A 142,500-nucleotide genomic window follows, 5' to 3' on the forward strand; every position below is an offset into this window, starting at 1 on the left:
TAGGTCTCAGTATGGGAAAATGGAGCTTGCGGGCTTATAAAATATAAAGAAAGTTCATCCCTAGTGACGAGAATATAATTTTAAAAAATAGTTAGGATTAATTATGCGATAATTAAAGGGCACCAACTGGCTGAAAAGAGGTTAGAATATGGCAGAATGTAAGGAGTCAGGAGCGTGTAGGCCTCAGGACAGGAGAATGAGCTTGTGAGTCTCAGCACAGCAGGAGAATGATCAGGAGCTTGAGGAATAGGAGCTAGTGGACCTCAAGATGGCAGGAGTAGGACTTTTTGGCATGAACATGGCAGGAGTGTGAATTTTTGGGCCTCAGGAAGGGAGAAGGAGAAGCTTGTGGCCTCCGGATGGCAGGAGTAGAACCTTCTGGAATAAGTATGAGTTTGTGGGCCTCAGGATGAGAGAAGGATGACCTTATGTGTCTCAAAATGGCTGGAGGAGGAGATTATGGGCCTGATTATTGCAGAGGTTGGAGCTTGTAGGACTCAGTATGTCAGGAGTATAATATTGTGGGCATCAGCATGGCAGCAGGAGGGGTTTGTGAGCCTGAAGATGGGAGAAGATGGCAGGAGTAGGCACTTGTGGTCTAAGAATGGATGGAATAGAATCTTGTGGGCTTTAAGATGGTAGAAGTAGAAGCTTGTGGCCCATAGGATGGCAGATGGAGGTGCTTATGACAGGAGGAGGAGCTAGTCATCTTAGGATAGCAGAAGTAGGAGCTTCTGGGCTTCAGAGAGGCAGAAGGAGGGGTTTGTGGCCATCAGGATGATTGGAATAAGTGTAGCAGTTTGTGGGCCTCAGTATATCAGAAGTAGGAGCTTTTAGACTGAGGATGGCAAGTCTGAAGGAGGAGATACTCATGGCCAGAACATAGTAGAAATAAGAGCTTGAGTGTTTCAAAATGGTACAAGAAAGAGTCTGTGAGCCTGATGATGATGTAGCCATCAGGATAACTGGAGGTTAGGCGTAGACGCTTGTAGAAGATAGGTGTAGAAGCTTGTGGGCCTCAAAATGGCAGAAGTAAGAGCTTGTATGCCATAAAATGTCAGGTGTAGGAGCTTATGTGCCTCACAATGACAGGAGTCCTGCAGAGGGCAGAAGTAGAAACTCCTGACTGATGACTAGAACGAGCCTGAAGGTGGCAAGAGTAGGAGTTTATGGCCTGAGAATGGAAGGATTAGAATCTCATGTCCTCAGGATGGCAGCAGATGAAGCTTGTGTATATCAGATATTATGCATAGACGCTTGTGCACCTCCAGTGCTGAGAATCAGAAAGTTGTGGCCTGGAAGAATGGAAGGATTCATAGCTTGTGGGCCTCAAGATGGGAGAAGGATGACCTTGTGGGCCTCAAGATGGGAGAAGGATGACCTTGTGGGTCTCAAGATGGCAGCGGTAGAAGCTTGTGGCCATCATGATGACTGGTAAAGGCGTAGTAAATTGTGGGCCTCATAATGGCAGGAGGAAAATGTTGTGGCCTGAGGATGGAAGGAGAGGAAGCATTCCATCGCACTGGTTTGACAATATCTTCTAACAGTTTCCTCCAGCCAAGAAAATAAATCACTCTCAGTACCACAGCTGGAGAAACAATAACTGCAGAGCGTCCTCGAGTCCATCCGTTCATCTCCGCAGTCCCTCATGCTGTATTTGTTGGCTGTCGTCGTTTGTCAGTCTGAGCTCTGGTGTCCTGAAGTCGGTCCGATTGACAGACGGATGGATTGAGCGTGCTCCGTGGGGTGAGAAGAGGGCGGGGCAGGAGGGGCGGAGCATACGCTCTGAGACTTCTGAACTTCCTCGTTGTTATTAGATCTTCTGATAAATATTTGGTGAGTCTGTGCTCGCTGTCTCAGCGCCAAAGGCACTCAAGGTTACAGGGTGACGCATCACTTCCCTCGGGGGTGGGGACAGGAGTAAAAGGCGGAGCTTTGGTGTTCCTTAGGCGACCGATGAACGAAGTACAGATCTTCAGGCTGTCTTTATAACTCATGCTGTAAATGGTGGAAGCTTGGATTTACTAATTGGTTGATGAAGAGGAACACCCACACACACCCACCCACACACACACACACACACACACACACACATATACGCTCAACCTCCCATTCTGAGTGTGTGTCTCTGCGTGTGTGTGTGTAGCGGCTATTATGTTGTGTAGGTGTACAAATGACCCGATTCGTTCAGGAGATCCAGCCGACACATTTCAAATCGACATGAGCGAGCGCTCTTCATCTTTATGTGTGTGTAAAGAGAGAGATGGATGAGTGAGGGGGAGGAAGAGGAAGAGTGAAAATGAAGGGAAATCGCTGGTGTGCTGGAGATCGAGAGAATAAAGGAGACAGATGGAGAGCAGAGACAGAAAGAGAGAGAGAGAGAGAGAGAGAGAGAGAGAGAGAGAGAGAGAGTTCTTAACTGAAACATGAGCTGAGGACGGAGATGAGAGAGACTGACAGAGTGAGAGAAAGGAATGAGAGTGTGTGTGTGTATGTGTGTATGAGAGCGAGAGAGAGAGAGAGACAGAGAGAGAGAGACAGAGAGAGAGAGAGAGAGAGAGAGAGAGAGAGAGAGAGAGAGAGAGAGAGAGAGAGGGCGCCTGCAGGCAGTCATAGCTGTCCAGAGAGGACAGTCTGTGCTCTCACCGAGTTCCACGTCCCGAGTCCTCCAAATGCAATTAGAAATGTGTTGTGTATCGTTTACATCATCTTCCCTGACTTTAAAGAGTGAAACGACGGACTAATAATAGACTGTTGTGAAATTTATGGAGTCAGACTTTTAGGAGTAATGTAATATGAAACATTCCTGGCAATCAAGAGTCAGAAATTTGATCGGAAACAAGCTGAAAGTCCAATCCAGGACCTACAAAATACTCTCCGTACCCCAGATCCATCAGCAAAAGCCCCTCTTCAGGCAGGATTAGTTTTCCGTGTGGAGGTATGTGATGTAGTTATTCCTCGAGTATCTCCGGGATTTCGGTTTCATCTGAATCGGTCGTGTCATTTCTGCAGACGTGTGTGGAAAGATTACCCTGTGATTTAATCTTCGAGAAAAAAATAACCCCAGGTAATATAGACACGCTCACCGGTCGCGTTAATAGCAACACCTGTTCACCTGCTCGTTTATGCTTTATCGTGTGGCAGCAGCTCAAATGCGTACACATTTCATACAGATACAGGTCAAGAGCTTCAGGTAATGCTCACATCAAGCATCCGGATGAAGAAAAATGTGCAGTTGGACTAGTGTTCCTAATAAAGTGGACGGTGCGCGGATATCCCGTGCGAGTTGACCTGCTGGCAGAGATTGCGTTATATCCTGTAGGGAAGGGCAAAGGCACAGCTCAGAACAATAAAATATAGATGATGGTTAAAAGGACGTGTCAGAAAAGCGATACGATACAGATATGTCATGGTCATGTGACCTACTAATGAAGACCACGCCCCCTACAGCAAGCACTTATAATAAAGGTCAAAAGAATGCGTTTGTTTGAAAACGAGGTGTGTGGACTATACATAGGCATGGAGTTTTGCTGTTTGAGACACGCCCGTGTCTGATTTATGCGGAGATCACGTATCCTGTAGGACTGGATCAGAATTAGCGCAGGAGTCCGACTCGGAACTCCGACAGCATCCCGACAGACGCACATCTGGAAAACATGTTCGAGTACCACGCACGGCAGGTGTATTATCCGATGATTGCGAACAATAAAGGAAGCAGTTTAGCATGGAGCATTAAATGTGTAAACCCTCCCACGGAGATGTCTACTCAGCCAGCTTTGCGGAGGTGTTCAGTATCTCGAACAGACTTGTTGATGGTTGACGCTGTACGACACACTCATCTGTAAACACTGACAAAACGATGTCACGGAGCTAATACCTTTGTATAATCAGAACATAATCGGATAACGCGGCAGGCGGTCGTTCGTTTTCTGCGTACGTGTGTAACACGGATCTCATTTCTGCGACTCGTCACTTCCTCGTGTGAACGTAGGATCAGGTAGGGGGCGTGGCCTAGAGTCTGGAAGGGGAGATTGCCTAACAACGTTCCTAGAACTAGCATTTTAAATAAGGGCCTTGTTTATGATCATATTCTTCATGTTTAACTGCCAGCACTATTGTAATGTGTGTGTGTGTGTGTGTGTGTGTGTGTGTGTGTGTGTGTGTGTTTGGAGACAGCCTTATCCGGTCTCCTGGCAGTGTGAATGAGGGATTTGAGAAGCCTCTCCTTCTCCAGCGTTTGTCTGGCGCTGCTCTCCCAGAATAACAGCTCAGTCTGACACGTTTGCATCTCTGGATTACACTGGAGCTTAAAGAAAGGCCTGGCTGCAGCCTTCACCCATCTGTTCCCTCTCTCACCGCTCCAGCCCAGAGCGCTCCTTTCCACATTCCCATTTAACACACGGCTCGATCCGGCACGGCCTGGCAGCTCTGAGCCAGTCGCAGGTGCATGTGTGTGTGTGTGTGTGTGTGAGAGAGAGAGAGAGAGAGAGACTCATGGATCCCTTCCCATAGGGACCTCTTTGTGCATGATTTATGAAATGATAATGCCCCATCCTCCACACACACACACACACACTCATCAATCCTGCGCTGCTGGCCCATGGACAGGCAGCATCACCTGGGGAGAATGCAGCAGACAGAGCGAGAAGATCCAGCAGTGTTCCCAGAGCGCCCTCGGCCACAGACGGGTCACGAGGCTCGATGAAGTCAGCGGGAGCAGTGATTACACACGCGGACTCACACTCCAGCAAACACACGACTGCTATAAACGAATTTAAAGACACAGGCACCTGTCAGAATCAATTTCAGCAAAGGGGGTGTGGCCTGTGAACTCGTTAAGTTCAGTAAAGGGGGCATAGCCTATGATCCTGTCAGTCATAGTGAAGGAGGTGTGGCCTTTGTGATTGCTGCTTTTGTCACAGTGAAAGAGGCGTGGTCTCTTTCCCCATCAGTCACAGTAAGTAGTCTCCGTAACCGAATAACAGTAAAGGAGGTGTGGCCTCTGTATCTGTCAATCATTGTAAAGAGGCATGACCTCTATCTATCAATCACAGTGAAGGAGGTGTGGCCTCTGTATCTATCAGTCACAGTGAAGGAGGTGTGGCCTCTGAATCTGTCAGTCACAGTGGAGGGGTGTGGCCTATGTATCTATCAGTCACAGTGAAGGAGGTGTGGCCTCTGTATCTATCAGTCACAGTGAAGGAGGTGTGGCCTCTGTATCTATCAGTCACAGTGAAGGAGGTGTGGCCTCTGTATCTGTCAGTCACAGTGAAGGGGGTGTGGCCTCTGTATCTATCAGTCACAGTGAAGGAGGTGTAGCCTCTGTGTCTGTCAGACAAAATGAAGGAGGTGTGGCCTCTGTATCTATCAGTCACAGTGAAGGGGGTGTGGCCTCTGTATCTATCAGTCACAGTGAAGGAGGTGTAGCCTCTGTGTCTGTCAGACAAAATGAAGGAGGTGTGGCTTCTGTTCCTGTCAGTGCTGCCCACTGAAGGAGGTGTGGCCTTTGTTCTGGTCACTTTCTCACTGCAAACTCTTTTTGATCTGCACAAAACAGTATCGCTCGAGCTTATACTGTCTTAGAAGGAGAACGTCACACCATGTTTCTACGCCGTCTCCACGGACCGGTTTTACTGGGATTTCCCACGTGTTCACATCTCACTGATTTTATTTTGCTTTTCAAAACCCTTAAGGCTTACAGGAGGAAAACAGAACTCAGCAAAAAACGTCCTATAACAAAAAAAAAAAAAAAAAAAAATCCCACTGATAAAGCTCTTAAACATCACTACAGTGCTGTGTCTCGTGAAAGTACAGCTCTGGGTTCTGTTCAAATGTGTAAATGGTTTAAATGCTTCCAGTCTCTTCCTCTCGACTCATGATCCATTACGATTTGCACCATGACTGGTCAGAATTTTCTTATCAGATGCAGTAAGGAAAAAACCAGCAGAGTACGTCCTTTGTATTCTTTTCTCCTGTGTGCCTTAAGACTTCTTTAAAAGGAATAAACTATTTGAAAGAACCTCTGCACACTAAGAAAGATGTGAGCGGGGGGGGGGCTGACAGTTTGGTATTTTGGTGGAGTCCAGCTGATACTATCGCTGAGAGATAAAGGTGAACTGCGTCATAATATGAAATACGAGAGAACACAAACATGGAAGACCAAAAATAAAAATAAAAAATAAATAAAGTGAGACCCAAAGTAAATCAGACTCTTCACTGTGGTTCTGTAGAGTGAGAGAGGAGAGCAGCATCAGGGCTGTGTCACTTAGCACCATCACGTGGTCATCAGTGAAATTACACCTTATTAATAACAAACGAACAGACACTCTGGGATGAGACGCAAACACAGTGCACCAGTGAGTGAGTCTTGGTTTCTGGGTTTGGCCGAGACATGCGTGTTAGAGTAATACTGCGGCGTTAAATATTTTTTAATCGAATCTCCATTTACTTCATCTGTAGTGTGGGTTTGGTCATGAAGGGGAAAATCCACTCGTTGAAGAAAACTTCCAAACTCACTTCCAATGACTTTTGGGGTGATCTTTAATCCAGTTTTATCCTGGGAGCTGATTGTCGTGCAAGTCATGTGATGCATGTCCATGGGATCTGAACCCACAACCTTTTCATCAGTAACACAGAACCGTTCAGGGCCCCGCCCCATGTAACAGAAGTATACTTTAACTACGGAATAAAGCACTCACTCACTCACTCACTCACGTTGATCTGTTATAGTGAAATACTGAGGAGTTTCCAGCTTCAGCAAATAATCTGCTGTCTGTTTTTTTTCCAGAATTCCTTGCTCCCTTTTAGACAGGGGTGCCATTATTATTAGAATGAGGTCTGTTTGAGTTTTTTGTGCTTGAAATTAGTACGAGATACGACCTTTTTTTTTGGATGATCCTTTTATATTACTTAATATGCTGCATATTAAAGCAGCAGTGTTGATTTATTTATTTTTTTTACTGCCCTCTGCTGTCTGAGAGGTGAATTGCAAGGGCAAACATGATACAGCAGCTGAGGAAACGCGTAAAGCGTAAATGCGAATATATGGATGAGCGGATATGTAGATCTACCCTCATTGATTCCTGAATTTTCGGACACCATGTAGAATTAAAAAAGGGGGTGACCTGAGCAGTTGTTATAGCTGGGGGGGCGGGGCTAGTTTCAATGACGTAAAATGTAAATAATGTCATTCTGAAATGAAATATGAAGACATTAGAGAGATACTGACTGAATGGAAACATTACAATTCATCTTTTTCTTTTCAGTGGTATGCTAGAAAATTATGATCGCTAAAAGGTTTGAAAGCGCCTTTAATATTCTCCTTTAATATCATTTGTGTGTGTGTGTGTGTGTGTGTGTGTGTGTGTGAGTGAGTGAGTGTGTGTGTGAGTGTGTGAGAGTGAGTGAGTTTATTTGAACCCTTTTCTAGAGACAGTGTCATTATAAAGCTGCCCTGAAGGTGAGAGCGGCTGTCTTGGTGTGTACTGGTGTGTAATCTTCCACTTGGTAAGGAGTCCTATACTTAAACTGCTCTCAAGCTGTGTGTGTGTGTGTGTGTGTGTGTGTGTGTGTGTGTGTGTGTGTGTGTGTGTGTGTGTGTGTGTGTGTGTATTTTAGTCTCTATGTGTCTTGACTTTATCTTCAGCACTACACCAGAATAAACCTACTCAGTAAATGACAGATTAACACCAACACACACACACACACACACACACACACACACACTCCAGACACTTTCACCAATCACTCCTCTCCTCTACAGTGCGTTACTGTCATCATCATCACCAGCTCCGTCTGAGGACTTTCTGAATGGAGCACTTCTGGCCCGACACCCACACAGACCTTCATTACCATGTCTGAGTGCAGGCCAAGTGGCTCTACAGCCGCCAGACAAACATTATTCAAACGCCGAGCCAGCTTCACGCCAGCGTTAACGACACGACACGACATGTTCTCTACACACGCCGCCGCTCGCCCCATCTGTAGCTCAGACGCGGCTAAAAACGACACGCGCGCGTTTGATCGTTCACAAATCCCTTCAACACACGTCTTCTCCTTTTAATGTATAGTGTTAAACTGTAGCTTCAATCCTGTTTCACCATTACCCGATCATTAACACACACCCGGCGGTCATAAGTATGTGGACACCCGATCATCTGAACAGACTGGTACCATAAAGCAGGAAAATCAGGGAGAAAATGGAGGGGGACGTAAAGAACTTTAATGACATGATGAGTCTAATCTCAGAGTGAGGCCACGCCTCTTTCCTTTTAGACTGAAAGATGTTGAGGTCACGCCTCTTTTTATCTCTGGCTGATAAAGACGTCAGGAGTCAGTGCTCACAGCGTCGAGCCATGCTGCGCTGTCCAATCTCTGCACTAATCAGACCTTGTTAGTGTTGGATTAATTGTGTGCCGAGGGAATTAAAGTGGACAGTACAGAAAGCCAGGATGTGTTTAATTGGTGTTGGATTAGCTGCAAGACCTGAGGGTCTGGTGTGTGTGTGTGTGTGTGTGTGTGTGTGTGTGTGTGTGTGTAATCACATCTGGTGTACAGCAGCCATATGGTGTGCTGTTTGTGTTTCTGCTTCATGTTTGTGTATGTACAGGAACAGCGCTGCTGAGTTCTGGACTGTGATTGGTCAGAAGGTGGTGATTAGTTCTCTATAACAGCGGCTCAGATAGTAGTGCGGGTTTATATTAATACGCTCGTTATAATACGTTATCCTTTCTATAGAAACAGCTAGAAAACAACACAAATAAAAGCTCCCTCTCTCTCTCTCTCTCTCTCTCTCTCTCTCTCTCTCTCTGGCAGCATGACAAACACGTCACTCGTCAGGAAGGTCGCTTTTTAAAAAAATAAATCGAAATGTTTTAAAAGCCTGTGCAGAGAGAGTACAGAGTGAGTGTAACATCTCGATTGGGTGATAAAATGTGAGGAAACGAACCATGTGAATGATATAAAAACGTCGTCAGAATATACATGCACCGAAAAAAAGCCCAAACTATCAACTATAAACTCTAGCAGCTATAAACCGCAAAGCACCGACACTGGAGACTCCTTCCGTGAATGTTACATAAATATTTATTCTCTTTACAGAAAACGTCACCATGTCGACGATTTTTAAAAATCTGTCTATGTGGAGCGTCCGCTGTACACGTCCCTGTGAACGAGCCGTTACTATAGAAACGATAACGTATTAGACCACGCACGTTAATATAAAACCCGCGCTACTGTCAGCGCTGCTGTTATAGACGACTAATCGACACCTTCCGACCAATCACGATCCAGAGTTTAACAGCACAGCTACAGTTTCCTCCTTCCTCCACCTTGACCTCCTAACTACATGTATGCTTTCATCATAAATACAAAGCCTTAAGTACTGCAGGGAAAGCTGGCGAATTTAAAATAAAACACAGTTTACTGGAGCGCACGTCTGATCTAGGCCGAGCCCTCGACCTGGTAAATTATTATGCCAGTTTTTGGCTCTCAGCGATTGTCTGACAAGGCCACGTCAAAGCGAGGCGACAGCGTTCAGACCATCATCACCATCACTTCAGAACCACGCTCAGATGTCACAGTGTTTTCAGCTCGTATCCATCCGATTAGATCGGACACCCTCGATCACATGACCTCCTGTCCTAGATTAAGCCTGCACCTGTGAGCTTGTAATGGTATAACGCTATATCTAATGCCTTGTGTTCAGGTTTCATGAGGATATTCAGTAGAAATATAGACTACTCATGTATGCCATTGATGTTCTAGTCACATTTTAGGCTTCGGTCGTCTACCAGAAGTCTGGTGTGGTGAAGATTACAGAAGGACACGTATTGAAGAATGAACATTCTATTACTAGGGATAAATTCATACATTTATAATCTATATCCTGAATTTTGGGACAATGACAATTGTTAAAAGCGCTACACAAATTAAACTGAACTGGAATTGAATATTACATGAAGCATTCAGACCACCGGCTGACGAATTATTGTTGTACTGCCATCTAGTGGCCAGATAGTAGATTGTCATTTCTTCCACCAGCCCGGTGGTAGAACTTTGTCCCCATGTTCAATTAAATATCACATTATATTATTATATTATAATATTATGCTTGTACTAACACTGCCTTTCCAAATGAATTCTCTGTTCAGCTGTCTTCAGTAAACGCTATCTATCTACAGCCCTTTCATAATAAAGCTGAAAACAAGCAGCAACTCTTTCCGAATGATGCAACACACAAGTCACGTGACTCAGTCCGCCGATGAACGTTCTCGTTTTCCTTTCCAGCAAACAGTGCAGTTTAAATCTACACAAAAAGACATCAACATATCATTTAGATAACTCATTATCAACAGTACTAACAGTATGAAATCATTCATTGCGCTTTGCTGGGAGAGTTTTAGCACTTACAGTGTTACCAGAAGGTCCAGGTGTAAAATATTTACCTAAGCCTGACACTTTTGTCCTCTCTCTCTCTCTCTTTCTCTCTCTCTCTCTCTCTCTCTCTCTGAGCTTTTGAGCTGTATTTTTTTTAAAAATATATCATTTCTAACCGGGGCACACAGTGGCTTAGTGATTAGCATGTTTGCCTCACACCTCCAGCGTCGGGAGTTCGAATCCCACTGTGGATGTGTGTGTGTGTGTGTGTGTGTGTGTGTGTGTGTGTATGGAGTTTGCATCTCCCCATGCTACAGGGGTTTTCCTTCCCCAGTCCAAAGACATGCATGGTAGGCTGATTGGTGTGTCTAAAGTGTCCGTAGTGTGTGTGTGTGTGATTGTGTGCCCCGTGATGGATTGGTACCCTGTCCAGGGTGTACAGCGCCTTGTGCCCGATGCTCCCTGGGATAGACTCCAGGTTCCCCGTGACCCTGAAAAGGATAAAGCGGTATAGGAGATGGATGGATGGATCATTTCTAATCGAAGTTCATTAGGAGTATTTTTTGCCTGTTGGACTGTTAAAATCGAAGAACGTTATTAAAGCGAACTGATTGAATTAACCCAATGATTGGCTGCTTCTACATCACGTGATCAACTTAGACCCATCCTATTGGATATGATTTAAACACCATCAACAAAACCATTCAAACGGCACAGCATTAGCCCAAGATGCAGTCTTTCATGGGGAAAATGTCAAGTTGAAATGCAGGACTAATAGAAAATTAAATTACAGTGACTGAGTAAGTTTATGTAGGCTCCATGGTCTACTTCTCAAAGGCAGAAGTGTTGATATGCACACCTACACACTGGGGAGGAAGTCATGAACCGCAAAGTGACGTCACCTGAGCATGCAATACCACTGTCCTGAAATGTACCTGATCTGCATCTGTGCCTTTGACAGAATGTACAGAGGACTGTTGTAATTTCTACAATCCCTTTGTGTTTGTTTGTTTAGAAGAGTGGCTCTCATGAATACGACGATTTAATCATTCTTGTGGGGGTCAGTGGAGTGACCTTTGACCTCTGGAAGGTTATAGAACATAAACAGTCAGTCATTTCATCATTAAAGGAAGGATTGAACAAAAAGTCAAATATACATAATTTACTCTTCTCGATCATGTTTAACTTGATGTTTGCGTTTTTTCTTCTTCTTCTCGGCTCAATGTCGGTCAAGTACACACGTTTCTGTGACGTCACAAGAAAACAAGAAAACCCAGGTGTTTGACATTCTCTGAAAATTTGGTCCCAGTGTAGGAAAACATTTCGGTTTATCTGCTATGTCAGTTAACGCTGCAGTTACAGCGAATCGTCTGTTTCCGGCCTCTCTCGCTGATGACACCTTTAACCCACAGCACTGCGAGGGTGTCTCGGATATTACCACACTGTACAAGGGTGGCATTTTAATATTTTCATCCGGGCAAGCTAATCGTAAACCCGATCGGCCGCCGCGACACTTTTTTCCTTTCGTGGAGTGAGTTTCCGTTTCCTTTTCTACATTTGCATCAGTTTAATTTTAGACTCTAAACCTGAGACAAGCGGCGTCATCTCACAGATATGTTCAGCGTTATGTAAAAGTCAGTTGGGAGCAGGATATGGGTACAGAACTAAACAGAGACCCGGTGTGCAAAAACACTATTTGTCTACACAGTTAACCACGGATTTATTAAATATATAACGTTGTACGTTGCCTTCATAGAGTATGAGTACGACCAAGTTGTGCAGAATGTTCCCGTAAATGAGCTCTATGTGCGATTGATGCAAACACACTCCAGACACGCTCATAGTTTCTGGTCTTGGCGAGTCTTCACGTCGTTCTCGAATCTTCAGGTATGTCAGGAGTAATACTTATAAGCTTGTCTTTTAATTGGACTTTTTGGTGTACCATCAGAAGATCTCACTCTAGTAAAGCAGGGATAAATATTATAGCCTTCTCGTTTCTCCTGTTAAGACGTGTAATTCCTATGAACAGGGAAAGAGACCGGGAGCATGTTTGGGAGTCCGTCCTGTGTGCGTGTTCTCCCTGTGCTTTGGGGGGGGGGGTTCCTTTAGGTACTCCGGTTTCCTCCTCCAGTCCAAAAACATGTGTGCAAATTGTCCGTAGTGTGTGCGGACACACATCTATGTGTGTGTGTGCCTTACGATGGCTTTGCACCCCGTCCAGGGTGTCTCCCGCCTTGTGCCCGGAGTTCCCTGAGATCCAGGCTCCAGGCTCCCCCACGACCCTCTGTAGGATAAGTGGTATGGAAAATATATAGATGGAAATGAGACCATTCCTTCACTCGCCACACACACACCCACACACACACACACACACACTCACACCTTCAGCCCCTGGATCTGTCAAGTTCAGCATTTTCTTCAGGATAGAAATGATTTAAAAAGTGTAGCCATGAAATGACAGTTGTTCTAATAGACGTAATTAATTCATTGTTTGTCTTGTGTTAGTTGCCTTGAGCAAAAAAGGAAAAAAAAAAAAAAAAAACCCAAACAATGCTTCATATAATGTCTTTACTGTAAACCTATCCCTCAAACCACCACATCTAGTTTTTCAGTAAGGCCATTCGGATGTGGTTTAGGACCAGCTGGAACTTCCTGTTATCTACAAACACGAACAAAACCTTTTCGATTTATCAGTCACTAATCTCAGACAGCCTTAATTCCTTATTCTCCCTCATCACGGCTTGTCATTGCTACGCCTGTAACTCTTATTTGTACGAATTCATTTTTAAAAACAAGGTCGCACGGCTCGACCGTGCCGCTTATTGTGAGTGTTCAAAGATTTGGACATGAATATATAACCTTAGCTTGATTTATTTGAAGGATTTTGGAGCCTAGACATACAGCTTAGAGAAGTAAAGAAGCAAGTTCCCCCAAATTTGAATACATTTGTAGGAACACAGCAGGAAATATATCTTCAAATACGTTCCGAACGTTCCGAACGTAGGAAAATAGCGATACATACTGTGTAGTGTGTATTCTATGATGTATATTCGCTCTCGTACTGGTAAGAACTAGAATAAAGTGCCGTATAAAACCTAAAAAAAAATTCCGTCATGTCATACGCGATAATCACGAACGGGGAACTTCTCAGAAGTCATTAACGATCGTCTAAGGGCTGCTGCTTGTTTTTAACGTTGACTTTATTTTGGTGTAGGTGAAACTGTGAGATTTGCTTCTACTAAGAAACAGGTGGGGTTTTTATCATAAATTTTGCACTAACACCTTCACACTCACTCACTCATTCACACTCACACACACACACACACACACACACGCACACACGCACACACACACACACACACACACACACACACGCACACACGCACACACGCATGCACTCAACGCAGCTTCCTGCAGGAAGTCACACCCATAGCAGAATAGATCTGTAAAGAGGAAGTGAGGTTCAATTCCTTCTTCTGTTACTCTGCAAGTTAGTATTGAAATATCACCAATGCAGAGAAGCTGAAAGTCCAACGCTTATGTAAAAACCTGTTTATTCTTTTCCAAAAAAAAAAAAAAACCCCTAACATATAGTTAAATAGTGGTCTGAGGTTTTAATATTGTTCATAGGAAGGAACTGAGAGGATGCAAAAGCTGGCTAGAGGATGTGAAAGATGTTTAAAGCAGCTATAAAGTTAAAGGGTGGATATCGAGTATATTTAGATCGGATATATCTATATATAGGAAAAGGAAGGGTTGCAATTTTTGTTTAACTGCGAAAAAAAAAAAAAAAAAAAAAAATGCTGCATACTCATTACTACACAACTTCCTGCACTCTGACACAGAAACCCCAGTGCACTGATGGTTATTTGGAACACAGCCCGATTTTCACTCTTCAAAATGTACGAAAGACAAAACCTGCAGTAAGAAAAAAGGTGGAGACAGTCAGAGACAGTCTGAGAGAGCTGGAGGCCGTCACAGGGAGGTGTATATAGACAGAGGCAGTCAGAGACAGAGACAGTTGGGGACCGTTAAAGAAAGCTAGAGACAGTCAGACAGTTGGAGACAGTCGGAGAGGTTTGGAGACATTCAGAGACAAGTCATAGATAGTCAGAGACAGCTGGAAACAGTCGGAGATGGTTGAAGACAGTCAGAGACAGTCAGAGGAAGCCAGAGGCAGACAAAGCGCGTCAGAGACAGTCGGAGATAGTCAGAGACAGTCAGAGACACTCAGAGACAGTTGGAGACAGTCAGAGACAGCTGGAGATAGTTGGAGACAGTCAGAGGCGGTTAGAGGCAGACACAGAGCGTCACAGACAGTCAGGGACAACTGGAGATAGTTGGAGACAGTCAGAGGCGGTTAGAGGCAGACACAGAGCGTCACAGACAGTCAGGGACAACTGGAGATAGTTGGAGACAGTCAGAGGCGGTCAGAGGCAGACACAGACTGTCAGAGACAGTTGGAAACAGTTGGAGATAGTTGGAGATAGTCGGAGACAGTCGGAGACAGTCGGAGACAGTCAGAGGCGGTCAGAGGCAGACACAGACTGTCAGAGACAGTCGGAGACAGTTGGAGATAGTCAGAGACAGTCAGAGACACTCAGAGACAGTTGGAGACAGTCAGAGACAACTGGAGATAGTCGGAGACAGTCAGAGGCGGTCAGAGGCAGACACAGACTGTCAGAGACAGTCGGAGACAGTTGGAGATAGTCAGAGACAGTCAGAGACACTCAGAGACAGTTTTAGACAGTCAGAGACAACTGGAGATAGTTGGAGACAGTCAGAGGCGGTTAGAGGCAGACACAGAGCGTCACAGACAGTCAGGGACAACTGGAGATAGTTGGAGACAGTCAGAGACAGTTGGAGATAGTTGGAGACAGTCAGAGGCGGTCAGAGGCAGACACAGACTGTCAGAGACAGTCGGAGACAGTCGGAGACAGTCAGAGGCGGTCAGAGGCAGACACAGACTGTCAGAGACAGTCGGAGACAGTTGGAGATAGTTGGAAATAGTTGGAGACAGTCAGAGACAGTCGGAGACAGTCAGAGATAGTTGGAGATAGTCGGAGACAGTCGGAGACAGTCGGAGGCGGTTAGAGGCAGACACAGAGCGTCAGAGTAAAACTTTCTGTAGCTCTGAATATCACTGTGTGCTATTGCTCCAAAACCTCGCCTTTCGACCGCCTGCAGTTTTGCTACTCATTACTATGTTATGTTGACATTTACACCATAATTATTATTATTATTATTATTATTATTATTATTATTATTATTATTATTATTATAATAGTGTAATATCTCACTGCACTTTATTCCACACTGGAACTGTGTGCTGGTCAGAGCTGCACTGTCCTTCCCTGAGCCTACTGTCCTGTGCAGTAATCACTCTACTGTCTCCTGCTGTTTTACACCCGGAGGGGGCTGTGTTGTTTTTGTGTAGCACCACGGTGGAACGCGGTTTCATTTCACTGCGCGCTGTTTCTGTACCAGCCGTTTACGCTCGACATGAAAATAAAGCCGCTTGAACTTCACACTTGAACTTGAAACCTTTCTGACTCTAGCACATTTGTCCCTCTGACATGACAGCAAGGTTGCGTGTGCTTAACCACAAAGCAGGGCGGCTCACATCTTCAGCTCAACACAGGAAGTGCTGTCCACACACACACACACACACACACACACACACACACACACACACGTACATACGTACCAGAAGGAGGCAGGTTATTCAGAACTCTCTAGGAAAGAAAATAAACATCCACATCCTGGCAAACGGACATCATGCTCAAACGCAAACTGAGTGAGTATTTTTATGACTACCGGTGTGTGTGTGTGTGTGTGTGTGTGTGTGTGTGTGTTCACTCTGTGGTGAGGTGTGTGAGCTGATACACTAATGAACCCTCATGAACTTCATTCTGATTTCCTGTTGTTTTCGTGCTATTGAGAGTAAAATCTGTTCGCCGGAGTTTAAAGAAAAGAACGTGTGAGTCAAACGATCGCAGTTTGTTTACAGTAACACCACGACCCTGTCATTTCAAAGCGCGTTACACTGGATCTACCTCACATCTCTGTGTCTCGGGTCACGGTAACGCCGGAGGTCATTCACCCGTGGAATCGTGTGATGCACAAAACCGTTATCAATCGCCACCGATGATGAAGTCATGCTTCATGTGTAAGATACGTGATAAAGGAGCGGGAAAACACACGATCATAAGCTTCCATATGATACACGTCGGGTGTTTTGACCACAGCGGACACGTGGAACCGCCGCAGGAGCTCATAAATATGACTTTAGCGACGTTACGAAACGGGATTTTACTCATGAATGGGTTTTGTGGCGGAGAAATGATGAAATAGTATTTTTTTCTGTGGCTTCACACACATCCAGCCACATCATTATGCCCTTTTGAAGCTGCAGCAGAGTGTTTTCCTGTCTGAAAGGACCCGAGAGCTCGGGCCGTCGTTTATTCCCTGACCCCGTGAAGAACCCGTCTTATACCAGATCTTCACCCAGTTGATACGCACTCTCTTTCCGTTTACCTGCCTTCAGAAATTACCTGCGTGACATCTTATCAAGTGAAAATATCCAGTGCGTATCCAGTGTTTCCTATCATAAGATCACAATAAACCGAACAGATGATTATCATTAAACCTGTTTCACTCATCTCAAGCTGGAAATAGTCTCGAGTTATTGAGCTAACGTGAAGCAAAGCGTAAAAAAAAAAAATCGAATGAGGAAAATTCGTCAAAAAATGTCGAGATATAGGTTTCATACCAAATATATTTAGTGCGTGTAATGTTATAGTAGAAAATACTAGAAAGAAAACAGGATTGTTATGGTATAAAAAGTGCTTGGTGTGGGTCGGTAAATCTACTTCTTATAGGTGTTATTTATTCACAACAGTTCTACGGCACTTCGGCTTTAAAAGACCTGTTCAGAAAAACCCCCTGATGATTTTGTACGGCGTATAGTTTTTGTGCGTATACATCGCAATATATTCGCCGACGATACGTCATGTTCATGTAGTTCATGTTCTCCGGTACGTCACTGTTAGCACTGAGAATTCACAACACCGGTCGTTCGCAGCTTTATCGACAGACGAACCGGCGTCTACTTTGTCGTCTCGTCTCGGAAAACTCGAAGTCATAGCTTTACCTTTGACTGTCACGGAGCACTGACACTGGAGACTCCTTCCGTACGTGTAAAATAGACGTCTCCTCACAGATGACCCGATCGGCGGACTCTGAGAACGTGTCGTTACTATAGAAACGATAACGTATTGAGGTGTTAATATGAACCTGCGATTTGCAGCGGCAGAACTGCGAGGATTTCTCAGCAGCTTTTAAAGGGGGTTCTCCGAGCTCAGCGGTGGTTTAGGAAACGATTTTACGGCCTCACGGGTACACACCGAAGCAAACTCAGCTTGGATTACAGAAAACCCCCAAATGAATTCAAACTCGTGAATCAAAATTATTATTGCTTTATTTATTAAAGATGCTGGGCAATCATTCTGCCACAGGAATTATTGAAAGCCATGATATTACCGTGATATTTAAAGAGTGATAGCTAATTATTTCTCCGCTTGTCACCAGGTTTTAAGTGGTTTGGGAGTCTGGGTAACCTTTCATTTCGTCGCAAGTCGGACGCAGCGAAGCAAAGCTCCGAGAAGGATGACGAGACGACTATCGATGAGGAGGACATGCGCCCTCGCTGCCCGAGCTACGCCCGCTCCAGCGAAATGTACACCCACATGGGCACCATGCCTCGCCCGCAGAAAAAGAAAGATAAGAGCGTCAAGAATAAAAGTCAGGATCATAAAAGTCTTAAAATTAAGAACAAGCCCAAAAGCTCCCCACTGAGCCGCAGCCAGAGCATGAGAAATTCCGACTACGTGAACGAGTCCCCTCTCCTCAGCGCTCTCAACGGCCAAGCGCTCTCAAGCCTGCACAAGAACGACGCAGACGACAAGCTCACACCAGAGTGCCAGAAAGCCGAGACCAGGGAAGAACCTGAAGTTAAGAGCTCTGAGCAGATCCGTAAAGAACCGGATAACGCACGTTCCAAACCCGCAGAAGACCCAGATCCACCTCCACCTCCACATGCTCTCCAGGAGAAACCAGTACTGCCTAGGAAGAGTAGCCTCCCTGTAAAGATCTCTGTGGACCTGCAGGAGCACAAAATTTCCACCACCAGTGAGCGCCATCAAGAGAAAGAAGAAGAGGAAAGAAAAACAGGTCCCGATCCTGACCGGTAAGAATGCTTTAAGAGGTCTAAGAGGAATAAAACACTTCAGGGTGTGCTGTTATAGGAAAAGAATTCACTTTGAGGTGGTAGCAATAACTCTGCTTCATCACACCGCCCTGGTGTTGATCATTTTAGTATAACAGTGCTTCCCATTATGTTTTATTCCTTATGTAGGTGCAGTGTTTGGAAGAAAAAAAACAACTGTGTGGTTTGCATCATTTACCGTTTTTTAAGATCATTTAATATCCAAATAATAAAGAGAGATTTATATCCTGCGATTGAATCAGTCATCAATATCAATGTCCAATAGAGGGCGCCAGATAGTAATATAATAAACTAGGGTTAGGGTTAATAATAATAATAATAATAATAATAATAATAATAATAATAATAATAATAATAATAATAATAGTATAGTAGTCTGTATTTTATCTGCATCCATTATATATCTAGTAGTAGTAGTAGTAGTAATAGTAGTAGTATTTAATATATAATCTATTATATATAATAGATCTATTAGTACTAGTAGTAGCAGTATTTAAGGTATAATCTATTATAATTTGGAGTTTGTTTCACACACCTACCCAGTTAACACACGCTTATAATAAATTATTCTTCAAGGGTTTTTTAAGGGCTCATTATATAATTAAGGGTTCAGTACTTCAGAAATAAACAGGTTCTACCCTGACCTCTGTTTCAGGTTTCTACATAAAACTAGTAAGGGTTCCATCAGAGGGAATTAAAGATCAGGAAACCAGTAAGCAGGAAGTGGAGTAGTCACATACATCTGAAGAACTACATATAGTTTATTACGTGGTGATTTCATGCAATATTTACCAATATTAAAATATGCATGAAATCATTTATAATATATTCTCAGTGTTTATGAGCAGAAATGTGTGATTTAGTGAGATGTGTGTCATTGTGTTCCAGTGTGTGTGTGTGTGTGTGTGTGTGTGTTTTCAAGCTGTGTTATTGGTGATATCGAATGGCGTCTTCTGTTTGTGAAAAAGCTCCAGAGTTTACATTCTGAAGATTATTTTTTTTCTCTCCTCAGTCAAAAGGGAACCAAAGACAGTCAAGGAGAGTATGTAGAGGTAAGACATATGTCTGTCTGTCTGTCTGTCTGTCTGTCTGTTGTATTCCTTCTTCAGTTTTATTTTTTCATGTCTGTTAATTCTTTATGCTGGATGCAAAATTAAGTAAATTAATAAGACATGTGGCAACAGTCACAGGTTTAATGTGTGCGGTTTCAGTACCGTATCAAAGTCTTCAAATGGTGCAGTTTAATTATATTAATAGCAAAAAAAATTACAATTATGTCAGTTCAAACAGTGTTTTCTGTTCGGAATATAATAGAAATATTTTGAATAACCTGTCTGTTGAAACACAGACTGCACACACTCTCTTCTTCTAATCCCGAGAGTGATCTTGCCTTAACGCTCTATTTTAAACATCTTTGTGTTTGTTTTATTTGTATGTACACTGTAAAACAGGAGTACACATTCCCCTTTTTCATGCAAGAATGAATCATTAGTGATTCAATTTTAGTGTTTGAGTTGAGACTTTGTGTGTGTGTGTGTGTGTGTGTGTGTGCGTGTGTGTGTGTGCGTGCGTGTGTGTGCGGGCATTGAGGTGTTGGTTTGTGTCCTTTACGTTTCATCTGACTCAGTGGTTCACCCCCCCCCCCCCCCCCCCCCCCCCGAAAGTCACTGCATGTTTTTAATTCAGTATTTTAATTAAGCAAATTATCATGATCATTATCTTAAAAGCAGCATTCAGGAATGTAATAAAATCCACGTGGGTCTTTTTAGCTGCTGATGAACTGCACTTTAATAGTTTTGCTGTCTTAAGACATTTACTGGGCTGTTTAGATAATTAATTCCTCTTGCGAGTTTAGTTGTAATGCAGCTTTTGGCCACTAGATGGTGGTGCAAATGTAGTTTATTATCCCGTTATGGCGCGTGTCAGGAACGATCATGACTTTTACATGAAGATTAACACACACTGAAAGCACAAAACTCACACCCTGTGTACTTAAATATATATATATATATTACACATTTTGGAACCAACAATAAATCATCTTTATAGGAGCATATCCTATATGAGAGCATTGCTAATGATGAATGAGATCAAGTGAATCAGCGCTAATTTATTAGCCATGTTAGCAATTTAGGGCAGCTTTGATGTGCTGTTATTTATAGTTCCTCCTTATCCAGTGTTTCTCCTCCTCCATCTCTGGTACAGTCTCTCTCTGTCTCTCTGTCTCTCTCTGCCCATCTTCTTTTTCCCCGTCTGTGTAAAACTTTAATGGCGCTAGATCGAGCTGAGGATGCGGCCTGAATGTTTTACAGCGAGATGAGTTTCTCTGAATGGCAGCAGCACAGCAGGAAGCTACAAACAGTGCTGAGGAACTAAATTAGCATTTTTCTTCCTTTCTCCACAAAGTACTTTTACTTTTTGGAAAAGCAGCTATTTTCCATTAGCCACCGGTCCCGTGCCAAAGGTTCCACTTGTATGGCTTTTGGTACTGTACAAAATTAGGCCGATTTTACAGTAGTTCTAGGAACCTTTTTAGTTCCACCTTCAGAGTTGTTGGGTTTTGGGGTTTTTTTCAGGTCAGGGATTATAGAGGTGGAGTTGGCCATAGTGGACCTTGTTAATTTGAATCTTTTAAACAAATAAAGATTTCCAAACCCTTTAGAAACAAACAATTCTGGAACCCTTTGAAGAATTAACGATTTCTAAATAAAAATAATAATAAAAAACCCCCCAAAAAAACAAAGAAGTTTTGAAGTACTTAAAGAATTTTGGAACCTTTCAAAAGAAGTAAAGAGTTTCAGAATATTCTGAAGAGATAAACAGTTCCCAAACCTTTTAAACGAGTAACCAGTTCCCGAAACCTTCTGAAGATCGAAAGAGTTCTGGAACTTTTTGAACTTCTGGAGCTTTCCTGGAAAACCTTTTCGCTAAAATGTTCCGAAATTCTGTCCGCGAACGAAAAGGTTCTGTAACCTTTCAAACCAATACTGAGTTCAGGAGCCTTCTGAACAACGAAACCATTCTGGAACGAATGAAAGAAATGTTTACCAGGTTCACATTTAACCACGCCCACAGAACTCCATAAAAACTCAGAGCCGTACCGAGAGCTGAAAACAAGGGGAAACAGCGCCTCCTACTCACGTCATGCGTTGAGTCTCCCAGTAACGCAGCTCAGCCACTGCACTGTACCAGCTACCACAGACACACCCTAACTCGTCCTCCCTTCATAGGGTGCCATTACTTTTGTCCCGCTCGAACGACTAATCTTACAGTCTTCGCTCAATCGATGTTCACGTTGGTGTTTCTCCTCGTACGCAATGTTTACGCAAACTCAGGAGAAAACGGGGTTTTTTTAGGAACTATTTTCCCCAAGTAACCCGATTTCCATGAACACCACGTCAGTCGTGGAAATGCTCGTGCGAATGAAGGAATTCGAATTCTGAATTTATGAATAAATTTGTTTATAGCCAGCGCGGTAAACGAGGCCTAAATGTGCGCTTTGTGATGATGTCATCAGCATCGGTCGCTAAGAGGAGGGAAAGGTGCGAGAGGGGAAAATGAGATGGAAATGTAAACAGCGGCGATATGATGGAGAGCATGACAGATGCAGGACTGGGGGAGAGAAAGAGTGATAAAGAGAGAGCGAGAGAGAGAGAGAGAGAGAGATTGATTCAAATAACAACAACATGAAGCGAAGGAATGATTGAATCAAGCAGCAGTGCAGCGAAACTGGATCTTCATACAGGATATTGTTGTGTAAATGTGTATGTATAGATAGATTTATGGTCAGATGGAGGGAAATGGATGGATCGTGGTGGGTAATGGGTCTGGCACTGTGGAGAGAGAGAGAGAGAGAGAGAGAGAGAGAGAGAGAGAGAGAGATGGGAGGAGGAGATGTGTGGGTAAATGGTATAAATGGGAAGGGTGGATTTATGTGAAGCTAATTAATGTGTCTCTGGCACATGGCCTACACATGGTACGGCACACTGTCCGAGACAACCCTTCCCACACACACACACACACGCACACACACACACGTGCACACGGTTTAGAAAACCGTTTACAGTTTGGTGCACATCATTAACTACTATTTAATCAAACATAAACGATCTCAAAACTCCACAACGTAACCGTACGTGTTAGAAACGCGCTCGGCTCTAACACACCGCCCTGTCGTTGATTATTTCACTAGATCAGCACCACACACTCCGTTTTAGTCCTTGCCATAGCCAGAGAAGCTGATTAGGTCTGTAAATGGACTTGCCATGGTGTTGGATTACTTCAACAGATCAAACTCGGAGATGCTCCTGAGGAAGTCAGACCTCAGCTTGGACAGGAGACAGCTGGTAAGGAAAGTATGGGAAGGTGAGGGAGCTGGACCCTGTAGGAGAATTCAGAGAGAGAGAGAGAGAGAGAGAGAGAGCGGGAGAGAGAGGGAGGGGAGATATTCATGACCACTCACAAGCTCTCTACTCGTCTTCTCGTTTCTACCGTCATCATGCGGCTGGTGTAATTAATGTTTAACCCAGAGAAGGAGAGAAAGGGAAAGAGGGAGAGGGATCGATTGAGGGGGTGAAGAGGGGTTTGGAATAGATAGTCGTGCTCAGCACAGAAATATGGAGAGAAAACAAGAGAGAGGGATAAAGGGGGGGGGGGGGAGAACAAACAGACGCTGAGAAGTAGGACAGGAGGGTACGAGGAGGTCAAAAGAGAGAGAGTGAGACAGAGAGAGAACGAGAGAGAGAGATTAAAGCATGCAGGTGAATATTAAGAAGAATGTACGCTATCTGATCATACTTTTGCATTATGTGTCTAATTCCTAAGACAAAACACACACACACACACACACACACACACACACACACACACACACACACACACACAGGCACGTCACACTCATGACAAAGGATCAGTGTGTTATCCCGCAGAACATAAAGCACACGCTTACGGATTAGCATCAAAGCTACAAAAGCACACTCGTGTCGTTCTACATGCTAACGCTCATCTTCCATCTGTCCAGAAAGATGTTTCCGTAGAACACAAGAGACAGAAGGAAACACCAGCGTCGTTAAATTCTTACACGGAAACGATAGCGGCGCTTTAAGGACCACACACGGAAACGAGGCCGCGCCTTTGAATGCATATATGGAAGTCTTAGGAAATAGGAAAAGTTTAGTTGTAGCTACCGTGAGGATCTCTGACAGAGTGTTGAGGCTTAGTAAGCAAAATAATAATCGTTGCCTCGTTGAATTTTAACAGATGCGTTATTAATATTTTTTTAAAAACCTCCAACACACCAAAAGTAGTCAAGCGTCATCACTTCCGTTATAGGAGCTGTAAACGGTCGTTCCCTGACCCGCCTCTCTTTATTCTCCCTCTCTCTCTCTCGAAGTTAATAAGACAAAAAACTCTCAGCTTGTCATGTTACCGAGAAACCGCAAAGACGATGCCGGAAAACTTTTACAGATTAAAGTTCCAGCTGTCAAAAACAGCTGGACTTTGTTAATCTGTTTATCATTAGGTGGAACTGTACACGTCCCTGTGAACGAGCCGTTACTATAGGAACGATAACGTATCAGAACGAGCGCGTTAATATAAACCTGCGCTACTGTCAGAGCCGCTGTTAAAGAGAATTAATCAACATGTTCAACAGGAAGGAATGTAATTTAAACAGTTTTAGGCTTTGCATTATTAAAAGTGTGCGCTTTTTCGGCCATAGACTCACTGCAGTACCTGGACTTTGACCACTAGGGGCGCTCTGATGGGAACCTGAGCAGGGTTGCAGTGCAGTGTTCTGGCTTGTGGAGATGGTTAATGGGGTTCTCTCGTGTTCCTGGAAGACAAACGTAGAACACTTTGCATTGCATGCTCAGCTCATGTTGTACACTGAGTACAAGCAAGTGTGTGTGTGTGTGTGTGTGTGTGTGTGTGTGTGTGTGTGTGTGTGTGTGAACTCAGAGGGAGAAGGGAGAGTGTATAAAGCCTGGCCTTGTCCTCCCCCACTTAAGCCCACCCTACTTTGCTTTCTTTTAGAAAGGAATAAAAGGAAAAATTCCTTTCAAAAGGTGCTGAATGCATGAGGGGCATTCTCTCTCTCTCTCTCTCTCTCTCTCTCTCTCTCCCTCTCTCTCTCTCTCTCTCTCTCTCTCTCTCTCAGTATTGTTTGAAACCCTGGAGGAGGGTGTTGAGGAGGGAGTGGGTGGGGTCTCGGTGGCTGCTAGCATCTCGCTGGCTTTCCTCCCTCCCTCCATCTCTCCCTCCCCCGTTCTATCCATCTCTCTCTCTCTCTCTCTCTCTCTCTCTCCCCCACCTCCTCCTTTCGTCCGAGAGCGATGAGGTAATCCCTGCCAGCTCTCTGAAGCATAGACAGTCAGAGTGAGAGGCAGAAAGAGAGAGCAGTAGCAGCCGTTTGCCGGCACTGTGCTCACACACTCTCGTACGTATCCTGTGTGTGTGTGCATGTATGTGTGCGTGTGTGTGCGTGTGTGTGTGTGAGCGACGAGGGGCATGACCCGGACCTTCTAGCGGACCCTAAGACGAAAAAGAGAGATAGAAGGAGTCAGGAGGAGGAAAAGCGGAAGCATGACAGAGAGATGCAGTCTGTGGAGCGCCCTGTCTGCGGCCGCCTGCTGCTTCTACAGGGGATCGTTCATGCAGGTGCAGGAGTGTGTGTGTGTGTGTGTGTGTGTGTGTTGGTGTGTGAGTGAGGGCAGGTATGGGATTGCATGACATCATCGTGCATGTTCATCGCATCTTTAATGATTTTCTGCATGTCACAGCGTTTGACTGATGCACACGACTGTAGTGGTGTGTGTATATGTGTGTGTGTGTGTGTGTGTGTTTGCACTGTTGTTGTTGTTGGGCATGTCCACACTCACGTGCATTTCTGATGCTGCTGCTGCTGCTGATGGTGGTGGTGATGATCTCAGTGCTGAGTGTGTGCAGGCTGGACTCAGTGGAGTGTGTTGTCGTCCTGTGGTCGTGTAGTGGGTTGTGACAGAGCTCGAGGCTCGGGAGAAACCGGAGAACGCATCAAAAACGCTGACCTGGAGGTCATGCTTCAGCTTTCAGAGAGAAGATACGGTTTCACAGATGCCAAGAGCCGAGCCCAAATCTGTCCGAGCCTGACACACGATCCTGCACACACTTTTCAGCGGCGTGATGGAGATTTTAGACCATTTCAATCCTGAAATATTTCCAGATCGTTCGTGTGAGCGAGAGAACATGTGCTGCAGAAGTTATATCCAAATAAGGTTTATTCTTGCTCGCTTGTCACAGTGCGGAGTCGTTCGGTTACGGCCCGTTGTTTCTTTTTAAAAAAAAAAAAAAAAAAAAAAAGTCGATATGGATCACTACCACACTCACTCAGTTCTGGATTCTGATTGGTCAGAAAGTGTTGATTAATTTTCTATAGCAGCAGCTCTACGCTATGGTTTCTATGGTAACAGCTCATTCACAGGGACCTTTACTTACTCAGACACTCCATGGAAACACTCCACTCAAAGGAATCACTGATACGGTGAAGTTTTCATACGATGAATAATGCTTTATGTAACGTTTACGGAAGGAGTCTCCAGTGTCAGCGCTTTGTAAAGCTGTAACTGTAAGTTCCCCCACATCTTCAGGACAGAGCAGTTTACACTTTTGTCTTTGTCTTTGATTGTTTCGGCCCAAAATTTGCACGCGCTTTCGCGGTGATGTTTGTTGGTAAACGAGACCTCTTATCTGTACTCATGTCCGATCGAAAAATCTCGAGATCCTGAAGGGACTGACGACGTCTAACAAGTGTCAAGTGTTTTATTGCTCTTACGCCACATCGATCAGCCAACAACGACTAGTTTTATTTGATTAATAAAGGGTTGTAAAAATGTTGTACTGTTTATCCATCTGCAGTCACACAGGAAGTGAAACAGGTTAGTTCCTGTTCTCACTTACACTACAGCAGCTATAAACAGGCAGTCGTTCCCTCACCAGCTCCTCGCTTCATTTAATACGATTTCTTTTTCTTTTCTTTTTTTTAAAAACGCAGCGTGTCGTGTTACCGAGAAACCGCACGAAAACAACGTAAACTCCTCCGTCCTTAAGAAAAGTTACAGCTTTACTGCTGACACTGGAGACTCCTTCCCTAAACGTTAACCGTGTTTATGCGGAGCGTCCGCCGTACAACGAGCTGCTACTATAGAAACGGTAACGCGTTAGAATTAGAACGAGCGCTTTAATATAAACCTGCGCTACTGTCAGTGCTGCTGTTCTAGAGAGAACTGAGCAACACCTTCTGACCGGTCACAATCCAGAGTACAGCAGTGTCGTGCTAGAACGTCCCGAGTCCAGTCATGCAGTGTGAACTCTAGAATAAACGCTAGACTTAAACGCCAGAACATTTTTCAGCTCCATTGAGTCGGTGGCTTTGTGACGCCTAAACAAACACAAAGCCTTTCTCTCTCTCTCTCTCCCGTGTGTCTACGTCTCGCCGTGAACACCGGCCAAAAACCCTATTACCAACCTCCAGCTGAGGCTCGTCGTGCTCAGGTGGCTTGAATTACATATGTATAAAATTACTACACACGACCCGTAGGGGCATGGTTACACACCGGTAACCCACAGCTGTCTGTTGTGCTACACTGCTATCTTTAATAGTCATGCCGTTCCTGGTCTACGCGATGTTTTCGGACGTGATCCGTTCTCCGATGTCAGTGTTTTGGTGCACACAGTAATAGTAATACGGTGTGGATGGCATCAGTGGGTTTTTAAGCAGATGGACGTAAACAGGGAGGAACTCGGTGCTACAGCGTTATAAAATAAAATACAGCCTCCTCCCTACAGCTGCATCCTAAATTCCTCTTAAAAGCACGCCGTGGACCGTTGAGTCATTTTGGCACATTTGTTTTTTTGGAGAGAGGAACGACAAGCCAGATCAATTTATTAGGTTTACCAAGCCAAGCGTGGAATCAGCACTTCCTGAACAAAACCCCCGAGAGAAAAAGTGAGAGATCGGAGAGCTTATATAAGAGTCCGTCTAAAAGGTTCAATCCAACCCTTTAATCGCGAACGTTCTCCTGATTAAACATTACACATTAACCCTGATGAGACTTCTTTTTTTTTCTTTTTTTTTTTACATTCGTAGTTGGTCACATGATCACGTCGTTTGCTTCAAGCTTGAATACGTGAGACACGTGTACTGACGCGCTATCATACAGTCGGAAGCAGGTTAAAACTTCTTACAGCACAGGTACAACTGTAATATTTGGTGCGTCATCTTTTAACGGTTCCTCCAGAGGGAGGATTATAGGATTGGCTTGATTGATGATGCTATACTCTGTGTGATGAAGCAGACTTACTGTTACCCCCAAAGTGTGTTTTATTCCTCTTACACCACAGCGACTTTCATTTATTAGAGAACGAGACATTGTACTTGTACTTTTTATCCGTATGTACTTGCATTTAATGTTGTGAAACATTATCGCATTATAGTTTCCAATCTTTTTTCCCCCCGTCAGTGTTTTGAGACTTAAACCCGCAACCTTCTTATCGCTCGTACGGAAGTTTCTCCTAGTGGCGGCTCATAGAATACATGCCGAGTTTGCGTGGAGTCTGTTCAGCGTCTGCGGAGTCTGTTTAGTGCTTGTTCGGAGTGGTTCTGTGCCTCATTAGAAGAGGAAACGTGTCCAGGATGTACTCGGTCCACTGCACGGTGTCCAAACTCCAAATCTTCCATCTGCCTTTCTGCGCTTGCACTTAATCCCTCTATTCAGTTCCTCCTCTGTCACCCCACCGCCGCGTTTTCCTGCTCAGGATCCATTGCCTTATTATCCTGTACTTAGATTAGCATTGCTCTGCTTTTTATTTTAGCGTTTGAGCCGTTGCTTTAGGGCTGTATGAAGCACTCTGGAGATTTGCAAGAATAACACAGGATGTACAGTGTGCAATTTAACAATATTTATGGCATCTTTTGCATCCCCCCCCCACCCTTTCCATCTCTTTCTCTCCCTAATGCATTCGTAGTAACACTATAATGTAATATAATATCCTATTACTGTAATAAAAGTAATACGGCTTTCTGTGCTTTCAGCACTTTTACCTCTCTCTCTCTCTCTCTCTCTCTCTCTCTCTCTCTCTCTCTCTCTCTCTCTCTCACGCTCTCTTTCTTACTACAATTCTTGAAAATCCTCCTTGGAGTCACTGTCATTTCCCACCGGGAGGCTGCGAGGACGACGACAACGAGGGCTGAGTGCCTGTTAACAGTAAAGTTCAGGAGTAAATCTATCTGAGAGCGAGAGAGAGAGAGGAAGAGAAAGAGGAAGAGAAAGGGGTTATCCTAATTACACAGTGCGCTTTTCACTCCTAATGAGCCGCCCTAAACTGTAAAACCTCCCTCCGTTCAGGCTTCATTCATTCACCAGAGAGTGACTGAGGAGGCCTGTTGGTTTTGATGAACGCAGCGTAAAGCTCAGGAAACCCCCCGAGCTGGGATTAGCATTCATTCGTTTTTGTGCCTAGCACTCGAGTTAATTATGTTTGCTCTCCTCAGCCTGATGTACAGAAGGAGGACTCGAGAGCGCTGATCTGAAGCTCAGATTCACGTCTGTGGTGTCATTTTCCAGGTGATACTGTGTGTGTTTTAAACAGCGGAGGAGCTATCTAGTTTGTTTGTTTGTTTGTTTGTTTGTTTGTTTGTTGACGTAGATTTTGTCCAACGCTTTCAACCGATTCCCTCGATCATTTCTTCTTGACTTATTTACAAGACGAAAAGTGACTGCCTCAAAAAAAAAAAAAAAAAAAACATTCCTGCACATTTTAACCCCCTACGAGGCAGATATTTACAGGATATATTTTGCGTGAGATCCCAGCAAACAATGAACATCGTCGGAGCGGTCCGTTTTTAAAGCTGCAGCGAGTTGGATTTTATTTAATGCTTAAAAAAGCTTTAAATACACCGTGAGTACTGTTCCGTGAGCGACTCAGGAACTTTTTAAACACTCACACTGTAACGCTCGCTCAGATATGTGCTACCTGAAAGTAATACGGCCAAAGATGGGCCCTCGTTGAGTCAAGCTCAAGATTATAAAAGAGAAGTCTTTTAACTTCAACAACACCTTTGTGCTTTAGCTCGCTTGGTACTTTCAGCTTTGTGATGTGTTCAGATGTCAAAGAACAAAGACACTGCTGTACCTTGGGATTGCGTCCGTGAACTACAAACACAAATACAAAGCACAAAACAGCCAATGTCGGCGAGCTAACCGGCGACCATTAGCATGCTAACAAAAAGACAGCCACTTGTTATATGTATACACACTAAGCAGTGAGTCAGTAGACTAAAGGTGTCGATCTGTACTATTTATACATCCTATTAAGTGCACGTGATGTGGTTTGGGACACAGCTGAATGTGTCTTATTTCATCCGTCCGATTAATATGTTATAAATATTATTCTGTGACTAGCTTGCAATAGCGTTTTTGTACCACAGAGGGCAGCAATCTCCGAAACTCTTACATCCCGAGGCTTTAATAAGAAAATAAAGGTTCCACAATGTTGTAAGAATATTCGCATAACGTTGTGCTGACTTTGACGTTGCAGCAACTTTGTAGTGGAGTTATATAAACACGTTCAAAGATAAAAGCTGAAAACCTGACAGTATTGAGTGTTCTCTGAACCAGAAGTTGTCTTAGCTGATCTTTTACATTTGAGTTAAATGGAAAGTTGTAATAATTTGATATTTTATGATACTTAATTTGGCTCGTTCTTTACGGTCTCGCACTGTAAAACTAGCATCAGCTGAACCTTGAGCTACATATGAGCATTAAGATGTGGGTGGAGTTTCCCAAATGATTATTGTTAAATGGTCGAGCGAGCATCATATTGAACACTCTCTCTCTCTCTCTCTCTCTCTCTCTCTCTCTCTCTCTCTCTCTCTCTCTCTCTCTCTCTCCTAGTTAAGGTGATTTGAACGATACATGAGCTATTGAGAGTCTCTGATCCAAATAGTTTTCTTGATGTGGATTAGTAAAGTGATGATGATGATGATGATGGCGATGATGATGATGATGATGATGGCGATGGTAGTGATGGTTTTGTCAGTGATTTTTTTTTTCAGGACAGAGATCAAAGGGAGAGATGTGGTGTCGGCGTGATCATCACTGGCCTTTTGTGCTCTAGGTGTCTTTAAAAGACTAGAGGAACAAAAGATGAGAGAGAAAGAGAGAGAGAGAGAGAGAGAGGGGGACAGACAGACAGACAGAGAGGTAGACAGAGAGAGACACACACAGAAAGACACAAACAGAGAGAGATAGAGACAGAAAGAGAGACACAGAACGAGAGAGGAAGATATATACAGAATATAGAGAGAGACAGAAAGAAAGGCAGAGAGAGAAACAGAGAAATAAAGCGAGAGACATGCAGAGAGAAAGAAATAGCGAGAAAGACAGAAAGAGAGACTGAGGGCCCAACAGAAAGACAGAGAAATAAAGAGAGACAGACACAGAGAGACCGACAGAGACAGATTGACACAGAAAGAGAGAGACAGGCTGAGACATACGGATAGACAGAAAGGAGAGAAACAGAGAGAGAGAGAGAGAGAGAGAGAGAGAGAGATGGGCACAGACACAGAAAGAGAGACAGAAACAGACAAACAGATAGACAAACACAGTGCGAAACTGAGACAGACAGACAGAGAGACAGACAGACTGAGGCCGATAGACAGAAATAGAGAGACAGACACAAAAGACACTAAAAGAGAGAGAGATGGGTACAGAGAGCGCGTGAGAGAGAGAGAGACAGTCACAGAAAGAAAGAAAGACAGACAGATAGCCTTAAAAAGATAGTCTTTCTAACCCATCTCTCAGCCCAGCTGTTATGTCTCTGCCTCCATTTTTCTCCTCCATCCCCCGATCTTCTCCTCCTCCAATCATCCATCCATCTTTAAAGGTCAGAATGATAATGTTATCACAGGACCACGTCTCTGTATCTCAGCCGATCATAAAATAATGATAATAATTTATAGCTAAAGCATCACGGAGCTTCACTTAGCGGCGTGTAAAGATATAAAAGCCTGAGTGTCAGAGTTACGAGATCTGCCTCTGACTTTAGACACAGAAGGGCGTCACTGTAGGTCCACTTGGCCTCCGTGTCCAGCTCTGACCTCTGAGATCACTCAGGAAATGAGTTCCTGCGCTCATCCCGTGGAGCAGACCCTCCCCGTCTCTGTGTCTCGGGGGGTGTACGGCTACAGAAGACAAACAAGCGGTTAGAGAACTTTATTAAACCTGTGTTTTGGTCACAGAAAAGGCAGAGTGACTTCAAGAAGCTCAGTGAAGCAGGGACGAGTCAGGAGGATCATTCAGACGTGAACGCGCACACATGCAAACGCTGCTTTGTAGTGACGGAGGCTTTTATCCTCCAACCCTTTAGATGTGGTGAGCTTAGATTTTGTGAGGACGTTCACCACGTTTATAGAGACAGACTTTTATTATTACTTTCATCCAAAGCGACCTTCAAGTGAGGCAGATTAAAATCAAGGCAGCTGAGGTTTACCGGTTAACTGAGAGAGACTGCTGTCACCTTTTTTCTCTCAGTAAAGTCTGTCTGTCTATCCATTCATTCATCCATCCATCCGTCCATCCATCCACATATTATACCATAGCATTGGAGAAGTCTATTTCATTCTGCTGTAACTGATATATGACTAGAATGTCAATAAAACTGTTAACTCCATCCATTTGTCCATTCACTCATCTGTCCATCCATCCATCCATCCACTTGTCCACCCACACACCCATCCATCTCTCCATTCATCCATACAAGCCTACATCCACTTAGCCATGCATTCCAGTTGTCCATCCATTCATCTATTTAGCCATCCATCCACTCATTCACCCCTTCATCCATTCATCCATCCAACCATCCATTCATCCAATCCCTCAGTCCACCCACCCATCCAGCCATCCATCCATCCCTTTATTCATCTCTCTCTTCATCCATTCATTTATCCATCCAACCATCTACTAATCCATGTGTCCACTTGTCCATCCATCCATTCATTTATCCATCCATCCATCCATCCATCCATCCATCCATCCATCCATCCACATATTATACCAAAGCATTGGAGAAGTCTATTTCATTCTGCTGTAACTGATATATAGAATTGTCAATAAAACTGTTAACTCCATCCATTTGTCCATTCACTCATCTGTTCATCCATCCATCTATCTATCTATCTATCTATCTATCTATCTATCTATCTATCTATCTATCTATCTATCTATCTATCTATCTATCCATCCAAGCCTATATCCACTGCATTCCAGTTGTCCATCCATTCATCTCTTTAGCCATTAATCCAATCCCTCAGTCTACTCACCTGTCCATCCATCCCTCCATCCATCCCTTTATTCTTCTGTCTTTATCCATTCATTTAACCATCCAACCATCTACTAATCCATGCATTCCACTTGTCCCTCCAACAATCCATCCATCTTCTTGTGTGTCCATCTATTTATCCATTCATCCATTCCCTCAATCCACTCACCCATCCATCTATCCATCCATCCATCCATCCTGTTAATTCATCCATCTCTTCATCCACTTGTCCAACCATCCACTCATCCATCCAACCATCGACCTACTCATCTACTCATTCATCCATCCATCAATCCATCCATCCATTCCACTTCTCCCTCCATTCATCCATTCATCCAACCATCCATCCCTCCATTTGTCCATCCATCTACTAAAAGTTTATTTTAGAATAAAAGCACCGACATTTGATGCTTGTGTAAGACCCCAAGCTTGAACCCCCTCACAAAGCCCCCCCCCCCCCCCCCCCCCAACCCCCATGCTTTATTACACCTCACTTTGCCCTGAACGTGCCAGAACACTGATTTACTGGTTGATGAATAATAAATAATCACATGTATAATTTATTGCCCCGAACACAATAGATCATCTGTGGAATAAAATAAAATGGAGCAGAATGGTGTTCATATTAAATGCACAGCAGAAATGGATGCGATTCGCAACAAAAGCTTAAGATTGCAGGGGAGAAAAACTATACGATGATGAGTGATACACTGGATAATTACTGTAAATGAATTCAGGTGTGCTGTGCCTCGTGGACGTGAGGAGATAACACGCGAGAAATCCTCTCCGAAAAGAAGGAGGAGAACGAGGAGATTGGATTCATAATCGTTGTTGGAGGCTGTTTGGAGCATGTAATCTCCAGGTTTTTATTGTGGAGTAAATTAAATTAACCCAGATTTGTGTGTGTTTGTGTGTGTTTGTGTGTGTGTGGTGTGTGTGTGTGTGTGTTTGTGTGTGTGTGTGTGTGTGTGTGTGTGTGTGTGTGAGGGAACGGCTTTGTCCCATATCTGCGTGCTGCAGTCAAGAGGGGGATCCAACATCAGCGGCTTTGGGAGGACGAGGAGGAGGAGGTGTGTGTGTGTGTGTGTGTGTGTGTGTGTGTGTGTGTGTGTGTGTGTGTGTGTGTGTGTGTGCTGAGATGCTCAAGGGAAACACATCCAGATGGAGCCATGGCAACAACAGAAAACAAAAATGACATCATGTACAGGGTGGAGAGAGAGAGAGAGAGAGAGAGAAAGTGTTTGTGACCTCACCCAATACACAGAGGTGTCATTAGATCACACACACACACACACACACACACACACACACACACACACACACCATGGGAGAGGGTGGAGGGTGAATATTTGTGGATATTTGTATGCATGTGTATAAGTGTGTGAGTGTGTTTGATCTAATGACACCTCAGTGTATTGGGTGAGGTCACACACACACACACACACACACACACACACACACACACACAGAATGGAAGAGAGTGGATGTTTGTAGACATTTGTGGGATGCCTGTGTGTGTGTGTGTGTGCCCCTCCTTACTCAGCGCTAACCCCCCCCCCCCCCCCCTCCCCTTGGGGAACACCCAATGTGCTCATCTGAATGTCACCATGGCGACAGCATCATACTTGAGATACTATATCCACTCCCCCTTCTTTATTCCAACCCCCATCAGCATGACACTGATTAACTCGTGTGTGTGCGTGTGTGTGTGTGTGTGTGTGTGTGTGTGTGTGTGTGTGTGTGTGTGTGTGTGTGTGTGTGTAGTAAAATTGCTATACTCCACATTCCCTTTCTACTCCTGATAAATAACAAAAACAGAAGTGCATTATGGGCAGAAATGCAGTATGGCTGCCAGACTATCCCAGTGCATCATGGGACACTCAGAATAGTGCAGTAGTACACAGGGTGTGGTTTCTCTCTTATTAACCCCCCCTTTTCCCCCATGATACATCAGTCACAGTAGTCTCAAATCCCTGTATTGTCTCAGTGCCCTGATGTCTCCATTGACCCGGTGTGTGTTGTTATGTGCTGTCTGTCAAGCTCTCGGCCCCGCCTCCGGCGGCACAAAGCCCGGCTCTGCATGAATGAAAGCGAGAGCTCAGTCAGCACTATGTCTCTCGTTCGGTCTCCAGCCAATAGCACGCGGCGCTGCAGGGAGCGCTGGAAGGGATGACATCATCTGCAGCCAATAGCGCACTCGCTCCGGGGCCAGGGCCTTCTGCTGCAGCCTGAACAGAGAGATGAGGAGAATGAGTGAGAGGGAGAGAGAGAGGATGTGATGCAAGACAGTGATGGAGACAGACAGGAGATGAGTAGGTGAGATGGGTGATGAGGAGAGACAGGTGATGACACTAAGTGAGTCGTGATACGCTGTCTGTCAGTGCGAACGCTAGACTGGGCAGCGACCTGAAACAACTCGGTAACATGAAAAGCATTCAGGGTATTATCAGAAGAGACAGGGAGCAGGTGTGTGTGTGTGTGTGTGTGTGTGTGTGTGTGAGAGAGAGAGAGAATGAGATAGGAATCACTACTCAGTGACTTGCCAGTCGAAGTGTCCTCATAATGCTTTTTCACTTTTTCACGTAGTATAGATTGACTTCCTTTTAGTAAAGCGAAAATCATTTTTTACACACATCCTTTCTACAGAATGACTTCAAACGCGCTGGTGATAAACTTCCGCGTCATGCGTTTCGCTAAATTCTGTTTTAAGGCCGCAGTTATAAAATGAAAGGTTAGCATCAACGATTAGCCGCGTCTACGAGCGGGAAATGAGCCGCGCTCAATCGGGAATATTCGACCGATAAAACGTTTATCTATAAACATACCGTACGGGCTCGTTATGTCATCGATTGTGCGTCGCGGTCCGAACAAACTGCACTGACGTAGCGGGAGGAGCTACTTTTAAATCAATCACAGTATGCTTTTATAGTCATTATATCGTAGTAGGTCCAGTTCGGTCCAGCCTGAGCTCTCCATCACAGAGTTTCAAACATGTGTGATTTAGTGTGTATAGCATGTAGGCATTAAAAACATTAATGAATCCAAACACACAGATCAGTGTGTGAAAAACAAACAAACAAACAAACAACTCACTAGGATAGAAAAGAATGGGCGATATTTCATGAGAAGAAAAGTCTACAAATTAGTTTTAGAGAACATGTCGTGCACATCATCACGAAGTTACAGTACACCTTGTGTGGTGAGCAGATATAGTGAATTACACTGACGTGTGTGTGTGTGTGTGTGTGTGTGTGTGTGACTGCAGTACAGCACACTGATGCTGGTCAGTTTGAAAGCGTCCAGCTTGCGTCTGTCAGGGATTTTCAATCCTCAGCTCTTATTAGCATTCAGCTCCATCAGTCTGACCCGAACACGAGCGTCACGCCTCCGTATGATCCCATCAGCTCGGGTTAAAAGAGGGAGGAAGAACACCCCTCTCTCTCTCTCTCTCTCTCTCTCTCTCTCTCTCACTATTGTAATCAGTCACACTTTCTCTTCCTCCGCTATTCCTCTATTCTGCATCTGATTGTTATTCCTACTTTCTGTTCGTCTTTCTAAGTCTGTCCATTTTTTGTGTCTGTCTTTCTCTCTTTCTGTCTGTTTCTTTGTAGCTCTTTTTTCCTGTCACTTACTGTTTGTGTGTGTTTGTCTGTCTGTCTCTTATTTCTGTCTGTCTCTCACTATCTCTGTGTCTATCTCTCATTCTCTGTCTGTCAGTCTGTCTGTGTTTGTCTTTGTGCCTCTTCCTTTCTGTTGCCCGTCTCTCTCTCTCTATCCGTCCATCTCACTCTGCATCTGTCTGTCTCTGTCTTTCTGTGTTTGTCTCTCTGTGTGTATTTCTCTGTCTCTCTCTGTTTCAGTCTCTCTCTCTCTCTCTCTCTTTCTCTCTCTCTCTCCTTGTCTACCTGTCTGTCTATCTGTCTGTCTGTAATGATGAGGAGAATTTAATCTGTCAGCTTGTCAATGAGGGCAATGCTTTGTTGTGTTTGTGTATCGGGTGTGTGTTTAGTGTCAGGCCACATCTATTTTCGCCTGGAGTCCTTCCAAACAGTGTGTGTGTGTGTGTGTGTGTGTGTGTGTGTGTGTGTGTGTGTGCAGTTTGGACAGTGTGGACAGTTTGACCAATCAGAAACATTCAATATGACAGGCTCCACCCAGATAGTTCCTGGTTCTTAAGAAACTCTGGACCAGGAACTAAAGAAAGGTTCCTGGAACTATAGATAGTGAAATTGAAAAAGCAGCTGTCTCGTTTAGCAATGCAGCAACAGTTCTTAAAAGAACTGTTAAAAGAACATGAGTTCTTAGAAAGGGTTAATAGAAAGGGTTCCTATTAAAGTTGCATGTTGTGGGAGAACTCAACTTTTTCAGTTTTAACATAACATTTTGAAGTGTATTGATATCTCAGAAGTTATTCCAGTTTTAAAGAAGCATCTTCCGACCGTGTCTGTGTAGATACGTTTGATTTGAGGGTTTGTTTGAATTTTTTATGAGCAGGAGTTATGACCTGCACTGACCGAGTGACTCAGCTTTTTAACCCACATGAGTGTTTTTTATCATCTCAGAGTCGCAGCCCCAACTCCGTTATTGGATTGTCTGTCTTCATAATTCCAGACAGTCTTCCAGGCTGCGCAATTAATCTCTCGCTGACACATATTGATTAATCCGAAGCGTATCTGAACTCCTCGGCTCGCTCTCGTCCTCCTCAGGCGCCGAGCGCAGCATGGCAGCACGGCATCGTGGGATGTGCGGTTTATCTGAGCGTGTAAAACCCTCTGGCCTTGCACTTTCACACTTGACACCTGCACACAAAGGCACACACACACAAGCTCACACTTATGTCATGGCATAAAGTAGCTAGATCCCTGTAGGCTATATCACACACACACACACACACACACACACACACACACACACACACACACACACACACACACAGGAATACATCACAATAAGAAAAGGCTGTAGCTAAATCCTCCATGCTCAGCTGCGTATTGCTGGTCACAGGGTTAAAAGGTAATATTAATGCGCCCCCATGACCCACAATCCATCACTGTTCCTAACCTTTGACCTTTCAGCGGCTGTAAATTGGCCCTTAATTGGGCGCTCTCTTTAAACAGGGGGGAGGATGAGGGTGAACGTGGTTATGGCTGCTTATTTCGTGAGCTGATGGATGCAAAGACACGTGCATCAGGACGAGCACTGAATCATCATCAGACATGAGCAGTGAAGGGGGCGTGGCTTCTGAGGAGATAGAAGACAGTTTATTGTGAATTAGCCATTAGCAAACTGACTACAAATGGGAATACATTTCCAGGAAATTACAGCAGCACTATACCTACTTAATTCTGAGTAATTATCCATATAGCACATAGAGGTGTAGAAGCTTATGTGCTATAACCTATTCAGTGCACATATGTAGGGATTAGACCCACCCTCTGATCTAATGATCGCCATGACCACACGCAGTAACCTGAAAAATCTGTTTTTAGTCCAAGTGGACAGACCTGCTCATGAGGACTTTTCCAGGCCACAGTAAAGGATGAGCTGGAGCTGTTCTACTGACCCCCCTGTAGGACACCATATGCTCCACATGCTCAGGAGTGCAGTTATGCTTCTACTTCTCTCTCTCATGCAATCCTGTTCTGTTATTACAACACACAGAGAGCTTCATGGATCTCCACAGATCCATACAGACCCCCACAAACCCCACATACAGGCCCAAAAAACCCCTACAGACCCATACAGACTCCCACATTCACTCACAAACCACCCACAGACCCATACAGACTCCCACAAACCCCACATACAGGCCCAAAAAACCCCTACAGACCCATACAGACTCCCACATACACCCAAAAACCACCCACAGACCCATACAGACTCCCACATACACCCAAAAACCACCCACAGACCCATACAGACTCCCACATACACCCAAAAACCACCCACAGACCCATACAGACTCCCACATACACCCAAAAACCACCCACAGACCCATACAGACTCCCACATACACCCAAAAACCACCCACAGACCCATACAGACCCCAAAACTTCCCACAGACCCCTACAGGCCCACCCATTCACCCACAGACCTCCACAAAGCACCCACAGACCCATACAGTCTCCCACATGTAACCACAGACCTCCACAGACCCGTACAGACCCTCATATACACCCACACACCTCCAGAACCCACAGACTTTGACAGACCTTCACAGACCCATGCAAACCTCTACAGACTTCCACAGACGCACATAGATCCACACAAACCCCTACAGAACTCCATGGACCTCCACAAAACCCCAACCCCCCCCCCCCCCCCCCCAAACGAACCACAATAAAGCTCAATAGAACCTCACAGAACCTCATAGACCTCCACAGACCCAACAGACCTCCACAAATCCAAAACATTTCCCTTTCATCTTGCCGTGTCTCCTCATTATTCTGGACAGAGGACAGGGATCAGGATGTTGCAACTCGTCACTGTAATAGGCCAGACTGTCGTTAAACCCAACACACACACACACACACACACACACACACACACACACACACACACACACACACACACACACACACAGATCCAGAGGTGAGAGAGAGAGGATGGTGAGCTGTTGGGTGAGAAACAGAAGCAGTGATAATGAGTGAATATGGCAGCCGACAGTCAGTGTACGGAACGCAGCCAGTTCCCATTAATATGAATTAATTATTCCTGCACCACCTATGCAATATTAACGCTGCACGTTTGCAGAAAAAGAAATGAGAACACACACACACACACACACACATGCACACAGAACGGTCAGGTCAATACCGCTGCATGCACACTCTGTAATTATGATACCCAGGCATCCCGGAATAGCAGTGAGATCCAGGAAAATTTCCATATTCTGTTTTATTCTCAGCACTGAGATGACTCACAAGGTGTGGACGGGACAGCTGTGCAACTCTGTGTCACGTTTTGTTGAATAAATACAGAAAATAAATATATATGTAATACAGAAAAAGATCAAATAAAAACACTGAAATCTAAAATCTAATGAAGTATGTGGAAGTAAATGACAATCCGGTGTGTACCCCGCCTTGTGCCCCATGCTCCCTGGGATAGGCTTCAGGTTCCCCGCGACCCTGTAGGATAAGCGGTAATAAAAAATGGATGGATGGATGTAAATGACTAAATACTGAAACTGCAGTACTGAAGAATAAATCTAAATAGATTACAGGATAATGAGATTTTCTGGTAGCTAATGCTAATGCTAATGCTAGGTACTCTCAACACCTAGGTAAGTCACAACGACGCTTTATATCATCCAAAAAAAAAAAAAAAAACCCATTAATCACTGATTCTCCTACGTGTTAGCGTTGCAGCTTAGCCTACATTAACGCTAGCAAGCAGCAAAATGACTAGGGATCCTTTCTTTCTTTCTTTCTTTCTTTCTTTTCTGAGTGTATGTAGCTAGTACAGTTAGCTGGTTTTGCTAATCTAATCTGAGAATGAAGCTGGCACAAAACTATTTCTCATCAGAACAGGCCACGCCCCCAAGATGACAGACCACGCCCATATCGACAATCTCTACAAATGGCACAAGTGACTTGTTAATCGTTTGCTAAGTGACTACTTAGCAAAAAGTATGATACATAATAAAGTACAGTAGCAACCACAGTGTGTGTGCGTGTGTGTGTGCGTGTGTACGTGTGTGTGCGTGTACGTGTGTGTGCGTGTGTGTACGTGTGCGTGCTTGTGTGTGTGTGTGTGCTGTCGACTACCAAATTCACTCATCATCACTTCTTCTTTCCTCCTTTACACCTTGTCATTCTCTTCTCTGTTTGTGTGTGTGTGTGTGTGTGTGTGTGTGTGTGTGTGTGTGTGTGTGTGCGTGCGTGTGTGTGTGTGCGTGAGACAGATCACCAGGGAACTGAAAGGTGTCCAAATTTCTGCTTCGGTTCCACCTCATTTCCTCTCTGACACTCCAGCCAACACACACACACACACACACACACACACACACACACACACACACACACACACATATATATATATATATATATATATATATATATATATATATATACAGGCGAATGCGAATAATAGACACTACGCTGTGATCTTCAGGGAGGGTGCAGAGTCATGTTTCCATTATGACACCATGCCCAGGTGTGCTCTCCTGAGGAGTCAGGGTCATAGTGGTGGAGCAAATAACTCAAACAAGCACACACACACACACACACACACACAAAATTGATCTTCTTATCCTATCCTTCTTATCCTTTGTGTGTGTGTGTGTGTGTGTGTGTACCCTATATAAATAAATCATAACTCTTTATTGCCATGTGTCTCTGTGGTTTCTATCTATTTTTGTTCATTTGTCAGCGTTCATATCCCATGCTCTTTTGTAATTGTCTGACAGTGTGTGTGTGTGTGTGTGTGTGTGTGTGTGTGTGTGTGTGTGTGTGTGTGTGTGAGAGAGAGAGAGAGAGGCTCCTCAGGCTGGGAAAGCAGTGGTGATGTGTGTGGGGAGTGGGAGTAAACCTCCAGACTTCAGTGTCAGGAAGAATTAGTGTAAAGAGCATCTCCACAGCGGGTGGAATAGGGAGAGAGAGAGAGAGAGAGAGAGAGAGAGAGAGAGAGAGGAAGGAAGAGAGAGAGAGAAAGTGTGTGTGTGTGTGTGTGTGTGTGTGTGTGTGTGTGAGAGAGAGAGAGAGAGAAAGAGAGCAAGAGACAGAGAGAGCGAGAGAGTGCAGCAGTGGAGGTGTGTTAGTGAAGAAGTGCGTGGAAGTCCTAATGTTCTGTAGCAGTATGTCAATCACATTTCTCCACTTCACCAGCCGTCCTGAGTCTCATAACCACACCCACTTGATAATCATAACCACGCCCACTCGAGAAGCACCACCACGCCTACTCAAGAATCATAACCACGCCCACTCACGAATCACAGCCATGTCTGCTTGAGAATCATAGATATGACCAATTGAGTCTCATTGCCCCACCCACTAAAATCTAAAGTCTTCTTTTATTCTTTCTGTCTGTCTGATTTTCTTTCTTTCTGTCTGTCTGAATGTCTTTCTTTCTGTCTGTCTGTTTTTCTTTCTGTCTGTCTGATTTTCTTTCTTTCTGTCTGTCTGAATGTCTTTCTTTCTTTCTGTCAATTTTTCTTTCTGTCTGTTTTTCTTTCTGTCTGTCTGAATGTCTTTCTTTCTTTCTGTCTGTTTTTCTTTCTGTCTGTCTGATTTTCTTTCTTTCTGTCTGTCTGAATGTCTTTCTTTCTTTCTGTCTGTTTTTCTTTCTTTCTGTCTGTTTTTCTTTCTTTCTGTCTAACAGCATGATAAAACTGAGTGTTTTATTCCTTACAAAAGACTCACATTTAATATCACACATTAAAATCAATTTTTTTGGGGAAAAAAAGAACAAAGACCGTCCCACTAAGCCGTAAAGGAATCGTTCTGGAGATGCGATTCCAATTACCTTCCCAGATGAGTGGAGCTTTGCTATAATTACTCGCGCCTGAACCTCTTTACACATATTGACGATACGATTAATCACACGTCTAATTCAGAGCAGCAGCTGTGTCTCACGTAGGCCCTCCTGCGTCACGTGCGTCAGGTTTCCTGCCTGGAGCTCGGAGGATTAGCTCTGAAAGTGTCCAGTGACCCGTGACTCCCTGCAGGACATCTCCTTACTGCTGGCCCCTCTAATGGAGCTCTGCATCCACGCCGTTCTGGGAGCTTCACCCCAGCGGGGCATCTGCACTCAGTCACCGTGAGCGCGCTCTGATTGGCTGGTGGAGATGGGTGCAGGGGGCGGGGTGTCGGGGTCTAAAGGGGATGTCTGATGGGAACCGGGTGATGAATCACACTTGAAGTGTATTCATGACAGCCAATGGGGGAGTCGACCCCATTACGCTCAGTGTGTGTGTGTGTGTGTGTGTGTGGAGAGATACATGGCCACACATCATATGGGCATGTTAAAGCCCTCAACACGTGCCATTTCTGCTTTCTTATATTGCTTTTTGTGGATTAGCGCAGGTCACTGTCCCAAGCCGAGATCAGAAATCACTTTAGAAAAAAAAATCACACGTGATGGTGTGTTTTTAACATGTGGTCATTTCAAGCATGACATTGCACACGTGAGCTCAAGTAAGCACGTGTGACATAATGTGAATGATATGCGATCACGTAAAAAGAAATAAATCATGTGCGACAAAGGCACGTGTGAAAAGAAAATAATGGGAAAAGAAATGAATCATTTGTGAAAAATAAATCAATAATTCAGATAGGAATGAATCATATGATTCATGTGATTCATATTTTAAACAAGAAAAGAATCATATGTAAACAAAAGTCACATGAAAAAAGTGAATCATCCGGATAAAAAAAAAAACAAACAAACGTGAATGAATTATATGATTCACATTTTAAATAAGATAAAAATCATATGTAAAAATAAGTTACATGTGAAAATAAACGAATCACGTTAAATAAAATCACGTGAATGAATCATATTATTCATTTGATTCAAATTTTACCTAACAGGTCAATGATATGTTGTAAAAAAAAAAAAAAAAAAAAAAAACCCAAAAAATCACATTAAAATAAATTAATCAACACGTAAAAAAGAAAACACGTGAACAAATCATATGATTCACATTTTTAACACGAATGATTCACAAGTCACATTTATATATTACATATGAATTATGTGTAAAGAAAAACATATTAAAATAAATGAATCCTGTGTAAACTGAGATTAATATTTATCATAGAATGTTTGTGTAAAAAGAAAAAGTCAAACATGAAAAAAGTGAATTATGTTGAAAAAACATAATAACGTAAAAAATGAGTGATGTATTTTTTCAAAAAAAGTCACATGCAATGAGAAATGAATCATGCGTACAGGTCCTTGTGTAAAATCTGTCTAAAAACCATGTGCGTAACCATGAAACCATGTGCTTTCACGTGTGAATCACGTGATTATTTCACACGTAAACTTTTGTGACTTTTCTATTCGCTAATTTGCTAATTCTGCTAACAGAGATGTAGCAAATGCTAGCATGCTAGTCTGTTTTCTGTCTCATTCTGATGATGCTAGTCGTCTGTGTAGGATCAATAATCTTCCTGAATTAGTCTGTGCATCAGACTGTGTGTGTGTGTGTGTGTGTGTGTGTGTGAGAGAGAGAGAGAGAGAGAGAGAGAGAGAGAGAGAGAGAGAGAGAGAGAGAGAGAGAGAGCAGATAATAGAAAGCTAAAGCACTAAAACTCTTAACAGTACATAACCCGCTGTTTGGACGACTCACAAAGACACACACACACACACACACACACACACACACACACACACACACACAGAGGAGGTTATGTTGAAATGGATGTTGATGTTTTTCATGAGTAATGACGGTGCAGTGTGTTATAATAATTTTTTTTTAAAAACACAGTTTTGGGGACAGTCGAGAGAGCAAAATTGTCCGTTCTCTCTGGGTGGGAGGGGCCTACTTTCTCTCCCCTGTCAATCACAATGACACTATCCTCTTGTGAGCTCAGGTATGGGGAAGAGGGCCGATAGCACTTTCCTCGGAGTGTGTTAGGAAGCATGTGTTAGCCTTCACCCTCTCGTAGCTGTGGTGTGATAGGCCAGAGCTGACCGGTGGGCGGGAATATGCAAATATATTCTTTATTTATTTCTTCACCTACTCATTTATTTACTTATTTAGCACCTTATACTCATCCTAACACTCAACCTTCATACGAACCCGACACTGAGGATGCTGTACAAAGTGTGTAACAAAGAGTAATGCATTTAAAAATATATATGTACAAAGAAAGCAGTTGTAGTTGGAGAACTAACAGGCTAACTGGTTTATACGTGTATATGTACTGTGGGTACTGTATATATCTGTCCAGGTGCAGGGAGCGCGTGGAAGCCTGTGTGCTCTTCTGCTGTTGTGTTCTGCTGTTGAGATGCTCTTCTGCTCAGCACGGTGTAAAGAGTGTCAGCTGGAGTCATTCTTCTCCTGGTCATTCTCCTCTGAACTCTCTCCTCAGCCAGGCCTTTCCATCCAGAGAACTGCTGCTCGCTGGATGTTCTTTGTTCTTCGCACCACTCGGTGCACAGATCTAGAGACTGGTGTGTGTGAAAATCGCAGGAGATTTCTGAAACACTCAAAATACTCAGAGTCACTGAGATCTCTGCGATTTCTTCTCTGGTCTGATGTCTGACGTGAACGTTTGCTGAAGCTCTGGACCTGTATCTGCGTGATGTTTTGCACTGAGCTGCTGAAACGTGATTGGCTGATTGGATAATTGCATAAATGAAGGGTGTATGTGTCAGTCTGTGTGTGTGTGTGTGTGTGTGTGTGTGTGTGTGTGTGTGTGTGTGTGTGTGTACAGGCAGAGCTGGCGTGTCCCTGCAGGAAACTAGGCCTGCTAGAGGACTCGCTCTATGTGGGACAGAGTAAAGACAAAAAGAAACGAGGTTGTTCCTCAACTGTGTGTGAAGAGTGAAAGGCAGACCCTTCTCTCTCTCTCTCTCTCTCTCTCTCTCTCTCTCTCTCTCTCTCTCTCTCTCTCTCTCTCGCTTGCTCTCTTTTCTGCTCTCTTCTCTTCTTGTCTTCTCCTTTTCTTATTTTTTTCTATTACTGGTTTTTTTCTTCTCTTCCCTTCTCTGTTCTTCGACTCTTCTATCTTTAATTCTCTTTCTATCGTCTTCTCTTTTTTCTTCTTTACTTCTCTCCTCTTCCTGATGGATTATTGTACAGAGCAGTAGCGCAGTCACAGACGCATAAACAAACACAATAAACCTGAATCCTCTCGACTCAGCCTCGCATTAATAATACAGTGTGCTGACCAGAAAACTCCCTCCTCCTCCTCTCTCTTCCTCTCCCCCCTCTCCCTCCTCCTCCTCTCTCTTCCTCTCCCCCCTCTCCCTCCTCCTCCTCTCTCTTCCTCTCCCCCCTCTCCCTCCTCCTCCTCTCTCTTCCTCTTCCTCCTTCTCTCTCATCTTTACTCCTCTTCCTCCCCCCTCTCCGCTTCCTCTCTCCTCTTCCTCTACCTCTTCTCTCCTCCCCCTTCTCCCTCCTCTTCCTCCTCTCTCCTCTTCCTCCCCCCCTCTAATCTACCTCTCTCCTCTTCCTCCCCCGCTCTCCTCTACCTCTCTCCTCTTCCTTCATGCTCCTCCTCCTCCTCTCTCCATTTCTTCCCCCTCTCTCCTCTACCTTCACTCTCCTCCTCCTCTCTCTTCCTCCTTCTCTCTCCTCTTTACTCCTCTTCCTCCTCTCTCCTCTTCCTCCACCCTCTTCCTCTTCTTCCCCCTCTCTCCTCTACTTCTCTCCACTACTTCCCCCTCTCTCCTCTACCTCCTCTCTCTTCCTCCTCCCTTCTCCTCCTCTCTCCTGAACATGAAGTGGCTCGTGTGCAGATCTGTTTTTTCCCCATGGTCGCAACACCAGATTATTGTTTCGGAGCTCGAGGCCCAAACACCCAGCGTGCTCCTCCTCTCAGCCGCCAAAGTCAATTACAGCGGTATGAGATCACGTAGGGACGGAGTGTGCGGACGGACGTGCGCTCCTTCCCCCGAGGCACCGGGGCAAAAGTAATAACTTCATCCACTTGACCCTGCAGCTCTGTTACACATGCTGCACACACACACACACACACACACGCACGCACACACACACACTCAGGAAGATAATCAAACCCGAGCTGAGACCACCACCACTCCACTTCAGCTCCTACATCCATGTCGCACTTTAGAGAGAGAGAAAAAGAAACAGATGCTAAATCAATTTATTTTGGAGGAAGCGAAGAACAGCGTGACCTAGAACACACACACACACACACACACACACACACACAGAGTCACATCTACCCACATGTTGGTGGATTTTGAAGCCCTCAGCTCCAGTGTACTTTTGATTGATTGATTTATTACATTTTTTTCTGTCAGGATTATGATTTTGTAAATAATTTTTATTTATTTATTTATCGTGAAATTAGAATTCTACTGCGGTTTTAAAAACCAATAACCAAAAAGCTTGAGGTATCATTCATGCTTACTTTAAATATTAATATATTCAATAATTCTGTCACTTTAACGCTGCTTTAACAAAACAGAAGGAGAAATGAGCGAATTTATAACGATTACTCCGTGTATATTCGATTTCTTGCATAATTATAAACACAACACACGTCACACGGTGTTTTCTTCTATATTTATATTATTATACTCCCCGTGTTATTTTAGTTCGTTTTAGGGCGTTTGTATGAAGTTTCTGTTTTAATTGTAGTTTTTGATTTTTGATGGATATTTATTTCAGACATATTTAAGGTAATTACGATGTAGGATTCTGTTATACCGCACAAACATGCAGCTTTAAAGCCTTTATCTTAAAGTTACTTACCCAATGCAACGTTTCCAGAAAAAAATATGTATGTATATATATTATACTTTTCATTTTAAAGACTTAAAATGACAACAATGAGACGTTTAGTGTTTTGAGTTTCACAGAAAAATATTTATTAAAATATTTCATTGAAATATGAAAATGAATCATTGCTAATGACTTCTTTATAACTTTATTTTTGCTTTATTTTGGGGCATAAACTTTTAGTACACAAAGTTTTTAGAGAAACAGGAAAATAGTCCTCCATATATAATAATAATAATAATAATAATAATAATAATAATAATAATAATAATAATAATAATAATAATAAATAATAATAATAAATAATAATAATAATAATAATAATAATAAATAATAATAATAATAATAATAATAATAAAAATAATAATAATAATAATAATAATAATAATAATAATAATAATAATTATAATAATAATAATCTCTGACCCCTCTGTTCCAGTCGCTGTCTCTTTTATTAACACAAATAAAGCAGTGTTTGTCTCTCTCTCTCTCTCTCTCTCTCTGTGTGTGTGTGTGTGTGTGTGTGTGTGTGTGTGTGTGTGTGTGTGTGTGTGTGTTTTGTTCAAGGTCATGGTCTTACACTCTGACACTGTGCCTGAACTTCATCTCAGCTGAAACACACAAAGCGTCTATTGTGAATCTCTCTCTCCTCTCTCTCTCCTCTCTCTCTCATCCCTCTCTCTCCTCTCTCTCTCTCATCCCTCTCTCTCCTCTCTCTCTCTCATCCCTCTCTCTCCTCTCTCTCCTCTCTCTCTCCTCCCTCACTCTCCTCTCTCACCTCCCTCTCTCTCCTCTCTCACCTCTCTCTCTCTCCTCCCTCTCTCTCCTCTCTCTCTCTCTCCTCTCTCACCTCTCTCTCTCCTCCCTCTCTCTCCTCTCTCTCCTCTCCCTCCTCCCTCTCTCTCCTCTCTCTCCTCTCTCTCCTCTCTCACCTCTCTCTCTCTCCTCCCTCTCTCTCCTCTCTCTCCTCTCTCTCTCCTCTCTCACCTCTCTCTCTCCTCCCTCTCTCACCTCTCTCTCCTCTCTCTCCTCTCTCTCTCCTCTCTCTCCTCTCCCTCTCCCTCCTCCCTCTCTCTCCTCTCTCTCCTCTCTCTCCTCTCTCACCTCTCTCTCTCTCCTCCCTCTCTCTCCTCTCTCTCCTCTCTCTCTCCTCTCTCACCTCTCTCTCTCCTCCCTCTCTCACCTCTCTCTCCTCTCTCTCCTCTCTCTCTCCTCTCTCTCCTCTCCCTCTCCCTCCTCCCTCTCTCTCCTCTCTCTCCTCTCTCTCCTCTCTCACCTCTCTCTCTCTCCTCCCTCTCTCTCCTCTCTCTCCTCTCTCTCTCCTCTCTCACCTCTCTCTCTCCTCCCTCTCTCACCTCTCTCTCCTCTCTCTCCTCTCTCTCTCCTCTCTCTCCTCTCCCTCTCTCTCCTCTCTCTCCTCTCCCTCTCTCTCCTCTCTCTCCTCTCTCTCTCCTCTCTCTCCTCTCCCTCTCTCTCCTCTCTCCCCTCTCACCTCTCTCTCCTCTCTCTCCTCTCTCTCTCCTCTCTCTCCTCTCCCTCTCTCTCCTCTCTCCCCTCTCACCTCTCTCTCCTCTCTCTCCTCTCTCTCTCCTCTCTCTCCTCTCCCTCTCTCTCCTCTCTCTCCTCTCCCTCTCTCTCCTCTCTCTCCTCTCTCTCTCCTCTCTCTCCTCTCCCTCTCTCTCCTCTCTCCCCTCTCACCTCTCTCTCCTCTCTCTCCTCTCTCTCTCCTCTCTCTCCTCTCCCTCTCTCTCCTCTCTCCCCTCTCACCTCTCTCTCCTCTCTCTCCTCTCTCTCTCCTCTCTCTCCTCTCCCTCTCTCTCCTCTCTCTCCTCTCCCTCTCTCTCCTCTCTCTCCTCTCTCTCTCCTCTCTCTCCTCTCCCTCTCTCTCCTCTCTCCCCTCTCACCTCTCTCTCCTCTCTCTCCTCTCTCTCTCCTCTCTCTCCTCTCCCTCTCTCTCCTCTCTCCCCTCTCACCTCTCTCTCCTCTCTCTCCTCTCTCTCTCCTCTCTCTCCTCTCCCTCTCTCTCCTCTCTCTCCTCTCCCTCTCTCTCCTCTCTCCCCTCTCTCCTCCCTCTCTCTCCTCTCTCTCTCTCGTCTCTTGTCTCTCTCTCTCTCTCATCTTCCTCATCAGTTATTCCTCCCACTGTATCTGTGTGACACGAGGAAGTCTTTAATACACCAGATCTGAGCTTCTACGTGTGTGTGTGTGTGTGTGTGTGTGTGTGTGTGTGTGTGATATAGGAGATATTTAAAGCCCGGCTCTGTGGGTATTAGGTGAGAACAGAAGTGATGATGAACTGCGTGAAGCTTTTATTTTCACGTTCCTGATTCACATGCACAGGAATTGAATAAGATCGAGACGATGGAGTTGTTCTAGAACCTTCGTGTTCTGCGTGCTTGGAATGAAAAGGTTTAAGATATTATTCATGAAAGACACTTTAAATACATTAAAACGGACAGATTTAACACTTCAATCAATAACGTTTTAGCTGGTGTTTATTTTATGCGTGTTAGATATAAATATATGCTACATTGTATCGCACATATACGATATTGTATTTTATTTATTTAAATTGTATTGTACTGTATGTGATGTTTACTCTTTTAAATAATTCCCAATTTGTCTTCTCTGTATGTTTTTAATTTTCATGAATATAAGAGTGAAAATAATTGCTGGAAGAAAGTCGATACAACTAAAATTGTGTGTGTGTGTGTGTGTGTGTGTGTGTGTGTGTGTAGTTCTCCAAGGAGAAGTACCTGTTGGAGTCTCCCCCGGAGAAGCTGAGGAAGGAGCTGGAGGAGGAACTCAAACTCAGCAGCAGTGACCTGAGGAGCCACGGCTGGTACCATGGCCGCATCCCACGCGAGGTGTGTGTGTGTGTGTGTGTGTGTGTGTGTGTGTGTGTGTGTGTGTGTGTGTGTATGTACAGTATACTGTATTATTGATTTATTTCCTCATGTTACATTTATCGAGTACCTTTCTAACACCCAAGCTTGCTTTATAAAGAAATCTATTCACAAAGTAGAACATTAATAAACAAACAACAATGAATCATTTTTTTTAAAATAAATACGTTTGTAAGAAAATAAAGTACAGGAAGTTAACTTTAGTTATGTAAGTCCAGTATCTGTCGCAAGTATCTTTTATTACAGTTTATGATATGAATATTATAAACACATCGTTTCACCCAGTATCACACGCTTACAGAAAAATACTTCATTAAAAAAGTTCCACAAAGCTGCTTGTGGCAAGGTTAGCGTTGGCGATGCTAAGCTGGAGGCTATTAGCTTCTTTTACTGCGAAATTAGAAAAGCACATTTCAGACACCAGTCCAGGATAGGATGAGTGCATTTGGGATTCATTTCTACATTTTATTTTTGGCTGGATTATTGTTTTAGGCAAAAATGAACCAGGTTCTTTTTTTATGTATTGAATATATATGTCGGATTAATTTATTTTAGCATGCGTTTAGCAAAATATACCCCAATTATACTATCCTAATTAATTATTTACACGTGTACATTTATGGGTTTCTATATTTTCAGTATGTGAAGGTTGGGAATAGAGACTAACAGGTAAACACTGATGTAGTGTCCTGTAGTATTAGCCTAATCGTGTGTGTGTGTGTGTGTGTGTGTGTGTCTGTGATAGTTAGCATAAAGCACTCTGTTAGCTGCCCACGCTGTCTGTGGTGTGACTACAGCCATCTGTGTGTTGGTGTTAGTCCAGCTGGAGGACAGGAATCTCCACATCCTCCTCTTAAGCCTGATCTGGTAATGGTCACGATTCTGCTGCAGTATAACAGAGCCGTGCTTACAGCGCCCTCTGGTGGACAGTTCTGGTTTAACCTTTATAGCGGGAGCACCAGGATAGTGAGGAAGGGGTGCCAATATTTATGACACATCTTCATTAATTCAAAGTGGTGCCTATGGGAGAAAGAATTGGGTCAAAGAGGTGTTGTCAATGTGCCTATCACTCCTAGTAAGAAGGCGTGGTCTATCAATCCAAACGTAGTAGGTGTGGCATCTGTGTTAATCAGTTCAAAGGAAAGAGGTGTGGCCTCTCTGTGTCTGTCTGTCTTAATAAAGGAGGCGTGGTCTCTGTACCTGTCAGTTCAAAGGAAATGGTCATGGCCTCTGTGTATACATGTTCAAAGAAAGGAGGTGTGGCCTATGTATGTATAGGGTCAAAGAAAGAAGGTGTGGCTTATGTATATAGGTTCTAAGAAAGGCGGTGTGGCCTATGTATATCTCATTTCAAAGTAAGGAGGTGTGGTCTCTGTGTATACAGGTTCAAAGAAAGGAGGTGTGGCCTGTGTGTATACAGGTTCAAATAAAGGAGGCGTGGCCTCTGTATATATAGGTTCAAATAAAGGGGCTGTGGCCTCTGTGTATATAATTTCAAAGAAAGGAGGCGTGGCCTCTGTATCTGGCAGTTGGAAGGTATGAGACAGGGTTTGTGTGTATATATGGTCAACGGAAGGAGGTGTGGTTTCTGTGCCTGTCAGTCATACTAAAGAAGGCGTGGCCTCTGTGCCAGATAATTGATAACTATAATTATATAGTGTTATTATTAGATTATAGATAGTTATTTTATATTACTAATGTATAGATTATATGATAGATATAATTCAGTAATATAATCTTAATGATTGTATAATACATTTCAGAACACACATTATGGAAGTACTTTAATTAATAAATGAAGATTATAGCACAACCATTTAAATCTGCCACCTGAAGAAGGAATGATTCAGTAGTTTGATTAAAATCATTGTTTTTACAGCTGTACAGATCTCCCCGTTTCTGCACATGTGTAACGTATAACATTTAAAACTTCTCTGCAGGTGTCGGAGACGCTGGTTCTGCGCAGCGGGGATTTCCTGGTGCGAGACTCGCTGGCCAACGCGGGTGATTACGTGATCTCGTGCCGCTGGCAGCAGGATGTGGTGCACTGCCGCATCAGTAAGGTTCTGGTGAAGAGCGGACAGACGAAGGTGCAGTTCCTCCTGGAGGACGAGACCTTCGACTCGCTGCCCACTCTGATCCGGCACCACGCTGGCACCGGCCGGCCCGTGTGCCCGCGCTCCGGCGCTCAGCTGCTGTGCCCCGTCAACCGCACAGTGCCCCTCAGGTACCTGGAGGCCACGTTTGCCCTGGCGAGCGGGAGATCGGGGTCACATTCACCGTCCGCTCAGCGGGGGGCGCACATCAAGAGACGCAGTGTCACCATGACGGATGGCCTGACCACCGAGAAGATCATCCCCCACAGGTGAGTGAGGAAGATGATGATGATGATGATGATGAACAGGTTTATAGAGACTGGTCAGAGAAAGGCTGTTTATAACTGCTATAGCATAAGTGAGAACAGGAACGGATTTGTTTCACAATCTTTCAATGTAACTATAAACGGATAAAAAGTATGACTCTTCAAATTAATTGCAGTGGTGTAAGAGGAATAAAACACTCAGGATGTGCCGTTATAGGAAAACAATCAACACAGTGTATTATTACTTATTATTAAATGAATGCCCCACAATTATATATATATTTTCCCATAAATTGTTTATACAAATAGTAATTTTATGATCAAAGGAACTCTAAAAACATCGCTTCTGTCATGTGATCGGAGTCTAACTGTCCATCTTACATCATCAGCGATGCCGAGTCGAGTGAAGTGACCGATTCTCGAGTGTCAGACACCAAAGTGAAGACGGAGCAGGGATGCAGCTGGTGTGTGTGTGTGTGTGTGTGTGTGTGTGTGTGAGTGTGTGTGTGTGTTCGAGTTTGTGCATGTGTGTGTGTGTGTGTGTGTGTGTGTGTGTTCTAGTATAGACCTCTCCCTCATTCTCACTCTTTTCTCCACAGTGGTTTTTCTTTCACTTCAAGTCCCAGCATGCATTGCGTCTGATCTGAGCACTGAATGTGTCACCAGCTCGTTTAGTCTTGTAGCAGCACGCGTTTAGCTAGACGTGGCTTGTGCTAGTCGTAGCTTCACCATACAGGATAGAAGCTCTAACATGAAGAAGGACTGTGTTAGGTTGTGTTTTTAATGTGTGTGTGTGTGTGTGTGTGTGTGTGTGTGTGTGTGTGTGTGTCACTCCAGTCCATCCACAATTCACCATAAAGATGCCATGAGGAACTGTGCGCTCAGCATGGACCAGATCCAGGAGATGCGCTGTCCCCTGTCCCCTGTAGGAGAAGCTCCTCTCTCACCTGCCTACACCTCCAGTATGTCCACACACACACACACACACACACACACACACACACACACAGAGAGAGAGAGAGAGAGAGAGAGAGAGAGAGAGAGAGAGAGAGAGAGAGAGAGAGAGAGAGAGTAGGGCACTGGTTCTTTCACAGAGAGACAGAATGCATCAGATATTTTAATTAATATTGATGAGATGATTACTGATTCCTTTTCTCTCTTCCTGCATCAAGCACCTGCATCTCTCTCTCTCTCTCTCTCTCTCTCTCTCTCTCTCTCACACACACACACACACTCATTGTTTCACTGTCTGTCTTTATTAGTTTGTCTGCCTGCTTTGTCCACTATCTCTCTTTCGCTATCTTTCATACACTTGTCTCTGTCTCTCTTTTTTGTTTCTCTCTCTCTCTCTTTCTTTGCGTATAACTGTATTAGTTTTTCTATCTGCCTGTCTTCGTCTGTCTCTCTCTTTCTCTGTCTCTCTACTTGTTTTTTAAATTAATTCTCTCTCTCTCTCTCTTTATTGATCTGTCTTGTTGACTGTCTCCCTCTGTGTCTTTCCATTTCTTTCTTTCTTTCTTTCTGTTTTCATTCTTGTCTGATAATCTCTCTCTCTTTGTCTCTTTACTTCAGTTTATGTCTCTCTGTCTTTCTCTACCTGCAACTGTGTTTCTCGCTTTATCTCTCACTGATCTTCTCTCTCTTTCTTCCGTCCCCAGTTTCCCGTCACAGACATGGCTCGGGCGGACGTGTTTTGGCCGTCATTCCACCTTCGCCGGTGATGCGACGCTCCAGCGAGCCTCACCTCTCCCCTTCCTCCTCCAATAACAACGTCGTGTGTTCAGACACGCCCCCCAGCGCTCACGGCTGCCCCTCAGACGGTTCGGAAGGAGGGGGCAGTTACTGCGAGTTGAGGCCGGGTCAACCCCCAACGCCTCCATCCAAGAGCTACGTGGAGAGGCTGAGGGTGGAGGAGGGCCGAGCGCCAGGCTCCGCCCCCACCGATGGAGGAGAGAGCTTCACCGTTCCTCTGGTGGAGAGCAGTTCGTGCTTGAGACCCGGGCAGTACCAATCGGCCCTGCTTCCTGCAGAGAATAAGCCCCTGGAGATGGGGGTCCTGAAGAGGGTGAAGGAACTGTTAGCTGAAGTCGACCCTAAAACAGCGGCCAAACACATCACCAAGGCCGACTGCACGGTACGAAAATGTGTTAGAACGTATTTATAATGTATAACGTAAGTGTTATATCACACACGCGTCTGACCTACGAAGGCTCATACCATCAGAAGTTTTAGAGTTAGCTTCAAAGAGAAATGGGAAAAGGACGTTGTGACCAAATATGGAAAGTAGGAAACAGGAACCAAGTGCAACCTAGCAGCAGAAAGAGTCTAAATGAAAACAGGAAACAGTGACCATAAAAGGAAAGTAGTCCGGGAGTTAGAGTGGACTTTGGACAGTAAAATATTTCCTCAGAATTCTGAATATTGTTTTGAATATTACATAAACAGTCTTAAACATTTCAGGAACCACTGCAAAAGAAATGTGCACAACAGATACGTAAAGTGTTTCTGCCTGGCTAGAAATGAATAATAATGCTAATTATGCTAATTAATAGCTACTAGCTTTCATTTGTCATTAGTAAAATTAGCATTTTTGTTGTTTGTGTATTTCTTTAAGTAGCCACCACACACACACACACACACACACACACACACACACACACACACACACACACACACACACAAACATTGCTGATTGGTAACATCTGGGACCAGTGAACACGCCTCTAACATCACACACTTCAGCAAACTTACATATGTTCAGTCTTCTCCTGTTAACATCTGCTCAGAGGACACGCCCACTTCCTCCAATTCTGCCTCCATCCAATCAGATTAAAGCTCGTCATTATGCAATAAGACCTGAATTACAGATTAATTAAATGTTGCTGGTCCTGAGTGTGTGAATAAATTTGAATAGCAAGACCAAGATTAAATGTTCCTTTGGCAACTGTGTGGCCATCTGCAGGTTGCTAGGATACTGGGTGTTACCAAGGAGATGCAAAGGATGATGGGAGTGGGTTCCGGGCTGGAGTTGCTGACTCTACCACATGGCCATCAGCTGAGACTGGACCTGCTCGAGAGGTCACACACACACACACACACACACACACACACACACACACACACACACACACACACACACACACACACACACACACACACACACACACGAATGGATATACATGGATATATAAAGGCATATACTGTACATGGCATGTCCCTGAGACTATATATGAAAATAAGAGCCTTATAATTCCATATATGGAAGTAGAAACAAGGAAGTAATTAGCATTCATATATGCAAATGAATTTCCACAGATTTTGTTAGCCAGCTCGCTAACATGCAGCATGTTATACAGTATCTTCAGTGCTGATGCTAGCTAGCGGAGTACCATAAGCTAATCTGACAGGATTTCTGAGAAAGCCTTACTATAAGTAAAAAATAAAATGTAAGAAAAACAATATTAGACCGTATTGAACACATGTTTTTTTGGAAAACAAACCCATTGAAATTAGTTTTTGCTATTTTGTAGTTGTATCTAATATTATTCATCTATGATTGTCTGGATCAGTAACGGTTCTAGCTTTCGGGGTTCTGCGTGGAACCCTGAAGGGAATGGGAAGCCCTCTGTTGTAGTGTTCGCGATTCTTTAAGGATTCCTAAAAGAAGGACAGACAGGAAAAGCTAGCTAGTATGTACTGTAGAAAGCATGTAGCTAGCTCGCTTATTGTTACTAGCAGGATTTCTAGCTAGCGTTAGCTTCATTCAAATCAAATTTGGAAAAATACATAATCATAATACAAAATAAAAGTCATACACACTTTGGGTTCTTTAATGTAATCTTTATTTCCTAGGACTGTGATATGCTAATATTGCTAATAATTAATTAAAATTAAGCTGCTTAATTATGCTAATTGTTTCAAAGTGTATTAAAAGTCTTCCTAGTCTGTTTTTTTTTTTTTTTCAGTTCTTACCCTCACTCTGATTGGCTAAAAACAGTGTGGTGGGTGAACCTCATTTGCATATAGCTCCATGACGTTTCTCCACCACACAGTGTTGTAGATTTTGCAGAAAGTAAACACTAACACAAACTAGTTGAGTCACTTTGTTCTCACTAATATTCTTTTACTCAGACGGAATGTTCTAGATGATGTGACTTGACCTGATGGCCAGCTGTGCTACTTTTTTCTCTGCAGGTTCTACACCATGTCCATAATGATGGCGGTGGACCTGCTGGGCTGTACGGGCAGTACGGAGGAACGAGCAGCTCTGCTCTATAAGACCATCCAGCTGGCAGCAGAGCTCAAGAGCACCATGGGAAATATGTTCGGATTCGCCGCCATCATGAGAGCCCTTGAACTCCCGCAGGTCAGAGGAGAGACAGAGTTCTTAAGTCTATTAAAACATCTTCATTTCTTCGTTCTTCATTTCGCCATGATGTGGAGTGGAATTTAACATGGCGTGTTCCTCAGATCTCACGCTTGGACCAGACGTGGATGACGCTGAGACAGAGACATACGGAGGGAGCCATTTTGTATGAGAAGAAGCTCAAACCCTTCATGAAGGGCTTAAACGAAAGCAAAGGTGAGGATTTGGGCTAGCTAGAGACCTGTCTATACAATCTATCATCCATTACCTCATTTTTTAGTTCAGATGTAGACACGTTCTTAACAAAGATGCTTACGTTCTTACTAATTGCTGTTTGTAACATTTATTTCCAGGAATGTCATGTGCAATTTGCAAGTTTGTTCATCCACAAAACAGTCTTTCTTTATGCAATTATATATTTTATGCTATAACGATTGAAATAACGAGCATAGCAGATGTATAATTTACAATTAATAGAAAAAAATAGATGATTTATTAATGATAAGAGCTCCGCACTACTGTTCTCTGCTATGAAATCAGTTCACTTATAATATGCAAGAAAAAACAAAGAAAACGTCGGGCCTACCTGACTAAGTAATACCTACCTGCCGATAACCAATTAATCAACCGATCGTTTTTAATCTTGATACTGAATGAAAACATAACGCTGATAGGAAAATATTGCTGAAACAGTACTGACTGTACCATGAAAATGTGCTGCACTTTTTAAAAATTATATATATATATATATATATATATATATACAAATATAGAAATATTCATACATATTAACTATTAATAAATATTAAAGTTAATAAAAGATATACATCCAAACTGAACCAAAAAGGAACACTGTAAATAACAAATAAAAATGAATTAAAAAAAAAAAAAAAACACTGCAAATAACACAACTAAATTTGTCAGCAATAGTAGTTATTTCGCCTCTAGAGGCCGCTCTCGTACTGTTTAACGATAGCGGACCCTTCCCCGACCGATCGCTAAAATCTAAGTGCAATCGAGCTCTTATTTTATATATTACTTTCATGTGAAGGTGAATCACTGTATCATTTCTGAGGAATATAAAAGCAAACTGAGCAAAAAAGCAGTTACGATTGAAATCAACAGATAACCAAAATATCTTTATAGAAGAATAAAAGGATTTTAAAACAGATTTTTTTTAAAAAATAGTATTTTGGCTTATTTAAGGTAAATGTAGAGGTGTATGATATAACAATGTTATGTTGACATCATGATAAATTATATCGCAATATACTGCTGAGACATTGTGGATATTTTGATATCTTTATCCAAATTTTTAAAATGTTTTTTTTTCTAAATGCATTTGTAAATCCACTCTATATATCGCCATTTTATTAAATGTTTCATTTTTTTAATATAAATAACTATAATAAATAAAAATGAGCACTTGATTTAAACATGATTTTTTTATTCCACCGTAAGTTTCAGCATTTAATAATTTAACATTAGACGTGAAAAATAAATATTAGATATGATCACGTGACCTCGGTGATGCAGTCATCCGAGTTAACTCAGCGTTAACGTGATCGCTTTTTCGAATGTGCGACTTTTATCGCGGAGGAAACGTGTAAGAGAGAAAGTTACGACAGGTGTCCTCCAGAGCAGCTGATCCCGTCCAAATAGGGCTGTGTGTTTATGTGGATAATCTTTAAGCTTTACGTTGCCATCTTTTAAAAAGAATAGCGTACAGTGTTGCTTTTGTCCCATCACCTGCGTTTGTGTGTGTATGTGTCTCTCAGAGAGCTCCGTGCTGTCCAGCACGTCTTTCCCACATGTGGTGCCCGTGTTGTGTCTGTTGGAGAAGGGCGTGGCTGTGGGGGAGGGGCCAGAGCCGTGGGATACTTCAGAATGTGGCGTGGACGTGGTCATGAGCCACCTAGAAGCAGCACGCAGCATTGCACACCACGGAGGCCTGTACCGCACCAACGCCGAGAGCAAGCTACACGGTACTCAGTGTTTTTAGCGCATTTGCAAACCATGAATATCATTTCTGTTACTAACAACTGAAATGAGTTTAAAGCTATATTGGGTAATAATTAATTAGCTAATTAAAGAATTAATTGTATAGGTAACATGGGAAAAAAATATTTGCTGGATTGTAGTAGTATAAACCTTGATAGTTTCTTTTATATATATATATATATATATATATATATATATATATATATATATATATATATATATATATATATATATATATATATGTATATTAGCTCCGCCTCCAGATGGAACACCAACTTATCCCCGCCCCTTTTCCGTAAAAGGCTAGTCGTACGGCAAACTGTGAATACGGGATTGAATAGAGAATGGCAAAGACTTTCACTGAAGTGTGTTAACCCGTGTGTGTGTGTGTGTGTGTGTGTGTGTGTGTTTGCAGACTTTCAGGAGAGAAAGGAAGTGTCAGAGATCTTCTGCACGGAGTTCCAGATGAGGCTGCTCTGGGGAAGCCGAGGTTCCGAGGGGAGTCAGAGCGAACGCTACGAGAAGTTCGACAAAGTCCTCACGGCTCTTTCGCACAAGCTGGAGCCTCCTGTACGCCACAGCGAGCTATAGCAGCACCCGCCACCCCCGTCTGACACATTGGTACTGTCCGTCACCTCACTGTCTTTCCCACTTCTGGGAGAGACCATTATAAAGACAGAGGAAAGTGAGAGAGAAAACAGAAGAGGAGCATATCGAATCCAATCTACGAATAAGGTACAAAAGGGGGCGGGGTTTGTCCAGACGGGATGGCGCCGTGTACCGTACGGAACGCGGAACTACGGCAGGGGCGGAGTTTAAAAATCCTGACACCCAAATCTCTTTTGTGACTCGGGACATGAGGGATTGAGAAACATCTTTTTTGTGATCTCGGTATGCATGATCATCACGCCATCGTCCCGGACACTCAGAGACACGTCACACTCAGTCACGCATCTAACGTCTTAATGTAATGTTGCCAAAACTCAACGACCACTTTCTTTACAAAAATCTCCTTTTTATACATTTAATTATTATTATTATGTGTTTATTTTTATTTCTGCGTACAAGGAGCAATATGTGGCAACCGACACACACTCAGTACACAATGCTGTGGAGATGGTGGAGAGCCCAGCCTTTGGGAGAGTGTGTAGGGTTCAGGAGCTCACCCTGGTTCCTGATGAAGATCTCAAATCCTTGTAAAAAAAATTTTTTATATATATATATATATATAAAAGACTCAAATTGGTTCCTGTTGATGATCTGTTGAAGATCTCATCCTGGGTTTTGTTGAGGATCTCACCCTGGTTCTAGTTAAAGAGTTGAAGATATCTGTTGAAGATCTCACCTTGCGTACTTTGGAAAATTCTAGCCTACATCCTGGTTACTGTTGAATGTCTCACAAGAGGTCCTGGGAAAGCTTTTACAGTGGTTCCTGTTGAAGATGTCACCCTGGTCCCTTTGAAGATCTGTCAAAGATCTCATCCCGGCTCTGGTGAAGAGCTCCCCTGTCAACCTATTTCCTCTGCTGAAGTTCTCACCACAAATCCAGTTGAAATAGATCTCACCCTTATTGCTTTCAAAGATCACATCAGGATCTCACCCTGGTTCCTGTTTAAAAAAAAAAATATCACCATAATTCAAACTAAAGATCTCACCCTGGATCCTCTTCACAATCTTATCAGGATCTCACCCTGGTTCCTGTTAAAGCTCCTCTCCAGATTAAAGATCTCACTTGTTGGACTTGTTGAAGCTCATCTCTGAAGATCTGCCGTGTGGACTGAGACACCGAGGTGGACGTGCTGCATGTTGCTCCTTTCCTCCTGTCGCGGCTTTTCACCGAGTGCGAAGGCTGGAGAGAAACTGTGAAGCGTGTAAAACTGTTCTGCGTTCGAGTATGTTTTCATTTTCTCCATTTTACAGATGTGTGTGTGAAGGAAAGTGTGTGTGTGTGTGTGTGTGTAGGAGGTCTTCAGCATAAAGTCCAGTGTTATAACTGGAAGTGTGAATTTCCTCTGTGCTATGTTATGGACATTATAATGCTTTCATTTATGTTCATGGATCCTGTACCGTCTCAGCGCATATTTTTAAAAACAATAGCAGTCTTTGTTTATTTTATTTTTTTGGGTGGTTCAGGACGCAGTGAAAGAAAGAACTCCTGTTCGCACTCCTTATTTTTATTTATTGGCTTTAAAAGCCAGCGCTCTTCCCACTCTTCAGGTTAATCAGACTCAAAGTGATATACCTCTTAATGTAAATCTCCTTCCTCATATTAGTATTATAATTATTACTCACCTGTATCCTCACCTGATAATGAATGCAAATGCATTTCATTCTTTATTTCTTGATTTTATGATTTCTCAGTAGCTCTGAGATCAACATCATTAACCGCCTCTTTGTTAAACTTTATTCCCAGTGGATTAATAACACATTGTGGAGCCTCTATTTCAGGTCTTTTTTTTTTTTTTTTTTATAAAGGTGAATGTTAAAATGTTGTGAGAATGGAGGAATGGAGGAGCTCTGTATGCAATTCCACTCTGAGCCAGAAGAGGGCTCTGTACAGCAAGCAAAAAAAAATTAATAAAAAATGTTTTTTAAAGGGTGGGGGCGGGGGGGGGGGGGGGGGGATGAGAATTTGCACCAACATGGATTAAAAATCAAGAAGGTTTAATTAATAAATTAGTTAATAGAGGTTGGAAATTTCATTCTAAAGCACCTGAGATAAATCTTGTATAATGAAATTCTCACAGACGCTGCAGTAGAACCTAGAGAAAAATAAAATAAATAAAATTACAACAATGTTTAAAAAAAAAAAGAGAGAGAGAGAGAGAGTATAAGAGAATAACCAACATCATTAGAAAATTGTTATGGACATATTTAATATTTTACATAATCCTACTTTAGAGAGTGTCGTTGTTTTTTATTTCATTTTAAATTATTATTTTTATTATTATTTATTTATTTAATTTTCACTTATATGATTCAACACAAGCAAATTTCCATCATTTATGGACCAGTTAGGACAGGTGTAAATAGGAAACACGTGAATGAAATCCGGTTGAAATTCAGTCCACGTTGGTGCAAACTCACTTTCCAAGATTTTTTTTTATTTTTATTTCTATTTCGGACGGCACTGGGTGTTTTTCCTGTGCAGGTTTGACTGATGTAAGGATTATTTCATGCTGTAAATACAGGATGGACTAAAATTGATAGACAACATGTTTAAAGCTGATTTTGGTTGCATCTTCTTTCTTATGTGCTGTACATATGAGTATGTGATATGTTTTTCAATCTTTTTTCCAGGAAATAAAATACAATAAGCTTGCGTCCCTGGGTGATTTTCTTCTAGCTGTCCTTGAAAATGATACCTGATATTATTTTCGATTATTTTAATTCTTGTAAATCTTTGTAAATGTTTACTTGTTGTGTAGAAGGACAATTTGCCTGGTAACATAGTTTTCTGTTTTGTTGGCTTTATAAAATGTTTGATTTTAGATTTTAGATTGAAATTAAATAAGTTTTCACGTAGATGGAACAATCCAGGGGTCTCTTCAGCACAGATTTATTTTAGGGACTATTTAAATATTAGGCTTATTATTCACATGTGAAGAAGAAATAATAGAAGAAGAAGAAGAAGAGGAGGAAGCAGAAGAAGAAGGCTATTTATTAGAGCCATAGAGCTTTTTAATTCCTGAATCTTCCACAGACAGGACTCATTGGGTCCAAGTCGATATTGTTTAGAGTCTGATTTGGCTGAAATCAGTTTAATTCTAGTTCAGTCTAATAACTATATATAAGAAATTTTGGGAAGTTTTACAGTCATAATGTTGATAAATCTAATAGTTTGTTAACTGTAGTACTGCGGTTTGACCATCAGGGGGTGACATCAGCTAACAGGAGCAGATAGAATATTTATATATATATATATATATATATATATATATATATATATATATATATATATATATATATATATATATATATATATATATATATATGGAAAATACTTGAGTAATTGTACTTAATGTTATTCTACTTAAGTAGTGAAGCTTGTGCTTTACTCGAATATTATTTAAATTTGATATTTTTACTCAGTTAAATTTACAAGAGAAAGATTCCTCACGTTTTCATCCCGGCCTTCAAAATATTCCTTAAAATCTCACATGTCATGGAACTGGTATTTTTATTTACATTTCTTTATTTACATTGCTGTGAGAATGATTCGTGATTTCTCTCTCTAAAAATGAGTTTTTAAGATATCTAATCACATTTACAGCTAGCTTTAAGCTTGGTGAGATTGCTAGCTAGGTTTGTTTTGTTTTCATTTCAACCAGTCAAATTCTAGATTGATCAGATTCAGTAAAATATTTAATTTAACACGTAAATAAATAATACCTGCCAATATCACAATATCTATTAAAAAATGGTTCTGGAGATATTCGCATATTAAGTTTAGACTTTGTCATTTCCAGGAAAACAAACGTCCTGTACTAGTCTTCATCACACCCATGTGTGCTTGGTGAACATCTCATTCCAGATTTTTCCCCCTTTGGAAGGCTTTCCATTAGATTCTGGGGCGTGGCCGAGGGGATTAGTGATCATTCAGCTACAAGAGCGTTAGTGAGGTTGAGGTCAGGTGCGGATGTTGATGGTGTGATGATGATGTAAGGAGACTCCAGTTCCAGTTCATCCCAAAGGTGTTCAGTGGGGTCGAGGTCAGGACTCTGTGCAGGACACTCGAGTTCTTCCACCTTCTTCCAACCTTCACACAGCACGTCTTCATGGAGCTCGCTTTGTGCACAGGAGCGTCGTCGTGCTGGAGCAAGTCTGGGCTTCTTAGTTCCAGTGAAGGGAAATTGCAATGCTACAGCACACAGAGACGTTCAATACGATTGTGTTATTCCAACTTTGTGGAAACATTTTGAGGAAGAACCAGGTACGGGTGTGATGGTCAGGGTGCACATACTTTTGGCCATATAGTTTACCTCTGGGTTTTTTGGGGGGTTTTTTACAATTCATTTACAAAAGCTAAAATTCCAAGAAATTAAAATGAAACATAGGTTTCAGTAAAACAGCTGCTCATTCATTCTATTATTAAACTCCTGGTCAGGGTGGTGTTGGATCCCGATTCTTTCCCGGGAAAACTGGGTGAGAGACCATTGTAACATAGGGAATCTCTCTCTCTCTCTCTCACACACACACACACACACACACACAGAGGGAAATTTAGCATCGCACATCCACCCACTAGTATGTGGGACCCTTACAGAAAATTCTCATGTACATCACATGTTAATCATCACATGACTCACGTGTGACATTTACCTGTACATGTTAGCATTTGGTAGTGTAATGTAGGACATGTGATTTCTTTCCACAAACTCTATTTCATTTCCTATGTAGGGCATATGAATCACTATTTTTCACACGTGTGTGTGTGTGTGCTCACATATTGTTATATACATATGCATATTGCCATAACATTAAAACCACCTGCCTAATATTGTGTAGGTCCCCTTGTGCCACCAAAACAGCTCTGACTTGTCCTCTGAAGTCTCAAAGTAACATCCACATGGATACCAGGATCCAAGGTCTCCCAGTAGAACATTACCCAGAGCATCACACTGCCTCCACCAGCTCATCTTCTTCCCACAGAGTAACTATTGTGTATACCTAGTTTAAAATAGATTTATGAAAGCAAACAAGGGTGAAATATTAAAATTCCAATAAAAATACACACGTTTTGCAAAATGTATGCTGTTTGTTGAAAGAATATCTGTGAAACACAACACAGGCAAGAGTGACTTCAAAATGGCCATGATGTAATCTCAGTGTGTGTGTGTGTGTGTGTGTGTGTGTGTGTGTGTGTGTGTGTGTGTGTGTGTGTGTGTCTCACAGCTGTGTTTGTAAGCTGGGTGCCAGTCAGAGACAGGACATACTGACACCACTGACACACTCATACACACTCTCAGTTTGGAGGCTGGCACACACTGTCCACGACAGAGCATCCTGTCCACCAAGCAGCACATTGTCCTCTAAATAATGTCAAATTAAGAGAATCTGGAAAACTAAAGCTAATCTGTAAATCAGAGTAGAGATGAGCGATATGATAACATTGTTATCTATTATATTACAATAATCATTTTTATTAATCACAATATTTTGGATTGTAAACAAACTGCCAAATAAAAAACAAACAAAATGTTTATTTGTGTTTAAAAAAAAAGAGTGAAAAGTAAAAATGTCACAGTTTTGAACGATTCAATTTGAAATGTGATTTTTTTTTAAAAGTATTGAAATAAAATTTATCATGATAAAGACAAGCAGTATGCTATTAACGGGAAAAGTTCAGATTCACGATTCCCCTTCACCTGAAATGGAGACTCAGGTAGGGGGTGTGGCCTAAGGTCTGAATGTGAAGCTTGTATGTTGGTTGTATGAAGGGCTTCAGGTAATAAAGTTAACATGTGGTTTGTATGCTGTTATCCATGTGATTGTGTGATGATTTAGACGTGCAGTTTGCACAGCGCTAAACTGGTAGCTTGTAAGCTCCCATTACTTGTTAGCAACATTAGCCTCGTATAAACTATAGAAGCAGTTTTCACACACACACAAATTAAAATGTACACAAAAGCCCTATGGCAGTTTGTCACTTCCGAGTCCTGGATGTGTGTGTGTGTGTGTGTGTGTGTGTGTGTGGGTGGGTGGTGGGGGGGTTAGTGTTCCTCGTTTGACTCTCCCAAGCCCCTCGATCCTCCTTGGTCCTCCTCACGCTCCACATTAACACATGAATGGCCGACTGCAATGGGCCAACATGGTTACGGACCCCAACAGAAGGCACTGGATTTGCAATTCAATATTCAATCTGTTCAACCCCCAATCAGGACCGAGCCCAAGAGAGAGAGACAGAGACGGGGGAGAAGGGGGTGGGGTGGGGGGTGATGCTTTTTAATCATTTAACACCTAATTAACTATTTATTAATTTACAAAGGTACAAAAACACTGAAATATATCACCTAAATTTATCTACCTTACGTGACAGGAATAAAGCTGTTCAACAGCCTAATGTACCGTATAATGTATTATAAAATAATACTATTTATCAGCGACGACTTACACCAAAAATGATTTTTCATTCCTTTCATTATTTCTCTACATAAATTATTCATTTGAAAGGGCAAACACGGTGTTACGGTTCTGGCACACATAATAAACATCCTGAAAAGTTGAAAGAGTCTCACAAATGATGAAATTAGTAAATGTTTGAAACTTCTTCCTTCGTGATATAGAACTGTAGAACATTATTTGTGTATTAATTATTTAATGGGTATATACATAAAAACAAACGTAAAATAATAAAGTCCGAGATAAACATCAGGGACATCTAAAACAATAACGATAGTGACCAGATGAAAAAGATAAACGAACACTTCAGGCGCGTCGCAAAATACGTCACTTCCGGTGAACGCGACCAACGAGTTCCGGTTTGAAGGGACTGTCATGGCGGCGCCCATAGCGATACATCTCGAGTTCGGGTTTGTATGATTTCATTTCCTCGATACGCGGTTGTAGTTTGTTTGTTTGTTGTTCTGCATCACGTGACATGTTGTTTATGACTCTTTTGTCGCATGAACACGTTTTTCTCGCCCCTATAAAGAGCGTTTATTGAAACTAAAGAAGGCGTTTTGAGAAAGCGTCCTGCTCCTGTGCAGTGTGAGGCTGAAGCCCAAATGTCTCTCTTATGGACTGTGTAGTGCACTAGGTAGGGTGCAGGACGCATTCATGTGTATCCTGAGGAAGTGCACGAGTTCAGGGAGCACAGAGACTTTCGGAACTGTAATGAATTTCCTGCTTACACAACAGCACGTAGTTTTTGAGTATGTAGTGTTAGCACATTTATAGAAGGGGTGTATTTATTTATAATCGCACTATCCGGTGTCACCCACATGAGTCTTGTGAGTCCGGTTCCTCTCGAGGTTTCTTCCTCATATCGTCTCGGGGAGTTTTTCCTCACCACGTCTCCTCTGTCTGCTCATTAGAGATAAATTCATACATTTAACGTCTATATCCTGAATTTGTATATTTCTGCACCGCTGCTCTGGGACGATGTCCACGGTTAAACGTGTTATATAAATGTGAATGACAAGAATTGAATGAGTTTATTTTTGTGGATTAGATGCAGGTGTTAAATTGGACTGAAAGTGAAGGTGCTCTCAGCTAATCACTGAGATGCATATCGATGATGGTGATATAAAGCGTCTATAGGTCTGTATTCTCTCTCTGATGTTCCATTTGTTAGCTTGTGTTGCGTAATAGTGGGCGGGGTCTGGAGTTTGTTTCTTCGTAGACACGACACTTGTGTAATTATATGATTTGGTACTGTGTTATCTGTCTATGTTTTCTCTCTGTACTTTCCTCTGAACATCTGTTCTTCCTTCTGAACTTCCTTTCTTTCCTTCTGAACGTCCATTCTTCTGAATTTCCTTCTGAACGTCCATTCTTCTGAATTTCCTTCTGAACGTCCATTCTTCTGAATTTCCTTCTGAACGTCCATTCTTCTGAATTTCCTTCTGAACGTCCATTCTTCTGAATTTCCTTCTGAACGTCCATTCTTCTGAATTTCCTTCTGAACGTCCATTCTTCTGAATTTCCTTCTGAACTTCCATTCTTCTGAATTTCCTTCTGAACTTCCTTTCTTCTGAATTTCCTTCTGAACTTCCTTTCTTCTGAATTTCCTTCTGAACTTCCTTTCTTCTGAATTTCCTTCTGAACTTCCTTTCTTCTGAATTTCCTTCTGAACTTCCTTTCTTCTGAATTTCCTTCTGAACTTCCTTTCTTCTGAATTTCCTTCTGAACTTCCTTTCTTCTGAATTTCCTTCTGAACTTCCTTTCTTCTGAATTTCCTTCTGAACTTCCTTTCTTCTGAATTTCCTTCTGAACGTCCATTCTTCTGAATTTCCTTCTGAACTTCCTTTCTTCTGAATTTCCTTCTGAACTTCCTTTCTTCCAAACTTCTAGATGACCTTCTGAACTTCCATTCTTCCTTCTGAACTTCTATTCATCTGAATTTCCTTCTGAGCTTCTTTCTTTCCCTCCAAACTTCCTTCCTTCCAAACTTCTAGACGACCTTCTTCTCTTCCTTCTGAACTTCCATTCTTCTGAATTTCATTCTGAACTTCTTTCCGTCTGAGTTTCATTCTGAGATTCCTTCCTTCCTTCCTTCCTTCCTTCCTTCCTTCCTTCTGAGTTTTGTTCCTTACAAACTTTCTCTCTTCCAACTTCCTTTCTTTCTTCTGAACTTTTTCTTTTTATCCTCCTTCATTAAAAAACTTCTCTCTCTTCTTTCCCTTCCTTTCCATTGCGCTTGATATTAAACACTACTTCATAGATGAATGCAAAAAGCATTAAATGCATTAATGTCAATTTTCAGAACCCAGAACACTGTACTTTATAGAAATAGTTCATTTTTTTCCCCCACTTTGGCCTTCAGAGATCATTCTTAATCCATATTTGTTCCACAGACACTCAAAGGGCAGTGTGTAAGACATTTCCAGATTAAACTTGACTCTTAAATCAGAGTTAGAAGCTTAAAAAAAAAAAAAAAAACACAGAGTCCTCATCTTTCTTTCAGTTTACTACGTTTAGAGAATAAATGCAGAGTCTCTGCGTGAACAAACCACAGCCTGAGGTCATGCGTGCTGTAAAAAGTTGATGCTTGGCACCATATAAAAGTCCTCACGGCTCATTGTGTGTGTGTTTTAAAAGAGCGATGGTGTGTGTGAGTGGCCTTACTGACCCTCTCCGACTCTCTGTGCTGCTGGAACTCGGGCCAGCGGCCAAAAGCTGAGGATCTGGAGGACAACCGGGCTTTCTGCAGGAGATGTGAGCGCTCTTTATGGAACTTGCACCTGCTGCTACATCTCGCTCAGCGTCGCGCTGCTTCTCTAACATCAACACCATCTCGCTTTCATATACACGTTTTACACGACCCGCATCGACACGGATTCAACTTTAATCTGGATTCAATCAAAGCCGTACCAAGCCTTGTGTCGAATAATCATCGTTTGATCTTGGTTTTAGAGTTATAGCAAACACGTAGCATCTCTTTAATCCCATTGCTCCTGGATTTTAGATTTCATTCCCAGATTCAGTTTAATCCTGACGCTGAGCTGCATTCAATGCTTTTTAAAAATCTGAAATTAAAAACAAAACACAAATCCGGTGTGCTCAGAAGTTCTACGGAGTGTGTTTGATGGTGCTCTTTGGTGGGGAAAAATTATAATCCAAGGCACACTTCCAATAGAAATGATTTAAAAGCCTTTATTTAAATGACTGTTTCGTAGTAGAAATGCTAAAATAAATAAAAATTGCCTTCCGGTTCAATAGATTTTATAAAATACGATGCAAAGTAGTTATTGTGTAAATTTGGAACAATTTCAGCCACAGTTAGGCAAAGAACAACAAGCACTGGGGGAGGGGATGCTAATGAGTCAAAAGAGTCGACTCTTTAGATCTGACTCGCTTAAAAGAGCCGGAAATGACATCAGTGATTCATCAGAAGTGGCTTAGAGAGGCAGATGTACATTTATACTTGTATGACTTGCGTGTTAGTTTATGTGAATGATCCCAGTTCGCACGTGACACACGTGACTTAGAGCTTAGTTAGTGATTTGTGCCATAATTGAGGAAAGAAGTCTGATTATCCACCTTGAAGAATGCTTGACTTTCCCAAAACGTGAATAAACACCGGAATCAGATAACGTAGCTATTACCACGTTATAATTGTTAAACACGTTAGCTGAGGCATCTTCAGAACGTCTTCTGAGAGGAGGAGAACGTCCTGCGGAGTGACTGTGGAGCGAGATGATCCTCTTAACGACTGAAAGAAAGGGAAAGTGGACGAGAGGAAGTCGGGCTTTTGTTCTAGGAAAGAATCTGTGTGAGTCTCTGTGGGAGAACTAATCTGCTTTCATGTGCAGCTTTCATTTACATTAACCAGAGTTTCTTTTATCCCACAGCTCTGTCGAATTCTGGACTCTGATCGGTCAAAAGCTGTTGATTAGCGTTCTGTAGCAGCAGCTCTGACAGTAGTTCGTTCATTTATATTCGGGTACGTTATGGTTTCTACAGTAACGGCTTGTACGTACGGATTATAAACGGATTAAAAAAAACATGTTCGCATCAATATGGGGACTTTTTCTGTAGTTTATGTAACATTTCTGGAAGGAGTCTCCAGTGTCGGTGCTTTGTAACTGTCAGAGGTAAAGCTCCGGTAGAACTTTGTAGAAGATTTGTTCAAAATGTTGAAGGAAAAGTAATCTTGCTCTTTTTTTTTTTCCCCCTGTTAAAAAAGTGTAATAGATGCAGGTTAATATCCATCAGATTTTATAGAAAGGTGTTTTGTGTTTCCTTTTTCAGAGGAGGAGCCGAACTCCTGTTTGACGGAGTCAAGGATCACCATGTGACACTTCCCAGCCAATCAGAGCCCTGTGAGTACAGTCAGCACTGCATCAGAGCGTGCGTGTGCGTGTGTGTGTGCGTGTACGTGCGCGTCTGTGTGTGTGTGAGGATTAGGGCTGGGCGATATGACAACGTAATAACGATATTGTGATAAATTATATCATAACAAACTTCCGAGTGACCGTGATATCTTTTATTTATTTACTTAATAATTACCGACTGACGGGGAACAGCTGATATCGGTGTCAAAAGTTTGTATTTGGATTGAAAAAAAGAAGAAGAAATAAAAAAGAATTAAAAATATATATATATATTTTTTTTCCTCCTTTTCAGTGTTAAATATTCATTCATTCGCTCACCCATTTAATTATTTATTTATCTTAAATAAAAAGACATTTTTTAAAAATAAATGTAACTTTCTGTAGACGTTAAATAAAGTTATCACTTTGCTCACAAGCTTAAATATCCTGAAACATATCGTGTGTCATAGAAATGTTTTTTTAAATGGTGTTAAGATGTTGTTGTTGTTGTTGTTGTTGTTTTTACGTATTTTCCCATTTAAAGCAGGGAATTCATGTGTAAAAACTTTTGTGTGTTTGTGATGTCACAAAATAGGCTCAGGTTCTTCCGACCAATCACGTCTCGTATGCAAATTATTAGAGGATGATACTCTAGAAAAGATTAAGCGACAGATACGAATGCAGCTAATGTTAGCCATGACCAGATGGTGGTTGTCATGGTAACGTTATATAATGTTAGTGAACGTGGAGGGGGAGGGGTTCTAATTTGCATAGCCATGTATATTCATAGAGTGTTGTATTTTTAATGAGGGGAAAGAAAAATGGGGGTCTCCTTAATGATTCCTTGGATAGTTAAAGGTTTCTTGGCTTCTACTTGGAACCTTCTGGAAGACTTGTAACTACAACCTGACACAGAGAATAGAGAAGAGAAGAACCTTTTAGAGTGCTAGATTTAATCTTCTTTCTAAGAGTGTATAGATGCATTGATGTTCATCTGTCATTTGTGGTACACTTTTGTAGGAAAGACGGTTCCTCGAGGGTTCCTTTGATGGTTAATGGTTCTAGATCTCTACTTCTTCTGAAAGGGAAGTCCTCCAGAGGACTTTTAAGGTGATGGATGGAGTGTAGTTTAATGGGAAGTGCAAATTTTTTTTTTAAAAACACATAAAAGGATTAATGATTGTGCATAAGTTACAGCACAGTTGTGGATTGAGTTCTGGATTGTGATTGGTCAGAAGGCGTTGATTAATTTCTCTAGAACAGCAACGAATTATTGGGAAATTGGTGTGGTATAAGCGGAATAAAATGCTCGTCTACGTGCTGCTCCAGGAGCGATCGTTTTATCCCGATGTGTAAAAAAAGGCGCGTGAACCTAACGCCGATTGATCTCGGAGAGTTCTTCAGTGACAACCGTGAGGAATATTGGACCTCCTCATATCTTCAGAAGCGACTTTCGCTCTTTGTCTCCAAATCAATTCTTGACGGATCTCATTATCGACAACTTAATTAGTTCCATACATCTCCGCTGGTATGTGTCCCGGAGGCGGAGGCATGACCACGACGATGGTATTCATCTGTGATGGAGCTGGAGAAAGGCTTTTCTTCTTGGTTTTTAACTCGGACCAAGAATGTTTGAAATGAAATATCAAAGAAATTTTGAAACACCTCATGCATATGTGCAGACAAGATGATCAACATATCACGATAAATCTCACAATTCTCCAGACATTTTCTATGATGCATAAAACACATCACCACGGTTAGGTTTGCAGTTTAATTTTCTATTTTTTTTTTTTTTTTAATCACGACGTCAGTATCTTAGAAAATGGACAATTTATCGTGATATCGTTATTATATCGTTAAATCGACGAGCCGTAATCCTACGGAATCTCCTCACTCGCTTTTCTCATCTCCTTCACTTTCACTTAAACAACAATAGATCTGAACCCTGTGTCCATCCTTCTCCCTGTCCTCCTCCTCCTCCTCCTCCTCGTCCTCCCGTCCACCACCAACATCTGTGAGCCTCCTCAGCCTCGGCCATTCTGTCTCTAACTGCTCCATTATGGAGCCTCTTTCACTTGTAAATGCGGTCAGTGATATTGTCGATTGGTCTTTTATGCGCAGTGCCGGGGTCACACTGAAGGTATGGAGCGGGGTAGGGGCGTGAGGAGGCCTTGCGAAGACGGGAGGGATGACGCTTACAAAGCACCGAGTGCTGGTTTTGTGTGCAGTCTTTTTTTTTTTTTTCTCAGGAGAGGGGGGTGATGTGATGTGATGTGATGTGTGTTCTGCTTTCACCCTCGAAAGGATCCTCCTCTTTGGGATTCCTGCAGGGTTCTCGGCGGGGATCCGGGGTGAAAGTGGTGCCGAGGGTGACGCGAACGCGGCCAGCACCGAGCTCGGGCTGACGCTCGACGATGACTCGGTACGCGGAATGTGCCGATAATCTGTTATACGAGAACGTACGGCATACGTAACGGATCGACGTCTTTTTTTTTTTTTTTTTTTTTTTTTTTTTTTTTTTTTTTTTTTCCCCGCTACGGCCGTTAAATCGCACTCGCTGGAGACGTAAAACTCTGCAATGTTCAGTAACGTGGAGCGCTTTTAACACCAGAACGACGAATTTTCCATGAAATGTCATTCACGCGTGTGTGGAGAGAAACTAGCTGGCTACGAAACTAAATTTATCACCGCTCCAGCCTGCACTTTTTCCGGAAAAAAACCTTTTAAGCATTCCAGAAAAATAAACATTTTAGTGTTCCAAATACTTATAAATCTCAGACCTCAAAATTAGTGTTTTTTTTTTATTTATTCGTTTTATCAAATGAATCATGTATAATAATTTAAACTTCTTTTTTTTTAGGCTTAAGTCCCAGTGTCACTCGTGCTTTAACGAACAAAAAAATCGTGATCTCATTTCGTTTTTAGTGCTTTTTAGTACCCAAAATAAACACGTCTCAAAGATTCTAGATTTGGAAAATCTAAAATGGTTCTACATGGAACAACTTCTGAAACATTTATGGAAGGAGTCTCCAGTGTCAGTGCTTTATGACAGTCAGAGGACAGATTAAAGTAGATGACTTGTTAGATTAGAGTAAGATTAATTATAAATGTGTGTGTGTGTGTGTGTGTGTGTGTGTGTGTGTGTGGCCTTTTCCCTAACACACTGAGTGCAAACATTCAGAGGTGTGTGTGTTTTACCGGACCTCCAAACCTCTATAAAACAACAGGAGTGGAACAGCAGCAGGGTCATCACCATGGCGCTGGAGTCGCCACGACAACCGGGCCACAAAAGTGGACCCTGAGAGGGAATGTGGACCTTCCTGAGGCCAGAGGATGACCTTAGATCTCCTGTGTGTGTGTGTGTGTGTGTGTGTGTGTGAGAGAGAGAGAGAGAAAGTCAAATATCTCACTCTGTGTCATGGATGGCTGATTGTGATAGCTCAGCGAAATCCCCGCCCCCGTCCCAAATTTCTATTTTATGCTCCAAATCCTTGAGTGATTGATGAGCTCGCAACACACACACACACACACACACACACACACACACACACACACACACCATTGTCGCAGACAGCTCGGACGTCTCTCGTATTGCTATCGAGATGAATGACGTCAGCTCCTCCCACCCGCAGATGATAAAAAAAAAAAAACGACGACGATTGTTGTGCAAAAAACACGCCACGAAAAAACCCCACGAAGCCTAGCTTAGCCTCCACGCTACACGCCTTCGTCCTCCTTCGCAGCCACTATCCCAGCATGCACCTGTGATGCCCGCTGTGATTCACACTGCTCCCTTTTCCCCTCCTCCTCCTCCTCCTCTCCACTCCTTGTTTATGAGCGTAAAAAGAAGTATTGATGAAGATGTAGGAATCGCCACTCAGATTGTAGGACACGCCCTCGCTTTCCTTTTTTATTAAAACTCGCCCCAGTGGAAGAATGATGAGCGGCAAAGTGATTGCTTCTGTTTTTAGCCTCGTGCTCTCGGTGCGCGTCGATATTCATTGCCTGGACTTTGCACCGAGGCAGGCGTCACTCTTCTGTATGGACGCCGGGGCGCGAGCTAGCCGGCCTGCGAGGCGGCGCGGATCGTTACACGGCCGAGGAGCTTGACAGCGATCCAATTAACCTGAAACAGCCTCCGTCGCTCGCCTCCTGCCTTTCACAGTGAGAGTGAGGGAGCGCACTCGCACGCATGCTGATGCTGGCACTCTGAAAAGCTCCGTCTCTTCTGGGAGAAGAAACGTACCGAGCGCTTACAGCACGCCTTCGCTGACTTTCCTCTCTGCTCTACTTACGCTCAGTACAGCATCACAATGGCGGACACTGGTGCGTCATCGTGTCTCATGTCTCCTCAAACACTCCCCCCACCCCTTTCTCTAAATCCCCCACACTGTGTTCCCCCTGAGTCTCTGAGTCACTGCGGAGGTTTCAGCTCTCCACCGAACTCCATCGTCTTCCTCTGTGACTCTCAGTGTGGAGGAAACGGAACGTGGGAAAGCGTCTCGGTGTCGCATACAGGAAAGAGTCGACACAGCATGGGCTGGATACCCCAAAATGAAGGGAGGGAGGGAGGGAGGGAGGAAGGAATAAATACAAAAACGAGAGGAAAGAAGGAGGGACGAAACAGGATGGAAAGAGTGGAATGAATGAATTACAAAAAGGAAGGAAAATGGGAAGGAAGGACAAGAAGTAAGGTGGAAAAGAAAGAAGTGAAGGACGAGAGAAGATAGGAATAGAACAGGAGGGGGAAAGGGATGTAGGGGAAAGGGTGGAATGGAGGAAGGAACTGAAAGAAGAGAAAAGAAGGAAGGATGGAGGGAAGGAAGGAAGCATGGAAAGCCGTAAGGAAGGAAAATGGGAAGAAAAACAGGAAGGAAGGAAAATAAATAGGAAAGAACTAAGAAACTGGAACAAAGGAACTGAAGGAAAAGATAAAGGAAGTACAATACACGAGCTAAGGAAGGAGCAAACAAATAACAGGAAGGAAGGAAAATAGAAAGAGGACAAAAAGAAGAAGGAAGCAATGGAACAAGGGGGAAAGGCAGAAAAGGAAGGAATTAGGGAACGAAAGTTAAAGAGAAAAATAGAAAGAAATGGCGAAAAAGAAGGAAAGACATGAAGGAAGGGGGGAAAGGAAGAAAACAAGGTGGAAAATAGGAAAGAAGGGAGGAACTGAAGGAAGAGAAAAAGCAAGGCCGGTCAAGGAGGGAAGGAAGGAGGAAAGGAGAAAGGAATGAAAAAAGCGAGGGAAGGAATGTTGGAAGGACATGAAATGAAGGAAGGAAAGAGAGACCAAAAGGAAGTAAGGAATTTTGCGACGGACTCACACTGCAGGAAAGTTTTTAGTTTGCGGAAAGGAAGCAGGGGATTGTCGGTGTGATGATTTTAACCGCAGATTAAATATCGCAGCGTCTCGGGTTATGGATTATTCCGACTCGTATGTTATTGACTGCAATAAAAAAAAAAATTTGAATCGCGTGTTTTCCCCTTTAATACATCAACTGCAGTAACAAACACACTTTATCATCTTAATTCATTATATTCTAGCTAGCGTTAATAATAGTGTTGAGAACGGGAAACACTGATGAATACTGGGCGGCTGTAAAGCGCTGTCTGGGCGTGCTCGGAAGCTCAGTGTGTATGTCGAGGCGCAGCTCCTGGTGGGACGTTCCTGCGTAGGTTCTTTGTGTTTCGTTTGCTTGGATGAGCCTGAAAGTCTGTTGTTGTTGTTTTTTTTTTTTTTACAAAACAAGGCACATTTCCCTGTACTGTTGCTTCTCTAATCAAACCAGAGCACCTTCTCACTAACGTTTAGGTATTTCTGCTCCTCCCTCTCCCCGTCTGTCCGTCCGTTCCTCCTCCTGCGTCTCCTTCACCCCTATTTTGAGGAGGAAAGTGGTTTAATCCTGTAATGGAGGCTGATGATATGCTGTGCTGATGTTGCTGGACCAGAGACTCGCTGTGTGTTCTGTCTCTGTTCACTGTATAGCCATATGCACATGCACACACTCGCTCATTCTCCATCACTGTCAAAGCACACACACACACACACACACACACACACACACAATGACAATGCATGCAATATAATATATTGTAATATACTGGACTGTTCCATTTTATTTATTTTTGACCAAACGTCGGTGTTTTTATGGTTGCCCCTGCATCTGTATGAACTCCCAAATGAAAACGCCTGATTAAAAATAAGGAACGAAACTACGGTGCTTTACACACAGGGTCCCTCCATTTCATTTTAATTTCAACACAGGGCACGTTTAACGTTTATATCCATCAATCATCCTGCACTCCTCCGCATATCCACGCTGTAGAGACACCGCAGAGACCCCGTGCTCCCAAAAACACTGATTTCCTGTAGCGTCACACGCCACCATGAAACTAAAGGCCTCGTATTTTCATCCGAATCTGTATTTTGTGGCGTGTCGCAGTCTTTTTATGCTTCCCTTTTCCATACATCACTCTCGGTTCCTTCCAGGACTCCCAAACCGACCCAACCCACCCACCCTCACCGGTCCTGTCGCGCCACTTCGACCGTATCTGTCGCTCCCTGCACTCTGACCTCTAACCTTTGACCCTCGCTGGCTCTTTTGCAGGGGACGTGAAGCAGCTGCTAGTGTGGATTCAGAAGAACTTGCTGAAGGAGAGGCCCGAGCTCTTTGTGCAGGGAGATTCTGTGTAAGTACACACACACACACACACACACACACACACACACACACGAGCACAAAACGAGAAATGTACATATCGTCTTTGCTGGACACTGGATAAAGGAAATACACTCTTAATGACTATCTTAGATTTTGAAATGCTGCATTAAGGTTATATTAAGGTTATATATGTTTTATGGATTCTTTAGATTATTACAGATTACTAGCATAAAATACTACAGATTAAAAGCTACGTTTATGACTATTTCATGAGATTTCCCAGTCGTTTCGCCGTTTGAGCATGATGGATGTGCCACCATATTGCTTTTTTCCCCCCCAAACACTGCACTACAATTTCTGTACAATTTGAAGTGATTAATGCAGAAATCCATCCATCACGTTTGTGGGATTATTTAATCTTTAATACAAGAGTATATAGACTTGCGAAATGGCCGAAATTCAGGCCCTGAACTACAATCCTGTGCGTGAGATCAGGCAGTGCATCAGATCTGTACTCTGATGCTGTCGTTTAATAATATTTTCTAATCCTGACAAAATGCAGCTGTAGCACGATATCAGATTATAATAATACTATATAACGTCTAATTCTATTCTTTAAATGTGTACACTGCTTAGGGTTTCATATATAACGTATATTTGGTTTTTAGTCTGTCAGGACGGAAATGTATTCATTGTTTTAAATCTTTATTATATGTATTATATTTCTTTTATTATATTATGAATTCAAATTCAGCTCTAGTTGCTTAGTTTATGTCTTTGAAACACGTTTTTTTTTTTTCCTGAACGTTTTTTGTCTAAATAACTGAATCGTGTTGCTTGAAGAGGCAACAGACGGTTCTGAATACAAATTGTTCCAGTTTAAAATGACGTAATTGTAAAGATAAAATCAGACAGCGCTATGTTGTATCCTCGGTACGAGCATATATAGTGATAGTGTTCGTGCTTCTATCTCCCCGTGTGAAAGATTCCCGTGTCAAGATGGTGCATTTCTTTAATAATCTCTTACGTAGTATAAGAAACGTGCGAAAGGAACTTCATCAAGGCGAAACGTTACTGTAGGAAAAAGAACAAAAAACGCGTTTTTAACCGTTACGGCTTCTAATTCATTTGCTTTAGTGTTACACAACTAGATATGATCGAGGAGATAAATATTTGAAGAGTGAATTATTATTTTTTTTTTACAGCTTTAATGTGTAAATCTGCTCTGACTCTTTGGATAGAGAATTGTCAACGTTGTTAAGACGCATTAATAGAAAACGAATGAAGATGAGGTGCATGTGAGCTGCGTTTAGTTGTTTCCGCAGATCATTTATTAAACATGCCAATACAGCGTCTGATACGGCAGAGCATGACCAGCCTCCCCCATCTCTCTGTTGACATTTTTTATAAATTGTTGTGAGTTGCTTTATGCTGTCTGTCGTTGCGGATCAGGTCAAGTAAACGAGCGTCTCTGTTTTCTCTCACACAGGAGACCCGGTATTCTCGTATTGATCAACGATGCGGACTGGGAACTGATGGTGAGCTGCGTGCATGTGTGTGTGTGTGTGTGTGTGTGTGTGTGTGTGTGTATGTGGGTCTCCGTGATCAGATGATCAGTCCACTTCCTCTGTTTTAATGACTTGCTCGTTTTATTAGGCCGTGTGTCAGTTCTTTCTCCATCCGTCTGATGTGCGGGAGTGCCGATCCGGGTCGGTCGTTCAGGAAAAACCGCATATCGGCATCTACTTGTAATTTACGCAAACACGGTCAATGAGGGAGAAATCGATGTCTTGACAACTGTCGATGATGGTCTAAAACCCACAAATCAAGCACTGATTTAAAGTTCGGTACCGGGTCGGCCCTTTTTACGGCTTTAACATAAATCTCATTTGTAATAGCTTTTAGCTCGGCCCCTTGTCTCATGCGGCCGCTAATAAACATCGAATAAGTGCTTTTCTTTTTAGGGCCCTTTTCAAGAAATATTTGGCACGGGTCATTAAAGCTAATGGTGGTGTTTTGTGTGTGTGTGTGTGTGTGTGTGTGTGTGTGTGTTTTTTTTTGTTTTTCATTAAATAACTAGAAATCATTAGTGTATAATCAGTGTGTGTGTGTGTGTGTGTGTGTGTGTGTGTGTGTGTGTGTGTGAGTCTAGGGTGAGTTGGAGTACCAGCTTCAGGACCAGGACAATATTGTGTTCATCTCCACACTTCATGGAGGTTAATGGACTCTAAAAGATCACATACGTATATCTATATATATCTGTATATAAATCTATATATCTGTGTGTGTGTGTGTGTGTGTGTATGTGTGTGTGTATATGTATGTGTATATATACATACACACACACACACACCATATATCCACGCCTTCAGTCTCGATGCTCTGCGCTACCCATCCTCCATCCACCATCCTCTCGACCAATCTGGTGAGCCCGTCTTGACTTGTTTTGATTTTTTAGCCCAATTAAACGGCACATCAGTGGAACGCGGGTTGAGACAGGATCGTCTCGGCGCTCTACCTGCCCCTCGGTTCGATGGATGGGGTCACATCGGGGCACATTCAGAGGTCATTCCGTCTAGCCAACGTCCAGATGGATTCTCCAGAGACGTGCACCAATCACTCACACTCTCGCCTCAAGAAACGGCAAAATTTCCATTTTCATTTGATTACGTCTGGATATCCTTGGGTTTTTTTTCCTCTTGTTTTTGAAAAAATAAATGTGATTTTCTTTTTATAATGATATTTTTCTGATACTTAAATGCTGTTTTATTTTGTTTATGGGGGGTGGACTAGTTTTAATAAATGCCTCATCGATTTTGAGGTTCACGGAATAAGTCAAATATAAACGCTGAAGTCTAATACATTTCGGCTGCCTGTCTCGTGGCTTCTATTTCTGCCTGGGATTTTCGACATCACCTTGACATTTTATCTCCTGTTTTTTTTAAAGAAGAATATGATATGGGGGATCTCCCGCTTAGGTTTATCATAAAGCTTTTGCGCCCAGTGTCACCAGATCAGGATTTTTTCTTCCCTATACAAAATGGTTTTATTTTTACCTACACAGGCCTTTAAACAGTGGCTTTGTGCAAGGTACAGAATTTAGGATGATTTTGTTAGTGCCTTGTGTCATGTTTAGAAATAATTTTTTTTTAAATATTTTGTTCTTTTTGGTCCTATTTTTAGAAATTCTTTTATTTATGTATTCTTTTATTTATTTTTAGAAATGACCAGACAGTTTTTTTTTCATTAAAAAAAGCAATAAGTGCAAATTTACTTGAAAAATGTTTGGTATTATAATGTTATTAGGTATTTTAGGTTTTATTTAATAAATAATACATGCTGAAAAGGATATTGGGTATTGATATTTTAATCTTTTATATATAATTTCTTTATGTATCATATATTTTTCTGTATTTTATATATATTTTATACTGTTTAAATAATTCATTCACAGTGTGAGATGGTTTATAGAGGATCTGGCTCAAAACTGTCTCAAATCTTTAAATTCCGTTTTCATCCCTTCTTTAGATTATATAGCATTAATCCAGTTTGTTATACATTCACCACAGAGCTTTTAAATCTTTTTTTGTTGTTGTTTGGAGCGTGGCAGACCTGATTTACATCGCCACATCCTACAGAAACAATAGCAGTAAACAGTGCATGGTCTTTTTTGTTGCAGATTGATTTTGATCCTACTTTAAGACCCATTTCCTGATCCTGGGGTCCCCTGGAATATTCATTAGGGGCGAACCCACGGGATCCTCTGAAGAGTCGATTTGCAACGGAAAACTGTATGATAATAGTGTAGCCTAACTATAATACAAATGCTAATGAGCTGGAGGGAGAGAGAAAACACCCCAGTGTCAGTGTTTGAGTTGTGTGTGTGTGTGTGTGTGTGTGTGTGTGTGTGTGTGTGTGTGTGTGTGTGTGTGTGTGTGTGTGTGTGTGTGTGTGTGTGGCAGATGAAGAGAGTAAACATTGTTCTCCTTTGGCGTGACCTGTCAGGGAGGTCAGGAGTTAAAATGGCGGCCGATTATTAAAGTCAGTTCCTTTTACGACTTTAAAAGTGAGGTTTTAAAAGTAAAAAATTGCATTTTTATTAATTGTTTTTGGAGTTTGCTTTCAAGCCATATAATTCTAACTCAAAAATGGACCTGTTTTTAGGTGACATAAAATAAGTCCAATGTGATGTGTCAACCACTGGCGATCAGGAGGACGAGGAACGTCTGTGAAATTGATCTGCGCAAAAAATAACCACCATCTTTGGACTAAAATAGCAGGCTGGACGTCACAGCACTCGGTCACCTGTACGTGAAATTAATCTCAATCTGCTCTGCTCTTGTTTTAGCCTCTCATGCTGCTCAGTTAGCTTTTGTTGGCTCTGGTTTTTAGGCTAACACTTAATCACGTTACACATCTTCTACCCTTGGATGTAAGTAGATGTCTAAGGTGATTTGGGAGAGTCAAAACCCGTCAAACCCACACCGCTGGGCTTATAAAGCTTAAACATTCTGGTCATGCAGGAAGCTGAATGGCGTGTGTGACCTGCTAGCCTATAGCATCAATCACGAATACAACCACGACATACACATCTGCAGTACTATGGGTTTTCCAAGTGAGATCCAAAAGCTATTAGTGGTCGGTGAAACATAACCAACGCTCCATGACGTTTCAAAATGCCCGAGATTGTGATCAACTACTATCGTTGTTGTTATTATTTATGTTAATTGACTGGACAGTTGAATTGAATGGGTTTAAGCTAAAGTATAAATATTGTCAAACTGAATATAACTGGTGTTTTAGTCAATTAAAAAATCAACTTAAGGTAAATGATTTGGGTGAAATATTCATGAATAATAAGCTTTAATGCCTCGAATAAAAATGATGGCGTATGCATATGCTTAATATTTTAACAGTTTATAAAACATGTTCTATATATATATATATATATATATATATATATATATATATATATATATATATATATATATATATAATGTGTGTGTGTGTGTGTGTGTGTGTGTGTGTGTGTGTGTGTATATTACACTAATAGGGCTTTGCAAAAAAAGAGAATTCTTGGTGTATATAGGCTGCATTTATAGCCTTACAATAATAATTATTATTATAGTAATAAGTAGACCTACTGTATATTCTATTGTAAAATGTTCATTAAAAACATACTGTGTGCGGCTTTGTGGTCCAATTCATTGGGTGTAAATTGATAATGAATATATTTTCGAACAGTACAAGTGTGTTTTAAATAGCTTCTGTAGACTAGAACCCTAAATGTATGCTAATTAAAAGCTTTGGGTTGGGGGGGGGGGGGGGGGGGGGGGATAGGTTATTAGCTTGTTTATATAAAGTGTTATGGAAAGGCTGGTATTTTTCTTCATTTAGTTGTGAACTGAATAATTCAGTCTTTTTAATTCAGTGTAATAAATTAGTGTGACACTGTAGGGCCTACGTCATACCTGTAATATACAGTATATAGGCTACTCTATTCTATATAGGACATTAGACTTTTCCTCAGCGTGAAAGCTAAATTATAATTAGCCCTCAAGGTTTCTCAGCCTACTTCTCCTCAGCAATCGTTGACCGTGCGTTCTGCTTCATTTAGAAGGTGTTAAAGTCGTTAAATTCGGGGTGGAGGTATTCATATTTTAGCATCGACACTGTAAGGCGGGAAAAATGATGAGGACTGAGGAAGAAGCCGGCGCGAGCCTGGCGCCAAACTGCAAGATCAAAATGGCGGGAGAGAGATAAAGCCTTTCAGCGAGTATGATAGGCTGTAATAGTGAGCACGGAGATTAGTGTCAGTCCTCGTAGTACGGTTTAATTTCAATTAGATGGGATTTTAAATGTTATATTATGTTTTAATTCATAACGTGAGGTGTTTTCTCCTTGCTTGTCGACAGTGTCATGGCGGTCATTCCTGTCAGCATCAAGGCCTTGCACTAACCAATATTAGCCCAGTTTAGCGTGGAGTTGTGTAATATCTCTACGTTATACAAATCATTTTAGGTGTCATACACGTAATCTGAGATTATTATTATTATTATTATTATTATTATTATTTTAAAAGATAGGCTTTATCTTTCGTTGATGACAGAACAAGGTTATTGGCACTGACTTCAGAGAACCGGAAACGTCAGTTTGTTTACTTAATTTTGAATTATGAGAGGAATAAATGAGTAGTAACAGTGTTTTCACAGAGTAACACACACAGAGAGTAATATATTTTGGGTATTCGTTTCCTTGTAACTACAGAATATGAACATTCATTTCAGAGACAAATTAATAACCTACCTGGTTTGACAAGGTAGGCTATACCATTGTCGATGTTTTTTTGTTTTTTTTTTTTGTTTTTTTTTTGGGGGGGGGGGGGGGGGGGGGGGGTTGTTATGTTGTACGTTCCATTATATTTTAATAATGTTTAAGATACAATTATATACATTGACTATTTGACACGTTGACTCTCTACATTCACCTGTTCACCCGAATTAACACCTCCGTGAGGCTTAATTTATGTTAATTAACCACGACGAATATTGTCTATTGCCTATAGGCTGTGTTACATATTAAATAGCAGGTTTTAAATAAGATGGTACTGTATTTACATAGTGCGCCAGTATTTACACAGAGCACTACAAATGTCATCGTATATATATATATATATATATATATATATATATATATATATATATATATATATATATATATATATAATGTGCCGTACTAGTCTAAATAATACGTCAAAATAGTAGGCCTATAGATATGCTAGTACTGCAGTAGGCCTATTTAAACAGGACACTCAAATTAACTCTGTTTAAGAGATTAGTATGTTGTTGTTTTTAAATCCTAAATATAATTGGGCAAACATAATTGGAGTTTAAGTAGGCTATGGCTTGTCTAAAAAGCTAATTAAAGGTACACCACATGCACCTTCCCAGGTAAAACATACACACCAAGGGTACTAAAGAGACAGAGTAAAGAAACCTTTATTTCTGACAGTAGTGATTCCCGACTCGGAACCTCTCAGGCTCATTAAAAAAAAAAGAAAGAAAGAAAGAAAACCCCCCCCACCCCCCCACCCCTCTCTCTCTCTCTCTCTCTCTCTCTCTCTCTCTCTCTCTTTTATTGCCCAAATTCCAGTGGTCGGTCGTTCAAACGCGTCACTGTGAACTCATTTGCAATGTAATTAGCAGTGTATTGATTTGGAGTGAGTGCTGCTGACAGATTATCGGCACAATCAAACGACACTGTGAGACTGAATATGAAATCCAGTCAAAATCAGACACTTTCCCCTCTGTGACTTTACACAAGAAGCTGGAGGCCCGAAATTGTGTGCTGCTGAATTACATCACACACACACACACACACACACACACACACACACACACACACACACACACACACACACACACATTATTGTAATTTTTCAGATAATTTTATACATATATCTGAAACCTGCAAATAATTTTGTTTCACACAATTAAACGACAATTAAGAGAATATTTTACTGTAATACTGTATTAGTGATCTTTAAAAAAAAACAAAAAAAAAACCCCATACACTGTAAAATGATTTGATGTTTTATCCCATGCTCTATAGACACCTATTTAGACTTTACCTTTTTTTAAAACCATTGAACGTACAGTAAGGTTATCGAAATCAAAGCTGAGGTGATAGACGAAAAGATTTTGACAACAGCAAATAAATAAATAAATAAATAAATAAAATAAAATAAAATAAAATAAAAATAAAAACAAAAGCATCTCCATGCATTGGAAAATGAATACTCAGCCAGCACTGTTTGGTGTTTTCCTCACATCAGGCCTGTGGAGTCATTTAACAGCAGCACACTGGGCAGAATTTATACAAGTGAATGTTTTCCAAACAGGGTTAGAATATAGATCAAAATTCGGATAAACATAGCCTACTTATTCAAATCGACACATTATTCTTGTATATTTAAATACACATAAAATAGATGAAACGGGAGTATTTTTAATAAAGCATTACGCATGTTTATTTTGCATTTCCTTAATTCGCTCGTTCTTTAAAAACAACAACAACAACAACAGTAAATCTCATATACATTCTGAATCATCCTTTGAACATCTTACCTTAATTATGTCATTTTTAGATCAAATGTAAAAGTGGAAAAGGCCTGCTTCTTTTTTTTTTTTTTTTTTTTTAGAATAAAGATGATCTTAATGATGATGAAGATGATGATGTGGATGAATCTCCAGCAACAGATGTCCAGGCACAATTCTTGGGTTGAATTTATATTTTACAAGAATTGCGTTTGGACAATCAGTCTCTGGGACTCGTCATAAAACGACATTTCCTATTCAAACAAACAAATAAATAAATAAATAAATAAATAAAGTACACACACACGCGCGCGCGCGCGCGCGAGATTCTCCTTTATAGACGCTTATATGAAGCGTATAACTTAGACCATTCAAACCGGCGCATGTGAAGTTTTCTTCAGTCTGGTTGTAGTAGAATAATGAACAGTTTATTTCTGGTATGTATTTATGCCTGAAACAGATTTGATCCTCCTTCGATTTGAGTAAATTCTATTTAAAAAGAAAATAAAAGTGAAGCAGGATCTGAAGGGAATATAAAGCACTAAAGCGCAATAAAAGGTTCATTATTTGTTTTGTAATTCATAACATTAACAACCTAAAATCATGTCCTGAGATTCTTCAGAAAGTGAGAGAAAGTTAACACTCCTGAAGGATGCTGCACTTCTCTAAATGCAGAACAGGCCTGTTGCACACACTGTCCCGCTCAAAGCGAGGCCTAAAAATCCCCAAATGCGGCACAAAGCGCTTTTAAAAAATGGTGCAAAGTTTGGTGTAAGTTAAAGCCAACATAATCTTTTTCTCCCCCTTGCTCTAAGAATTCTTTACATTCCGCACATTTCCCTAGGCAGCACTTTAGCACAGCATCAGCATTAAAGCATGCACTTTATAAAGATCAAACACATCAGTCGAGGTCCTTGAAAGCTGTTTTCTCCCCTTTTGCGAAAGTCCAGATTTTTGTAGAGCATGCACGCGGCGCTTCAGCCATTTCTGCACCTGTAAAAAAAAAAAAAAAAAAGAAAAAAAAAAAAAAGGTCGCACAGTCGCGCGCTTCCACACCGCGTCTGTGTGAGGAAGAGGAGGACGAGGAGGAGGAAGAGGGGTAGAGGGGTTCTTCTTCTGCTTCTTTTTCTTCTTCTTCTTCTATGTTCAAACACCAACAAACTACTGCGCAAAAAATCCTTTACACTCCGCTCGTATCTCCTGTTTTTCCCCTCAGTGAATGTGTGCAGTGATGAAAAGGTACAGCGTGCTCTCTCTCTCTCTCTCTCTCTCTCTCTCTCGCTCTCTCTCTCTCTCTCTCTCTCTCTCTCTCTCTCTGTCTGTCTGTCTCTCTCTGGAGGTCCCTCCGCTTGTTTTTCCAAGGAGCTCGCGCGCTGTCCGTTATCCTCGCGCTCCGGCGAAAATGGCAAAAGAAGAGAAATCGCGAGCAGCAGCAACAGCAGCAGGAGGAGGAGGGGGAGGAGGGAGGGAGGGTATAGTTATGGAGGGGGGGTGGGCGGGGTAGCTTTTTGGGGAGGTCGAAATGCACGCGCACGCACTCACGCACACACGCACACACACACACCCCTAGAAAAACGCCTCGATGGGACGGTCTCTCCTGCGCGCATCCGCCTCTTCTTCTTCTTCTTCTTCTTCTTCATCTACTTCTGCCTCTTCTTCTTCTTCTTCTTCTTCTGCTTCTTTTCACCCCTTCACTAAAAACAATAACAGGGAATGTTTGCGCCACGGCGCACGGCGCAACGCAGAGTGCGCGCCGATCTACGCGCGGTGCCGGATTTGAATAAAAAGCCGCGCGCGCTGTGATGAATGTCTATTGTGCTGGACGAGTCATGAATCGCCACCGTCTCCCGCGAGCGAGTCTTAAAGACACAACGGCACCGTTTTCCTTCCTCCCCGCCCCGAAGACACCGATTACAATCACAACACTGTTATGCATGAACACGGCCTTTCTCTCTCTCTCTCTCTCTCTCTCTCTCTCTCTCTCTCTCTCTCTCTCTCTCTCTCTCTCTCTTTTATTTTTTCCTCTTTTGGAAAGTCGGTGCAATGCTGTAACCCGGTACTGACATCTGACGCGCGTGCTGCCGGTTATTTCAGATTCATTTACCCGTAGATATATAAATCAAGACTCCGAAGTAGTCACCACTGCGAGACCTGTGCCGCTTATGTCAGTGTGTATACACACTATAATGATAATCGCACGGGTTTCTCTGTGTGTTTATACCGTGGAAACAGGATCAACACAATTCCAAAATATTTCTATTTTGATTCAGTTCAACTACACCTGACCACAACTGAAGTTTTAGGGTTTTCATTCGAAGTTTTCTTCATATATTATACACACACACACACACACACACACACACACACACACACACACACACATTAGGCAGTTTTAGCATTAAAATGATATCAAAGCATTTTAGGACTCTTTTCTGACAAGGACACGTGATGAAGCATTTAACTTTGCAAAATAAATGCATGTTGTGGCCTAAACACAGCAAATCATTTGCAATACAAATGTAAAAATCCTCCTTATTACAGTGCAAATTATAGACTAGAAACTAAAATACGCTGACACCCTGCACTCTCTAATTTAATAATAATAATAATAATAATAATAATAATAATAATAATAATAACAATAATAACAATAATAATAATAATAATAATAATAATAATAATTATTATTATTATTATTATTATTATTATACTCATTAATATGATTATTATTGTTGTTATTATTATTATTGTTATTGTTTTCTTGTTATAATTAAATGTCGCACTTGTCTCGTTACTTTTGTGTTTTTAAGTAACAGTTTATCAATCCCACACTAACTCCTGTAAATGAGAGAGGCTGTGAATCTCCGACAAATAGACCTCCACTGCTTAATATAGCCTACTGCTTCACCAAGCCGAAGGATGAGTCCTGATATTTATTAGAGAAAGAACTTATTAGACATCTAGATTTGAGTTTTCTGGGTAATTCCTTGCGCATGCTTTTTCATTTGGAACAGCTATTTAAACTGAGCTCTTTGCGACACTCAGTCATTTCCATGAGTGATATTAAAATGAACTGTGTAGATATATCCCAGAATTCCAAACAGAATGACGCAGAGCTATTGGGAGATTTCAGATGAATTGTATTTTCAAACACTTAATGAAAGATATGAATTAAATCTGTGAAACGGAATAAAGAATGAAAACAGCGTTCAGCACTTTTCTGCCTTTAACGCGTCACGCTTGCGTCTCATCCTCGCGCGCTGTCTCGCCTCCTCTCCTGATATACGATTGGCTAAAACACGCCTCCTTGGCCACGCCCCTTCCTCTTAAAGCACCGAAAACCCAGGTTAGTAAATAATACGATCAGGTAATAAGCACGGCTTCTGTGTTATGTATACGGTGGCATTTTGTTCATTTAAGAAACACGATTTCTTTTGATCAGTGTTTCATTCATGGATTTAATATTTGTATTAAAATGAGTGAAACATTTGAGGGGGATAAATGAAATTATTAACGTTATGTTATATTGGAGGAGCTCTGTACAGGTGGTTACCACATACTGTTCTCTTAGAAACAAAAACAGGGTTCCTTAAGGGTTCTCTAGCTTCCTAAAGTGAAACCTGCTCTTACTGGGAGTGTAGATGATACTTTTATATTTACATCACAGCACTGCTGAGTTCTGGATTCTGATTGGTCAGATGATGTTGATTAATTTTCTATAACAGCAGCTCTGACAGTAGTGCACCTGCAAATCACAGTTTTGATATGTTATGGTCTCTATGGCAACATTAAGTGTTTGTTTAACATTTATTGAAGGAGTCTCCAGTGTCAATCAGATGTAAAGCTGTAACTTTAAGTTTTCAGATATCTTTAGGACAGAGAAGTTTGCGCTTTTTGTGGGATCATAGTAGTTCTGTTGTTGTTGTTTTTTGTGTGTGTTTGTTTGTTTTATTAACTTCAATAGAGAGAGAGAGAGAGAGAGAGAGAGAGAGAGAGAGAAAGGCTGGTGAGGGAGCGACTGCTTATAGCTGCTATTACATGTTACAAATGCATAAAAGTATGACGTGTCGTTGTTTAATAAATGATAAAATTGTAATCTTTGATGAACTGTTGTGGTATTAGAGGAATAAAACACTTGGGGACGTTCTGTTATAAGTATAACTGGTATAAGTAATATTTATCATCTTTACACAAGGGTGTTACTAAGTGTGTGTGTGTGTGTGTCTGTGTGTGTGTGTGATACAGTAGTAGGCCATGTGATTTGGAACATAGCCCACTTCATCATTTATCTTTTGAGTGGGTGAGTTTTAACCTCCTCCTCCTCCTCCTCCTCCTCCTCCTCCTCCTCCTCCTCTTCTGGTCCCTTTGGTTCCCTGGCGTGTGCTATTCATTGCTCATTTTGGGGAAAGAAAAAAAAGAGACCCTCACCACTTCCTCCTTTTCCCTGTGTGCCTCTTGTGTGAATCTTAAGGAGATCCTTAATTAGGCAACCTAGTCCCTTAAAAAGGTGTCTATAAGAGGAGCGGTTTTCCACAAATCCATCGAGGCTTTCGATTACATTGAAGATTTTTATGATGGGAAACCCTTCTTCAGTTCATTGTGACACTGAACTAACTGAAAAAAATGAAGAAACAAAAACACTCTTTAGGGCTGGATAGCTTTTTTTTTTTTTTTTTAACCCCTTTGAGTGGACCCCCTTATGATCCGAGTGCAAATTAATTTGATTAACATAGTCCAGCTATTCAGATATTAGCCACATCAGGTAAATATATAACATCATATAGGAGAGCTTTTCTTTATTCCTGACCCATAGACACCCAAGCATTTATTCTGGAATTAAATTCAGAGTCATCTTCTTTGGTTTAAACTTCTTTCATGGACTTTTTGGTTTATTTTCACCTCTTTCCTACATTACTGTGAAGCTAAATGTGGATTTGTAATCATGACTATTTCCTTTTCAAGCCACAAATCTCTGTGTAGTTGTTTGTGATACAGCAATGTTATTGAATGTTAAAACTAGCTATCACAAACACAATAACGCTTCTATAAGAGCAGTTACTGTTAATGTAGGGTCATTCCATCTCAAGTGGTCCAATACAGGTTGCCTGATCATTTAAAACTCTCCAAATTTTTGAGTGATTACCTCTATGTATTGGCATTGCAAAACCACCAGTGGAATCACAAACAGCAGAATGCTACTATAGAGGACTTATTTCTGTGAAAATTTCAGGTTCGTATCTGGTCCCCCACCAGAGATACTCAACCCGAAGGTGAGGGGAATTTTTATTTTTTTTAAATTGCACTTTCTTGCCCCCATAAAAAATTTTTATGAGAAGTCTCAAACCTGAAATGCTCTGCATGCACACTATACTTACCCAGGTACCCCCTAAAAAATAACAAATACAAATAAGACTCAGACTCGAACCCTTCCCATTATAAATTGACCCTAAAAGTGGAACTGTGAACAATCATGACTTAAGATCTACGTCTAAGGAACACGAATGTGCAAAATGTCTCTATATGTTTATTACATGTACTCTAGAGATCCGCAGCTGTATGACCAAAATCTGTTGTGTGCCATGACACCAAGATTGCCGTCGTAGTTAAATCAAGTAAAACATTCATTTTCAAATGGTGGTTTTGCAATGCGAGTATATAGAGGTAATCACTCCCAAAAAAAAAGTTCAAATGGAATATATTCAAGCAACCTGTATTGGAGCACTTGAGATGGAACGACCCAGTTTAATGCTGGTTTTGACTAAAGCTTGTAAACTTGGAATTTCCAACATCCTAGCGGGGAAAAAAAGCAGGTTTCAACTTGAAATTCCTGAGTTCCTACTCGGAAAGTCAGGAACGGTGTCCTCAGCCCAGAATTCAGCGTATGATATCATGTCAGCATGGCTGCTCTCACCGCCAACCTTCAATAAAATATCACCAGAGAGTCGATTATAGAAGTGTTAACTTTAGATCAGTTAACGTAGACGCATTAGTCGGTTAAATCTATAACACTTGCTGTAAAAGTCACGTTTTGAGAAAGTAAATACATCATAAACACATGATCACTAATGTTAGCTGGCTAGTTTATTTGCTAGATGGAGGTGTCCTTTTTTCTTTTCTTTTTTTTTTTGAACTTTTGAATTCTTCGCTCTGATGCTGCTGTGTGAGGTTTTGGGTAATACACTGGGGTCCAAACATCTGAGACTACTAATGAAAATGTTTCTATTTTGCGTTCATTTCTAATTGAATATGAAAATGATCATCACGAACGATATCGTCGAATCTTACAAATATTGACATGAAATTCAGAATGTCTAAATCTCCCGGCGTGCACTCGAGTTGGACATGGACGCTACATGTGACGATCCGTGTCGGAGCAAATCCAGCTGAGTTGAAGAGATAAGACTCGAAGGAAAAATTGACCTTTCGGAGTTAACATGATCAATATCACAAATTTAATTGAATTAAATAATGATCTCTCTTATTTGTTTCTCCTATTTCGGTCTTGGCCAGGGTTGACCCAACATCCCGGTCTCCCCTTATCATATGACTGATAATAACCTCTTCTGAGACACATGAAGCCAGACAAACACGCTGTTTAAAGCTGCTGCATCACACACTGGAGGAAAGCCTGTCTTCTATCTGCCCTCTTCCTCATACATGAGCTCACAGAAGCCTCAGGATTGGCTTGTGTCACTGTGATTGACAGGAGAGAGAGAGCATGCCCCTCCCACCCTGAATTTAAATGATTCATTTTACTTCTATCTCTCAGATTCCGATGAGCTATTTACCAGATACAGCAACGTTAAAAGGAAACGCATGAAGTTATGAGGGTGAGGAAGGCAACTGGACCTTTAGCTGTTATATGATTTAAAAAGTCATTCTTGTCACATTATTAAAGCCATATTGGTGTGTTTTTAAGCCACAAAAACAAGGAGAAACACACACACACACACACACTGTGGACAGTTGTGATGTCCGAGCCCCACCGGGGAAGGCTGGTGTCCAGTCATGCACACAGAGACAGCGGTAGATGACCGCTCGCCACGCCGCTGCACTCGGCCCCATTCATGGATAAATGTTTAACTCGGGAGCTGAAAGGAGCAGTGGGGGACAGGAGGCCACGTCCACAGAGCAGGCAATGAAACGGCCTCTCAAACACAATGGGCTCCGGGGATCCCGCCATAAGCCTCCTCTAGATTAAAGTAGCTCAAGTGGGCCACATGTACTACAGAGTACTACAGAGTCCCTGATTGCATCAGTGCAGCTGTTTTCCACATCTGTGAGCACGCAGGCTGGGCATCATTAGCTCTGTGAAAAGGAATCAACATCGTCCTGCGTCCGTAAGCACTTCTGTGCCTGAAGTAAAATTAAAATAAAAATAAAAATAAATCAGTCCAGAGGGTAGACGACACGTTTTACTGATTCTCTGAAATATGAGATCGTTACATCTAAGTAATGTTTGGCTAAAATCGACTCGATATAGTTTTCAATAAAACCCGTACGCCTCTCACCGACAGCGTCCACGCTTTATCGGTCATCTCTCGCCCTCGGCGTTTATTCCGTCAAAGCAGCATTAAATGCAATCTATAAACAGTGTGGGGTATAAACGGTGAAAACTACAGCCCGAGGCCATCTTTCTCATTGATCCGTATCATCATCATCATCATCATCATCATCATCATCTCCATGACTTCATGAACGGATCCGTTACTCTAATAGCTTTTCTTTTTAATAGTTTGTAGCAGGAATTGCTGTCTTAACAACCCAAGCAAACAGACATGAAATATGATTCGCTGACCCTGCAGTGTGTGAGATTATGAAAGGTCTTGTCATATTTTGTGGCCTTGTTTTGGAACGTCAGCGTTCGTACAGTCCTGGGAAAGTTGCTCAAATATTTTCATTTTGTTTGAAGTTGTAGAAAATATTTTGTTGTTGTTGTTGTTTTTCAATACCCCATATATGTGAGAATTTTTTTTTTAATTCGTAAACTCCGTCCGTCCTGAACTACGGTCCACTGCACTGCTGTCAGAGCTGTAGTTATAGAAAATCAACCAACACCTTCTGACCAATCAGAATCCAGAATTACTGTATAACAGCACCTTGCTGTTAACGAGGAGGAATTTCCTTTGCTTCCTTTGCTTGCAGAAGCTCAAACGTTAAGCTCAAATCTGTAAGCGTGTAGGCCTACACGTTACACACTACAACAGCAACAAAAAAGTGCTGATCCGGTAAGAGAGTTTGACCCATAAATACGATTTCTTGTCGTTTGGCCCGGAGCTGATCCTGAATCAGCACTCAAACTCGGAGGAACTCGATAAACTCCCAGCCTGAGGAACATCTCTGCTCTCTGCTTTCTAGTCCATTTTCCCCGGTCATCCCTTCTGCTGAGGGCGGAAAAGAAAGCAAAGGAATTCTTTCACTGTGGCTGGATGGTTGCCAGGCAACAAGGACCGCAAGAGAAGCGGTGGTGACTCGGGTTAAAGCGTCTTCTGGGAGAATCCACAGGGAGAGTTCCTAACGTGGGTCGTAGAACAAGCTACATGTGCTGCTGATCTCAGGGTACAAAACAGATTTCCAAAGCATTTCTTTCTTTCTCCACCCCCCCCCCCCCCCCCCCCCCCCATTATCATACCTGTCGCCTTGTCGCTTTGTCGTGTGGACGCTTGATAAACGTCTTCGGATATCTGACAACATCATCATCCAAAATGCGTTAGGTAAAAAAAAAAATCATCTCTCCCCACCCCCACTACCAGCGCTCATCAAGTGAAAACGCTGAGCTAGCTTACATCAAGTTTGATCGTAAATTTCTGACCCATTTGTATATCACAGACGGAACTAGCGGGTCACGTTTCAGCTTCGGACCCGGAAGTATTTCAGCCGAGCCGAGCGCTTTATAAAATACTTTGAAAAAGTGAATACACGTATGACCGAAGTTCAGCATTTTTTCCTGAACACGATCCGTAGCAGCTCCTGTAGGCTAGCAGATGCTCTGTTGTGGTTTAACCAATCACGTGTCTTTATGTAAATGATTTAGCTGAAGGAAACCGATTGGACCGGAGACGTGCGCTGAGAAAGGGGAGACTTTTCACACCTTCATAGATTTTTCATTTTATTGATGCGTTCTGGTCTGATTAGCAAAACACAAACATACGATAAAAACAGAACATTTAAAGATGATTGGTCAGAAAAGTAAGCATTATATTCTCATCTGTAGCGAGTCCACGGCACTACTCCACACTAGCACCGGTGTGAAAAACAACACCAAAATTCTTTTATTTATAGACATTAACTATTCATGTTAGAACGTTAGCCGCTCATCCGGACCTTTTATAATGGAGGAATAGAGTGCTGCAGGGATGAGGTATTTTCGTAGGCCGACCCGGACGTTAGCGTCACCCTGGTTCCCTCCACAAAAATCCAGTAGGATTGTTTTCCGTTGGCTTTTGGATTATTGCAGAAAATAAACTCTGTGAACAACAAAAGTTTCTGATCCTTACACGTTTTGTTCCTCAAGATAATCTTCACAAATCAACACAACGTTTATGAATTTTGGAGCCTAAATACAATCGGCAGAAGTAAAAAAGCTAACGTTAGGCTATAAACGAACTACTATAAATGGATAAATCTACAAGGTGGGAAGTTTGAGTTTATGAGGGAACAGTTTGCACGAGCGCGAGTATAAACGCCTCGAGGCTGCAGTTGAGATTTCTTGAACATCTGGAAAGGCACCGTCAGTGCTGAAAGGTATATTCAGGTTTAAGAGCAACATCTGCGTCCATCCAGATCCCATCCTACCTTTACTTCTGAAAGACTCCGCCTCTCTAAGATCCTCTCTTTATCCCCAATCATCTGACTGACCTGCAGCCAGTTAACCTCCAGTTATTTCTTTTTACCAACACTTACTTTTCCAGCCTTTTGTTGCCCCCCGTCCCAACTTTTTTGAGACGTGTCGCTGCCAACAAATTCAAAATCACCTTTTTTTTTTTTTTTCTTAAATCGGTGCATTTCCTCGGTTTAAACGTTCGATATGTTTTCTGTGTTCTGTTTTTTTTCACATTTTACTCAGCGTCCCAACTTTTTTGCACTTGTGGTTGTTTATAATAATAATAATAATAATAATAAACTTCATATCATGCACTTATGTGAATATTTATATTTTATCAAGCTGCTCTGACTGCATTAAAATGATTTATGTTTTAATTAAAAATGTTTGTATTTTTGTGCACCATATCCTGATTAAAATAACTAATGCATGTGTTTGGAATCCATGCTATTGACCCGACACATCAAAGTGAAACACTTGTGAACGTTTCTCCAGCGGGTTTTATCTGAGTGCTTCAGTTCTCCAGCACTATCGGCCACAGGGGATGTGGAGGTGCTGATGTCGCTCTGGTCACCAGTCAATTCATCTCAAACGACTTTCATTCTCTAGAACAGCGGCTCTGACAGTCACGCAGGTTTATATTAATGCGCCCGTTCTAATTATAATACCTTATCGTTTCTATAGCAACAGCTCGTTCACAGGGACTTGTATGGCAGATTTTTTATTTTTTTTTCCCCATAACTCAATCAATCAACGTGGTGAAGTTTTCTGCAAGGAGAAATGAGTTTATTTAACGTTTACGGAAGGAGTCTCCAGTGTCAGCGCTGCGTAACAGTCAAAGGTGACCTCGTCAGGGTTTCTCGGTAACACGACAAAAGCTGCGGTCGTGTGTCGTAAGAGAGAACAGGAACTAACTTGTTTCGCAAACATTAAATGTAACTATAAACAGATAGAAAGTATGTTTAATAAATGAAAAATTGCAGTCGTGGACAAATTGCTGCGATATAAAAGGAATAAAGCACGTGCTGTTACAGGAAAATGATCAACACCGACTCTGCTTCATCACATGACCTGGTTGTTGATTATTTTCCTAAAACAGCAGCGCACACAGCGGTTTATTCCTTCATTTATTATGGAAATGGTAAGGATTTGGATTTAGAGATATAGCCAGATCGTATCTTACTTCTTATTCACAAAACAAAATCAGTTGCTGTCAGCCCTATTCGCACTATATTCTGTCAGTGTGAGGCTGATTATTTTTCTCTGATCATCGAATGTAATATCATATTGAATGATATAGATGTGCATTTCAGATCCTCTGGTCCCTGCGTACAGGACGAGAGCAGCTGATGAAGTTTTCTCGATCTGGACGGACCGTGGGAACAGGAGTGACACTTATTGACGGCTGCACGAGAACGCCTGTGCTGATTATTAATGTGTCCGCGAGAAGTTCCGGAGTTTCCCAGAGCATCACAGCCGCCCTCTGAGGGATTTGGGGCTGACCAAAGAAAAGACGAGCTGCAGCTGACCACTGGACCATCTTCCTTTGACACGACCCCCATCCATTGTAGCTGTGGTTTTAGCAGCTATATCACTCAGACCCCCCACTAGTGCTCGGACCCCCCTAAAGTACCCCCGCCTCTCTCCTCCTGTCCTTTCTGCTCTGCGCTGAACAAATGTTTGAGTTGGGATGACCGGCTTGTGTGCCCTGACTGGGCCGCCACACCCTGCTGCTCCGCTGCTCTGACCTTTGACCCAGCTGTGAAAAGTTACCGATGAGTCACATGAACTCTCTCAAGCGTGGGTGTGCAGGGGTTGCTGGGAAAGTGCCCTCGCAGGGCCAGGGTGGTGTCCAAAGGCGCAGGAGCAGGTGCCACAATGGCACCCTCTTTGACCCGGCCTGGGTTCCAGCACGGTCCTGGTTCAATTGTGTGACGGAGGGCAGAGTGAAATCGGTTTAACTGGTTGTCAGCTGTATATCTCTTGGTCTCCAGCGTTCCTCTGGTTTGGTTTTCTTCTCCGGATTCAGACCGTGCCGTGCTTTTCCTCTTTCCTTTGTCTCTTCTACGTGTCTCAGCATTCTTCAGTGCTCAAGTCCTCAATAGTGCCTCAATATGTCCTGGTCAATTCTGTTCAGCTTCCTGAGTGGACAGCTGGTGATAAATGTGAGACCGAATCAATGTAGAGATTTTGTGAGCGCTCTGGGTGAAGTAAAGACGTGCCAGCACTTTAGCATCTCCGACACAGACTAGCATTCTGTCCTGGCGACCAACTGACTGGAAATTAAACTGGAAGAAATCATTCTGCCGGTTCTTTTAGTTTTAAAAAAAGAAATCACAGATGTTTTAATCACAGAAGATGCTACATCAGTGGTCACCAACCCTCTTCCTGGAGATCTACCTTTCACCAACCAAAATCTAACACACCTGTTTTAGTTGATCAAGAATTTCTTAAGACTTCTAATGGTTAGATGGTCAGGTGGGAACAGTTATGGTTGGAGCTGAAGTCTTCAGCAAGGTAGATCTTCAGGAACAATGTTGGTGACTATTGTACTCCATGATGTTCAGTTGGAGGCTGAGACTGCTCAAGCTCAACACCTCCCTCTTGTGGTAATTCACTGAAACGCAGAGAAACAGAATTTACTGAGCTGGCTTTTTCACATTATAAGTGTAAACCTGCTGACTCCAGTGTGTATATATTGCTGTGCACAATGTTCCAGCTCTCCTCTACCCCATCCATCATCAGAAGGAAATAAGAGTAGCTTTAATCTCTAACTGTGCCCCCATATCTAATTTATATAGTGCTGAAAAAAGATCCGCTTTCTCCAGCTGTCCAGTTTGGGTGAGTGTAACCACGATAGCCTCGGATTCCTGTTCTTGGCTGACAGGACCACCAGAAAACCACCTGATGTGGTTCTCTGTTGTTGTAGCTCATCCGCCTCAAGGTTCAGTGTGTTGTGCATGCTGAGATGCTTTTCTGCTCACCACGGATGTACCGTAAAGAGTGATTATTTGAATTAGTATAGACTTCCTGTCAGCTCAGACCAGTCTGTTCCTTCTCCTCTGAGCTCTCTCATCAACAAGGTGTTTCAGCCTGAAGATCCTCCGCTCACAGGATGTTTTCTGTTTTTCGCACCGTTCTGTGTAAACTCTACAGAAGAGTGTGTGTGTGTGTGTGTGTGTGTGTGTGTGTGTGAAAATCCCAGGAGATCAGTTTCAGTTTCGGAAATAAGTCACAGAGATCAGACTTTTCTTCATTCTGATGTTTGATGTGAACATTAACTGAAGCTCTTGACCTGTACCTGTATGGTTCTGTGCTCTGTGCTGCTGACACGTGATTGGCTGATTAGAGAACTGCATGGATGAGCAGGTGTTCCTATTAAAGTGGAAGGTGAGTGTATATACAGATTACTGGTTGCATATAAGTATGTTATATATGTATATGTTTTATTTGTTTTTTAAAATGATAAAATAACAATAGATACAAATAAAATTACAAATATTAACAACAATATAATAATAATAATAATAATAATAATAATAGTAAATAATAATTTTGTAAAATAGTATTTTTTGTAAAAATAAAAAAGTTTCAATAGCATTAATAATAAATGAATAAATACGTAAATACCTGTTTAATGTAAATTGGAGTGATAATATTTATTAATATTTATATTAATATTTAAATGAATCTGTGTTCTTAACAAACTTGAGGTCTCGGATTTTTTTTAAACACTAAAAGTTTTGTAAGTGTGAAATGTTTAAACACCTAAAGTTAGTTTTAGATAAATCCCTCAAGCTACTTTCATTTCAGGATTTTAAAAGAAATGACTTTAGTGTGTAAATTCCACATTTCCACGTTTTTCTTGCTGAGGCGTCACTGCTCAGCTCGGTGGGGTTCATCCTCAACCGGAAGTTGTAATGAAACTCACACACACGTCGGCTCTCCTTGAAGGAAACCAGAGAATTTCTCGGGTTTTTTTTTTTTTTTTTTTTTTTTTTTTTTACATTTTCGAACTCTACCCGTATTCTGACAAATCCCACCTCCTGCGCTAGGATTGGCTTAAAGTTCATCACAAAGAAAGACTGTCCAATCGGAAAAGAGCGCAGGAGTCACGTGTGCTTTGGGTCAGTCTTAAACTGAAAAGTTCTTCATATGGGCGGGGGGCGGGGGGATTGGGTACTGAACTAAACTGGAACCTTTTCTTGTCACTGGAGTGGAACCTTCAAGAGTAGGACTCCATCATTTATACATCTCTTCTAACATTTCATTATTACACCAGAGATTCCTAAACTAGAGCTCGTGACCTCACTGGGTTATAAATGGAGCCGTCAGAGAAACTCTTCTTTTTTGTTTATGAAAATTCATATCACAAATATCGCTCTAACTATGAAGACGTATTTTGCGTTCTTGTATTTTGAAATGTTACCGAGAGTCTTTACCGCTATCCTGACACGCTGCACTAGCGTAAGAGTTCAGCAATGAAAACGGACAAATGGAGCATCGATATCCTACAAGGACTGACAATTTGTAATTGGCTGAGGACCATTTCTAATTGGCTGAGGACCATTTCTAGTGAGCTAGGACCATTTCTAATTGCTCAGGACTATTTCTAATGAGCTAGAACCATTTCTAATTGGCTGAGGACCATTTCTAATGAGCTAGGATCATTTCTAATTGGCTGAGGACCATTTCTAGTGAGCTAGGACCATTTCTAATTGGCCAGGACCATTTCTAATGAGCTAGAACCATTTCTAATTGGCCAGGACCATTTCTAATTGGTCAGGACCATTTCTAATGAGCTAGGACCATTTCTAATTGGCTGAGGACCATTTCTAATTGGCCAGGACCATTTCTAATTGGCTTCGACCATTTCTAATTGGCTGAGGACCATTTCTAGTGAGCTAGGACCATTTATAATTGGCTAGGACCATTTATAATTAGCTGAGGACCACATAGAGGACATGAACACGTTTTTAGTAAAAATGTCCATCCATCCATACATCTTCTACCGCTTACTCCTTTCCAGGGTCACGGGGAACCTGGAGCCTATCCCAGGGAGCATCGGGCACAAGGCGGGGTACACCCTGGACAGGGTGCCAGTTAGTAAAAATGTCTTCTAATATAAATGTCTTTATATTATATTATATTACTATTATTAATATTAACGTATGGAAACCATTCTCACGGTTGGTGTAAGTCGCCACATACTACGGATGCTATGGATGGAGACTTTTGGGGCACCTTGTATTATGACAAGGTCAAACCTATTTCCTGCGCTTTCCAGTCTCCGCACACAACTCTTACTGGGATCATCTCGTACAGCGTGGAGTCGCAGTGCTGATGACGTCACAGCTCACGTCACGACCACAGAATTCTTTTAGTCAGTCGAAAAACATCCGCGTTATTAGTATTCGTGGCTCCTAAACGTGAGGAAGCATGCGCATGTAGTGTCAGACGTGTCCTAGGACAGGGGGTGTGGTAGCGTGAATACGGGTGGGTTAAAGAGTGGGGGCTGTTCGGGGGGAGTTTTTGGAGAGTTGGAGGCCAGGATTGCTGAAGCGGATAGAGAGAGGGGCTGTGTATGAAGACCTCCAGCATGATGTTGCTCTGGGTTTTGGTTTTCTCTCTGTTTTGTCCCCGAACAGAGAGTTATTTTTCCGAGGAGACCTACGCGGAGGAGTCGGAGATGCAGGCGCCCACCCTGGTGATCGCCATCATCGCCCGGAACGCAGCGCACTCCCTGCCCTATTACCTCGGAGCTCTGGAGAGACTCAACTACCCCAAAGAGCGCATCTCCATCTGGTAGGACAGGGCTTCAGGTTCAGGGCTTCAGCTTCAGGGCTTCAGCTTCAGAGCTTCAGGGCTTCAGCTTCAGGGCTCGCGCTTTGCTCTGCTCTTTAAACTCAGTGCGCACCGGAAACAAAGTATCCCTCCATATGACCTTCTCATTAATTCCCACCTCATCTGTGCGTTTAATCCGGGCTGCACGATGCGGCAGCAAAAATCATATCGCGGTACACGATACATTATCATCACGGTACACAATATCACACTCTCAGAAATGGAGGTGAGACGATACCATTGAGGATTAGCTTCTAGCGGAGCGATCCGTAAAGTCCAGTTGCGTACGTCTAAATTATTTTTAAAGGTAAACGATACATACTAAAGCTAACTTAACAGCATCGACGACAAAGTATGGTCCTATTGTTCGTTATTTCTGAGACTGTATCACAATAATTCGTGGGGTTCCCCCCCCCCGAACAGCAAAACACCAAGAACGAGTAAAGCCTCATAATGAACAATTACATTTTTACAAACAGATAAAGATTCAGTAACTTTATTGACGTATACATCCGCTTTGTTGTGCGATCGAATGCTGGTCATGACAGATGATGTGTTGATTTCGAGTAAAGATCAATCGAAAAAGAAAAAAAAAAGCAAATAATATAATATAATATAGCACGCTGTCCAGGGTGTACCCCGCCTTGTGCCCGATGCTCCCTGGGATAGGCTCCAGGTTCCCCGTGACCCTGAAAAGGATAAAGCGGTAGAAGACGGATGGATGGATGGATGGATGAATATAATACAGCATAAAACAGGAAATATAAAGCTAATGTAACTGTTGGTACAAAAATAATGTTCACGTCCAGTCTTATACTCCATGAGTGGTGATGAAGTTATAAAAAGCCACGACAGTGACCATGACGATACCGACGATGTTAATCACGTTGCGATAGAAATATATCGTCGTATCGCCCAGCTCTGGCTGTAAATGTAGAAATGGGAGTGTTGCCTGATGGAATCGGGGATTATATCATGCACCATTTTTTTTCCTCTTAGTACTCACACGTATATCTAAAAATAAATCGTGCTTGTGTATGAACTGCTCTTATCAGTGTGTTTTTCCTTCCACTGGAACTATTCATACCCAGATCGAGTATCGGTGTGCGCTTTCTTTCACATAACAGTGTCTGTGAAAGTGGGAGGAGTTTCACTAGAAGTTGTGGGCGGGGACAAGCAATAGTCAGAGTTAGTAAACTTGTCATTTGATTTTCCTTGCCAAAAAAAGTTATAAAAGCCCAGGCATGTTTTTATTTCATTTATTTTTTTCGTTGAAAGTGCATTGCCAGAAGACATCAAGACGTCAAGGGTGCCAATACTTTAGCCGTAGTAAAATATAACAAATGTTGCCTCACAATTCCTAGGCTCTACAGTGCTATTATGATATATGTAGCGATCATATACTATTAATAAATGATTATTAATAAAATAGCACATCTCCTGTATATTAGAGCCATCCCGGAGGCTACGCTCATCTGTTTTTCCTTTGTTACACACCAGGGCGGCGACAGACCACAACATTGATAACACCACCGCAGTGCTGAGGGAATGGCTGACCGTCATGCAGCAGTACTATCACTACGTGGAGTGGAGGCCCAAGGACAAGCCGACGTAAATCTTCCTCATTTTTATCGCCATATGAGGCCACGCCTCCTTCACTGAGACAGACACATACAGAGGCCACACCCCCTTCACTGAGACAGACACATACAGAGGCCACACCTCTGTCGCTGAGGTTGACACATAAACAAGCCACGCCTTTTTCACAGAGAGGATACACACAGAGGCCACGCCTCCTTCACAGAGACTAGCATGCAGGGAGACAGTGAGATAGAAAATCACAACTGTGAGAGTAATGAAAATGAATATAAAAGTATATTAGAAATATGTGAACGTATTCTATTTTTCTGTGTTTATTTTTACTCGGTACACAGTGTTGAAGATCAGTGTAACTGAACCGTAAATACTGAGACACACTGATTCAATTCTTTACATAGCTGATTATAACCACTAGCTGTTAAGAGTTTAGTTATCAGTGTATAGAAATATTAAAGTACAGTGTGTCGGGTCTGTGATGCAGGCGTCGTATCCCAGCTGCCCCGGGGCTGACGTTCACTCGCTCTGTTCTCTGAGCTCAGGAATGTGTGGACATGCTTTAACCTGCCAGAGTGTGTTCGGTGTGTGTTCGGCATCATGCTTTGTAACAATGCTCATTATTAATAACTATATAATTTATAATATAGTTTTTATATATGTATAATCTCATAATCAACAGGTTTGGTGGTGTCACATGATCATTACACGAGGAGTAAAAACACTGCCATGTTTCCTTACAGAACTACATCTTGGAATTAATACGTATTAATTACACAGAAAAATAAACCACTTAATATTCATTAAATATGAAAAACGGTAGATTTACTGAACGCCCCTTAAAAGATGATTGCTTTGTTTTCTCCCTTAATGCTCTTCCATTACGTGCGATTAATATGCATAAATATTATCCTTATTAAATACCGTATGAACATTAAATTCTCTCGTGTTTTTCGCGGAGAAAAATACCCCCCGATGTATTCATTACGAATGTTTATTAATTACGGAAGTTCCGAACGTCTGTTTTGAATAATGACTCGTCTCTGTGTCTGTTTCCCGTCCCAAATCTGTGTCTGTGAAAGTGGGAGGAGCTTAGGTTTAAAAAGAAACCACAAAAAAACATAAAAGGTCACAGTAAAAGTACAAATTAATATCTGTAAAAAATTTACATGTAATTTTTAAAAATGTATTTATTGTTATCATCAACAACAACAACAATAATAATAATAATAATAATAATAATGACATTTTTATTACTATTATTAACTATTACATATGGGAAAACATTTTATCTTCATTTATTTTAATTTATTTTAAATGAAGTTTATTGCTTGCTCATCCCGTCGTTGGACAATCAGACACTTACTATGTAGTAAAGTAGTGTTATTATTTACAATAACAGTAAATCATTAGTGTGTTTAATGAATCAGTGTGAAATATGGTGTATAATCAGGTGTCGTATACTGCAGTAGCAGCTGAATAAAGCGCTCCTGCTTAAGTAATGTTCATTTATTCAAAGCTAAACAGTTACGACGTCGTGGTTTTCTGAGTGTTTTTTCTCTCCCTGCGCAGGTCTTTTGCCGGTGAAATGGGGCCTAAACACTGGAGTAACGGCCGCTATGAACATGTCATGAGGCTGAAACAGGCGGCGCTGAACTTCGCCAAGAAGCGCTGGGCTGATTATATCCTGGTAGGATAGCGCTAGTGATCACATTCCCTACTTAATGTCCCGTAAGCTCTTATAAGCAATAAAGACACCCAAGACAGAATTTTGTGGTCTGCAGTTTGCCGATACAGACAACATCCTGACCAACCCGGACACGCTGAACCTCCTCATGGCTGAGAATAAGTCTGTGATCGCCCCCATGCTGGATTCTCAGTCGGCCTACTCCAACTACTGGTGTGGCATCACGCCTCAGGTAAACACGGCTCAGAGAAACACAGTTCAGGTAAACGCGGCGTATTAGACACCGTTACACCGCAGCCTTGCTGAGTTCTGGATTCTGATTGGTCATCAGGTTCGTTAATCCTCTATAACAGCCGCCCTGACAGTAGCGCAGGTTTATATGAACACGCTCGTTCTAATTATAACGCGTTATCGTTTCTACTCTCCACGTAAACAGACGTCAAACCTGGTTGATTTGGAGAATAAATATTTATGTAACGTTTATGGAAGGAGTCTCCGGTCTCCATCTTCAGGACAGAGGTGTTTACGCTTCTTCTCGGTTTCCCCGGTAACGCTTCAAGCTGCGGTTTTTAAAATTTTTTTGTCTTGTTCACGCCGAGAGAGAGGAAGAAGAGAGGCGGGTGAGGGAACGAGTGTTTATAGCTGCTATAACGTAAGCGAGAACTTGTTCAGCGAACACTGAATTGAACTGTAAACAGACGAAGAGTCTGACGTGTCATCGTGTAAATAACATTTAGTCACGTGCTACATCGCACAAATAACAACATTAGCTGTCCAGTCAGGTGTGTAGAGCTCACAGACTTTAATATCTGTTTTATTAATGATGTCAGCGGTGAATCTGTTGATAGATGTGTTATGGTTGTATTTCAGGGTTATTACCGTCGCACAGCCGAGTACTTCCCGACCAGGAACCGGTACCGTAAAGGCTGTTACCCTGTTCCCATGGTCCACTCCACCATGCTACTGGACCTGCGCAAGGAGGGCACCGAGAACCTGGCGTTCTACCCGCCGCACGCCGATTACTCCTGGCCCTACGACGACATCATCGTATTTGCCTTCTCCTGCAGAGTTTCAGGTACCAGAAAATTCACTACTATACTCTCCACCACGATACATCATCACGGAACTCGGGTAACGCTCGACACGATGCTGCCATCACCATGCTTCATAACGGGGAGGGCCATCTCAGGATGACGAGCAGTGTCGCGTTTCCGCCAAACGCAGCACGTTGTGCTGAGGCGTAAATGGTTTTAAACGTTCTAATACTTCGTACATTTTATTTACAATATTAACACCGGGAAGAGTTTCGTCATTTTTATCCCAAGCTAATTTGAAAAACGATCCATGCAGACGCTTACCTTACATCGTTCGACTTTTTAAAATACCTTCCATTCGGTTGCGTTCGTTTATCTGTTGGCTTGTTTATTTTCGCGTCTTATGTAGGTCTGCCCCTGTATTCGTTTATACGTTTTTATTCAGTTATTATTTATAACCGTGGTCCAGCCAGGGATATACCGTAGCCCCGGACGCTGGACGTGGCGTTACAAACGAAACTTTATTTACAGTATTAGACGCGCGTTCGACAGAAACGCATGTCGTTTTGCATTGTTTATGATTCAGAAATAAAAGCGGAGTCTTTTCAGTCATCGTTTTTTTTCTTCATTCGAATATTCTAAGAATCGAATGAAATCATGAAGCCTGAATCGTGAATCGAATCGAATCGAATCGTGACACGTAATCAGCACAGCGTGTAATATTTTTCATTATGTGTCATTACTGAGTGTATTAATGAGACTTCATCTTTTGTGTTTTTTTTTTTGCTGGTGCAGAGGTACAGATCTACGTGTGTAATAAAGAGCGTTACGGCTACCTGAACGTTCCCGCCAAACCGCACCAGACCGTGGAGGACGACCGCATTAACTTCGTCCATCTCTATCTGGAGGCTTTGAGTGAGTGGGATTCGAGTGTTTTTGGTATACTGTGGTAGGTTAGACTGGAACGTGTACGAGAAGGCATCGATTCATTTCCTGTAACAGTCAGGTGAAGCTGTAACTTTATAAATGAAGTCTGTCGGGTGTGTAACTGATAGATTTGATGTTTAAATGAAATGAGGAGCTCTAAATGGCATGGACGAAATATATTGAAATATAAAGAATTCACAACATCAAAGAACATAAATAAAGTCATGTGTAATAAAGAGGAATGACACGGGGGGGGAAAAGTATTGAACACGCTAAGAAAAAGCAGTTCTCCAAGGCAAGGAACCAGCTGAAATCCATAAGTAATTACACCCCCTATCTGTGTAAATTAATATCAGCGGGGTTAGTAAAGTGATGGTCTATAAAAAGGCTTTTCGTTACTAAGGTGTCAAACAAGAACCATCTCATGATGGGTAAAAGCAAAGAGCTCTCCCAAGACCTTCTCAACCTTATTGTTGTGAAACATATTGATGGAATCGGACACAGACGTATTTCAAAACATCTGAATCCTCCAGTAAGCACCATTGGGTCCGTTATCCACAAGTGGAAGCAACATCACTCCGTCATCAACCGGCCACGCACAGGAGCTCCTCACAAGATTTCTGACCAGGGAGTCAGAAGAATAGTCAGAAGAGTAGCACAAGAGCCAAGGAGCACTCGGAAAGAGCTCCAGAAACACTTGGAGGCAGCAGGTGCCATCGTCACAGAGAAAACAATAGGCAATGCGCTCCACTGCTCACGCTCACACGCAAGACTCCATTACTAAAGAAAAGGCATGTCGAAGCTCGTGTAAAGTTTGCTACAACTCATTTGGACGAGCCTATGAAACACTGGGAGAGTGTAGTCTGGTCAGACGAGAGCAACATTAAACTTTCTGGCTGTCATACTACACACCATGTTTGGAGAAGAAATGGCGCTGCTCATCACCCTAAAAACACTACACCAACAGTGAAGTGTGGAGGTGAAGCATCATGGAGTGGGAATGTTTTTCATCACATGGTACTGGAACACTTCATATAACTGAAGGAACGATGAATGGAGCCCTTCACCGGGAGATTCTTGAGAAGAATCTGCTGCCATCCACCAGGATGATGAAGATGAGACGTGGGTGGAGCTTCCAGCAGGACAACGATCCACAGCATACAGCAAAGGAAACTCTCAACTGGTTTCAGAGGAAATAAATCAAGGCGTTAGAACGGCCCAGTCGATCACCTGACTCCAATCCAACTGAACGAGATTTAAAGACAGTAAGTTTAGAAGAACGGACCGAAATCACACCTGAACACTGCGGCTATTAATTTCTTCATACAGGAAGTGGCTTGAAGCGTCGTTACAAACGGTTTTCCACTAAGTATTAAATACATTTCAGTTAGCGTGTTCAATACTTTTCCCCCGTGTCATTCCTCTTTATTACACATAACTTTATTTATGGACTGTAATGTTGTGAATTCTTTCTATTTCCGGATTTCTTGAGTTAACACTGATGTCTGGTGAAAGTTTCATGTGAATAGCCTCATTGGAAATTGCGTCCAACACTTTATTTCCTGCACCGTATAGGAATTTTAAAAGTGCAGGTGTACACAGAAGAAATCAGGATTGTTGAACATTTTCGTCAATGCCGACGTCATTAACCGCGTGTTTGTTGACTGGATATATATCTAAATATTCATAGTGATAAAAATGGTGGCTGATGCTCCTATGATGCTGGACTTACATGTGGTATAATACTCAAATGAAGAAGAAACGGGACGAATAACATTCCCTTGTTCTGTAATGGTCTTCTGTACAGTCGATGGACCCCCCATGTATTTATCCCGCTACGTGCACGTTCCTCCCAAGCAGATGGACCTGATGGGCTTTGATGAGGTGAGTAAACATCAAACCCGCAGCCGCTTCCTGTCTGCTCCGTATATAAACACTCGCCGCACGGCTTCGTGTTCGTGTGAAACCTCCCGAGAGATCGTTTCAGAATGAAAGACACTAAGTCTGTGCGTAACGGTGATTCTCAATCCGTTCTCCAGGTGTACCTGATAAACCTGCGCAGGCGGCCCGACCGCAGAGAGAGGATGCTGTGGTCTCTGTACGAGCTGGAGATCAGCGCTAAAGTGGTGGATGCTGTGGACGGAGCGTCAGTTCTACACCTTCACCTTTAAATGCTGAGTGACGGAGTGGTGCAGAGTTACTGTTACCACCCTGGAGTTGATTCTTTTCCTATAACAGCACATCCCCGAGTGTTTTATTCCTCTTACACCACAGCTAGCTGCTAACGAATAGAAACCCGCGCTACTGTCAGAGCTGCTGTTATAGAAAATTAATCAACACCTTCTGAACGAGCAGGAATTCAACAGCGCTGTGGTGTAAATGTATTAATGTGTGTGTGTGTGTGTGTGTGTAGAGCTCTGAACAGCAGTGATATTAAGATCCTGGGTGTGGACCTCCTGCCTGGTTATTACGACCCGTTCTCCGGCCGCACGCTCACCAAAGGGGAGGTGGGATGTTTCCTCAGCCACTACTACATCTGGAAGGAGGTGAGGAGTTCCTCCACACACACACACACACACACACACACACACAAACACGCCTTTAAATACACGTAAAAGTAATATTTGTTTCGTTTGAGCACACACTGGCCTCATGATTAATGAACAACATCACAATGTTTGCATACTTGCCTACTTGAGTACTCGCATACTACTCAGAATTAGACTCAGAAGGCACCATATACAGGCTGAGGCAAGTGTATGATATTAGCACACTCCATTTATACTAGCACACTTGCATTTTAACTATTATATCGGCATACACGCGTACATGTGAGTTATTCCTACATACGTGCGTACTGGAATTATAGCATACTTCCATGCTTTCATTCATTTTAACCTTCTTGTGTACTTGCATACTTTTCACGGAGTGTGCTTCTTTATACTAGAATACTTGCATTTTAATATTCGTGTGTACTTGTGTAGCGTTTACGCAGTGTGTGATTTGTGTATAAGTTTGGTATAATTTGTGTGTGTGTGTGTGTGTGTGTGTGTGTGTGTGTGTGTTCTCGTCTCTGTCTCTCAGATGGTGGACATGCAGATGGACAAAGCGCTGATCTTCGAGGACGATGTTCGGTTTCAGGGCAACTTCAAACGGCGCCTGATGAGGATGATGGAGGAGGTGGAGCAAGCCGAACTTGACTGGGACATCATGTGAGTGACGGCCGTCTGACGACGCGTTGCTGTGGAAACCTCTCGGTGTTTCTCATTCTAATAAAAAATAAATAAATCAATAAAAATTTGTCCGAGTAGAAAATCTTTGAAGATTAGCTTGAGGCGTGATGTCTGGGCGTGTGTGGAATAAACGATCACATGACATCATCCATGCTCGCGTGTGATTGGCTGGGATTCTTTTGATGATGTCATGTTGCACTATATGTGGCATGTATAGACATTAGACGTTAGTCCATCCATTAACATTAAGATTGTGAAACATCTGGATGGAAATGGGGTGTGTGTGTGTGTGTGTGTGTGTGTGTGTGTGTGTGTTTCAGATACCTGGGCAGGAAGCAGGTGAACCCAGGTGAGGAGGAGCAGGTGGAGGAGGTGAAGAACCTGGTGATTGCTGGTTATTCGTACTGGACGCTGTCCTACGCCATCTCACTGCAGGGAGCTCAGAAGCTGATCAACGCTGAGCCGATCTCCAAAATGCTTCCTGTGGACGAGTTCCTGCCCATCATGTACGACAAACATCCCAAGTGAGTAATTCCAGAGCGCGCGTGAAGACCTGAGGTTAGTGTTACCTCCTCGAAGCTGATTATGTTCCTCATTCACAGCTGAGAGAGGGAATAGAGAGAGAGGGAATAGAGAGAGAGGGAATAGAGAGAGAGGGAATAGAGAGAGGGAATAGAGAGAGAATAGAGAGGGAATAGAGAGAGAGGGAATAGAGAGAGAGGGAATAGAGAGAGAATAGAGAGGGAATAGAGAGAGAGGGAATAGAGAGAGAATAGAGAGGGAATAGAGAGAGAGGGAATAGAGAGAGAATAGAGAGGGAATAGAGAGAGAGGGAATAGAGAGAGAGGGAATAGAGAGAGAATAGAGAGAGAATAGAGAGAGAGGGAATAGAGAGAGAGGGAATAGAGAGAGGGAATAGAGAGAGAGGGAATAGAGAGAGGGAATAGAGAGAGGGAATAGAGAGAGAGAATAGAGAGAGAGGGAATAGAGAGAGAGGGAATAGAGAGGGAATAGAGAGAGAGGGAATAGAGAGAGAGAGGGAATAGAGAGAGAGGGAATAGAGAGGGAATAGAGAGAGAGGGAATAGAGAGAGAGGGAATAGAGAGGGAATAGAGAGAGAGGGAATAGAGAGAGAGGGAATAGAGAGAGAGGGAATAGAGAATAGAGAGGGAATAGAGAGAGAGGGAATAGAGAGAGGGAATAGAGAGAGAGGGAATAGAGAGAGAATAGAGAGGGAATAGAGAGAGGGAATAGAGAGAGGGAATAGAGAGAGAGGGAATAGAGAGAGGGAATAGAGAGAGAGAGGGAATAGAGAGAGAGGGAATAGAGAGAGGGAATAGAGAGAGAGGGAATAGAGAGAGGGAATAGAGAGAGAGGGAATAGAGAGAGGGAATAGAGAGAGAGGGAATAGAGAGAGAGGGAATAGAGAGAGAATAGAGAGAGAATAGAGAGAGAGGGAATAGAGAGGGAATAGAGAGAGAGGGAATAGAGAGAAGGAATAGAGAGAGGGAATAGAGAGAGAGGGAATAGAGAGAGAGAATAGAGAGAGAGGGAATAGAGAGAGAGGGAATAGAGAGGGAATAGAGAGAGAATAGAGAGAGGGAATAGAGAGAGAGGGAATAGAGAGAGGGAATAGAGAGAGAGGGAATAGAGAGAGGGAATAGAGAGAGAGGGAATAGAGAGAGAGGGAATAGAGAGGGAATAGAGAGGGAATAGAGAGAGGGAATAGAGAGAGAGGGAATAGAGAGGGAATAGAGAGAGAGGGAATAGAGAGAGAATAGAGAGAGAGGGAATAGAGAGGGAATAGAGAGAGAGGGAATAGAGAGAGAGGGAATAGAGAGGGAATAGAGAGAGAACTCACTCGTTTCACGGACATCGAATGTAACCATAAACGGATAAAAAGCGTGCCGTGTTTTTGAATCGATGAATTGTACTGTGTGGTATAAGAGGAATAAAACACTGTTACAGGAAATGAATCAGCTTCGTGATGGGAACAGAAACGTCAGCGCCATCGTGGATTATTTTCCTATAACGTCATGACACAGTGTTTGTTTGTTTTCTTTCGTATCGGAGATAAAACGCACGTTTATTTCTTTTATGAAGTTCATTTTTAGATCTTTTCAGATTCCGGAATGTTTCTATAACGCCAGTTCCTCTGCAGTAAAACTGAAATCCAGCGCTGTCTCTGGAAAAGGCTGGAAAAGTACACGATGGGATCTGTCGTAAGCATATGTTTAAAATGTTAAAATAAACGTATAGTGAGGAGGTTTGTGTGTGTTACGGTTGCTGCGTGGTTTCTTAATTTAAAACTCTTTAGGCTCGTGGTCCAAAAATAATTCAGAACTCTGGTATTATGTGGTAACTCTGCTCTGAAGCGCTGCTCTCGAGGTAGAATACTGTATATATTTCATTTGTAAATCGCTCTGGATAAAAGCGTCTGCTAAGTGAATAAATGTAAATGTAAATGTATATCCTTCCACAATGCCGTGTGTGTGTGTGTGTGTGCGTGTGTGTGTGTGTGTGCATGCTCTGTATCCTGGGAGCTGTATTCCCCCCAAAATCATATCTAATTCTTTAAGAGTTCGCATAAGTGGCACTAAAATCTTTTAACTGCTGGGAGGAACTTTAACTAGGGGACTGGAGAAAGGGGCGGAGTCAGTCCTAATGTTATTGATGACTGATATATCTATATATATATATATATATATATATATATATATATATATATATATATATATATATATATATATATATATATATATATATATATATATATGAAAGCATGATGGTGAAAGCATCCCAAAAGCAACATAAACTCCTCCATGCAGTCAAGCGATAAAGCACGCTAAAAAGGATTCTTCTTCGATTTAGACAAGGACCAATTCAACACATCTATTATTACTAGAAGCCACGAAATATCACAGGAGATTAAAGTGTTAACTTTGTTACTCAGTGAGTTATCACGCAGGATTAAATTCACCGTGTATGCCAGTGAAACTAATCTGTTTGTGTTTGTCTCTCTTGCACAGCGAAGACTACAAATCCCACTTCCTGAACCGGAACCTGCAGGCCTTCTCAGCGAGCCCCCTGCTGGTGCAGCCGTGTCATTACGCGGGCGATGCCGAGTGGGTGAGCGACACAGAGACGTCTACGCTGTGGGACGACGATAACGTCCCTACGGACTGGAGGGGCACGTACAAGAGCCTGAAGGGCGGAGCTCCACCGGTTGGCATTCAGAGCGCCGCCTACAAGGACGAGCTGTGAAACGCGGTGCTGAATGTGTGTGTGTGTGTGAGAGAGATAAAGAGAGACTCTGGACGTATGTGTAGTGTGAGAGGAGACCATACACTCGTAACAGTTGACGTTCCTAAACGCGGTCACCCGGGGACCGAAGACTGTGCCACCCAGGAGACCTTTAATAACCTGCGTGTGTGTTTTCTCAGGTACACACAGTGCCGTCTGGACAGAATCCAACATCATTTTTGCCATTTTAACAGTCAGTCTGGGGAAAAACCCTTAAACGTTTGGAATTTTATTTTTCTTTTATTACAAAAAAGCACCAAACGGTTGATTTTTATCGCTTTATTCCGGTTTTACAGTCTCATTCTGGTCTGTTTAGTGGTGTATTATCACATCTTCGGTCCTCCCGTTGAGTAAGAACAGATCTGAAAGCCACATTATCCCGAATCAACTCCAGTCCTACGTTTAATTTCCTAAAATCCGAGACGTTTGGGGTAAAAAGCTTGAAATGTCCTGTACGGTTCACCTCATATGAACATCCATGAGCTCCGAAACAAAAGCAGAATCGAGTCTGTCTGATCCAAATCCACAGGCTGCACTGTATGTTTGTGCATTAGGGTTTAAAATAAATAAATAAATAAAAGTATTAGAATTATTTTCTGTAGGTTTTTTAAACTCATTTAGCATTTTTAAGTATTTGTAATGTTTACTGCTCGTTCGTTTTTTTAATAAGTAAAAATGTAAAAAAAAAAAAAAAAAAAGAAAGAAAGAAAGAAAAAAGTACTATATAAATAAGACAAATAATTTAAAAAAAAACTGTTTAATTTACAATGACCGAAGTCTGCTTTAGTCAGACAGTAAAACAGATACTTTGCACGTCTCATGCTAAAGACAATCGGAGACCGAACAAAGTGTGTACCGGTGTGCATGCATATTAATCAGAGGCAATGATGACCTTTTTCTGAATGTTTTCCAGCCGGTTCATTATGTTTCATCACCATCACCACCACCATCATCATCACCACCATCATCATCACCACCATCATCATCACCACCCTCATCCACATCTTCATCATCACCATCACCCTCATCATCACCCTCATCCTCATCCACATCTTCACCATCACCCTCACCATCATCACCACCCTCACCCTCACCCTCATCACCATCACCCTCATCATCACCCTCATCCTCATCCACATCTTCACCATCACCCTCACCATCATCACCATCATCACCACCCTCACCCTCATCACCATCACCCTCATCATCACCCTCACCATCACTCTCATCCTCACCCACATCTTCACCATCACCCTCACCATCATCACCCTCACCCTCATCACCACCCTCACCCTCATCACCATCACTCTCATCCTCACCCTCATCTTCATCACCCTCACCCTCATCTTCATCACCCTCACCCTCATCATCACCATCACCCTCACCACCCTCACCCTCATCATCACCCTCACCATCACTCTCATCCTCACCAACATCTTCATCATCACCACCCTCACCCTCATCACCACCCTCACCCACATCTTCATCATCATCACCCTCACCCTCATCCTCACCCACATCTTCATCACCCTCACCCTCATCATCACCCTCATCCTCATCCACATCTTCACCATCACCCTCACCCTCATCACCCTCATCATCACCCTCACCCTCACCCTCATCCTCATCCACATCTTCACCCTCACCCTCACCCTCATCTTCATCCACATCCTTGTGATTTCTCTTATTTATTTCCTGAAGCTTTTCATCTTCCTTTTGTACTTCTTTCTGCTGAAAAAGTGTAGGTGATGAAAAGTCGTCATATGTTAAGATTTTGGTTGTTTTTCCTCCACACTGAAATAAAGTGTATAATAATGTAACATGATATTTTGGTTCCAAATCATTTCAAAAATATTTCATTATTATTATCATTATTATTAAATATCATTATTATTATTAGTAGTATTATTATCATTATCGTTATTATTATTATTATTATTACAACACGCTTGTTTACATTCGTCTTTAGTCATGGTGTTTACTACAAATAAGGTAAGAGCTCATGTTTTTTAAAGTAATGAAATTACGTACGGTAAGTGATTGAGTTTTCTCTTTAATAACCCTTTTTATGCGTGTGTTGGTGTGTTTGACAGAGTTTATGTAGGATGTCACCTGATCTGAGTGTTCCTCCAGGAAAGAAAGAAATCATCACCATGCTGTGTAACGGGTCACATGACTCCGGAGGATGGAGAGGACGGGGTTGTGTCGTGATCCGTGTCGAAAGCTGCTGAAAGGTCGAGGAGGATGGGACATGAAGACAGTTTGGACGATCTAGCGGCATGACCTGCTCCAGAGCGCACGCTAGGACGAAGGGGACCTTCGACACGACAGCATCCCGAAGCGTACAGACAAGTCAAGCAGTACTGTACCCTGTAAAGCCAAAGGTGCTTCTACAAAGTACTGAACACATACTCAGAATACCCGTCTAAACGAGACATTTCACTTCCTAAAAGATGTTTTTTTTTGTCATTACGATGACTGTAAGTAGATTAATGAAAGGGTTGGAACATTTTCGAGAACTTTCCGGACGTGGATGTCCAACACGTCACGTCGTGATGCTGTGGGGAACGTTTTCGTTATCTCGATCGCTGTTGTGAATTTGTTTGTTTTTGAATTTATTTGACATCATTATGACCAGTTTAGTATCACAGAAAAGTAAATATACAAATCTATAGAGTTTTAGAACAAATATAATACAATCTGTAATACAAACATAAATGAATGAATCATGTAATAATAGAAATCTCTCTGAGTATTATTTTCCGTTATTGTTATCGTTATATGTTTATTTGTTTTAGGTCATGGTGGATTGCACAGGTTATGCAGCGTAACTGGTTTTTTTTTTTTTTTTTCCACTGATGGTGAAATTCGATAGAGAAACAGACACCGAGTGTTTTTTTTATGGGGGGGGTTGTTCAGTGATCCTGAGAACGAAGCGTAGAAAACAGGACTAACGATCGATCGTGTCTGTTGTCATGGTTACACTCCGAGATGTGTACATGCATGTATTTCCATACAGACATATTCATTTGTTTACGTATAACCGTGAGAACAAAAAGAAAACATTACCGCCGTTACCCTCCATTTTCACAGGCTATATATATATATATAAATATTCTGATTATTTTTAATACTTTGGAAGCAAATCCTTTGTAGTCAGTGACCGCCTGAAATCTGGAAACCATTTTGATAATCCAACACCATGATCATAAATATAATATAATATAATATAATATAATACGGTTTCTAGGAAAAATTGGGCAGTGACTGGATCTTTGTCTCCAACCAATAAGACATATTTTCCCAGAAGATATTTGAGTGCACACAAGAAAAGAAAAGAAAAGTAAAGAAAAGATGATCAGTTGTCGGTCAACTTGACAGAAAATACAGACATTTCAGTCAAAATGAAACTTAAAAAGTCTTTAAAAACTCGCCTGGCAGATACATACATACATACATATATATATATATATATATATATATATATATATATATATATATATATATATATATATATATATACCATTAAACATTTTAAAATCGGGTTTCATTTGCTTTCCTTTTCTCTAATCACAATTGCGCTCTAAGAGGAGTGAACAGTATCCCCGTTAAGAATGAGGTCAGATTTGTGTTATTTAAAACAGAAGCTGAAATTATTCCAAAATTGGAGCACATGAAGAAATCCTTAAATCTTCGGCTAAACAGAGATCTCTCCACTTTGGGTTGTATTTTGCTAACAAAAGCTGATGGTTTGTCTACATTTGGATTTTATCCATTTCTTTATATATATATATATATATATATAATTTTATTTGGAGAAATAATACACATTATATCTGTAAATCTCAGCTAGTTAAAGAATTCATATTCTCAGGGGTCCTGAGTCACTTATTGGGATGTTAGACTGCTTTATCTAATAACAGTCTTTATTTTTACTGTTTCCCCGATCGTATTTTTTAATGATCTGTGAGAGGTTTTTTGGTCAAATCACGAGTTGTTAAATTTTCACAAACAAGATCTTTTATTCTGTAAAACAATAGATAGATAGTCAGTCAGTCACTTATCTGGGGAGGAGACGGCACCAGGGTGCACTATGGGAAGAAGGCGAGCTGGTGGAGGCGGTGTGATGTTCCGGGTAACGTTCTGCTGGGAAACCTTGGATCCTGGTATTCACGTGGATGTTACTTTGACACGTAGCACCTACCTAAACACCGTTCCAGACCGAGTTCACCCCTTCATGGTAACAGTGTTCCTAATATCAGTGTCCTCGTTCAGCAGGATGACGCTCCCTGACACGCCGCACACACTGTTCAGGAACGGTCTGAGGAACATGACAGAGTTCGAGGTGTCGACTCCGCCTCCGCATTCCCCAGATCTCAATCCGATCCAGCTTCCGTTGGACGTTCTGGACAAACGGGTCCGATCCACCGAGGCCCGACCTCACGACTTACAGGACTTAAAGGATCTGCTGCTAACGTCTCGGTGCCAGATCCCACACACACCTTCAGAGGTCTCGTGGAGTCCGTGCCTCGACGGGTATCTAGTATAAAGTATCTATGAGCGAAGTCTTATAGAGTGAACATTCATTGTCAAAAATATTCACAGCACTTTTTTACCTCATGAAATGAGAAACCTCTATGTCTAAACGTGAATGTACTTTACTGCAGTGTTATTTCACTGAATGGCCACTAGACGGCGCATCAAAGGTCTGAATACATACAGCAGGTTCTTTGTGACGTGGATTTTAGGGTTCATGATAAGGCTTTGTGTTCATTCTGGTGAAGTAGAGTAAAACAAACAGTTTATAAATGAGTTCTAATGTTAGTCCATTAAGTATTTTCCGGGGACAGCAGTGTAATTCTGGAAGTAACTTTCCCATCCCACTGTCCCACCAGAGGACCTTCTACAGAGCTATATTAAGACCTGAGACCAGTGCGTGTAGCGTTTCAGTCCACATTCCAGTAAAACCACCTCCATGTGAACACCTCTGAACATAATGAACACTCTTACACGTGTTAGTCGGCACTTCTGAGGTTGGAAGCACTCGGAAATGTAGATGTTGTGTAATTCAGTAAAGATCAGAGATGTATATTACATTATTGTACACTGCTTGTGTTTGTACATTTATTCACTTGGCAGACTTTTTTATTTTCTGAACAAAGTTGGTCATGTATCGATCGGAGGATACTCAACCGTATCACATCGTATCGTAGCAGATTCTGCGGTATCGCCGAATATTAAACGTTGTCTTATCGGTCCCTTTCACATTTCACCATTTTGCGTGGAGCTCGCAATTTAAAAAAATTACCGCATACTTTCCATAGATTCGGGCTGAGACGCGTCACGTGACAACATCACGACGCGCGTTCGGCCAAAACCCTCTTCGGTTCACGTGCGTCGAACATGAGTACAGCTAAAAGGTCTCGCTTACCGACAAACATCATGGCGAAACTGTTTCACGCGATTGCGATTTCGCCGATTCGAGTAGTTCTCCACGGGGAAACACAAAAAATTCACAGACTTTGTAAAAAGCCACAGCAAAATCAAGTGTTGCGAAATCCTGTACGGTTTAATCGTATTGTGTGATAACAGATTCATTGGCGTCGTTAAATATCGCATCGTTTCCTTAAGAATCGTATGGGAGCTTTGTACTGTAGCAGATTAAGCGGTCTCGCCACATACTGAATTGTTGCCTTAAGAATATAATCGTACTGCATCGTAGAAGATCCAGCGGTATCATCAAATATCAGATCCTTAGTTCACGGTATCATATATAAGTTTCAAATCCTCAAAATGTGACGTGTAATGTAAATATGACACATTTAAATCCAGAAGTGGAACTCTTTTTCAATCATTATCACTTCCAGGAAATGGGCTGAGAGAAACAAGTAATCACGATGAACCAAAATGGCCGCCGAGACGGATAATGATGCAGCGTTCAGCTGCACGGTGAGGATTAGTCCCATGTCTATAGGTGACAGGAAATCCTACTGTGTCCAGCAGCACCGTGTCCATCAACAATGTGTCCATCAACACCGTGTCCATCAACACCGTGTCCATCAACAATGTGTCCATCAACACCGTGTCCATCAACACCGTGTCCATCAACACTGTGTCCATCAACAATGTGTCCATCAACACCGTGTACATCAACACCGTGTCCATCAACAATGTGTCCATCAACACCGTGTACATCAACACCGTGTCCATCAGCACCGTGTCCATCAACAATGTGTCCATCAACACCGTGTACATCAACACCGTGTCCATCAGCACCGTGTCCATCAACAATGTGTCCATCAACAATGTGTCCATCAACAATGTGTCCATCAACACCGTGTACATCAACACCGTGTCCATCAACAATGTGTCCATCAACACCGTGTACATCAACAATGTGTCCATCAACACCGTGTCCATCAACAATGTGTCCATCAACACTGTGTCCATCAACAATGTGTCCATCAACACCGTGTCCATCAACACCGTGTCCATCAACACCGTGTCCATCAACAATGTGTCCATCAACACCGTGTACATCAACACCGTGTCCATCAACACCATGTCCATCAACAATGTGTCCTTCAACACCGTGTCCATCAACAATGTGTCCATCAACAATGTGTCCATCAACACCGTGTCCATCAACAATGTGTCCATCAACACCGTGTCCATCAGCAATGTGTCCATCAACACCGTGTACATCAACACCGTGTCCATCAACAATGTGTCCATCAACACCGTGTACATCAACACCGTGTCCATCAACAATGCGTCCATCAGCACCGTGTCGATCAACACCGTGTCCATCAGCATCGTGTCCATCAACAATGTGTCCATCAACACCGTGTCCATCAACAATGTGTCCATCAGCACCGTGTCCATCAACACCGTGTCCATCAACACCGTGTCCATCAGCATCGTGTCCATCAACACCGTGTCCATCAACACTGTGTCCATCAACACCGTGTCCATCAACAATGTGTCCATCAACACCGTGTACATCAACACCGTGTCCATCAACACCGTGTCCATCAACAATGTGTCCATCAGCACCGTGTCCATCAACACCGTGTCCATCAACAATGTGTCCATCAACACCGTGTCCATCAACAATGTGTCCATCAACACCGTGTACATCAACACCGTGTCCATCAACAATGTGTCCATCAGCACCGTGTCCATCAACACCGTGTCCATCAGCATCATGTCCATCAACAATGTGTCCATCAACACCGTGTCCATCAGCACCGTGTCCATCAACACCGTGTCCATCAACACCGTGTCCATCAGCATCGTGTCCATCAACACCGTGTCCATCAACAATGTGTCCATCAACACCGTGTACATCAACAATGTGTCCATCAACACTGTGTCCATCAACAATGTGTCCATCAACACCGTGTCCATCAACACCGTGTCCATCAACAATGTGTCCATCAACACCGTGTCCATCAACACCGTGTCCATCAACACCGTGTCCATCAACAATGTGTCCATCAACACCGTGTCCATCAACACCGTGTACATCAACACCGTGTCCATCAACACCGTGTCCATCAGCACCGTGTACATCAGCACGTCAGAGACGTCACTGATGTGATTTGAGGCAGAAGGTTTTTTCTCGCTTTTATTCGTTTTTATTCGTAATTAATCTTGTAGCTCCAGTTTAAAAGTCAGGAAGTGAATTCCAGACACCGAGCATGTCTTGTGTGGTTGACTTCACTTGGGGAAAGTGAAATTGGGTACATTTGATCAAATGGAAGAACCAGACAAGCATGTCAGGAAAAACCCGAGGCATACGGAGCCTCAGCTGTAGCGTGTTTCACTCAGATTAGTGTAAGTGGAGCGGAACATCATAAACATGCATCTCCTCACATGACCCTGACCTGCTACTGTGGGAAAAACAGTCATTGTACTGTATATAAGCCAGACTAATACTACTATTAATCTCGCTATACAACAGACAGAATAGTTTACATTAAAAAAAACTAGAGGAAGGAAGAGAAGTGAAGGTGGAAAGTGTAGAGAGAAAAATCTCAGGCTTTCAGCTTTAAATGAGGAGAGAGTAGAGAAAAATAAAGACGTTGCTAAGATATTAAAGGTTAAATAAATGCATCTGAATGAGATATAAATGTTTTCCAATAATGTCCACCATTTACCTTTATAAATACCTCCAACTTCTTTTACATCCCTATTTACTTTCCCTATTTACAAGTAATTGTTTTTATTTGATTATTTATTGTTCTTATTATATACTTTTTATAATGATTGTAATGTATATGCGTGTCGTCCACCCCCCCCCCCCATTCAAAACCCATAGGGGATGCAAACTTTTGCACTCTTTGGAGCTGAGTCTGCGCACCGTAAGTTTGTCTTTCGTTAAAATAGCTCAGAACCTTCCCTGCTAAACCTTTTGCTTTGAAGAGAATCCGTGTCCTGTTTTGGAGAAAAAAACAAACAAACAAACAAACAAAAAAAACAGTTGAGAGTGTGTTAATGTTTTTATGATTAATGTTTAAGCCAAGTCTGAAATAGATTGAATCAAAGTCTGAATCAAGTCTGATTTCAATCAAATCCACGGTGTAAAAAAAAATAACTTTATATGAAATAACAGTTACAAACAAAACTGTCACAAGGCTGAACTTTGGTCTTTGGCACCGGGACATGTTATCAGAGGCTCAGAAATTCACTCCAGCTCCACACTGAGATAACTGCTGACCTCTAGTAACCCTGCCCTCGTCTGACAGCCAATCAGAAATGATCTCCATGGCCAACGCCTCCCTGTCGTTCGTCAGGACCTCCTCAGATAACAACAGACTGAAACTACGCTGGACAGAGCTGGAAAAAGCAGTCGTAATACAGCTTTCTCTTTAAAGACATCTGCATTGTCTGCGTTCTCTGGTGGTGTTCCTGCTCAAGTGAATGCCATGTGTTTGAGGAATTCTTACACGATGAATCGTTCGCTAAAGTCCAGGCTTCTGATCCTGCAAACGTCCTGGAGTCCTGATTAACCGAGAAAGTTGTGAAACAAAGCTCCAGTTAAAGGGTGACTTTAGGAACAAAATTTAACAACGTAAAAACTTCAACACATGTATATTTTGTTCATTTTTCTTTCTATTACAAATAACCTATAAAGTATTTAGAACATGATAAATAAATAATAGTTTAATCCACGGCCTCAGTTTAAGTATATTATAGCCTGGAATGCTTCTTTGTGTTTACATGGGACTCCTGTCAGTCTTTTTTTGTAGACACGCCCCCAGTGCTCCTTTTCTCCGCCCCCATCTCAGCCTACTCTACATGAACTAAACCGAGAGCCGCCATTTTGGACAATCGGACTCACTACTAAGAATACACAATACTAAGAAAATACAAATCCTCTCAAATATTTTGGTAATGCTACAGTACGGTAATGAAGTTTTACTAAAGTTTCGCTTTCCACCTCTGACCTCGGGCCACGCATCCTGTGTTCCACTAAATCTAGTCCCCTTGATGACTCTCTTACTTTGGTTCCGGGCTGTGCTTCAGTTTGGTGTTTCACTCTGAAGGGAACTAGATGTTGATTTGAGACACACCCCAATCCTCACACGCTGCAACTTTACTGCAAGTGTGTGTGTGTGTGTGTGTGTGTATATGAACGTTGTTTACCCTGCATACACACACACGCTATATTTTGACGCTGTTTGTAATTTGAACGCGGGCGACATTTTGTGGAACTGAAACGAACCTGGAGGATTAAAATCCTGCAACTCGGTGAGTTCTGAGTGTTTTGAGTGGCATAAAAAAGTCCCGGATGTGTGTTGTTGTGTGTGTTGTTAAAGGAAGTAACACAGTTAGCATAAACACTCAGATTAGAAACGCAGAGCACTGATGTGGATGTTAAAGCAGTGGTGTAGATTCGGAATAAGTCTGAACAGCAGTGCTGCTGAAAATATCCACCGCTATTCGGACCTGCAGGCTTGTGTTCCACTTAAAGGGCCAGTCTGACATTTAAAAAAACAAAACAAAGTGTTTGTAGACTTGTAAAAATCAGATAATATTAAAGATCGTGTTTATAAACTGTCATCGACAATATATTGTCTATATGACCGCGCAAAGGATCTCCCTAATTCATGTATTTATTTAATCCTATTGGTGTTTTTGTGGGCTGGAAATGAGCTCCTCCCCTAGCTCCTCCCCCAGCAACACCAGAACTGTTCAGTCCTGCAGGTGGTTTTACACTATACAGTTTTAAAGTGCACCTATTATAGTTTTTCAGATATTCCCTTTCATCTAGTGTGTTATATACGTAGCCGTTTGTGAACGTAAAACAACGTAAGACAGAGTTATCGACTCCTAAAAGAAGGAATCGATTCTGAACAGCTGAATCGAGTCGTTAGTGATTCCAGACTCCCTTCCTGTACTAACCTACGTGGGTTCGTAATAAAAAGCCCCGCCTCTGGTCTTCATCGGCTGCTCGCCGACAGCGCTAGACCGATCACGACAGACTGGAGGAGTTTAGAATGAATCCTTTAGAACGGATCATTCGTCATTCCACACTTTTCTTTCATTCACACTTAAGCCTGCAAACGGTATTTTATCTCGAGTCACCCGTTCATGTTTACCATGAAGTTGCACAGGAAGTGATGTTCCACCGATGTGGTGGAATTTACACGGCAGAAAGTTTATTCAAATGTTTCCTGACAAAAAATTTCTGTCCTCATGGTGAACAGCTAAAAAAATAAAAACCACCATGCTCCAATTTCCTGTTGGTATATAAAGATCACGTACTTTTCCTATTAACGTATCAGCATCTATTCACACATTATCTTCCCAGTAATTTCCTGGGAATTACACTGAATACTGTTCGTCACGTCAGTATTTCCCAGGACTCTGACCCTTCTTTATTAATTGCCTTTTAGTTATTACTCTATTATTGTCACGGCTGCACGGTATCACTTGTTAATGGTTAATGGTTTTTATTGAGCTTAAGGCCCCTGATGGGAATATCTCCGTCCTGATTCGCTGTTTGTTGCTTCAGCGATTTCTAATCTGAAGAAAGCAGGCCAGAGAAAAAGCAGCGTTGTGCACGCTCTTTTCGATACTCTGTACGAACAGGCACGAATGATTATGAACAAACTGTTTTCCTGATATTTTATTTGTAGGTGTGTTGGCTAAGAATTGTAATATTTCAGGAAGCAGCCGCTGTATTAAAATAAAACATCACCCCTGTGTTGCTCATGGTTCGGTCCTTTAGTTTCCGGGCCCGTCCTCGTACGCTGTTGTTGCTGATTTCGGATCTGTGTCGTCACAGGGGTCATGGCCTTCTTGGGGAGCGCGGTGCGGAGGGCGGTGGCGTACCGCCGACCGTTAGGGTCGCTTTACTGTCCTGCCGCTCGCCGCTACAGCGTCCAGAGTGAACACACCACAGAGAAAAGCGTCCCCTACACCAAGACCCTCAAAGAAGAGAGCGGATTGAGCGGACCCACCAAACCTCTGCCCCGATCCGCGGACGCCGTGGTGATCGGAGGCGGCAGTCTGGGATGTCAGACGCTCTATCACCTGTGTAAGATGGGCATGACCAATGTAGTGCTCCTGGAGAGGGACAGACTGACGGCGGGGACGACGTGGCACACTGCAGGTACACGTGACACAACATAGGGATTAGTATTTACAGTAAGACGTAAGGGTTCTCTTTACATTTAAAAACGGGACAAACTGAAGAACCCCGAGAGTTCTAACACTTCAAACCGGAATTTCTCGTACACAAATATGTGGTATTATTAATCAAGCTGTCAGACATGCTGTGTTCTTCTGGCTGTAATACACCGTAACACTCCGAAGTCAATAATTATGGGATTCATTTTGTGCCGAAAGTATTGAACGTAACTTTTTCGAGAAAATTATACAGCGATTATAGAGCTTATTTGATGTGTGCGGTGTTTGTTTGTTTGTTTGTTTGTTTGTTTGTAAACATAGTCTGTAATGGTTTTGCATGTAGTCCTCATCCAGGCCATTTGTAATTCAAATAATGCTATTTAGCATGTCGTGTTGCACTGGAATGTGAGTTGCATTCAGATTTGAGCATCAGGGTAAGAGCTAGAACGGCAGTAGTAGCCCCATGTCTGGGATTGGGTTTACACGTGTAACTGTACCAGTCCATTAAACACGAATCCAGTTCGTTGTCATGAGGTTTGTGTGGGTTACGGATTCTACCCCCACTCACAGGTTATCATTTTAAAAGACTGTGATAAACAGTCGAATTGTACGGAACCGAAAATAAACTACAGGAAAATGATCCTTTCTGCTATTTTAGGTTTAGGGAGAGTTGCCGAGGCTGCCGTGCGGTCGGAATGCATGTGGAAGGAAGTCCGATTCCTGGAGTCAGCGCTTGGCCTGACGCCACAGCACCAATGTCTTCAGATCGTTCGAGGAAATTAGCTTTCGCTATACGGCTCTTTGTTGGGGTTTTTTCCGTCACTGTTCTGGTGATTATTGTTTTAAGAAGATTAAGAATGAGCTGGAATCTATCCAGAACTGAACAATTAAGAATATTACGATCAGCTGGATGGTGGGTTTATAACTGGTTCTGTATAATCCTTGTACAAATCGCGTGTCTGACATCCACATTAGACGCTTCACTGTAGGACTGTTTAATCTTCTGGATAAAAAAAATCGGCCCGGGTTTTTTTTTCTATAAACCATTTTTGTCCCTCGTTAACCGAGACAGTCACACACTGCTAGATTTTATTTCACATCAGCTGGAAAATCCAGTCGAAAGATCATCACTGTGAGATGAAGGGAAGGGGCGGGGCTTCCAGTGGATCAGTTTAATATTCGAGAGCACCTACGTGACTGTCAGTCATTCCGTGTTCACGTGTTGATTGGCGTCATCTCCTGTCTTTATTGGGGGAGAAAAAAGAAGCCTGCTTTTGTCATCTTTTTAAAGTGATGACTTGAGCTAAAGTTTACTCAAGTTTGGCACTTCTGGTTATATAATAGGATGTAAATCTGATGTCGCTGGATATAGTGGCAGTTTAATTTCACGTAGAGATGATTAAATCGTTATATAGCTCAAGCCTTGTTGTAATGCTGCCAGGCAGCCTAAATGAAGCCGGGGTGCCGATACTTTAATATTCACAAACATGACAAAAAGGGGCACCATTATGCCCTGTGTAGGGAGCACTTGTAGTGAATAGGAAGAAACACGGTGAAGTGACGCATCTCTAATTACTTAAGGAACTTTTTTCTTCAGGAAGTTTAAGATAGGAACCTTTTATTTTAAGAATGTTCTACTAGGAGCTTTTTGTTCAGGAACCTCCAGAACGTTAGTCTAAGAAATGATTTATTTGTTGACCCTATGTAGGGAGCACATGTATACTGACGCTGTATACCGAACCCAGTTCAGTATTTATTTACAGTACGACTGGCTCAGTAATGGATATAACGCTATGGCGTGTCTCACTCTCCTGCGGTCTGTCTCTCAGGTTTGTTGTGGCAGTTGAGGCCGAGCGATACGGAGGTGGAACTTTTGGCCCACACGAGGAACGTGGTCAGCTCGGAGCTGGAGGAGGAGACGGGCCTGGAGACGGGCTGGATCCAGAACGGAGGCCTGTTTATCGCCTCCAACAAGCAGAGACTGGACGAGTACAAACGCCTCATGTCGGTACGTCACGCCGAGTCAAAATCCTCAGCTTCTTAATCAGTAAGATGTGTTTTTAATCTGATCGCTTTGAAACGGGAACGCATTCCATGACTAAAATTTCTTTCCTTTGTTTACGCTGTTTGTAAATCCACATAAGCCACATTTTATATGTATATATATATATATATATAGAGAGAGAGAGAGAGAGAGAGAGAGAGAGATAAAGATCTGCAGCTACAAGTGTATTTGTCTGTGTGACTTTAATAATAAATGTTATACATAGCTTTATGTATTTTTGAATGGTATTGGTTCTTCTCTCTGCTTGCCCAGCTGGGGAAGGTGTACGGTATCGAGTCGTATGTGCTCTCACCTGCAGAAACCAAAGAGCTTTACCCCCTGATGAACGTGAAGGATCTGTACGGGACTCTGTACGTCCCCAAAGACGGCACTATGGACCCTGCTGGTACCTGTACCACCCTGTCCAGAGCAGCTTCTGCCCGTGGAGCCACGGTACCACAGACCGGTTCTCTACTGGACTATACCCAGTGTACCATGATCATGCATTAGAGTGCGCACTTAGAATGAAATGGTGCACAGTAAATGAATCTCTACAGTAACAGATTCGTTATTTAGGAACGTTAGTGCAGACCGTTTATTTAACTTCAGATACTTTAGCCAAGAAACTTGACTTCAGTTCAGGAACCATAGCTCTGGAGCATTATTTTAGTTTTTTTTTTTTTTTTGAACCTCAGAGATATTATTTTAGCCCAGATACCTTTTTATCACAATGATTTTATTTTACCTTAAGAACTTTACACAAGGGACTTAGTCTATTTATAACATCTCTGTTAAACATTAAACTAATCAGTGGGCTGCCATTTTACAGCCTGGGTTGCCAGATTGGATTTATTCCATGTCTGGAACCATGCAAGTTTAAATATATCTTTTGTGTGTATTAAATTTATTATTATAATGATAATAATAATAATAATAATTATTATTATTACAGTAAAAAGTAATACACGAAGTGACAGAGTGGTGTGATGAAGCAGGCGCACTGTCACCACCCTATAGTTGATTATTTTCCTATAACAGCATCTCCCCAACTTTTATTCCATTTCAGTGCAATTTATTATTACTATTTATCTATTTTTTTTCTATCTATTTGTTTTTATAATTACATTAAACGTTGTTTAACAGGTTTTACAGTGTGAATATACATGATGAAGCGCAACAGCACAGTTAACAGTTTTTACTCAATTTTTTAAAAAAATTAAAAAATTTAAATTACAGACAGGACCACAGTTAATTATTCATTTAACTTGCTAGGAAATAATGAAATGAAGCTTCCTGTCTGCAGGTGATCGAGAACTGCCCCGTGACGGGCATCCAGGTGAAGACGGACCACGTGGGTGTGAGGAGGGTGAAAGCAGTGGAAACGGAATTTGGGACCATTGATACCCCGTGTGTGGTGAACTGCGCAGGTTTATATCACGGCACCATACACACATTCCTGCTCTGACTTCATTACACTTCTGAATTTTTCTTTTCTTTTTAAAAAATAAAAAAACCTTTTGTAAGCCTCTGCCAGGAAAAAAAAATGTGTGCGAAAGTCAAAGGAACCGTTACAGCTAATTTCCTTATGAACCCGCACTTATTGTACACGACACTGCTATTTTATTTTTAAAGCAAAGGGTCGTCACACCAAATATTGACTTTGTTTCATTTATTAATGTTTACTGCCCTTTATAATATATATATTTTTTAAAATCATTTAAATGTAGAAACATTTGATTTCGTTATTTTTTTAAAGGCGTCTTTTATCTACAGCATTTCTTTGCACAGAACTGTATATAATCTTTATTTTTTTAAAATTACAAATACATATTAGAGTTGCATCAAATAAATAAATAAATAAATGCTTTAACACTTTATTTAATCACGTATTGGAATATTTCCTCAGGAATGGATTGAGGATTTTACAAGTCAAATAATCGACGTGTTTACGGAAGTAATGAACTGCGTTAGGTCGAGTTGCTCTGATTGGACAGCGCGTCTGCACGCTGGCCGCATCGTGAATTAGATTACTGAAAGAAATTAAATATGGTTTATAAAAATAAAATAAAAAAAAAACCCAGAGCAGTACGCCTAGCAATGCAGTAAAAACTAATTATTAATATGACGATAAAGTAAAAGAAAGAAGCATTTTCATGTCGATGTGTTAAATCTCTCAATAAATCCACCAGTGTGTCCATTTAAATAATAATATATTCCGTTAATAAATCCAATAATATGTCTTCTCATATATCAGACACCCTGAAGGTGGGGTGAGAGTGAGCGTGGGTGACGGCCCTACAGGGCGGATCGCTCTTATGACGAACACTGACAGTGTGACAGGCAAGCGTCGAAGGAGACGGGTCTGAAGATACAGCACGTCTCATACATGTATATGGAGCCAGTCTAGTGCTCACTGTTTGTGCATGTATTTTCTTGCATGACCAGAAGAGGGCGCTCCTGGTTTACATACTGCGGAGGGTGATATTAACGCAGGATGGAGATTAGTGCTGCTTCAGACCTGATGTGTGTATAAGAAGCTGCATCTGACCTTTGAAAGGTTTCCACTGAAGCGCGAAGCCTTTATTTTCCTCCACATTTTAAAAATAAAACCAGTTTACAATTCTCTCCGTCTGGTTCGTCTCTGATTGGTCGAGTGTTCAAACTACTGTCCTTCTGCTCATCTTTGAAAGAGTCCTTAAATGTAATCAAGTCATTAGTGAGATTTATTTATTTATTTATTTATTTATTTTTGGAGAGCGAAGCTGTGATGACGGATTATGCACGCGGAAGGTCAGTTTATTATTAATTAAAATTCACTGGCCAGGTGTAAGGAACTGATAATGCTAAAAGCTCACTCGGAGTTAAGTCGGAGTTAAGTCGGAGTTAAGTCGGAGTTAAGTCGGAGTTAAGTCGGAGTTAAGTCGGAGTTAAGTCGGAGTTAAGTCGGGGTTAAGTTGGAGGTAAGTCGGCGGGAACCGTATAAATGGTTGTAAATATTTGTACGGTGATGGACTTGAGTGTTTGATCTGAGAAAACAGGACGTAAATGCGATGAACTGTCTGATCCGACCAGCCTGAGAAATGAGCACACTTGATTGACAGCCGTTTATCTGAGACTCCGCCTGCGACATCGTTCAAGCCACTAAAGGCCGTTATAGTTAGAGTAGCTACGCCTGATGGGCTAGCTTTTGCTCACTCGGTTATGTTTCACTAGCTCTCACCAGGTGTACTTCCTCTACTGAGGTGAGTTTTGTTCGCTGGTCTGTACTGAAATTAAGAATGAAAGGGTTCGGTTGTCTTTCTTCCTGAAGTTCCTCCTGTATCGTGAGTCCTGGTTAATGAATGCTCTTGTCTCTGCTCTGGTGTCAGGTGTGTGGGCCACTAACCTGGGGAAGATGGCCGGCGTGAATGTTCCTCTCATTGCCATGCATCATGCCTATGTGGTGACGGAGAGGATCGAGGGGATTCAGGTGACATCATCCCCTCTGTACCTGTATTGCTGTCTCGCGAATTGTACTTTGTGAACCCGTAATGTCCCGTCTGTAGCCATTATGTCCTCTCTGTAATGTCTCGTCTGTACCCTCCGTTCTGTGACGCCTCTTCTTATAACGTCACCTCTGTACCGTCCCATCTGTACTGCCCTTTCTGTCCCGTCCCCTGTGTTTCACCTCCTCTGTAACAGTAACATGTCTTCTGTACCGTCTCATGCGTAACAGTTTCCCTGTGTAACATCGTGTTTTGTAACGTCTCTGCACCACTTACTCTGCAACTGTCTCATCTCTACCTGAACGTCCCCTCCGAAACAGTAACATCCCTTCTTCACCCCTAACGTAACGCTCCCCTGTAACTTCCCCCTCCATAAAGCTCCCTGTAACACCCCCCCCCGTAACTCCGCCCCCTCCGCGTCCTCCTCTAACATTCCACAGTAACATTTTCACTCTCTCGCTATCTTTTATATGGTCTTGTTTTCCTCGTCACACGTGAAACTGTCCATTTCTTTTTTTTCTTTTCTTTTTTTTGAGCCACAGTGTGTGTCTCTCTCTCACTCTCTCACTCTCTGTGTGTGTGTGTGTGTGTGTGTGTGTGTGGGTGGGTGGGTGGTGAGTGTCTCAGAATAAAGTGACAGTGTTATTCTTATCCCTTCTTATGCAATAACACAGCTTTCACACTGCACCAGCAAAAACACAACAGGCAGCATGAGATCGTTCTTCTCCACAGCTGAAAGCCTCAGCTAACATTATGCAACCTCCCTGCTGCTGTGAGAGAGTGAGAGTGTGTGTGTGTGTGTTGGTTCAGTAGTTCTGTCCACCAGATGTCCTCTCTCTCTCTCTCTCTCTCTCTCTCTCTCTCTCTCTCTCTCTCTCTCTCTCTGAGCATTACAGTAACCGCTGTTTCGTGCCGTTCATCACGCCGTCAGTCTGCAGCGTTCACGTGTCGCGCGCATGCTAATCGACCCACGCGCTCGATGATGAATCGAGAGAATTTAGAGTATAGAAGCTCCCCGACCTGAGATAATTAAACCGTTAAACCGGTGCGCACTTCCTTCACATGGACCATCAGGCTGAGCGAACCCAACCGACTGTGGTCATGTGTCTGTAATCCATCTTCTGTGATGACGTCCATGATGTTTGTGGTTAAAAATGCTTTGTGCTTGTGTATGCGTGTGTGTGCAGAAGAGGGGAGAATTGTGGGATTCTGAGGGGGAATAAATATTGGGGATTAACGGCGTGTTAACGTGTACTGCGACCGGGTTATGTGTTTGTTAAAACTGTTACGTAAAGTTGTAAAACGCAGTATTTCTGGGTACAGTGCATGTAAGGAATAACACTCGGTGTCGTGCTGTTATCGGATAAATCTCCGCGGGGGGGGGGGGGGGGGGGGGGGTGTGTGGGTATAATGAAGCGGAGGTTACTGAGAAACCGCAAAGAAGCGCAAACTCCTCGGCCCTTCAATTTACAAAGCGCTGATACTGATACTGGAGACTCCTTCCATACGTGTTAAATAAAGACTTCCTCTCCTTATGGAAAACTTGGACCATATCGATGATTTTTGTGAGCTGTTGCTATAGAAACGATAACGTATCAGAACGAGCACGTTAATGTAAACCTGCGCTGCTGTTAGAGAGAACTAATCACCATTTTCGGACCAATCACAATCCAGGATTACAGCTTCATTTACATATCTTTGATTCTTTCAGTTAACTTTGTAACACAGCTGATCTCAGCTGGTCCTGTTTTAATGAGAATGACCTTAACCTTGATCCCGTTTGTTTATTTATTGTTTGTTTGTTTGTTTGTTTGTTTTCAGAACATGCCCAACGTGCGGGACCACGACGCCTCGGTCTACCTTCGTCTGCAGGGCGACGCCCTGTCTGTGGGAGGCTACGAGCAGAACCCCATCTTCTGGGACGAGGTGAGTGTCCTGCAGGGGGTCGCTGTGGCTTTACACACACAGTGGGTTTTGAAGCTGCAGTGTTTCTGGGTGGGATGTGCGAGTGTTTGCACATTTCTAATTTCAGTCTTCGTGTGGGAGTTTTTATCCAATTTCAGTCACGACAGCAGCACAGGCTCACTCGAGATAAAGTTTACTTTTAGAATATTTGTGTCTTTTACGGCTGTGTGTGTGTGTGTGTGTGTGTGTGTTGTGAATAGACATGATGAATTGCATGGAATACTGTGTGTGTGTATATGACAGTATGATGTGTCATGTTCTTGACCACATCACACACGACCTAATTACGTGCTGAGTTTCTGTCAGGGTCTGTGCACATCTAAACATGGTGCTGCAGGTCTGTTTGTGGTCGTCTGTGGATGTGGGTGTGTGTCTGGTCGTCTGTTGTTGTGTCTATAGCTGTGTTTTGGGTGTCTGGTCGTTTGTTGTTGTGTCTATAGCTGTGTTTTGGGTGTCTGGTCGTCTGTTGTTGTGTCTATTGCTGTGTTTTGGGTGTCTGGTCGTTTGTTGTTTTGTCTATAGCTGTGTTTTGGGTGTCTGGTCGTCTGTTGTTTTGTCTATAGCTGTGTTTTGGGTGTCTGGTCGTCTTGTTTTGTCTATAGCTGTGTTTTGGGTGTCTGGTCATCTGTTGTTGCGTCTATAGCTGTGTTTTGGGTGTCTGGTCATCTGTTGTTGCGTCTATAGCTGTGTTTTGGGTGTCTGGTCGTCTGTTTTGTCTATAGCTGTGTTTTGGGTGTCTGGTCGTCTGTTGTTTTGTCTATAGCTGTGTTTTGGGTGTCTGGTCATCTGTTGTTGCGTCTATAGCTGTGTTTTGGGTGTCTGGTCGTCTGTTGTGTCTATAGCTGTGTTTTGGGTGTCTGGTCGTCTGTTGTTTTGTCTATAGCTGTGTTTTGGGTGTCTGGTCGTCTTGTTTTGTCTATAGCTGTGTTTTGGGTGTCTGGTCGTCTGTTGTTGTGTCTATAGCTGTGTTTTGGGTGTCTGGTTGTCTGTTATTGTGTCTATAGCTGTGTTTTGGGTGTCTGGTTGTCTGTTCTGTTTATAGCTGTGTTTTGGGAGTCTGGGTGTCTGGTCGTGTGTTGTTGTGTCTATAGCTGTGTTTTGGGTGTCTGGTCGTCTGTTGTGTCTATAGCTGTGTTTTGGGTGTCTGGTCGTCTGTTCTGTTTATAGCTGTGTTTTGGGTGTCTGGTTGTCTGTTCTGTTTATAGCTGTGTTTTGGGAGTCTGGGTGTCTGGTCGTATGTTGTTTTGTCTATAGCTGTGTTTTGGGTGTCTGGTCGTCTGTTGTGTCTATAGCTGTGTTTTGGGTGTCTGGTCGTCTGTTCTGTTTATAGCTGTGTTTTGGGAGTTTGGGTGTCTGGTTGTCTGTTGTTGTGTCTGTGGGTGTTTGGGTGTCTGGTCATCTGATTGTGTCTATAGTTGTCTGTTGGAGTCTGTGATAGTGACCGTGTATTTGATTGTGGTTATGTCTGTGATTGCATCTATAGGTGTCTGTGGTTGTGTCTGTGTTTTGGTGTCTGGTCATCTTTGGTTGTGTCTGAGGTCATCCACGCCTGTGTCTTTGCACGTCTGTGGTTTTCTGCTGTTGTGTCTGTTGGAGTCTGTGATAGGGATTTGTGTATGTGATTGTGTTCATCTCTGGTTGTGTCAGCGGTTATGTGGTTGTGGGTGTATGTAGGTGTCTGTGGTCATCTTTGGTTGTGTCTGTGGTCATGTCTCTGGTTGCATTTGTTGCCAGTGGTCATCTTTTGAGATGTCTCTGGTTGTGTCTGTGGTTGTGTCTGTGGCCATCTATGGATATCTGTAGTCGTGTCTGTGTCTGAGTGTACGGCTGTCTTGCTGCCCCTGTCTGTCCCTGTCTGCGCAGGTCTGTCTGCGCAGGTCATATCAAGTCTGTGTTTTCGTCGTACAGGTGTCGGATAAATTTGCCTTCAGCCTGTTTGACCTGGACTGGGACGTCTTCATGCAGCACATCGAGGGAGCAGTTAACCGGGTTCCTGCTCTGGAGCGGACTGGGATCAAATCCACCGTCTGTGGACCAGGTACACGCATGTAGATTTACGCGTACACGCAGCACGCTGTATAGCTGGAATTCAGATACAGATGGGAATGATTTTGTGTAGAACGTTGTCCATGACCTCGTCGCTGATTGGCTCACGTCATCGTGTGCGCGTGCGTGTGGATTGGCCGAGGCTGTAGCTCCTGCGGCTGTGACTCGCTCTGATGGGAGCTGACAGGTGTGAAATGTTGTTTTCACAGCGCAGGAGCCCCAGGTCACGTCCACACACAGCGCAGGTAAATACGGCTTCGGGCGCTACGCTAAACGCCAGCGACAACAAAACTCATGCGCTTTATCCGTTTAAGAGACGAACACAATACGGCTTTGAAGCCTAGAAAGCCTTACTTTTGTGAGGGGGAAAAAATGAATAAATAATGTTTTGGCTTTAGAGTAAAATAAATCTTTTGACATGAAGCGTCTCCATCTTCCTGTCACGTGAGTCAGTGAGTCAGTTTGTAAATCAGAATCTCTTACAGTACGCGATAAATTGGCATCAACAGGACCAGTTCCTCTCCAGAGAGTGTGCGAGGAGTGAACATTCATCTGTTTGACTACTTTTTAATGGAGCCTTTATTTAAAAAAAATATATATATAATATAATATAATATTTATTATTATTAAAAAAAACGTTGTTGTTGTTCAGAATCATTCACTGCAGATCACAAGCCGCTGATGGGCGAGGCTCCTGAAGTCCGGGGATTTTTCCTGGGATGTGGCTTCAATAGTGCAGGTACCACACACACACACACACACACACACACACACACACACACACACAGAGTTGTAAGAGTCCCAGCATGGGGTAGAATATGACCAGCAGCAAGGCATCTTTCTTTCCTTTCTTCCTAACTTTACTCCTTCCACCAGTCTCCCTTTTCACTTCTTCTCTCTTTCCTTCCTTCTTATTTTTACATTTTCTTCTCTTTTCATTCCCTCTTCCTTTCTTTCATCCTTCCTCCTTCCTTCCTTCCATCACTGTTCCTTTTTTTCTTTCTTTCCTCCCTCCCTTCTTTTCTTCCTTCCGTCACTGTCCTTTTTTTTTTTCTTTCTTTGCTTTGTTTTTGTCGTCGTTCCTTTCCTTTGTTCTTTTCTCGTCTTGTTTCCACCGTCACCGTGACTGTTTCTTTCTTTAATGTGTAATTTATTTGATTTTACATTCAGTAGTTAATTGTAATTATAGCGCACAGTGCTGTAACACAGGGGACTGCTCCCTCAGAGGTGAACCTGTGTGTGTGTGTGTGTGTGTGTGTGTGTGTGTGTGTGTGTGTGTGTGTGTGTGTGTGTGTGTGTGTGTGTGTGTGTGATGAGGGTCAGTATGCACAGTCACGGAGACCTTGTCCTCTCTGTCTGGTTCCCTTTGTGTTCCCTAATATTCTGTGCAGTGGCTCCACCCACTCGCCTCTCCTCGGGCTTAAATAATAATTCCCAGGAAGTCTGCGAGACAGAGACAGGCGGAGCGAGACAGGGACAGAGAAACGAAGAGCGACCGGGAGAGAGAGACGGACAGAGAGCGACCGGGAGAGAGAGACGGACAGAGAGCGACCGGGAGAGAGAGACAGACAGAGAGCGTCCGGGAGAGAGAGACAGACAGAGAGCGACCGGGAGAGAGAGACAGACAGAGAGCGACCGGGAGAGAGAGACAGACAGAGAGCGACCGGGAGAGAGAGACAGACAGAGAGTGACCGGGAGAGAGAGACAGACAGAGAGCGACCGGGAGAGAGAGACAGACAGAGAGTGACCGGGAGAGAGACAGTCAGAGAGTGACCGGGAGAGAGAGACGGACAGAGAGCGACAGATGTAGAGAGACAGCAGAATTCGTCTACCAACTACTGCACTGATCACATCTCACTTACACACTCACTTGCACAAGACACAGAGAGCGAGAGAGAGAGAGAGAGAGAGACAGCGACAAAGAGCGAGAGAGAGAGACAGCGACACAGAGAGAGAGACAGCAACACAGAGCGAGAGAGACAGCGACACAGAGCGAGAGAGAGACAGCGACACAGAGAGAGAGAGAGACAGCGACAGAGAGAGAGAGAGAGACAGCGACACAGAGAGAGAGACAGCGACACAGAGAGAGAGAGAGAGAGAGACAGCGACAGAGAGAGAGAGACAGAGAGAGAGAGAGAGAGACAGCGACAGAGAGAGAGAGAGAGAGACAGCGACACAGAGAGAGAGAGAGACAGCGACAGAGAGCGAGAGAGACAGCGACACAGAGCGAGAGAGACAGCGACACAGAGCGAGAGAGACAGCGACACAGAGCGAGAGAGACAGCGACACAGAGAGAGAGACAGCGACACAGAGGGAGAGAGAGACAGCGACACAGAGAGAGAGAGAGACAGCGACACAGAGAGAGAGAGAGACAGCGACACAGAGAGCGAGAGAGACAGCGACACAGAGAGAGAGACAGCGACACAGAGAGAGAGACAGCGACACAGAGAGAGAGAGAGACAGCGACAGAGAGAGAGAGAGAGACAGCGACAGAGAGAGAGAGAGAGAGAGACAGCGACACAGAGAGAGAGAGAGACAGCGACACAGAGAGAGAGAGAGACAGCGACAGAGAGAGAGAGAGACAGCGACACAGAGAGAGAGAGAGAGACAGCGAGAGAGAGAGAGAGAGAGACAGCGACACAGAGAGAGAGAGAGAGACAGCGACACACAGAGAGAGAGAGAGAGAGAGACAGCGACAGAGAGAGAGAGACAGCGACAGAGAGAGAGAGAGACAGCGACAGAGAGAGAGAGAGACAGCGACAGAGAGAGAGAGACAGCGACACAGAGCGAGAGAGACAGCGACACAGAGAGAGAGACAGCGACACAGAGAGAGAGAGAGACAGCGACACAGAGAGAGAGAGAGAGAGAGACAGCGACAGAGAGAGAGAGAGAGACAGCGACACAGAGCGAGAGAGACAGCGACACAGAGCGAGAGAGACAGCGACACAGAGCGAGAGAGACAGCGACACAGAGAGAGAGACAGCGACACAGAGAGAGAGAGAGACAGCGACACAGAGAGAGAGAGAGAGAGAGACTGCGACACAGAGAGAGAGAGAGAGAGAGACTGCGACACAGAGAGAGAGAGAGAGAGAGACAGCGACACAGAGCGAGAGACAGCGACACAGAGCGAGAGACAGCGACACAGAGCGAGAGACAGCGACACAGAGAGAGAGAGACAGCGACAGAGAGAGAGAGAGAGACAGCGACACAGAGAGAGAGACAGCGACACAGAGAGAGAGAGAGACAGCGACACAGAGAGAGAGAGAGACAGCGACACAGAGAGAGAGACAGCGACAGAGAGAGAGAGAGACAGCGACACAGAGAGAGAGAGACAGCGACACAGAGAGAGAGAGACAGCGACACAGAGAGAGAGAGAGACAGCGACACAGAGAGAGAGAGACAGCGACAGAGAGAGAGAGAGACAGCGACACAGAGAGAGAGACAGCGATACAGAGAGAGAGACAGCGATACAGAGAGAGAGAGAGACGGCGACACAGAGAGAGAGAGACAGCGACACAGAGAGAGAGAGAGAGAGACGGCGACACACAGAGAGAGAGAGAGAGAGAGACAGCGACAGAGAGAGAGAGACAGCGACAGAGAGAGAGAGAGACAGCGACAGAGAGAGAGAGAGACAGCGACAGAGAGAGAGAGAGACAGCGACAGAGAGAGAGAGACAGCGACACAGAGCGAGAGAGACAGCGACACAGAGAGAGAGACAGCGACACAGAGAGAGAGAGAGACAGCGACACAGAGAGAGAGAGAGAGAGAGACAGCGACAGAGAGAGAGAGAGAGACAGCGACACAGAGCGAGAGAGACAGCGACACAGAGCGAGAGAGACAGCGACACAGAGCGAGAGAGACAGCGACACAGAGCGAGAGAGACAGCGACACAGAGAGAGAGACAGCGACACAGAGAGAGAGAGAGACAGCGACACAGAGAGAGAGAGAGAGAGAGACTGCGACACAGAGAGAGAGAGAGAGAGAGACTGCGACACAGAGAGAGAGAGAGAGAGAGACAGCGACACAGAGCGAGAGACAGCGACACAGAGCGAGAGACAGCGACACAGAGAGAGAGAGACAGCGACAGAGAGAGAGAGAGAGACAGCGACACAGAGAGAGAGACAGCGACACAGAGAGAGAGAGAGACAGCGACACAGAGAGAGAGACAGCGACACAGAGAGAGAGAGACAGCGACACAGAGAGAGAGAGACAGCGACACAGAGAGAGAGAGACAGCGACACAGAGAGAGAGAGAGACAGCGACACAGAGAGAGAGAGAGACAGCGACAGAGAGAGAGAGAGACAGCGACACAGAGAGAGAGACAGCGATACAGAGAGAGAGACAGCGATACAGAGAGAGAGAGAGACGGCGACACAGAGAGAGAGAGACAGCGACACAGAGAGAGAGAGAGAGACGGCGACACAGAGACTCAGTGAAACAGAGACTCAGTGAGAGACCGAGACAGCGAGACCTGTAACCTCGTCGTACACTATGTAGTGAGCAGACGTGGTGTATAGGAAGCCGTTGGAGACGCAGCCTCACTGGGGTTGAGGAACGTGTAGACGAGTTCCTAAAGCGATCTTCACATTTGTCCTTCTCAGTGATGGACATCTCACGATTCTGTTCTTCAGACCACAGAACCCAATTCCTCCTTTATTTATGACTCTCTCTCTCACACTCTATCTCTCTCTCTCTCTCTGTTTTTCTTTCTTTCTGTCTGTCTCCCACAATCTCTCTCTCTTTGTCTCTCTCACTTTGTCTCTGTTTCTCTCTCTCTCTCTCTCTCTCTCTCTCTCTCTCTGACATTTTGCTGAAGCAGTATATTGATTGGCGTGAGCGGTTGGTCTCGGGGTCCTGTAGAGTCACTTTAATGGAGTTCTTTACCTCCTGAGGTGAATGTTTCCACTGTAAACGATGTTTTCTGCGATGCCCCTCCCACCCAGAGGCCATGGATTTTTGCTCCCTTCTCTTCCGGCCACGGATAGCTGTGGCGTTGTCGCGATTCGATTTTGTGATGTCCCTACTGTAGAGCGAACGCTTTACTCTTGCAGCGCTCGGGAGCCCACATGCTGATTTCTAACATGAGCTCAACTCTATGCTAACTCTAACACTAGCTAATATTAGATGGAAGCCACCGGAAGGTAATGAGTAAATCAAGCTGATGTTCTGACCCTGACATTCCAGATATCAGGGAGAACGTGTGTCTGTGTGACGTGTTTAATTAGCGGCTCATTGGATTTGATTGACAGGTATGATGTTGGGAGGAGGCTGCGGGAAGGAACTGGCTCACTGGATCATTCACGGGCGGCCTGAGAAGGACATGTACGGTTACGACATCAGGTATGTGTGTGCGTGTGTGTGTGTGTTTCTAAATCTAGATAAATCCCCGCCTAAACAAGCATTGTTGTTAATCGATGAGAGGGACAGATACAGATAGAGAGTGTGTGTGTGTGTGTGTGTGTGTGTGTGTGTGTGTGTGTGTGTGTGTGTGTGTGTGTGTGTGTTGTAGGAGATTCCATCATTCTTTAACCAACAACAACCGCTGGATCCGAGAGCGCAGTCACGAGTCCTACGCTAAGAACTACTCGGTGGTGTTTCCGTTTGATGAGCCTCTGGCCAGCCGCAACATGAGGAAGGACCCCTTTCATCAGGTCCTCTTAACACACACACACATACACACACACACACAAACACACACACATCTGAAAACAGTACGTTTTAAAGCAGGTTTAATTCCTTTCTAACTGAAATCTCAGTTCACACACCGACGTCATGAGGCACAATATCCCGAACGTTACACATGGCTAAGCCCCGCCCACTTTCAACAGACAACAGAAATGTGACTGACGTAGCAGACGACCAATCACAGACCTTCTCTGGGAGCTCTTCTTCAAACATACTGTATCATTAAATCATTTACTCATCGCTAACCGCTTTAAACAAAATTCCTTTTCAAATAACTTTTTAAAGATAACGAGTCCCTGTGAACGAGCTGTTGCCATGGAAACGATAACGCATTACATAACGATAACGAGCGCATTCATATTATTCAGCACCATCTGACCAATCCAGAGTTCAGCAGCGCGGTGGGATAAATACAGTCCATAAAGCCGGTGTAAATGCACGGAATTCTGTTCAGTCTTCATTTTTATTGAAACTGAATTCTGTAGAATTATAAAACCTGTAAATGAGGCTTACAGCGCTGCTTGAAAGTTAGTGAACCCTTTAGAGTTCTCTATATATCTGCATATAAATATGACCTAAAACAACGTCAGATTTTCACACAAGTCATGAAGAAGTAGATAAAGAGAAGAGAGTTAAACAAACGAGACAGAAATGTAGGGAAATGATCCAATATTACAGATCTGTGCAAAAGTATGTGAACCTTTTCTTTCAGTATCTGCTGCGACGTTTTCCTTTAGAGATGGTTTTGTGACCTTTTCCAGCCTGATGAGCTTCAAGGTCCTCAGAAATCTCCTCTGTTCGTGCCATGATACGCTTCCACAAACACGTGTCGTGAAGATCAGACTCTGATAGATCCCTGTTCTTTCAATAAAACAGGATTGTCATCCTGATGATCAAAAAATTCTTTATTCGAATAGTCTGAGATACTGGAGTTTTGATTCCCATGAGCTGTACGCCGTAATCATTCCCATTAAAACGACAAAAAAATCCGTGGTACTGACCGTGGAGTACGGCTTAGCCCGGGCTGTGAGGTAAGATAAACGCTATTGGCTGTTTAAAAGATGGGAGGAGCCACTCGATATGCCCCGCCCTGACTTCCTGTTTCAGTGGAAATTACATCCGCACATCAAATAACTGCACGTTTCAAAGCACTTCAGTTCTTTATTTAAAATTTGCTGTAGATGGCGCTGTTACTATTTTCGCACGTCTACGTTTTCCAAAGGCCAATTAAAGTTTATTCATAATTGCGTAATGTAAGGAAAATTTAGAAAGTAGATTTTTGTTTATTTTTTGGGCAATATCTCTCAGTCCTGCTTGAACTCGCTTATCCGAGTTGAAGGTACAGAGAAATAGCCAATCAGCTGTTTGATTTGATTAGCTTACCGATTAGCTTCTGTCACACACTAATCACACACACTGATCCAGGATTCTTTATTGCTCTTTGTGTGTGTGTGTGTGTGTGTGTGTGTGTGTGTGTGTGTGTGTGTGTGTGTGTAAGTAAGACTTGTTGCTAAGCTACTGCTAAAACGACGGCGCTTAAGTGTTTCCAAAAATATCCCGTATCCTGCTGCCCGGTTGTGTTTCAGTCGCGTCCCAGCGCAGAGGCAACTCTCAGTAATAAACACGATGACGCGCGCGCTCGTAATGCATAGTCGTGTGTGGAAGTTTTGGCACCCTCTACTCAAAAATATACCGAAATAATAGGAGCAGACTGTTTATTTTATTTTATTTTAATACTGTAGTTTGTTTCAAACCTGAAATGCTTTCTAAAGTGCAAGCATGCCAAAAGTATTGCCCCCCCCCCCCCCCACTATCACAAACTATTGCTGTAACAAAAAAGAATCTTTCTCCTGTGTTCCTCTCATCCACCTTCTGATAATCATTTAGACAATATGTATTACAATATTGTGCTCATTGTTGTCATATATAATGTGTGTGTGTGTGTGTGTGTATATATGTATAATATGTATATAATGTTTGGCCATTATGATATAAAAAGGTAAAAGTCAGTGACAACCTGAAATGTGCATTATTTAAGCTCCGCCCAGTTTTATTTTATGGTAGTTTCAGCTAACATTTAAAAGATTGTATGTCTAGTGGGCGTGGCTATGTTAAACAGTTTTGTCCATAGGGAGCGCCCCAAGTTGCTCCCGATGGCAGGTTTGCGCCTTGCATGGCAGCTCTGCTACCGTGTGTGTGTGTGTGTGTGTGTGTGTGTGTGTGTGTGTGAATGGGTGAATGAGACACAGTGTAAAGCGCTTTGGATAAAAGCGCTGTATAAGTGCGAGATTTATTTATTTATTTATAGTGTAGAACTACCACTAGACTCATGCTAATTGCTTTAATGATCAACGCACGCACGCACGCACACACACACACACACACACACACACACGAACATTAACTAGCCCTGGTTATTGGTTGACATGGTAGCTCTGAGGTTATTTTTATCCTCTGTCAATTCACCATTATCATTATGAAAAGAAATAAATAACAGGGTTTCAACCAGGAAAAAGACGAGTGGTGAGTCATGACCCCCCCCCCCCCACACACACACACACACACACACACACACTTTAAATAAATAAATAATCCCACACACTCCACATCATCAGATTCGCCCTTCAGCCTGAGCGAGAATTTAAGTAAAAAGAGCTTGTTGGAGAGCAAGTCGCTTAGCAACCAGCTAAGAAAGTGTGTGTGTGTGTGCACGCTTAATAACAGTTGATGTATACACATGTGCTGCACATGCACACACAAACACAGTTATATTTTAAGTCAGAATCAAAGGTGGGCATTGAGACAAAAATGTCACTTCAGTTTTGCGTTTATTTGACGTGTGATTGGTCAGAAGGTGGTGATTAATTCGGACGCTCC

General features: G+C 42.6%; 4 protein-coding genes across 6 annotated transcripts in view; all 4 read left to right on the forward strand.

The window, feature by feature from the left end:
- The first annotated feature begins 15,666 nt into the window (after positions 1-15,666).
- On the forward strand, positions 15,667-62,395 carry sh2d3ca (SH2 domain containing 3Ca). Its single transcript, XM_017489813.3, has 12 exons — positions 15,667-16,174; positions 17,968-18,625; positions 19,677-19,716; positions 50,177-50,305; positions 52,285-52,709; positions 53,544-53,668; positions 54,365-54,840; positions 55,669-55,784; positions 56,901-57,072; positions 57,177-57,288; positions 58,851-59,057; positions 59,489-62,395. Exons 1-12 carry the CDS (start codon positions 16,156-16,158, stop codon positions 59,662-59,664), a joined length of 2,655 nt encoding a protein of 884 aa, XP_017345302.1. The 5' UTR covers positions 15,667-16,155; the 3' UTR covers positions 59,665-62,395.
- A 4,131-nt stretch (positions 62,396-66,526) lies between these two features.
- Positions 66,527-80,567, forward strand: urm1 (ubiquitin related modifier 1). Of its 3 annotated transcripts, XM_017490062.3 has the most exons (6): positions 66,527-66,605; positions 70,489-70,559; positions 77,165-77,246; positions 78,708-78,756; positions 79,371-79,434; positions 79,677-80,567. In XM_017490062.3, exons 1-6 carry the CDS (start codon positions 66,571-66,573, stop codon positions 79,925-79,927), a joined length of 552 nt encoding a protein of 183 aa, XP_017345551.1. In that variant the 5' UTR covers positions 66,527-66,570; the 3' UTR covers positions 79,928-80,567. The 3 variants fall into 3 exon arrangements, with proteins under 3 accessions (XP_017345551.1, XP_017345552.1, XP_047016797.1); XM_017490063.3 differs by having other exon boundaries at positions 79,371-80,567; XM_047160841.2 differs by lacking the exon at positions 79,371-79,434 and having other exon boundaries at positions 79,590-80,567.
- A 20,013-nt stretch (positions 80,568-100,580) lies between these two features.
- On the forward strand, positions 100,581-113,350 carry cercam (cerebral endothelial cell adhesion molecule). Its single transcript, XM_017490017.3, has 12 exons — positions 100,581-100,942; positions 102,482-102,592; positions 104,147-104,264; positions 104,359-104,493; positions 105,132-105,336; positions 106,091-106,210; positions 108,030-108,106; positions 108,262-108,368; positions 108,636-108,768; positions 109,307-109,434; positions 109,776-109,979; positions 112,485-113,350. Exons 1-12 carry the CDS (start codon positions 100,722-100,724, stop codon positions 112,717-112,719), a joined length of 1,794 nt encoding a protein of 597 aa, XP_017345506.1. The 5' UTR covers positions 100,581-100,721; the 3' UTR covers positions 112,720-113,350.
- An 8,267-nt stretch (positions 113,351-121,617) lies between these two features.
- sardh (sarcosine dehydrogenase) overlaps positions 121,618-142,500 on the forward strand; it is a 31,313-nt gene continuing 10,430 nt past the window's right edge. The window contains exons 1-11 of the mRNA XM_053686752.1: positions 121,618-122,514; positions 124,055-124,381; positions 126,228-126,406; positions 126,716-126,895; positions 127,746-127,869; positions 129,811-129,911; positions 131,749-131,853; positions 133,801-133,930; positions 134,591-134,677; positions 139,188-139,278; positions 139,448-139,589. Of these exons, the coding sequence (XP_053542727.1) occupies positions 124,060-124,381; positions 126,228-126,406; positions 126,716-126,895; positions 127,746-127,869; positions 129,811-129,911; positions 131,749-131,853; positions 133,801-133,930; positions 134,591-134,677; positions 139,188-139,278; positions 139,448-139,589 (1,461 nt within the window). The 5' untranslated portion in view covers positions 121,618-122,514; positions 124,055-124,059. The remainder of the gene's footprint in view (positions 122,515-124,054; positions 124,382-126,227; positions 126,407-126,715; positions 126,896-127,745; positions 127,870-129,810; positions 129,912-131,748; positions 131,854-133,800; positions 133,931-134,590; positions 134,678-139,187; positions 139,279-139,447; positions 139,590-142,500) is intronic.

The sequence above is a fragment of the Ictalurus punctatus genome, chromosome 16 (assembly GCF_001660625.3).
Source record: "Ictalurus punctatus breed USDA103 chromosome 16, Coco_2.0, whole genome shotgun sequence".
Lineage (NCBI taxonomy): Eukaryota > Metazoa > Chordata > Actinopteri > Siluriformes > Ictaluridae > Ictalurus > Ictalurus punctatus.

Excerpts from the sequence above, each read along its gene's own strand:
- sh2d3ca (XM_017489813.3), top strand. Across the intron at positions 55,785-56,900 it reads AGACTGGACCTGCTCGAGAG|GTTCTACACCATGTCCATAA; the intron begins GTCACACACACA and ends TTTTCTCTGCAG. Across the intron at positions 57,289-58,850 it reads GGGCTTAAACGAAAGCAAAG|AGAGCTCCGTGCTGTCCAGC; the intron begins GTGAGGATTTGG and ends TGTGTCTCTCAG.
- urm1 (XM_017490062.3), top strand. The coding sequence starts at position 66,571 with ATGGCGGCGCCCATAGCGATACATCTCGAGTTCGG. Across the intron at positions 70,560-77,164 it reads TCCCAGCCAATCAGAGCCCT|GGGACGTGAAGCAGCTGCTA; the intron begins GTGAGTACAGTC and ends GCTCTTTTGCAG. Across the intron at positions 77,247-78,707 it reads TTTGTGCAGGGAGATTCTGT|GAGACCCGGTATTCTCGTAT; the intron begins GTAAGTACACAC and ends TCTCTCACACAG.
- cercam (XM_017490017.3), top strand. The coding sequence starts at position 100,722 with ATGAAGACCTCCAGCATGATGTTGCTCTGGGTTTTGGTTTTCTCTCTG. Across the intron at positions 100,943-102,481 it reads AAAGAGCGCATCTCCATCTG|GGCGGCGACAGACCACAACA; the intron begins GTAGGACAGGGC and ends GTTACACACCAG. Across the intron at positions 102,593-104,146 it reads AGGCCCAAGGACAAGCCGAC|GTCTTTTGCCGGTGAAATGG; the intron begins GTAAATCTTCCT and ends CTCCCTGCGCAG.